Source organism: Mesoplodon densirostris, chromosome 11 (assembly GCF_025265405.1).
Source record: "Mesoplodon densirostris isolate mMesDen1 chromosome 11, mMesDen1 primary haplotype, whole genome shotgun sequence".
Taxonomy (NCBI): domain Eukaryota; kingdom Metazoa; phylum Chordata; class Mammalia; order Artiodactyla; family Ziphiidae; genus Mesoplodon; species Mesoplodon densirostris.
In genome coordinates, this window is record NC_082671.1 from 79163564 (window position 1) to 79307742 (window position 144179).

At 44.1% G+C, this 144179-nt stretch overlaps 2 protein-coding genes across 2 annotated transcripts; one reads left to right on the forward strand and one right to left on the reverse strand.

Annotated features, from left to right (window-relative positions):
- Window positions 1–12442: 12442 nt before the first annotated feature.
- On the reverse strand, window positions 12443–13117 carry ASCL1 (achaete-scute family bHLH transcription factor 1). The gene has a single exon (XM_060113891.1). The coding sequence runs from the start codon at window positions 13115–13117 to the stop codon at window positions 12443–12445; it is 675 nt and encodes a 224-aa protein (XP_059969874.1).
- Window positions 13118–32668: 19551 nt separating this feature from the next.
- On the forward strand, window positions 32669–104038 carry PAH (phenylalanine hydroxylase). The gene is made up of 13 exons (XM_060112764.1): window positions 32669–32728; window positions 40182–40289; window positions 53055–53238; window positions 68596–68684; window positions 80597–80664; window positions 87939–88135; window positions 90259–90394; window positions 91461–91530; window positions 95031–95087; window positions 97672–97767; window positions 98254–98387; window positions 101360–101475; window positions 103995–104038. The coding sequence occupies exons 1-13, from the start codon at window positions 32669–32671 to the stop codon at window positions 104036–104038; spliced, it is 1359 nt and encodes a 452-aa protein (XP_059968747.1).
- The last annotated feature ends 40141 nt before the right edge of the window (window positions 104039–144179 follow it).

Genomic DNA, 144179 nt, shown 5'->3' on the forward strand with positions numbered 1-144179 from the left:
CTGGGGCTATGGCTACAGCCAGCCAGTTTCTAAGCAGCTGTGGCTCCATCAGTCCCAGCAGGACATCCAGTGTCGAGTCCTGGAGATGGTGTCAGTATAGACGGTGGTGTCCAGAGGCTGGAGGCACAGTGGCAGTAGCCTCATCCAGCGACTGTGGGGAATGGTTTTATCCATGATTTTGGCTTCTGCTCAGCATCACCTTTTCTAGCCCACTTTCTGACCCTCGCATTAGCCTTTTCAGTAATTCCAGGAATGACTCAAGGCCTCTTGATGCATTTCTTTTCAGTTTAAATCAGCCAGAGTTTATTTCTGTTGCTTGCAACTGTGAGCTCTGATGGATAAAAACATCTACTTTTTTTAATGTTCGTAGAGCAACTAGCAGATTACAAATCAGCATCACATAACCTGTTTTGTTCTTGTGACACCCCTGTGAAGTGTGGTTTTATGCCCACTTAACAGATGAAGAAGCTGAGGCTAAGTGAGGTTAAGCGATCTCTTTGAGTCAACACTGGAATCCCTGTCTACTGTGCCAAACAGGCAGAACTCCTTTCATATAACATCAGGCACATGCTCATCGGTTTCACTTATCAATTAAACAAATCCCATCTCTTCTTCAAAGCCCACAGAGGGCTGAAAGCTCTGTTTCTGCTTACCAGCATCTTGTCATTTTTCACCTCTTTTATTCTAAGACCAGGTGGCTTTATTTTTTCATTTGAAAATGTCATCACCACGTCATTAGCAATGCACTGTTACCTGACAGTAGGAAGAAGCGTCCCCAGGCCATATGGCTGAGTTTAATCTACATGGTCACGGTGTAATCCCGTTGAAATGGCTTCCCTTTGCCATCAAATCAAAACCGAATTTCACACTTTACCAAGATGGGGACAGCTCTCTTCTTCCCCAGAGTAATATAGATCTCCCCAGGCAGCCAAGGCCAATGGAAATGGCTTTCTTCTCCAGGCCAGCAGCAGGTGGGGGGCAGGGCTGGGAGGTCAGCATGGATATAGGCAGAGGCTGGAAGGGAGTCAGAGTCTAGAGTAATCCTCTGTATTCCCCAAGAACGGATTACCACTGGGGACCTTCGACCCCCGGCACTTGGGAAAAGTAAATTTGGAATAGAAGTCACCTTTATCCAACTGGCAGTTTTATCATTGTTGTTGCTTCTAAAGTTAGTTATCTGACATATCTCCAGAAGGGCTACAATTAAAATCACTGTCCAGAGCATGTAGTTAATCAGGATTTCAGGAACACGTATTTCAAGCAGACATCCTCCTGCGTTCATTGTAAAGCAGTCGTCTCAGTCCCGTGTGTGAGAATCACTGATGTAAATAGATATAAAAAAGTATTTGAACGTCACTGGGATGGGGAACAAGCAGCATGAAAGAATGTGACATCACTTACAATTGGTAAAGTTGTTTGTTTGTTTAAAATACAATAATATCTAGTGGGTACTCATCACTGCTGGTGAAATTGTAACTGATTCCACCTGTCTGAAGGCAATTGTAGGCGATATGAATCCAAAAGCTTTCAGAAAGCACATTTCCTTTAACAAAACAGTTCTCCTTCAGATGTGTCTTGGGGACATAATCTTGTGTAATTGTTTGGTTATAAGGTTTTTCATTTCAGAATTTATTCACAAATAGCAAAAAAATAAAATAAAGAGACAGAAACCTCTCTGTGTAAAACTACAGATTGTTTAAGATGTTATTCTATCAACATTTAAAATTATGTTGTAGAAGACTATTTGAGGATTCAGAAATGTGTAACTACCAGATTTTGGAGTGTCTTTCTTACCTCATCAACTGTAAGGGCTGGGATTGTGTTGGTCTTTTCCAGTACTGTATCCTGAGGGCTTAGAATAGGGCCTGGGAAAATATTTGCTGAATTAATGACTAAACGGATTAATGTTCATATTTTTAAAAAATATGTTCGTATTTTAAAAAGTGAATTGTATGATGCCACTTTGTCAAAAAATATATAGATAATTAGACTGAGTGGTTTCCTTTGGTTGGTAGAGTTATAGGTGATGGCTATTCTCTTCTTTTCACTTATAACAAGATACTTATTATATCACAGATATATTTCCATGTTATTAAACATAAATCTACATTAAAATTTAAAATTCTGTACCATATAGCTTTCTATGAGGCTGCCAATATATATTTGAACAAATAATTCCACACTGAAATTTCAGGTTGTGTTATATTCTTCAACACTATAAAAAATACTACTACTACAACAACAAACACTCTTTGCTGTGTGTCTTTTGAGCATGTCTGATGGTTTTCCTTAGAAAAAGTACCTAGAATTAGAATTAGCATGTCTGTTTTCATCTGTAGAGGCTCTCTAGCAACAAATTAGCTGTTCTCTGAAATATATACCCTCTTCAGATGCCACAGAATAAATCCCCTGCATTTGTGTGTCCCAGGGAAGCAGGGTAATATTCTTGAGAATGGGGAGATGGGTGTAGATGGGTGTAGGCCTCTTCTTGGTTGGTCCAACAGGAAAAGACTGGGGAAGGAGCCTGCCTAGTATAGGTGCTGCTTCTCTCCCAAGTTTAGCTTCCGTGCCCTTGGGAAGTGGAGATATTATGAACTATCTGAATGCTGATGCTGGACTGGTCCAGCCTGGCCCCTTCCTTCAATGCTGATGCTGGACTGGTCCAACCTGGCCCCTTCCTTCAGTGCTGATGCAGGACTGGTCCAGCCTGGCCCCTTCCTTCAGTGCTGATGCAGGACTGGTCCAGCCTGGCCCCTTCCTTGTATGCTGATGCTGGACTGGTCCAGCCTGGCCCCTTCCTTGTATGCTGATGCTGGACTGGTCCAGCCTGGCCCCTTCCTTCAGTGCTGATGCAGGACTGGTCCAGCCTGGCCCCTTCCTTGTATGCTGATGCTGGACTGGTCCAGCCTGGCCCCCTCCTAGGGCTGTGGTGTTTGCTCATTCTGTCTTTTCATGGGAAAGATCCCATCGTTAGTTTACACAAACCACCTTTGGCTATATCACTGTGGTTATACAGACTGTACAGTTTTCACTTTAGCAGTCTTACATTAGGTGCTTGGGGAATGGCGTGTTCATACAGTTGGTCTGCATTTCAAACATGACTGCATTCTAAACATCTTTAGCCAATGGAACATTTTCATAAAATACCTCAAAAGTAGACCTTGTGTTTACACTCCTCCATTATTCATGGCCAGCAGTCTGTGAGGTAATGATTGTATATCAAGGACAGAATCTGTCTTTGGGAAGATGAAGAAGGTTACTCAGAGAAGGAGGAAAACAGGAAAACGTGGGAGACACAAAGAAGGCCATGGAGATCATCCCTCCTCTCTGGAAACCAAACCATTTACACCAGGAATCAGTGGAAAAACAATCACTGAGAAGCTGACCACCTGTTGCAGAATTGGGAAACATTCCCTGGATTATAAACTTTTCTTGCTCGCTTTCTTTTTTTTTTTTTTTTAATTGGTGTCTTGGAACTTGGAAGAGCTGATTGCTGGGTGGCAACAGCAAGCCTGGAGGTTTGGGAGTTGATGCAAATCTAAATAATCTAAATAATAGTGACAGATGCAATGGGAGTGGTGGCCATTCCTTGAATTTCTATGAATGGTTTTCTGAAGATTTTCCTTCTAAGACTTGGGAAGAGGCCAGAGTTCTGAAGCACTTCAGAATGCCGAGAGAACAAGGCTCCTGGAGGGGAGCCCAGTGGCCAGTTCTAGCCTCTAGTGCTCACTTTCTTCCAGCAAAGCCAGCACTCCTTGGAGCTTCATTTTTGTCTTCCACGAACTGGGCTGAGATTTCCTCCCTGCCTCACCAGGGGTGGTAAGCAACAGCAAAACCAGAGAATGACCGCTCACCTCTCAGAGGCACTGAAACACTTCCACGCCACCAGTCAGTCTCCCTAACACCCATGAACATGGACTCTGCTTTAGCTCACACCATCCTTGTGGCATGACCACCACAGAACAACAAAAGACAAAATTCCCTGATGTTTTTGCTATATATGTTTCATGAATGTAATTGCATATGTGACATAATTTCCTGATACACAAAAATAAAAGACCAAATCCTATTTCATTTTCAACAGAATTTTCTTGAGCACCTACTATGTGCTAGATACTATGCTAGGCACTTCTGCATAGTCTATTTCATTCTATCTTTATAATTAGCCTCACACATAGGTGTTATTATCTCCACTTACGCAGATGAGGAAACAAAGATTTGCTATGATGCATGGAGAATCCCAGCAAAGTCTCTTGATCCCCAAATCAAGTGTCTTCCAGAACAAAATTATGTTCAAAGAAAATCAAAAGGAATCTAAAGAATCCCTCCCTTCCTCCCTCCTTTCATTTCTCCCTTTCTTCCCTCTTCCCTTGCTTTCACATGTTTTCGAGTATCAAGCATGTGCCAGAACATTCTGAAAGCAGGGAATATTTTTGGCACTCCAAGGAAGATGGCAGAGAACATGCTCTCATACTGGCGGGGTTTTCAGAAGCAGACAAGCATCGAGTTGGTCTTTGGATCTCATTGAAGAAACTATGGGCTGGATTATGGTGGACAGAACATGGAATTTAGAGTCAGACAAACCTGAGTTCAAATTCTGACTCTGCCACTACCTGGCTTTGTGATCATGGACAAGTCACGTAACGTCCCTCAGCCCCTCAGTTTTTTCATCCATAAGGCAAATATATATAATAATACACCACCTTATAGGATTGCCCTGATTATGAGCAAAATAAGATGCCCGGCGCTTGGAAAATGCTCAGTAACAGGAGATGAGGGTGTAGCCGCTTTAACTATATCCTTTGTAGGAAAAGGCCTTGCTCTCCTTCTCTGGGCCGGGAGGTCTGTTCATCTGTCCATCCTCACACCTATCTCCTATGACCTCTCCCAGGCATCTTGTGCTGATTCTTCCAAAGAAGCTGGGAGTATCTCCTCGCATCTGACACTGCTGAAACCGCACTCAGGTGGCCTCCAGCTTCTTTGGCTTTGAAACCCCTGCTCCTTTGGCTGTCGGGCGCTTCAAGGGGTGGAGGGCCAATTCGCCATGGCGGTTTGTATCTGCAGCCGGGCTGACAGGCTGGGAGAGGAAGGCGTTAATGTTTTCTGACAGGCGACCCCTAATTGTGGGAGCTTTTCTTCTTGGGCTTTCTGTGAAATTCTGACTTAGGCGAGCAGCATAACAAAATGGGAGGGCATTGAGCCGGGCTTGAACTACACTGAGCTGGGGGGGAGGAGGGGGGTCCAGGGGGGGGATGCTGGCCCAGCATTATTCATGAAGATTTTCAGCTGTTTTTGTCTTTTAACTAAACTTTGAGTTTGATCAGAGGGCTGGCCGGCCTCCCTTTCGCCAAAGGCCCCGCTGGCACCTGGACAATGGACGCAGACTGTTTTTCCTGGTAAAAGAGCGGAGCTGGGGGAGGCCGAGGGCTGTGTGTCCTGGAGGTGGGAAGGGGGGGCTGGGCTGGGGGGGCAGGTTTACTTCTGTTCTGGTCTTGGGCAGAGGGGTGGTTACTGATAGAAGTTCCAGCTCCCCCCAACGCAGGCAGTCACCCTCTGACTGCTGAATTTCTAGGCTCTACAGCTTCATCCATGAAAGGGCACACAGCTGCTGGTTCTCCCGTTTGCTGTTCGAATGCCACACTCCCTTCCCCTCCAAATAGCTTTCTTCTGCTGTGTCTCCCCACTGCACTCCCTCCTTCCAAAGGGCCCATTGGCTGGAGTAAGGCTCCAGTCTACAAGTGTTTGGGTGGTGCTGTATTTGATTATTATTATTATTGTAAATAACGAGGGCAAAGAGCAAAAAAGTGAAGAAAGGAGAGGGAGAAGGTGACTCGGATGATAGTTAGAGACCCAAAGAAAGGCAGACAGAAGTGCTGCGCCCAGGAAAGGATTTAGGAGCCCAGAGGTGGTGGTGCTGGGCAGACCCCAGCGGCGGTGCAGCTTCCCTGCCTGCAGGGGAGCAGCGAATGGGTTGGGCGCGAGGTGCTCTCCAAGTCCTCTCGCTTTTGGCAGGTGCCAAGCTTTTGTCCCCTGCATCCACTTCCTGCCCGGACAGCCCGGACGCAGGGCCCAGTCCTCTCCAACGTACTGTGCAGAAACTGACTCCCTTCAAGGAGTGCGGGTTGGCGCCTTTCCCCCATCTCATCCCCAAAATAGCCCTGGTCGCCAGCGCATCAAAGGCGGCTTTGTGAGCGGCCGCCTGCAGGCTGCCTGGAGGGGGGCGCACGTGGGACGTTCTGGGAGCGCGTCCCACTCCCCTCTCCAACCTCTCTCTCTTCTTTCATTCATTCTTCTTTCCTCTCCTGCTTTGTCTCTATCTCCCTCTTGTTTTTCTCCTCGTCTTTATCTCTCCATCCCTCCTCTCTCCTCCCCTCCCCCACCTTTCCTCGTTCTTTTCCCTCCTCCTCTCTCTTCTCCCCCTCCCTTCTCTCCCTCTCTTCCAATCTCTTTCTCTCGCTCTCCTTTTTCTCTCCATCTCTTCTCCCTCTCTCCCTTCCTCCACTTTGGTCTTTCTCTCTCTCTCTCTTTCTCTCTCACCTCCGTCCTCTTCCTTTTTCCCACCTCTCCCCTCCAAGCGGGCGGCCAAGCTTCCTCTCCCCTCCCTCCCCACCTCCCCCATCCCTGCCTTCAGGTAGCCGGGCGAGGCCCAGGCGCGCGCAGCTGACAGCGGACGCATGCCTGCAGCCAATCAATGCCCGGATGCGCTGCTGCTTGAATAAATCATTAAGCCTGACACGCGCTCGGGCCCGCGCTCTGCGCTGCAACTTGCTTCCTGCCATTAACCTACACACCCTCTTTTGTAACAACCTAATCTTGCATACAAAGGAAGTAGGAATATAACTTCAACCTGCGCTGTAGCCCAGCCCTTGGCATTCGCAGTGGGAAAAAGAACGTTACTGTCAGCGAATCCACTTCCCTCCTTAACCTTTGAGTCCGGATAACCGGGAGTTTCTGAGGAAATCCGAAAACAAATCATTTCTTGGTCCAGGAGTGGAGACAGGGGGAAAAAAGTTCAGAGACTTCTCAACAATAGGAAAAGGGAAACAGCGTTGAGGGCATTTAGTACATCAGAGAAGCATCCATAGCGTTTTAAAAACAGGTTGCCGTAAAACAAGCTCGGAGAGCTCGCTCTAGAAGATATAAAGTAAGACAAGTCCTAGAAATGTTGACAAAACTTAATCATGTGTCCCTCCCTTTTTAAATGAGTGCATAAATGGATGAGTGAATGAATGGGTGAATGAAAGCATGAATGGCTGCCCAACAGCAGCATGGTCTTTGTTTATCTTGGTGAAAAGTCCCCAGCACCACCTCTCTACCTGGTTCAGGAAGCTCGTGAGAAGTGGTATCCCTTGTGCTGATATAGTCAGGGACAGCTCTAAAGCCCTTTCATTTTCTATTCATCTGGTGATCTATGCAAGTGAAGGCATTTTCCAGAAGAGAAAACTGAAACTGACTTCTTTTACAAACTTACAAGTAAGTCATTCCCAGCGCCAAAAGGTAAAGTGATCTTCCAGAGTTTAGTTTTGAATAGAGCTAGGTTCACCTCTGCCCTACGAAGTTTCTATGAGTCCCTGAAAATCTTACACAAAACGAGTATATCCCTGAGGTCCTGTGGGAGAATAACCTGGGTATCAGCCAGGGTCAGCAGGAGCCCGTAGCACACTTGAAAGGGCAAATGAAAAGAGTTTAATGGAGAGACGGAGGTGGGTGGAACTAAAGGAATCAAAAGGTTGCAGCACCCAGAGACTAGGACCGAGGGGGAGCCTTACCATCGCTGGCTTGCAGGGGACAGAAGAGGCAGCTATTACCACATCTCAGCAAGAGCTGTTGCTATGGGAGAGAAGCCTCCTGACAAGAGCTGTCCTGAGACCAAGAGCCACCGCCAAAGCAACTGAGGAGCTTTGCAGGGAGGAGCAGGGATAAAAGTGTCCTGACCTGCCCCCACTCCTACCTCACAAATTCCTAGTGGTGCCTCCTAGTCGCCAAACCCAGCAGGAAGCCAGAGGACAAGAGAGACCTAGTGAAGATGTCCACAAAATCAGCTTCCTGAGATGCAGGGCAGGGCAGGAGCTGGAGAGATTCCAGTGAACAAGACAAGTAAGGTTCCTGTCCTCATGAAGTGTACCTTCTAGTAGGGGGCAAGTGATAGCAATTGTATAAACAAACAGGTGTTTTTTGTTTGTTTGTTGGGTTTTTTGTTTCATTTTGTTTGGGTAGTACTAGATGCCAGGAAGGAGAAACAGCATAATGGATAAAGAGTGACTGTGGCCGGCGGGGGTGGGGGGGAAGCTGCTTTAGATAGGATGATCAAGGAAAGCTTCTCAGAGGAGGTGGTGTTTGAACTAAGGTGACCTGGACTTCTCCGGGAAGCCTACCTTGACTCCACATCTACTCCCAGACTTCTTTTCATGTGGTTTGTGGGTAAGCCTCAAATCTGGGCTGATTTAGATGCATCAACTAACCAGTCCCCATGAAAATGAGAGACTAGAATAACACCACCAAGTGCTCATATTTACATATAGCTTGTAATCTCCCCTACAAGGCCTTGTGCTAAGTCCTTTACATAGCCTCCTGTTGCTGCTGTGGGTACCATCAGCCCCATGTTGTAAACAAGAGTACTGAAGCTTAGAAGGAAGGGGACGTCGATTCCCTGCTCTAACATCCCAAGCCCTGCAAGTCCTAGCCCTTTGACGCTCTAGGCAGAGGGCGGACCGGTGTCTTCCTTCTTCGGTGGGCCCGTCTGATATGAACTTGACATAGATATTTCTCCATGCACACCCCCCTACTCCCAATTTAACAATGTGAAAGGCAGAGTCAGGGAAGTGAGACGTGTGTCCCAGTAGCTCCAGCACAGCCTCTGATAATACTCGCATTCAACAGTTTTGCAGCCAGCGGCGGGTCTATTTTTTTCTTTCTCTCTCAGTCCCCGCTCCTCCTGGTCAATTTCAGGCGGCTCCAGTCTGAATTCGGTGGTCTCCAGGCCATTTTTTTGAATAGGTAAGATTTCTCAGTCAATAAAGTCAAGGCAGTTTTCTTCCCCAGCACCCTCCTCCCCCCAGAAAAGAAAGCGGGAGTTGGGGCTAAGACGGGGGAGAGGCCGCGACTGCTAGCCGCTGGGGTCTACGTTTTGTATTTCGCTGACAGCCCAGGGCCGCTCCAAAGCCCGCCGCGCAGCCAATGGGCAGCGGTGATTTATGGAGCTGACTAATGCTGGCTGAATGCGGCCTGTCAGAGCGCCCTGAATGGCTTCCCTTCGCCGCACAAGCCCCGGCTTTGTGTTGCTAAGCGATTAGAGCAGATGTAATGAGATTTTGCCCAATCCCCGCTTTGCCCTTTCCTAGCTTCGGCAAAATTGTGTGTGTGTTTGTGAATTTTTAGAGTTTGCCTCTGCATTGTGGCAAACAACGGCTAACTTTGCCCCGAGTTTAACGAGACTGGATATCTCCCATTCAGAAGTGAGTAAAAGAACACCTGTCTTCACAAGGAGAAGGGGGGAAACATCCCCTTTGTGGGGACTGAAACATTATCCTAATGTTATATTCATAGCCATAAATGACTTGCTACACTTTCTTTGCGTACCTTATCTGGAAACTTGCAAAGGAGCTAAATTAAAAGAATAAGAAATGCATGGCGGGGGTGGTGTGGGGAGAGGGGGACCCAGCTCTGGTCCTCCAAATGAGAAGATAAAAATAAAGCAGGCATCACAAAAGCATTACTTCCCTCAAGTAAGCTCTAAATTGGCCCACTGCAGGCAGAAAGTCCGATTATTTATGGCGATGAGGAATTTACTGATTTCTTTTCGCCTTAATTACGCTCATCTCTTTGAAAGGGACTGAAGCCTCAATGTGCATTCTATAGAGGGTCATTTAGCAAAATGACATCAGACGCTGTGGCGTGCTCCGCGCATCGCGGCTTTAAAAAATGATTATTCTGTGGCACTAAATGGTATAGATGTACCAACACAGACTAGATTTTTAACTCTGGAAGACGTGCTGGCTCCCTGCTCTTTGTTGGGTTTTGTAAGATGCATTTTGCGCTCGGCTTTCCGCTTGGCTGGAGACACGCTAACTGAATCTGCAAGTAATGCAAGCGGCGAGCGAGGAGCCGGCAAGAGGCGGAGTAGGATTCTGATCACGTCCTTGCTAACTGACAAGAAGCAAGCCAGCCAAAACCCCACCAATTTCTTTTTGAATCTTGGTAATTGGGTACTTTTACACGCAGCTCACGCCATTCGGATAGAGTCACAAGCTTAGATAGGCCAGTGTCTCAAAGCGACCACACATTTCTAAGGCTTTTATTTAAATCTAACTCCGGTAAGAAATTTACATCATACGTGCCCTTTACTTAAAACCAATATGGAAAGTGTGTGCTGTGGGGAAGAGGAGTGGAAAATGCATGCCTGGCAGTGAAGGAAGAAGAACACACCTACCACTGGGAGTGTGGACAGGGCTACCGCCCCCAAGCCCAGCCGCAGACACACCACCATCCTTTCTCTCACCCCTAGCGTTCGTTATCTCATCCAGCCCTTCCACAGTTTCACGAAGAGAAACTCGGAATGGGGGTAAGGGTTGGAAACTGGGCTGAGGACCCTCTCTTTCCATTTCACTTTTGGAGGAATTTTTTCAATGTAAAGTCATGTTATCAAAAGGTGATGTAGCCATTAATCACCACCTATTCTCTAGGTGTCTGTGTACATTTGCAACATGAACGTCGAGAAAAAACATATGCGTGTGTGTATATATATATATATATATATATATATATATATATATATATGTACATTCATCATAGAATCATCTTGGATAGGACTGGTCACAGCACTTATCTTTGTCATTTCTGCCACTTAGTATGTTTCTTACCACCTTCTTCTCCCCCGCTCTTTCCCTTTGGCATTTTCATAATAACTTGGGCAGGGACAGTAGCGTCAAAGAAGACTCAGAGGCAGCTGATTATTTTCATTTGTAAAAAAAGAAAAAGTTTTATTATGAAACTAGTTTGTATAAAACAGGGTTATACATGGGTTTTTTTTGTAAGTTTGTAATAAAACAGTAAGAAAAAAAAAAAGGCAGTGATAGAAATTTCCCAAAAGGCAACCCATCAAAACCAACTGGCTGCCACTTTGCGTTTGGACAGTAGCTGCATAAACTTTGTTCTTCTTGAACAGTATTTAATAACATCATTAATACATTAACAAAGTTTCTATAAAGTAAGACACATTGGTGCTGAAGTACGTCTGGTGGCCTTTTGATCTCACCTATGAGGACAGTTCTTTACAAAACCACATAGGGAAAATGGCAGTTGTAAGGTGAACTACACATCTAAAATATGCAGAGGTAATAGCATTACATGTTAAAGTATCAAGATATACACATTTTAAACCATTTGTACAAAACTCTATAAATTTTTTCTCTCTCTCTTATGTACAAAAATATCTTAATATATCCCCAAACTGGTTAGGATAGATACAAATAGATTTTTCTTATAATAAAAAAAATTCACAAAAGATTGGAAGCATTCTATGATGAAAAAAGTAGAAAAGATGGTGTGAGGGAGTGGAGCTTGGGGAGGGAGCCCCCCCTCCTGCAGAGGATTGGGGTTTCAAAGAGCATACTTTCACTGCAGACAAATGTCCACAGCTTATCGGGATGGAGGGTACAGAGACGACAGACACCAACCCATTTCTAGAGGGCTAAGAACTGCGCTTTCAGAGGGGGCGGGGAGGTCAGCTCTGCCTGTTAGTGGTGGGTGGGAGTTTCTACAGGGCGTGTGCTGCTCCCTTCCGCCTGGAGCCCGCTGTTTTTGCACACAGGCTGCATTTTGTGCATTGACTCGGGTCCTAGTCACCCTTTCTATCTCCGTGAATGATTGGAGTGCAAAGATACTGTTCTGAGCGCATTTCTGTTTTGCGAGAGCCTTGCTTCTCAGGCACGCGGCGCTTAGTTGGCGTAGGGGTTGGTTGCCTGGATTTGTTTGTTTTCTTCTTCTTCTCTTCTTCTTCTTTCTTCTTTTTTCTCCCTTTCAACATCGCTGACGAGAAAGCACTAAAGATGCAGGTTGCGCGGTGGCCCTGTAACATAAAAAGAACGGGAGAGGTTAGTGTGCATTTGGAGGCCAGTAGTGGGAGGAAAAGGAGGTTTGGAGAAAGATCTGTCAGGTAGAGCGCCTCTTTTGACAGGTCCCCGCCTCAGCTCTACCCTCCAGTTTTGGAGACCTGGACAAAGCCACTCTCAGAAGCCAAGGCTGAAACTAACATACCAGGATTTGAAATCGACGGACTTTAACAAATCCTTTAAATCAACCCCCCTCCCTCATCTCCGTGGAGACAGTCCTCCTCCTACAGAAGAAAAAGGATGAAGGCAAGAAAATCCCCCCTTTCCCTCCATAATGCAATCTACCTGCTTCCGAAGTCCATTCGCACCAGGGCCTGACTAGGCCGAGCCCCTCAGAACCAGTTGGTGAAGTCGAGCAGTTCTTGCTCCTCGGGGCTGAGAGGGTCGTAGGAGCCCTCGTCCGACGAGTAGGATGAGACCGGCGACCCGGCCATGGAGTTCATGTCGTTGGAGTAGTTGGGGGAGATGGTGGGCGACAGGACGCCCGCCTGGAAGGCGGCGCTCACCGCGTCGTGCTCGTCCAGCAGCTGCTGCAGCGCGCGGATGTACTCGACGGCGGAGCGCAGCGTCTCCACCTTGCTCATCTTCTTGTTGGCCGCGCCGTTGGGGACGTGCTCCCGAAGGGTGGCGAAGCCCAGGTTGACCAGCTTGACGCGGTTGCGCTCGCGCTCGTTGCGGCGCGCCACGGCGGCCGGCTGCTGCTGCGGCAGGCTGTAGCCGAAGCCGCTGAAGTTGAGCCGGCGTTTGCAGCGCATCAGTTCGGGCGAGGACGAGCGCTGTCGCTTGACTTGCTTGGGCGCTGACTTGTGACCGCCCCCTGAGGGCTGGCCGTCGGCCGCGGGGCTCAGCTGCGGCGCCTGCGGCTGCGGCGGCGGCTGCTGCTGCGCGCTCTGCGCCGCCGCTGCCGCCGCAGCCGCCGCCGCGGCCGTGGCAAAGAAGCAGGCTGCGGGCGGCAGGAAGGGCTGCGGGCCTGCACCGCCGCTCTCCATCTTGGCAGAGCTCTCCATGCGCAGCGGCCGCCGAGGAGTCGCGGGATCGGAGCGATCCGGGAACGCGAGGTGCGGGGCGCGCGCTGGGGGGGACACAGACAGGACCGGGGTGGGGCGGCACGAACAGAGAGGGAGAGAAGGGGAGAGATGAAGAGGGAGCCCGGGGGAAGTTACAAAAATACAAAATCACCGGGAGACTTCTTAGGGTGGGAGCAAGGAGGGTGCAACTGCTTCTCCTCCTCCCCCCTCCCCTCCTCCCTTCGCAGGTTGGCTTCGGGAGCCTCGCGTGGCGCTCGCGTGTGAGGCTGCCGCTAGCGCCTTCTTGTTTAAAAAAAAAAAAAAAACAGCAGAAGAAGCAAAAGTCGGTGGTGAGCGCGCTCTGCTGAGTCTTCTGTTTCTCTCCCCTTAGGGCTGCGCTCTCTTGCGCCGGGTCTCGGTCTCTCCAGCCGCGGCTCGGGCTGTTTGTATTATTTTGTTAACCCCCTTTCTTTCTTATTTCCTTCTTTCACTCGCCCTCCTTGGCCGGCTCCCCGTCGCTGCGCCTTCCACGTTCCCTGGCCAGAAGTGAGAGAGTGCTGGGCGGCTGGAGTGCGGCCGCCTTTTCAATGGGACACCCAGCCCCACGCGCAGCCCTGGCCCCGCCTCGCCCTCCACTCCCCGCTGCTGCAGCGAGCGGCTGCAGCCCCCCCCGCCCCCCTCCTCTTACCTCCTCCTCCCACCCCCTCCCTAAACTCCCCTCCTCCCCTCCCCTCCCCCCGCCCGTCCCCCGAGCCCGTTCCTTGCAAACTCTCCATTCAGCCGGGTTTGTTGTTGCAGTGCGTGCGCCTGGCGCGTGCCGGACTCCCGGCTGAATAAACAGGCGGCGCGCTCAGGGCGGGCGGCAGCCGGGGGTGGTTCTAGAAAGGGGGGGGGGGAGGGGGAGGGCAGTGTCGCCGACGGGCCAATAGCTCTGGAAATTGGGGGTGTATGGGTGGAAAGGTTTGGGGTGAAGTGTCCCGGGATTCTCCTGAGAACTTGGAGAAAATCACAGGCAAGGGTTTGGGCAGAAAATGTGACACGGGGCGGTGTGGAAGTTGGGGGAAGTGAGGCTCCGTTTTTTCCTGTTTTCTTCTCCTACCCCACTGTCACTCTCTTGGGGGTTTTCGATGCTCTTGGGAGCGGAAGGAAATTTGCTACTGAAGTTCCGAGAGATGGGGAGGACTCCGTGGGACTGTTAAAGTACTGTTAAGACTTAGGTTCTGGTCCCATTGCGTCCTCTCACTAGCTCCGTGACCCTTAGTAAGTGACATCCACTCTGAGCCTCAGTTTCCTCGTCTGTAACAACAAAAGGTTGGGTAAGATGGTCTCTAACGTCCCATCCAGTTGTGAAATCTAGGATATGCCCCCTACAACTGAGCAAGTGTGGAGGAGGCCAAGAAGAAGGGAAGTGATCCCTTTGAGGGGTGGTGGTAACCAGAGCTGTAGGGAGACAGGTGGGTACGGCCGGGATACTCTTCCAGGATGACCTAGCTGCCGGTAGCATCACCGCCGCGCCCCGCCCCCCCCAAAAAAGATTATTTCCGGACCGGCTAGGGGGATGCATAAAGCGGGGAGCTCTTTGCGGTATTCCCAGGGTGGATCTGAGAAAGGAGATGGGGGGAGGTGATGGAGCTTGGGGGTGGGGGCGGAGCAGCTTCGCTGGTTGTTCGGCGCCGCTGCAGGCAACTCGGCGGCCTTGGCTCAGCCTCCATCCCGCCCCAGGCGTGTGCCCGGCGGGCCGGTGGCAGGCGACTGGGAGCCGAGCCCGGCCGGGCCGCGTGCTGGCGCCGCGAGGGAGGAGGAGGCGCTTGCAGCCGTCGCTCGGCCGCTTGGACGGCGCCCACCCAGGCGCCCTTCCTGGGCCCTCGGCCCTGGCCCTGTCTGGCCAGAGCCTGGTCCAGCTTTGGGGCTCCTTGGGACGCGGCGCTGCGGAGAAAGCGGACGGAGCAAACGGGTCCCATCTCTGTAGCGCTCTGGTGGACGGAGAAGAAGGAGACTGGGGCGCGTCTCAGGTGGCGTCTACACAACCGGAAAAAAGCAGAGTGTCACCATCCGGTTGATTTGTCCACTAGAAATAGGCAGTTTGGGTTAGAGACCTGGGTACAGGGATGCTCGGATGCTCGTGTTGACTTACCCCGATAATTGCTTCGCATTGAACTTCCCTTTGTGGAGATGGGTCTCACTCTAAAACATCGTGTGGGTGACCGGGGAACCTCCTCTGGTATGGGCGAGTGGCTATGAGTGCTGTCGGAACAATAGTGGTGGTGAGGGCAGTGGGGTCGGGGTCCCGAGGTAAATCACATCTCAGCCTCAGTTTCTTCTTTTAAAACAGATGCGTTTAGGAAGCATAGGACTGAATGGGGCCGACAGAGATCAGTTCTGTAAACTTCCCACCCACACGGCCCCCTCTCCTACAGTAGCCTATGGCCTGTTGACCCCAAAGGGCAGGGGTGAACTCCGTGGGATTTACACCTCTGGCCTCTCCCCCCACCACTGCCCCACCCCAGGAAAGGAGCTGAGAGGGCTCCAGATTACATCTGTCACCTCTTCCAGGAAGTATAGGAGGCCATGAAGCCTAAAGCAGTGTCGCATTACTCGCTTTCCAACAGGAGGAAGCCTCAGACCACCTGGCAGGATAGCGGGCATTCAGGCACATTCCGCCATCCGTTTGCCCCAGCTGTGCGCCCCGGCTGCGGGCCGCTAGGAGGCATCCACCCTCCTGAGCAGAATAGGGGCTGGGTGGGGGGCCGTGGCGTGCGTGGCGTACGGGGCGGGTCGTCAATATCAACGCATCTAAAGGGCACTTTCCTTCACATTAGGCTGTATCCCTTCCAATTCAGACTCTATCCTCCCACACTTCACAAAGGCCCACAATCCTGTCTCTACCACCATTTCGCGTTGTAACCTTAAACAACCTCTAAGGCCCTCGGTTTCCCCATCTGTGCCAGAGCGGCATCCGCCAGCTCATTTCGAACCGTTATCTGCGAGCGGGGGAAATTTGCTGATGGCCAGAACGTGTTCTCAGTTTCCTTCTAGGGTGCGGGCTCCACAGGTGCACAGAGATGCTCATTATCAGGGACTTCAAGGCCAGAGCCTACTCCCAACCACACACACACACACACACACACACACACACACACACACACACAGACGCGCGCCATGTAACGGGCGTTCAAAGAGAAGGGCCAACTAGTGAAGCCGCGCATTGTAGCGGCCCTACGCTTTGGCCTCCGCCCAGGAGAAAAGACAGCGGGCGCTGGGATCCTTCCGGCCAAAGCCAGGGAACATTTGTCCTTATTCTTCCAGCCCCAGCCCCGAGCCAAAATCCCGTCCTCACCCTCCCCACTCCCACATCCTCAGCCTATTTCCTTACATGCTTTGCAGAACCTCCAGGAACCCAGGCTTTCTCTTCCTCTCACTCAACACAAAGAGTGCTCCCAGCCCGACGCTGTCCTCTCCACCTTCTCTAACCCTAAGGTAGAGCAGTCTAGAATCTTTTCTTAGGGGCTTAGCCTCGGCCCTTGGGGACTGTGCACTATCAAGGGTAGTTTTTTGTTTGTTTGGTTGGTTGTTTTTTTGCGGTACGCGGGCCTCTCACTGTTGTGGCCTCTCCCGTTGCGGAACGCAGGCTCCGGACGCGCAGGCCCAGCGGCCATGGCTCACGGGTCCAGCCGCTCCGCGGCACGTGGGATCTTCCCGGACCGGGGCACGAACCCGTGTCCCCTGCATCGGCAGGCGGACTCTCAACCACTGCGCCACCAGGGAAGCCCTCAAGGGTAGTTTAACATGGTCTTCCACTGAGATTGGCGTTCTGGTTGTTTCACCAATTTGGAGCAAAGGGCTGAGGCTCAAGGGCCAATCAGAATCTTGCCTCTGATTCTGTGACTTACATTTGACCTCCCCAACACACACACTCACACACCTAAGAGAGCTGCCACATACTCTCCCAGGCCCAGGGAACTGTGGACCTTATACTGGGGGATAAAGCAGAGGCACTTAATTTGGTATCCAGGCTCTATTACTTCAGAGCTGGGAGTTTGAGCAAATAGCCGACACTCTGAGTTTCGATTTCCTCATCCCTTACAGGCCCATGGTTATAGCACCTACCTCCAAGAGTTGTGAGATTTCAAAGAGATATACGTGGAGCTCTCAGAACTAGGTCAAATGGAAAGGGATTAACAGGAATGGCCTTTTCCAAAACAAGGAGGAAGGCCCTGCTCACACAACCCACCCAGGAAGGGTTTTGTGGGAAGCGGACGCCTGGCTGTCAGCTTCCCGGAACCGCACCGTGCTAATTGCTCCAGCCATTGGAGATCAAATGCCACCCTGTCCCACTGTCCCAGAACCTGGGAATGGGTAATTCCTGTCCTTTTTGAGGAATGGTGGTGATGCTTGCTGGCAAATCAGGGTGATAGAGATAGAAACCAAGTGTTTGTTTTAAACACAAACAGTAACATGTCAGATGGAATACAGACAAGCTTCATGGCTGGCAGAGGGAAAGGGCTTCAGCAGAGCCAGTGGCCCTGCCCTCCAGCTGTCTGTGGCTCCTTTGACACCCAGTGGGCCTGACTCTGTGCAAATTTCCAGGCTTTTCTTGACCAGGACACTCAAGGTCCCATTTATCTAGAAGTGGAGGGAGAAGCAAACAACTCACAAAAGGAGGGTTCCATGCTTTCATTCATAAATGGAGTAGTGGCACTCCCTTTGCTTATCTGTCAAGGCCTGCAGGAGAATTAAATCTGTTACCTACATTTGACCTCCCCAACCTCTGTTGACCTCTGTTATTTTTTGTGAATTCACTTTGCAAATTCTTCCACGCATATCAGGGGTTACCATTCTTGTGGTGGGGAGGCAGGACACTCACCCCCTTTGGTGTGTATTACCCACAATATATATGTCCCAGAAAAATGGGGAGGTTCCTCTTTCTCCTCCAGTACAATAAAGGCCTCAGTTTCTGCACCTTCAGACCCCTCTTCTATGTTAGGAGATCCTGAAGCTGGACCATACCTTAGATTAAAACTGCATTCAGCACCAGGATCTACATGGAGAGATGACTTTCCTAGTGATGCATAGCAATCAGCTGCCCGACAGACCTGAGGTGCTGAGGCCCCAAATCTCCCGCCACTTTCTTTCCACCCGCAGCTGAAGCCCAGGCCACCTTTGCACTCAGGCTACCCTCAGGCGCCATAATTGTGCACCTTCTCTCTGCTGAAAGGAGATAGGCCTCGTCTCTTTCTAAAAGTGCCTTTGGTGCTTTTTCTCTGGAGGGAGGGGAGTTCATATTGAAAGTGAAACTAGGTTTCCCACTGAATGAATCATTTAATACAATTATATTTATAGTGGATCCTGAATAAAAGGCAAAGGGAGTACAAAGATGAACACAGGCCTTAGAGCCTTGATTTGAACAGGAGATTTTTGGTGCAACCTTCAACATTGGTGAGTGTTAAGCCCCATAAACCCGGGGTTCTTTGAGAAAAGTGCGCGTGCAAGGAATTCAGAGCAGACACCCACCTCCAGTAGCTGTAACACAGGGCCTCTGTCCTGGGATGTATGCAGCTCCAAGCCTGTGCTTGACACTGTCTTACTCAGGGGAAATGAGAAGTTCATTACCGTGAAGTCTGCTGTCTCCAATACACCCTTCCCAAGGTAAGTTCGGAAGCGGCGCTGCCCAGCCTGGGTTGAGTCTGACCAGCCTGGGATGGGCTGTTGCGGTCGGGGGCAGAAGTACACAAACCAGAGACCTGGCTGAGCTTCTTGGTCACAGCAGCCAGGCCTGCACCTGCAGTAAGGAATCCAGGCTCCAAACCAATCTATTTGCTTTTTCCATATGCCTTACAGAGGAAAAAAAAACCCCCAAAACTGGAAAAACAAAACAAAAAAAGCACAAACTACTATTTTCTCGTGGCTTTTTGGTGAAGGAGGGGACGTCCGGGAGGGGGAGGGGGTAATTTGCAGCCAACCTCACAAATCCTTTTGAAGTTCTTCAAATAAGGAGAAATAACGCTGCTAAGTCTTTATTTTTTCTAAAGCCCCATTTACATTATGATTAAATACCCTCCTCGGATAGGCATAAAGAAAGTCGTTAATCTATATAGCTCTCCAAAGAATCAATACATTTGAAACTTTTGTAGGATTTGTTACACCCTATTTTGTTACAGTAGACCAGCTCCTCTCTGTCTAGGCACATGGCTCTCCTTCCCTCCCCCCCTGCTTCTCCACCTCCTCCAAGAAAGGAAATAAAGTAAAGGTCTTTCACGGTAAACAAAACCAGCTGATTCTTCACAGAGAACCCATGAATAGCTGGAGAAGAAAAAAAAAAAAACTTACAATAAATGGTGCATTTTTTCTCTGCTGGGTATAGTATTCAAGGATCAGGGCAGTATTCAAACAGAGGTCCATTTTTTGCTCAGCAAGAGAGTTTAGAAAAGGAGCGTGGGGTCCATTCAGCGCTTTCCCCCCTTCACAATCGCCGGGTTCTATGAAACCTATCTTCCATGCCTTGTCGGAGTGTTTCTGGGGACCAATTAGTGCTTTGTTGCACGGCTTCTTTGCTGAATCTTTGAGCAGCAAGAAAAAGCGCTCTCGACTCTCCCCTTATTTTGACCATTTCAGTCATTACTCAGTGTAATAATTAATATGACAACTGGACGCTCCAGTTTGTATAGAAACACCTCAGCTACAGGAGCGAGCGTGCAGTGGGTGGTAACGAGCCCTCACATCAGCCGGGGAAGCCACACACACAAAAAGGAATGAATGGCCAGAGAGAAAGAGAAGGAATAAAGATAAAATAGTTGGCAGAACGCAGAGGAACATAAAACAGATGAGAACGGAGGGACGGCGGGGCAAGGGGGGACAATTAGAAAGGGAAGGAGAAAAAAAAGCCGATGGAGGTTAACTTATTTTGAAACTGTTTTCTGAATAGGACCCTGGACATGAGTGGGCCGGCTGTCAGCCCAGCGCGTTCCCCCCCTCCCCACGACTTTCTGAACTCTCTTGGAACTCGGTGGGGAGGAGGGTTGGAAGGAGGACTCCTGCAGCCTTTAGGCTCTCCCAGAGGTCGTTCTAAAGAGTGCACCCAACACACTACCCAGCTCCTAGTTTGCCTTCCAGTTTTGCAAAAATCCTGTTCCCTGTCGCTCCAGCTTCGGGTGGCAATAGAGAAGATCGGGCGCGAGTGTAGACGAGAGTTGAGTGCTGCATCAGCTCCCCGCGGGTGAGTTTTGGGGAGAGGGCACTTCTGATACACCCCAACATCTCTGCAAAGCTGTCTCGTGGAGCAGCGCCCCACGGGGCCCTGGCGGGGAGGGTCTTTCCCGGTAGCGCACAGCCAGACTGCGCGCTGCGCCCCGGGTCCCTGCAAGTGCGCCCCGGGGTGGCGATGCGCCCCGGGCTGGCGACCCGCTCCGTGACGGCATGATAAATAATTAGAGGGTTTAAGCGCGTTAGCCACAGCTCATGCTAATGAGCCAGATAAAGGCTCAGTCTAACCCGAAGTGACAGTTTGCATATAGCAGGGAAGAAAAAAAATCCGTTTATTTTTTCCCTATCTTGATTGCTTCTTCTCAAATGCAGGCGTCCCCAACCCCCTATTCATTCCCCTGATTCCCTCTCCTCACAGCCCCCCACCTCCTGCCACACACACAACACGCACACTCCACCCCCTTTTGACCCTTCCTCTGTCACCCAGGCCCTGCCCGGCCGCCTGGTGACATCGCAAAATCCCCGGGTGTCCCTATCTGACCAGCCGGGAAAGTTCACTCCCAGCGCGCCCTGGCCCGTCTCAGCCCCCAAGCGGAGATGGTTCGTGTGCCTTTCTTTACAAAATATGGAACGCACCAAGGCTCGCATGCTGAGGGAAGGACTTTGGGGCTGAGGGTCAGAGGCCTCTGAGAGCTCCGGGGGCCCAGCAGGCCCTTGGGCGCCCTCTGCGCTCACCAGGGCGGGCGAGGGGCGCTGCCTGCTGGGGAGAGGAACGCAGGCGCCGCCCGGGGCCCTGGAGCTGGAGCTCCTGAAACGCTCCTGCCGCCTCCTGAAAACAGGGGCAGTTTGCCGAAGTGACTGAGGTCAGTCGTGTGTCCCCATTGTGTGGCCACGTGTCCTGTGTCCATCATCACCTCCCCAAAGTCCGAGCTCAGCCCGACTCCTTGCGGCGCGGCCGGGGAATGCTCTGGCCTATAAATCAGCCAGCGGCTGCGAGCTGTCTGCACCTCGGTGCAGACCTGGACGCTGGCCCCCGCCGGCCAAGGGGAAAGTTTGCTCGCACCAGGTTAGCAAGAAAGAGGCCGCTGCCAGGGCCCAGGGTCTACTTGGGCAACTGTGGGCCCCCAAGGTGGGACAGTTGAACTCTTTCCTCCCGGCTCCCCCTTCCCTAGACCTAGCATTTGCGGAGTCTTTTGGGGTAGGAGGTGGAGGGAGGGGAAGAGGGTAATTTCTGAGACATGGTTATTCGTTGTCATGGAACCTTAAATAAACAGCAACAAAAACAAAATTAAATGAGTTAATATTTGTAAAATGCTGAGAACAGTGCTGGGCACCGAGTGAACACTGTGTATGCATTTCTCAAGTAAATATAAGCATACCGAAATACATCACAGGAGGTATGCGCTATTCATCTCAGATGTTAGAAAATATTGCTTTGATCCAAAAATGATCAAGGTTGACCTGCTCACTGATTCGTCAAATAACTATTGAATATAATCAGAGATAAATAAGACAATCTGCCTTCAGTAAGCTTCTAGTTTAGTAGACAGAAAAGGAGGAGTATAAGACAAGAAGGTCCATTAAAACACAGTTTAAAAACAATGGAGAGTCCTCGGCCCTCTTTCCTCATGCTCTGTTAGGTGTACTCTCACCCTCCCTCATCCTCCAGGTTACCCCCAAGTAAGTACACGATCTAGGTAAAAAGTGGACTTGTTGATGCAAACACATCCAACCCCTCTTCCCCAACCAGAGGGTCACCCCCAGCTTCTTCTGTATGACAATAATTCATGAGCAGACACTAATGAAGTAAACACACACACACACACACACACACACACACACACACCCCTTAACACCTGTAGTATCAAGTGCAGTGAAAAGGCAAGCCACTTGAAGTCAGACAGACTCCAGGTTCTGGAACTTTCCATCTCTGTGCCCTTGGGCAAATTGCTTAGTCTCTCCTACACAATTCTCCATCTAAAAAATGAGGGGACTGAGTAAAATGCTTCCCCTTCAGCTCTGACTTCACAGACAATACAGGCACGACCACATGACCCTCTATTGGCAACAGCTTCCCTCTTTGAGCAGACAAACATCTTTTGCTGATCTTTACTGCAAGGACCTTCAGAAGGCACATGACCTCATACCGCTTCATGATGGAGACCAGTCCTTGCTAGTGCCAGGATTATGGCTCCTAGGGGCCAGAGGCTGCATTAGGGGGTCAGCGTAACCTTAGCCCTGGGGGCCAGAGTAAGAGATGGGCCATTGGCTCATCAGGATTCACATGCAAAGAGAAGAAATTCACCACTCTGGCTAAAGGCGGCTTTGCCTGGGACACAGGATTCCCTTTGACTGCCTGAGCAGTTTTTGGTTTGGGACTTGGCCATGGAAGCTTGAAGTCCTTCTTGGTGGGTTGTGTGAGTCTCTCGCCACCTGCCGGTTATTTCTTGAACTGCAGTGAGGACTGCGTGAAAATCTTGTAATTCCATTCATTGCAAGTTGATTTTACTAGTTCTATCCCATAGAATTCAGTTGAAGCACAGAGCACTGTGCAGTCTGTATCACGTCCACACAATACCTACATTAGAAATACAAGACGTGCTGTTAATGTTCAGATTATGAAGCTTCACCCCAGACCCACCAAGTCATAATCTGGCTAGTTGGCCTTTTTAACAAGCTATACAGTAGTCCTTTTGTACACTGAAGATGGAGAGCTAGTACTCTAGAGGTATTTCAGGTGATAAGACACAGTCTCCATTGTTCAGAGCTATGAAGAATTAATCTCTTCTGATAAAGAAGTTACACTAGTCCCATGAATATACTTCCTTTGGGTTAAGGGGTGTCCTGCTGACTTCTGAAGGGGGTGGAGAGGATTCGTAAGTTATTAAGGGATGGTCTTTGAGGCTGGCCTTGCAGAATTGGCAAAAATTTGCAGTGGGAAGAAAAGGGCTGTTGGAACAACCTACTGAGCACAGAGCCTCTCGCTTCCTTGACTTTTGAGACTCCAACAAACTTAACCTCCACTCCTCTTTGGCTACCCTCTTTCGAGGCTATATCTTGGGTGTTATCTGCACTCAGAACAGCTCCACCTTGGAAATCTTAACTTTCCATCGATTCCTTCTCATCCTCATGCTTTATTATCAAGTATATTCCTAACAAGGAAAGAAATTCTGTTTTTTTTTAATTGGGGGGTTAGGGGGAGTTGCCCAAGCATATGATATTTCCCCGAGCTTTATTGAGGTATAACTAATTGACAAATTAAAATTGCATATATTTAAGGTGTACAATTTGATGTTTTGCCATTCATATCACCACAATCAAGTTAATTAACATACTTATCACCTCACATAATTACCATTTTCTTTTTCTTCTTTTCTCTGTGTGTGTGCGCACGCGCATGTGGTGAGCACACATAAGATCCACCTGCTTAGTAAATTCCACGTATACGATACAGTATTGTTAACTATAGTCACTTTGTTGTGCATTAGATCTCTGGAAAGGAAACTGTTTTGACCAGGGGCTGAAGAAAACTGGACACTTGGACCACACTCTCAAGGCTTCTGACCTTGAACCTTAAGACTCAGTGACCCAGGGCAGTGAACAGTAGGAGTGTTCCTGAAACTCTTCTTACAGCTAGACAACCAGTGAGAGCTATCCATGAAAATGACTGCAGATGACATAAATGCATCCACTAAATGCAAACTATTCAATAAATGTAACTCCATCTTAACTTCTCTTTAGCTTGATCTCAAATGATGTCTGGGCCACTGGGCATGAAAAGTGTGATGAAGAGGACATCAGAGTGGAAAGAGATGGCAGTCTTACCTGATTGTGGTTTAACTCTCTTTGGAAAATTTTACAGAAATATATGTCTATATATGAACCATTGCTAGAGTCCCTCCTGGAGCCGTGAAGGAGTCTATGTACGTGCAGGACCCTAATGCTTTAGCTTCATAAGCTCCGTAATAAATCTGCCTCCAGTGCCTGTGAGTAAATGGTAGACATATATTGAATGAATGAATGATTGAATGGCTGAAGTTAAGGAACAAGAGCATGGAATTTGGACTCAAGATAGCCTGTGTGACTTTGGACAAATCACTTAATTCTTTCCTCATTTTCAAAATGGAAAGAATAATTTGTATCTTACAGATAATGTATGTGAAAATATTCTCTAAATCAAAAAGTAAAATACAAAAGAGAAAAATTGTTTTTAGAAACACCACACATAAAGGAAGGTCTAGGTTCTCCACCTTTAACTTAATATCCCAATGAGTTTCAGTTCCACAGGCATATTCTCAATGGTTAGCCTGGAGAGCCCAACTCAATGGATCTCTTTGGTCTGTCAAGAGCAAGCATGGGAAAAAAAAAAAAAAGAGCAAGCATGGAGTCATCTCTGAGAATGGCACTCTCTCCATTGACTCAGCAGCCTAGGAATCATCTTTGACTTGTTTTTCACCCTCACCCACCATATCTAAATGGATACCTTCTAAGTCTTTCTCAAATGCATCCTACTTTCTTCGTCTCTACCATCAGTACCATTCTAGTCCAAGGAACCATGGCCATTTCTCACCTGGACAAATGTAATCACGTCTTAACTGGTCTTGCCCTGCCCCCAACCCCACCTCCACTCTCCACACTTCAGCCAGAGTGATCTCGTGGTAATGCAAATCTCAGAGAAACACCCTCTCATTACATACTTCAATGGCTTTGCAACTCTTTCGGCCTAAAGATTAAAAAAAAAAAAATCTTAAAATGGTCTATGAGGCTCTGCATGGTCTGTCTTTCTCTAGCTCTCCAGCTGCATCTTCAACCACGTTCCCCACTGTTTCCACCACATACTTTTGCATATGCTGCTCCTTCTGCCTGGAAGTTTCCAGACAGTTCCAGGTTCCTCCCTTCCTCTTTCATCTAGGTATTTTCTACTTCATATTCTGAGATCAAGAAAACCTCCTGGGTGGGGGGCTTCCCTGGTGGTGCAGTGGTTGAGAGTCCGCCTGCTGATGCAGGGGACACAGGATTCATGCCCCGGTCCGGGAAGATCCCACATGCCGTGGAGCGGCTAGGCCCGTGAGCCACGGCCACTGAGCCTGCATGTCCGGAGCCTGTGCTCCGCAACGGGAGAGGCCACAACAGTGAGAGGCCCGCATACTGCAAAAAAAAAAAAAAAAAAAAGAAAAGAAAAGAAAACCTCCTGGGGAAAGGCTCTTTCAGTATCATGTACATCTCCTTCATGTCCTCTGTTACAGCTGTAAATTTGAATTTATTCCTGTAATTTTATTAAGGCCTGCATCCTAAAAAGAACATAAACTCAGGGAGGCAGTTACATCCTTGAATCTAGAACAGTGCCAGTATTGCAGCAAAAGCTTAACATATATTTTTAGGTTGTATGGATGAATCTCACTCACTTCTAGTCCTCCAAGTGTCTCCTCAACCTTAGAGTTCAGCCAGCTTCCCCCTGGTGAGACAGATGCAGAAGAATTAGAAAAAGAATCTATGTCTAAGATCATGCATGTGTTTTACCAAGAAACTGAGCATCCCATTGGTCTGGTAGGCTGTGGGCCTCAGTAGATGTGTTTCCCAAATTTATCACTCAATGAGTAATGACTGCAGCCACCAAGACCCTAGCTTTCAAATGGTCAAATCTACCAAGGCTCTGCAGGGAAGAGGGGTCTCTGAGTGGACAGGGGTGTTTATACCACCCTCACCTTCCACAGAGAGCTATTCTGTCACTCAAGAGTAAACAGGAAAGGATGATGAGTATTTTTCTCAAGACTAACATCACCACCCCAGGTCTTTTTCCTCTTATCCTACAAGACCACAATATCTCAGATTCCTCATCCATACAATGGGAATATTCAAAATCTCTCTTACTGGGTTATATAATAGAATGGATTAAGTAAGACAACTTTTGCAATATGCCTGGTACTGAATAAAAATTTAAATGCAGAATAAATATTTGTCCCTTTCTCTTTCCAGAGAGGATGAGATGGAAAGAATAAAGCTGAAGGATAGTTCATTTACCTCTAATTAGAAATCCAACATGGCTTTGGGCAAGTTTTCTAGGCAAGCTACCTTTTTTCTTTGCAAATTTCCTTCTTCATAGACATTTAAATGGAAGAGATAACAACAAAGACAGTCTAAAGAAAACACCTCTTTCTCATTCTTTTTTGTTGTTTTTGTATTCTTCCTGGCATATTTACACAATAGGGAATACAAAACTTTATTTTTAAATTTATTTAATTAATTTATTTTTTTTGCGGTACGCAAGTATCTCACTGTTGTGGCCTCTCCCTTTGCGGAGCACAGGCTCCGGACGCGCAGGCTCAGCAGCCATGGCTCACGGGCCCAGCCACTCCGCAGCATGTGGGATCTTCCCGGACCGGGGCACGAACCCATGTCCCCTGTATCGGCAGGCAGACTCTCAACCACTGTGCCACCAGGGAAGCCCAAAACTTTATATTTTACTTTTATCTGTCATGGGTTGAATTGTGTGCATTTTAAGTATGATAAATGTTTATGATTTAAAAAATAATTTTTATGGCTACTATGTGAACGAAATGTAATTTAATTATTTCCCCTGTTGATGAAGTTTTCATTCCCCCCCCAAAGTTTTCTGACCTGAACATTTTTGTACACATTTTTCTACATTTCTGATTAAACTAATGTGAATTGAGTACTTAGTATTATGCACCAGACACTGTGCTTAGTCCTGGAATTTAGAAAGACTAAGATTTGGTCTCTAGTCTGAGAGTTCTTCATCTAGAAGGAGGAGACAGAATAGTGAAAATAAGACAACGAGAGAATTTATGTGTTTAGTTACAGAAGAAAAGTCAAGATGCTATGAGTCAAGGAGGGGTGATGCCTCCCACCTGGAGGAAGTGCTTTTTTTTTTTTTTTTTTTTTTTTTGCGGTATGTGGGTCTCTTACTGCCGTGGCCTCTCCTGTTGCGGAGCACAGGCTCCGGATGTGCAGGCTCAGCGGCCATGGCTCACGGGCCCAGCCGCTCCACGGCACGCGGGATCTTCCCAGACCGGGGCACGAACCCGTGTCCCCTGCATCGGCAGGCGGACTCTCAACCACTGCGCCACCAGGGAAGCCCGGAAGTGCTTTTTGGAAGAGGCAGTACTTGCGTTGACCAGCTGTGTACCAGCCCTTGCCAAGCCCCACTATTGCGGCAGCTTCCCCTGGCTTTGACCTTGGACTTTTCTTAAACCGAATCTTGCCCTTATCTGCTTGGATTTGATGCCATAGCTCTACTGACCAGTAGCTGAGCCCACTCTGCCCCAACGTGTCTTCAGTCCCTGACCGACATTGTTGTCCTGCCTCTGAGGCCTCTGACTTCGATCCGGTCCTACTTGGGGCTTTGCTGCTGTCACTGTTGCTGGTGGGATGGTGGTAAATGTTTAACAACCCACTGACTTCACCCCTGACTTGTAGTGTTTGCTGATTTCCATGGAGTAAATATTCCCACTTGGGCAGATTTCAAGCTATCAATGTACGTATGAAGTTGAGAAGAGAGGTGTGGTAACATATTCTTATGTAGTATTTCTACCGCCCAGATAAAATGGGCGTAAATAACCTGAAGAGCATGGATAATAAAATTTAGTAAAATACTTATGAAATAATTAAATCTTGAGGATTTATAACCTTTGTCTTAACTGTAATTTATTTAATTTTAAGTTTATATAATTTAGTTTATAATCAGGGTTGTGTTTAGCAATAGACTCACAAAACTGAAGAATCAGCTCTCTCACAGCTATATGAGCTGGCTTTAGTACACCACTGGTTATAAATACATGAACTGGTCCTGCCCACCTCTCCAGACTCAGCTTTTCCCTCTCTCTCCCCTTTCCTCTCTACTTCAGCCACAACTGGCCTCTGTCTGTTCCTCAAAAAATTCCCCTGGGGGGCTTCCCTGGTGGCACAGTGGTTGAGAGTCCGCCGGCCGATGCAGGGAACACGGGTTCGTGTCCCGGTCTGGGAGGATCCCACGTGCCGCGGAGTGGCTGGGTCCGAGAGCCATGGCCACTAAGCCTGCGCGTCCGGAGCCTGTGCTCCACAGCGGGAGAGGCCACAACAGTGAGAGGCCCGCGTACTGCAAAAAAAAAAAAAAAAAAAAAAAAAAAAAAAATTCCCCTGTTCATTGTATTAGAGATTTTGTGCAGATGTTTCCTCCAGTGGGACCCTTGTCCCCTCATATCTTTGCATCTGGAGTGGAGCTGTCTCATAATTCAGTTCTCACTTCAAATATTACCTTGTTGAACAGGTCTTCCTTGTGCATCCAACTTAAATCAGCCTCTTCAAAACAGTTTATCTCTTTTATAATACCTCTTTTTAAGACTTGATCTCTTCTTGGCCATATCAGTAGTGAGTGTATCTTGTTTTTTTTGTTGTTGTTGTTCTTTTCCTGTTTACTGGTCATGTCCCCTAATAGAATGTGAAATCAATGAGCATGGAATGTCCTTCTCACCACTGTCTAGAACAGTGACTGACACATAGAATATACTCAACAAATATTTGTTTAATGAATGAGTGTATGAATGACAACACAGTGACTTCAATCTGATTGCCAAGAAGGATGCTAAAGTAATGGCTCCAGAGTCTTAAGATTTTATATATGTACATTTAATAAATTTGATCAAGTGCATTTGGTTTACCAACTGATTTTATTATACCCCAAGGAAATGTCTAAGTTCTGCTAAGAATTCCTAGAATAGCCTGCCTTAATTTTTATTTTGATGAAAACCTCTTCATACATTAATTGTTAGTTTGTGTGGGCATTGATTGACAGCAATCTTCAGATTTCTGGATTGTCTGTGTGGGAAAAGTTAGACTAAAAAGAAGCAGACCATAGAAGTGAGGCTCTGAAGAAGCTCATAGCAAGCTGCCTGTGCAGGGTGTGGGGTGGAAGGGTGGGATTCCTAAATTTTTCCAATGAGACATTGCATTGTTCTTTAAATTCTGATAAGGAAAGAGTAGTGCTTGGACAGATAAATCCATCTTAAAGAACATCCCCACGGTGTAGAAAGAGATACTCAAACTCATTCGTTAGAGGAGGGATGCAAATTAAAAACAGCAAGAATATACCTTTTCACACTGAGTAGACTGGCAAAGAATCAGACACTTGGAAAAAGCCAAATACTGAGGATACCCAGCAACAGGAACTGTTTTGCCCTACTTGTGGGAGTGTGAACTATTACAAGCTGTTCAAAGGGGCAATCTGGCAGTACTTTGTGAAATTAAGAATGCATGTTCCCCATGATTCAGGACCCTACCCTTCTATCCCAGAAAAATTCTCACACAGGTTTATAAGCGGACAAGGATGAGGATGTTTACTGCAGTATTGTTTGGAGTGGTGGAAAATTAGAGATAGCCTAGGTGTCCATCACTGGGGAATGGAGAAATCAAATGTGGTGGATACACACTGTGGAATACTCTCCTCCAGTTAAAAGTACAAAGAACCAGTACATTCAGCAGCATGGCTACATCCTAAGAACATAGCAGAAAGAAAAAAGTTAGAAACCATGAAATCTATAGTACATGTATATACTATAGTAAATCTATACTACAACATCACTTATATCCATGAAAAATACATACACACTCCAATATTTCCCTGCACTTAACAAATCCATGGCTAAATATTAAAACATGTTAAGGATGTTGCCTCTGGGGGAAGGGAATGGGAGTGGGGAATGAAGATAAAAGAGAATGAATAAATAAAACAAGAGAGGGGCCTTGGAGGCTTTGATTTTTTGCCATGAACTCAGAGATTATGATTAACTTACCTCTCTACCTTTGAGGTTAAATGAAAAGCGATTGGTAACATGCAGTGATTGGGAAATCTGCAACTTCCAAATCAGTGAAGGTCAACCCTAAGTTTACCAGGTACACAACTGCACATCTTGCGACATGGTGCCCACCTCTTTCTGGCCATTCACAATATCTCAGTGGTCTATAGGCTGAATTCTTGGATGTTCCTTCTACATCAATTTTCTTAGGACTCAGCACTGCCCTTGTTCATAACAGCAACACATTATATTCCATCCCAATTAAAATGATAGTTTGAAAATCATCTACAAAATTCATGTCACCATCAATCTCATCTTAAGTGAGTTTTAATCTTATTTCATGGATACATGTTCCCTTTTTGCCAGAATAACTTTTAAAAGAAGCTATTAAGTGATTTTCTCTGAAGTAGCAGACAACTAGTTGCACTCTCCTCCCAGCACAGATCCGGGGCATTTTTATGTGAGAGAAAATTAAAAATTCCATTTTTAGTAGGTGTGAAAAGAAAAGAGAAGTGCTATTATTTTGTTGTCCTAAAAGTCACTGTTGTTCTTATTTTAAAAAGGGAAGGAAGAGTATTTATGAGCCAGTGTCTTGGAATTGGGTGAAATATCGTTTGACTTTGAACTACTTATCTAAACTTTCTGTCTCAGTTTCCTTATTTATAAAGTGGGGATGCATGGTTTAAGTTTCTGAGGGAAGAAATGAAATCATGCATGGGGAGAGCTTGGCAGTGTCTAACATACAATGTACATGTAAGCAAGTAGCTGTTACTGCTGTTTCCATTCATTGCATGCCTGTTATATGGCAATACAACAGGCGCTGTCACATTCGTTGCTCTCCTTAGTGTGCCAGCAACATCAAGGGATGACGTGATGTTTGCAAGGCAATCCTAGGGTGGAGTAAAACTCTTCGTTTCACGTCTACCTCACTAGAAAACCACTGGAGTCAGATAAAGGATACCGATTCTCCTGAGGGTGGAAGTCAAGGTCTTGCCCTTCCATGTTCAACAACACTGATCTTCCAACTTACCATAGAGAATATTAATCACACACCCAAGGACTCCTTTTGGACAGAAATTACACTTAACGTATGTCTGTCTTCTTAGCAGCCAGTAGAAAGCCTGGCACATCATACAGGCTCAAAGAATCCTAAACAACAACCCTTAAAGCCCCATTTTAAAGACAAAGAAACTGAGGCATGGACTTGACCAAAGTGAATCAGTGGTGGAATCAGGAGTTCATCTGTTTGTTTTGAATCCTGAATCTGAGATTTTTTTTTTCTCTTTTGGCAGGTGCTTGGTCATTCCGTCAAAGAATTATGGGAGGGGAGGGGGCGGATTTCTAGCAACCTCTATTATTGGCTTGTTTTCTCTTAGCCCATTGCCCTCTCCTGGCTAAATATTAGGCAGGCGCTCAAGGTCTTGATGCCTTTGATATATTTCACATCCTTTCTGAACTTCTGACTTTGTGGTGCTCTTTTATATTTTGTTTTGCCTGGTGGCAATGAATGCCTCGTCTCAGTTTCTGGGCCTGAAAAAACGGAGGTGAATGACATTTGCCTGCCTACTAGCCCATCTCCTTATTTTATTTTCTTCAGAAGGCTTAGCTCTGCCTAAACTTATTTATTTGTTTGTTTTCTGTCTCCCTCCCAGAATGGCAGCATGGGTGGGGGCAGGAGGCAGGGTCCTCCACTTCATTCACTGCTGTATCCCCAGTACCACCTGGCATGCAACACAGGTCCGCAGTAAGCATTTGTTGTTGCATACTTTTAAGCAATAACTTCTAGTTATGGAGTGTTTAACTATATGGCATGAACTGTACTAAGTGTTAAATGCATCACCTCATTCTTTCTCTTATCCACATTCTTAAAACATCCTGGCAAGACTGAGCTTCCATCCTCTTCTGGGTGCTCCCAGCAGTGATGTAAACAGCTCCGGGACACATGGCTGCATTTCAACCCAGGTCGTTTCTCTTATTATTATCTTTGCTCCTTAGCAACTATGCCCAGCGTTCACAACATCACCTATATGTAGTTTTCTGAAGTCAGAGCACAAAAAAGGCAGTTTCCTTAGTGTTAGCATAGAAAGGAATCCCCCCTCCCCCATCTCAGTTAAGATCTTGGCTGTTTCTTATAATGGGTATCATCAGGCTGTCACAAGTTTACATCAGACGCAGAGAACCCGTGTCCAGGCTTCTGAGAGTCCCAGAAGTGCCAAACCTGCCTAATCTCCAGGGCACATGTGGCCCTGTGTTCTCTTGTTGGCCTTCCTCCATCCAAGGCAGGCAAGCCAAGTCCGTACTCCCGTCACCAGCCACACCCTCCCCGGCCCGCTCCCCCTGCCCCTCCCCTCCGAGCGGTCCAGGCTGGGGTGACCCGCGTCAGGACAACGCCCACCGGGGGCGTGACTGTGGCGGGTAGGCGTGGCCGGAGACACCTTGGAATCTCTCCTCCCTAACGCCAGGTTAAAAACCTCAGCACCACGTGCTGTTTTCACTGTTTGCAAACCCCCCTGCGACTGACGCCCCAGAGCTCCGGAGACCACACGCGCTGGGAGCTAGCATGTCAGCCGTGGTCCTGGAGAACGGAGGCTCGGTCAAGAAACCCAGCGACTTTGCACAGGTGAGCCAGGGCGGGCCTTAGCTGCGCAGGGAGGGGAGTTTGGCCCCCGGTGGAAAGAGGTCTGAGGAGTGTTGGGTTTTCCTACTCCCGTGAGCTCACCAGGAAGGCTGAATTCATTTGAAGATGATGAAAATGTCTAGGTAGTTGACAGATAACACACGTGCTCAACAAATGTTTCCCAGTGAGAGGACATCTGTCCTGTGTGGCTTTCAGGGAAAGAGCACGGCTGGAGGAGTCAGGGATCTGGCTTCCAGAGCTGCCACCAGCTAGTTGCCTGTCTTTGGACAAATCACTGCCCGTGTGGCCTCCTTTTTCTTCTGTAAACTGGTCCTTGACATCTGGAGTGGCAGCTGGGGTCCATCCAGATCTGCTCTGCTTTGTTTATAAGTGTTCTCAGCCAGGTATCAAAATGGCAAAATTATGAGAAATTGTAGCTTTTTTGCATCTTTGGGAGAAAATAGGGTATGAAGACATCTCAGACTTACTCAGACCTGAGGAAGAAGAAAATTAAAAAGAGAGGAAAATGCACAAGAGTTAGCCTTGGGCTTGGAATGTAAGAGAGCCCTAAATGTGGCAGGGATAATGTCCAGAGTGTATTCCGTTCGCTAGAATTTTTGCCTTTCCCTTGAGGTGAACAACTGCAGAATACACTCTTTAATCGACTGATCACACTCTCAGATTCTGGGGTTCAGACTTAAAGCCCAGCCCTGGGAGATAACGTGGGTCTGAGGCATCTGTCAACTGTAGGATTAGTGAGGACAATCTAGAGAACAGGGAGCCTGGACAGCAGAGGATGATTGATGTTTTAGTATAACTAGAGACTGCAGAACTTTGGACTAACTTTTTCTGAGTCCTGAAAGAAAGGCTTCCTTTGAAAATGGTACGTAGGGCTTGGGAGACAGAACTTCATGTAGAAGAGGGACAGCATGGGCGTCAGACAGATCCCAGAACAGATGCCAGCTGTGCCATCATTTAGCTTCTGTGCTGCTGGCCGTGGGGCCCCCCTGACTATGGCGGGAGGTTAAGGGCAGCGATCTGGTTAGGGAGCTCTGGGGACTAAAGTTTTTTTTTTTTTTTTTTTTTTTTTTTTTTTGCGGTACGCGGGCCTCTCACTGTTGTGGCCTCTCCTGTTGCGGAGCACAGGCTCCGGACGCGCAGGCTCAGCGGCCATGGCTCACGGGCCCAGCCGCCCCACGGCATGTGGGATCTTCCCGGACCGGGGCACGAACCCGCGTCCGCTGTATCAGCAGGCGGACTCTCACCCACTGCGCCACCAGGGAAGCCGGGACTAAAGTTTTATTTGTAGAGCACTTAGAAGATGGAGAACCACAAGTTGTCACTGTCGATGACTGGGGGTAAAGAGGAGGGTTTAGCGAGTACTCGGTAACACCCGTGTGTTGAAAGCAAGGGATTTAACTTTGCAGATCCTCAGGTCTATTCATATGAAAAACTGGAATAAAAATATCCACATTCTAGAGTTAGTATGAAAATCAAGTGAAATAATGTCTATAAAGGTCTTAGCACACTTCCTGGAGCATAGGAAAGTGCCAGGGGTGTCTAGCCAGAAATGATTTGTTTGTTCAACAAAATGTATCAGAACATTGGCAGGAGGAACACACACTGAGTCAAGCACAGTGGCTGGTGGAGCTTTGCAGTGGAAAGATTTCGGACCTGGAATTAGGAGTTGTGGGCTCTCGTGTTGCTTTACTGAAGCTATGTACTGGGAAGTCACCTAAGTGGGGTGGAGAGGCTCAGTTTGGTATCTGTAAAATTGGGGGGGGTGGGTTTTGAACTAGAATAGTCTTCAGGACTCCTTCCAGCTCTGACAATCTGCAAAAAAGACACATTTATGCCTTCCTGAAGCTCCAACCCAGATGAACAGAACACACTAGATGTAATCCTGACATAAGGCTGGTCTCCACCTGCAAGCACAACAATCCTGTGAAAGGTGTTCAGCTCGTTCATCCACTCCACAAAGACTTACTGAGCACCTACTCTGAGCCAGGCACAGTAGAACCTCTGCCCTGATGAAAATTACATTCTTGTGGAGGAGACAGACAATAAAAAAAATTAACCAAATGAACATATACTTTCATGTAGAGATAAGTGCTGTAAAGAACATAGAACAGGGCGATGGATTAAAAGATTAAGGGAACTCAGAAATCACAGCTCTGAATGGCACAAAGCCAGAGTTCAAACCCAGATGTGACTCCAGCACCCTGTGTACTCCTCCCCCACACTGTTTCCTCCTGTAGATAAATTCTGGAATACAGAGGCAGAGTATGTCCAAGGCAGGATGTCTGCATCTTGGTTTTGGGTGTCTTACACTGTAGATGTGTGTATGTATAATCACACATGTGAATACACACCTCCTCCCATGACCCCAAAAAGCACCACGATTGAAAGTCAGTGCCACTGGAATATCCTTGCTGCAGATTAATTGTTGGTAATTGTGAAAACTGCTCTTTTCCAAAGATAACAGAATGTGTTTATTAGACACAACCGAAGAGAATGTATTTCTATTGTTAAGGGTGTTGCTCAGTGATCAAAATCCTTTCCTTCTTGGTTGCTAGTAAAGTTTTTTCTCCCTGTCCTCTTCCTTCTTTTCTAGTTTTGGAGCTTCTTTTCTCTACCTTTATGCATCCTGAGTGTACATGTCTTTCAAAGTCAACTCATATGTCTATTGGAAACAAATAAAGTATAGATTATGAGCCATTATAAACATGTTCTGGAAGAGGTTTGTCCAAGATCTCATGCTGATCCGCATAACAATGCTGGAATCAGAATCCACTCAAGGCCACACCATTTCACAAAATTCCATGAGCTTCCTTTCGTTTCAAGTCCCTCAAGCTTTGAAAAGGGGAGCTATTGTCCCAGTTGGGTCACTGGGAAGTGGATTAAGGATTTTGGAGTTGTTGGACCTGGGTTCACATACAGACTCTGCCACTCATTAGCTGAGTGTCCTTGGACAAGCCACTTAATCTTGCTGAGTCTATTCCTTTATTTTCAAAATAACAGCACCCATCTCATGGGGCGATTGTGAGGACTGAATAAGCTATTATATGTAAACTCTTTTTTTTCTGCCAGTGCTAGTTTCTACCAATGGTGATGTTTATTAACTGTAAAAAGTACCAGATATGGCTCCGGGCACATGGTGGGTATTCAGTCATGGCCGGCTCTACTTTCAATATGAATAACAATAAAGAGTAGTGCCTTATGGTAAATGTGAATTTGCAGACACAGATGAGAAAAGGCATAATTTAAAAAAATAGGCTATATATTTATCAGTGGTTTCAAAATCTTCCATGGTTAAGAGTCCTCTGCAATGCTTTTGAAAATGCAGATTCTAAGATCCTACACCAAAATTCTGATTTGGTAGGTTTGGGTGGGGCCCAGGAATCTGCACTCAAACAAGGAATCACGAGGTGATTTTGGAGTGGAGACCCAAGGAATCCCCACCTAGAAATCCTGATCTAGAAAGTATATGGGAGAATGACGAAAGTGAAAGGGGACAGACGTGGGTAAGGTATAGGCTGTTAGGAGTGGTGTTGAGTAACCTTCTGGTGATTGGACCAGAGTACAGCCCTTACTATGCAAGAAACAGAGGCTTTAATATGGACATTGTGTCCATAGCAGAGGGAACTGTATAGAATGAATGACATTTAGGAGCCTGGGTTCTCTTTTTGTTAATTAATTAATTTTATTGAAGTATAGTTGATTCACAATGCTGTGCTAGTTCCTGCTGCACAGCAAAGTGATTCAGCCATACATGTACATAAATATTCTTTCCCATTATGGTTTATTACAGGATACTGAATATAGTTCCCTGTGCTACACAGTAAGACATTGTTTGTCCATTCCATATATAATAGTTTGCATCTGCCAATCCCAATCTCTCAATCCATCCCTCCCCCACCCCCCTCTCCCCCTTGGCAACCACAAGTCTGTTCTCTATGTCTGTGAGTCTATTTCTATTTCTTGGAAGTTCATTTATGTCATATTTTAGATTCCACATATAAGTGATATCATATGGTATTTGTCTTTTTCTGTCTGACTTACTTCACTTAGTATAATAATCTCTAGATCCATCCATGTTGCTGCAAATGGCATTATTTCATTCTTTTCATGGCTGAGTAGTATTCCACTGTATACATATACCACATCTTTTTTTTTCCTCCGTCATAACACTTCTTTTTTATTTCACTTTTTATTTTATATGGGACTATAGTTGATTAACAATGTTGTGTTAGTTTCAGGTGTACAACAAAGTGATTCAGTTAGACATATACAAGTATCTATTCTTTTCCAAATTCTTTTCCTAATTAGGTTGTTACAGAGTATTGAGCAGAGTTCCCTGTGCTATACTGTAGGTCCATGTTGGTTATACATTTTAAATACAGCAGTGTGTACATGTCAGTCCCAAACTCCCTAACTATCCCTTCCCCTCACCCTTCCCCCACTGGCAACCATAAGTTCATTCTCTAAGTCTGTGAGTCTGAAATAAGTTCATTTTTTTTTTAGATTCCACATATAAGCATTATCATATGATATTTCTCTTTCCCTGTCTGAATTTCTTCACTTAATATGATACTCTCTAGCTCCCATCCATGTTGCTACAAATGGCATTATTTCATTCTTTTTGATGGCTGAGTAATATTCCATTGTATATATGTACCACATCTTCTTTATCCATTCATCTGTTGATGCACATTTAGGGTGTTTTCCTGTCTTGGCTATTGTGAATAGTGCTGCTATGAACATTGGCATGCATGTATCTTTTCGAATTAGAGTTTTGTCTGGATATATGCCCAGGAGTGGGATTGCTGGATCATATGGCAATTCTATTTTTAGTTTTTTGAGGAAACTCCATACTGTTTTCCATAGCAGGAGTCTGAGCTCTTAATCTGCCACCCACTGCCTGTGTGATGATCTCAGGTGGCCCATAGTTTCCCCATCTGAAAAATGAGAGTGTGGAACTAGACGAACTCTTAAGACAAGTCCACCTCTTTGAGTCAATTATCAACTCCCATGTGGGTATCAGAGGCCAAATGGAACAAACAGATCAAGGAGGGATTGTTCACCTTGGCTGAGGAGTACATAGGTTTTCTGAGAGAAGTGAGACCCAAGAGGGCTTTTGAGGAAAGATGATGTATTTTAAAGGGGGAGAGGGAGGGATGCAGTGCATTTACTCTAATGAGGAATCGAAAGGGCAAGGAGGAACCAGTTTTCTGGAGGGAAGGTTCCTGTGGGTGAAGCTCAGGAGGTGGGGTACCAAGGGGACTTTTGAATATCAGAAAGAAGTCTTGTATCCTGTTGGCCATGAGGAGCCCCTAAAGAATTCTGAGTAGAATAAAGACACGAGCAAAATTCTGCTAGGAGGGCTCAATCACTGCAGATCACTAAGAGCTGGATTATCGTGGTGGCAGTGGGAAGCAAAGAAGGACCTGACCCCGAGAATCATTTCTGGAGAAGGTCAGACTGGACTTGGTGATTGGCTGGACACACACAGGAGTGGGAAAGTGGTGGATGACAGAGTTTCGAGCATGGTGCATTCACGTCTGAATTGCCCCAGTCATAAGTGACATCCGTTGAGGTGTGTCAGAAATATGCTCCCTTTCTTGGAGGCCCACAGGAGAGGAGAATGTTGCCAAGTGAACTAGAAATGGAAATCTTTTGTCATTTCAAGGAAACTGGAAAGAACTGAAGGCTCAGTGTCCTCTCCTAGGAAGAAGACTGACATCAGAGACTGCTCTGCGTGTCTCTGGCAGTGTTTACTAGAGACGGAAGGTAGAGCAGAGCCTGCAGGAAGCTGTGATTCATGGACAGCATGCTGGGATCCTGTGGCATGGGTTCCACTGCTAACTGTCCAACTCTGGACAAGTTACTTAACTTCTCTAAACCTTCATTTTGCCATCAATAAAAGGGGCACTTGGAAAATAATAAAACCTACTTTCTAGATTGTTATCAAAATTAAATGAGATAATCTAAATCAAGTGCTTATTATAATATCTGGGACATTATAGGGGATTTTAATGTATGGTAGATTAAAAAATTTTAGAAAGATAATATCATGGTCCATATAAGGATATATAACAGTTCGGTTTTGCAATTCATGTAAGGCTTCCTCTAATTACACTTGCTGATAATTCTGGTTCTTCCCCTGCACCTGTTTCAGGTGAGGTTCTGGGAAAATCTGAATTAAAGGAATTTCATCCTGAGGGTCATCCGTGTTCATACAGGGCTTATGATACCAAGTCACTGAGACACTGCCCAGCACAGCCTTCTCATGGAGATGATGTAACAGCCATTCCAGTAATTTCATTAACTTGCTTACAAGAGAGTAATTGTTCTGCATGGGGTTGTTTTTTTCCCCAGTTTTAGGTATATGCTGTTTATTTGAAAGCACGCATGGAACTCTATATATTATTGTAAAACTTAATTTAACACTTAACTTTAAAATTTTAAAAGATTTTGGCAAACCCTTTCTGGAATGGCAACCCTAGTCCCACCTTAATTTGCTGTCACATGCATGTAGAAAATTGCTAGATCCTTGACATTCTTTGCTGTTTTAAGGCATCGATCTTCCAATAAGTTATATATGTGCTCTTATGTACTTAGTGACTCTTTTTCAACAATTGATGTCTCAGATCCCAGCATCTGGGAACAAGTTTAATGTTCCCGTAACATCTTTGCCAAAGGCCAAGAAGTCATTCGTGGGTATTCTTAATATTTCCATTATTTTTACATATTTCTCTTAATATTATATTTAAACTATTTTAGCTTTATCTTTTTCATCATCTAAATACTGTTTTGACAGGGTTTGTCATGATTACAGATTAGCCTGCTTTCACACATGAGGAAGTTAAGAAGCCTAAGCTATCCCAAAGTGTTCTGGTTGGTAAATGGAAGAGAGAGGATTCCAACCCATGTCTTTGGACTCAAAAGCCTGTGTGTGTTCTATTTTTAGTATTTTCCACCCTGTATTTCTCAATGTTTTCCTGGAACAATTATTGCACCGTATTATACCACCTCTAAGATCTTTTTAAATTTATCTCGTTTGTTGTGTATGTGTCTACTAAGTCAGAATTTGAACTTCTGATGAATGGGGCATTCTCTTATTCATCTTTATTTCTCTCAGAGCCCTAACCGTACCTAGCATTTGGTAGGTGCTCATTAAAAAGGTAGTGAATCTATAGTGTAACTGGTGACATTTGTGAATAATTAGAGCTTTCTAAAATTGAAATCTGATCTAAGAGCACCACTGAACATTTTACTTCCCTTGATTTACTTATTTTCCACCACACATATACTTCTGTATAGAATATATGTAGCTCATTGTACTCCAAGACTAACTAGAAGAGAAAGTTCATGCTCGCCTCTTCCTTGGAGGTTTCACAGGAATGAATTGCTGAGCTGTGAAAAACATTTTACCCAAATGCATTTAATCCTGTAGGAAACAAGCTATATTGAAGACAACTCCAATCAAAATGGTGCCATATCACTGATCTTCTCACTCAAAGAAGAAGTTGGTGCGCTGGCCAAAGTCTTACGTTTATTTGAGGTAAGTGCTTTATTCATTTCTGCCTTGAATAACATCATAGCAGACTTCTGTGTTATCTTCTAGTTTGATGTAGTGAAAAGCACATAGGATCTGGAATTGGAAGACTTGATTTTCAGCTTAGGCTCATACATGACCCATCTGTGTGAACTTAGTTAAGTCTTTCATTCTCTCTGAGCTAAGCCTTCTCCATTTCATAATTAGGATCATTCAAAATCACTGGCTGCACACCAGGAAGCCAGTGTTGGACTCATTCTTCTTTCATCAAACTTTCCTTGAATTAATTACAGTCAAGCCTTCATGTTTGCAAGCCCTACATCCCTCGGATTCAACCAAAATTTCGATCTGGGTTTGGCTGAATCCGCAGGTATGCAACCCATTGGTAGGGAGGGCAGACTGTATTCATTGTACCACTATTACCATTTTCTATAAGGGTCTTGAGCATCCCAGGATTTTGGTACCCATAGGGTCCTGGAACTGTTTCTGCATGGGTACAGAAGGACACCTGTACTATCCTCTCAGTGTTCACAAAGCACTCTTTAACTTTTAACTGCAGCACTTATTTGCCTTGTGAAATGTATACATTTCTGTCTGACCCCGAGGATAGTTTCTTCAGGCAAGGAGCCTTGTGTGAGTCATCTTTGTGTCAGACTCAGTTTTTGTTTGTTTGTTTGTTTTTCTTTTAACATCTTTATTAGAGTGTAATTGCTTTACAGTGTTGTGTTAGTTTCTGCTGTATAACAAAGTGAATCAGATACATGCATACGTATATCCCCATATCCCCTCCCTCTTGTGTCTCCCTCCCACCCTCCTTATCTCCCCACCAGGTGGTCGCAAAGCACTGAGCTGATCTCCCTGTGCCGTGCAGCTGCTTCCCACTACCTATCTATTTTACATTTGGTAGTGTATATATGTCCATGCCACTCTCTCACTTCATCCCAGCTTACCCTTCACCCTCCCCATGTCCTCAAGTCCATACTCTACGTCTGCGTCTTTATTCCTGTCCTGCCCCTAGGTTCATCAGTACCTTTTTTTTTTTTTGGATTCCATATATATGTGTTAGCATATGGTATTTGTTTTTCTCTTTCTGACTTACTTCACTCTGTATGACAGACTCTAGGTCCATCCACCTCACTACAAATAACTCAGTTTCATTTCTTTTTATGGCTGAGTAATATTCCATTGTATATGTGTGCCACATCTTCTTTATCCCTTCATCTGTCGATGGACACTTAGGTTGCTTCCACATCCTGACTATTGTAAATAGTGCTGAAATGAACATTGTGGTACATGACTCTTTTTGAATTATGGTTTTCTCTATGCCCAGTAGTGGGACTGCTGGCAGACTCAGTTTCAATATATATATTAAATGTTCAATTAAGAATGAAATTTAATTTAAATATGAGCAAAGGAAATTAGACTTTTCAAAAACACTTTTGGGGGCTTCCATGGTGGCACAGTGGTTAAGAATCCGCCTGCCAATGCAGGGACATGGGTTCGAGCCCACGTCCGGGAAGATCCCGCATGCCGCGGAGCAACTAAACCCACGTGCCACAACTGCTAAGCCTGCGTTCTAGAGCGCACGAGCCACAACTACTGAAGCCCGCACACCTAGAGCCCGTGCTCTGCAGCAAGAGAAGCTACCGCAATGAGACGCCCATGCACCGCAACGAAGAGTAGCCCCCGCTCGCCGCAACTAGAGAAAGCCTGTGTGCAGCAATAAAGACCCAGTGCAGCCAAAATTAAACAAATTAATTTTTTAAAAAAGGTCTTTAAAAACAAACAAACAAAAAACAACACTTTTGCCCTGGATTTTAAGAAGGAATATTTTTGAAGCAAGTAATTTTTTTTTTTTTTTTTTTTTTTTTTTTTTTTTTGCGGTATGCGGGCCTCTCACTGTTGTGGCCTCCCCCGTTGCGGAGCACAGGCTCCGGACGCGCAGGCTCCGGACGCGCAGGCTCAGCGGCCATGGCTCACGGGCCCAGCCGCTCCGCGGCATATGGGATCCTCCCAGACCGGGGCACGAACCCGTATCCCCTGCATCGGCAGGCGGACTCTCAACCACTTGCGCCACCAGGGAGGCCCTGAAGCAAGTAATTTTTTACCCCTAGTACTTTAATTAAATGCTATCTGGTGACTACATACATAAATAGATGGAGAAGAGACAAATCTCCCAGACAGAGGAATGCCAAATAATTTAAGTAGATCCTCTGGAGTCAAAGAAGGAGAGCATAACTCCCCACTCCCTAGGTCTGGGCCATGAAGAGTGACTTGATGAAATGGCCCTTTACCTCTGTGGCCTTCCTCCCCAAACCCATAACCCCTGTCTAACCATGAGGAAAACATCAGGCAAACTCCAATTAAGGGACAGAATACAAAATACTTGACAGTACTCTTCAAAACTGTCAAGGTCATCAAAAACAAGAAGTGTCTGAGAAGTTGTCACAGTGAAAAGGAACCTAAAGGGATATGACAACTAAACATAATGTAGTGTCCTGAGTGGGACTGTAGAGCAGAAAAACGACATGAGATATAAACTAAAGAAATTCAAATAAAGTATGGTCTTTAGTTTGTGGTAAGGTATCAACATTGGTTCATTAATTGTAACACTTGTTCCATACTAATACAAGACATTAATATTAGGGGAAACTGGATATAGAGTATATGGGGATTCTCTGTACTATCCTCTCATTTTTTTCTGTAAATCTAAAATTGATCTAAAAAAATAGTCTACTTTAAAGAAATTAAACTTGGTTATCCAAAAGGAGGAAGAAAATGTCTGCCTGAATGAGATCAAGAAATGAGTGTAGAAAAGAGAGACAGAGTGCTGTCTGAATGACAAGCTGGTTGTAAGAAAGAATATATCTGTAAAATATAGGAATGTCACATTCTAGTCTTTGTGTTATACAGTTCATCCTCATTTTCCTCTTAAGAGGTCAGGCCTTAGTCAGGGTTAATAAATGAAATAATAGTAAATTAACAGGATGTTTTCAACCTAATAAATAAGCCACAAGTAACTAAATTACTAGGATGAATGCACCCAAGGAGCATGGACTGTATGTGGGATGGTTGAAGCCCAGAGTTCATGACCTTGACAGGTTGTTTAACATGTGTGCCTTTGTTTACTCATCTATAAAGTAAGGCTAATGATCCATACCTCCCTGGGGCCATGAGACTTTATGTGCTATGTGAAATGCATGGTATGACTGAGCCCACAGATGATGCTCATACGATATCTATTCCTTTACTCTTTCTACATGTGTTCTATGAAACCTATCAGAAATCTCTGAGAACATGTGAAGAGGAGAAAGATGACTAGAGACAGTCAGAAGTCTTGACTTAAAAACTTTTTTCCCAAAAAAGTAAAAAAAAAAAACCCCAAACTTAGAATGAATTAGTTGTATATTTTGTGAACATTTATAGCAAATGGCAATGACAAAGAGTCAGGGCAGCCCCGTTAAAGAAAAGCAGAGTAGCTTAATAGAACCAAGGGATTATGGTGGCCACAGTGTATTTGTGTACTTCATGTCTTTCATGGTATCTTGAACGAGATGGAGAAGTAAGTGCTAGATAAAATTACAGACAAACCCTTTAAATTGTGTAGTTGACACTAAACTTCTAGACCATATAAAATGAAATCAAAGGTAATAAATGGCAAAAAAAGAAAGAAAAAGAAACAGGAAAAATCTAAACTACACTTTTGGGCAGTGTTGCCTAAGCAATATTCTATTGAATGCCACAAGTTAGTAGATGTTTTACTAGAGAGTTACAGGGGAAAATATGGCTGGAAAATTCTGCGTCTAGATTTTGGAGAGCCATCATGCCTGTGAAAATATTAAAGACTATGGAAAGCCCTGCAGAGTGGAAACCTATTCAATGCTATCTTACTCAGAATTTCCCAAACATTTTTGGTCATGGAACCTTGTTCAAGAAAGACCTATTACCATTTTGCAGGCACTCGTGTTCCACTGAACTTATGCTATTTTAGAGTTAGGAGCTCCAGACTATCAGTTATAACCTAGGTCTGGGACCCTGAGGAGTAGAACAGCATTGGGATTAAGACTATATTGTCTGGAACAAAACTGTTTCGGTTGAAAAACCAGTTGTGCCACCTATGAGCTGGGTCGCCTTAGGAAAGTTATTTATCCTCTTGGTGGCTTAGTTTCCTCATTTTTAAAATGAAGGTAATAATAAGCTTGCTTTATAGGGCTGTTGTGAAAATTAAATGAATTAATACATGCAAAGTACTTATTATAGTATCTGGCACATAGTAAGAGCTCAATAAATGTTTGCTCTCATTATTTCTATGCACCATAATTTTGGAGAGTCGTGGAGCATCAGAGACTCTTAAAGTCTTAGCTCTATGAGAAATAGTTAAAGGATTAATGGGACTTCCCTGGTTGTCCAGTGGGTAAGACGCCACACTCCCAATGCAGGGGGCCCAAGTTTGATCCCTGGTCGGGGAACGAGATCCTGCACGCATGCCGCAACTAAGAAGCCCGCATGCCTCAAGTAAGACCTGGCGCAGCCAAAATAAATAAATAATAAATAAATTATTTAGTTAATATTTTTTTAAAAAAGGATTAAGTTTAATTGGCTTGAAGAGGGAAGATGGGGTGAGGAAACAATAGGTTCATTCACATATTTGAAGGGCCATTGTGGAAGAAGAATATTAGTTATTTTTTATTACTTCAATGGCAAAAGGCCAAAGCATAGAAATTATAGGAAGCATATTTCAAATCACTTGAAGGACACATCTCTACTGTAGAAGGGTGCTGGAAGCCATTGATTTCAAGCATTATTACTATCAAAACAGCTAATAAAAGGCAGGGCAGAATCAAAGCAAAAATTATGGTATAAATAAACTTACCTTTCCTTAATAAAGACAGAAGATAAAAATCTATTCCAAGGATTCCCTGGTTGTCTAGTGGTTAGGATTTGGGCTTTCACTGCCGTGGCCCAGGTTCAGTCCCTGGGGGGGAACTGAGATCCCGCAAGCTACACAGTATGGCCAAGATAAAAAAAAAAAAAAAAACATTACAGCTCCTCCAAGATTGGCAATGGAGGAGAAACATGCCATATGGGAGAATCACCTGCTCCCTGTGAGTCCCTTGCTAAGTACTCCTGCAGTCACCTCCATGCTTAATGAGCACTGCTGTCTTTTCCTTAGATGATCAACACCAAAGTCATCATCCCATTAAGGGATGATGTTGCCTTCCAATGGGCTTGTGGTCTATTAGACTTCAGCTAGTAACAACATCAGAATGCAACACAATAGGCTTGATTATTATAATGAAGATACAGATGTATAGTGTTTACATGTATTGGGTGGGTGGTAGGGACAGTGAAGCAGATGGTTTAGTGAATTGGGGCCAAACGATGAGAAACATACCCAACCCTCTATCTGCCAACCCACAAACACCCTGTCCTCAGCAGATTGATCTCTTAATTCTCTGCATTTTCCATACCTCTCTATATTTTTAGCCTCTACGTGCTCACATCCCGCGCCTTCTTAGAACAGTAGTCTCCCGAGAGCCTTTACTGCGAGTGGCTTAGTAATGGGCTATAAAATTAGAAGCAGGCTCCTGGGGGAAGTTGCAAAGAAGAGGTCTCCCTTCCCCTGCCAGCACTCCGCTAATCGTTTTCCCATGAATTGGCCAGGGGAGGGAACAAGCAAACAGGCAGATATACAGAGATCTAAAGTATCAATGCATGGGTGTATTCAGTTGTCATCATTTAATTGATGGAGACACAGAGGTTCAGTCTAAGCAAGCTGCCCAAGGCCAGACACTTAGAGGTAAAAACTGCTTCCAAGTTCACCTTCCATTTTCATGGTAGATTGGTCTTTTGAAAACAAATCTATATATTTGTTTATAGTCTAAATATGACATATACAGTCTATATTTGTCGCATTCACTTTCTATGTGTGACCTCTGCCCAGATGACCCACGCCTTCCCCTCATCAGATAGTCAATGAGCTCTTATTTTCTCATTTATGCATTCAATCAATGTACTTTGAGTATCGGCTGGGTTTTGTTTGTTTGTTTACTTGTTTTTATTGGAGTATAGCTGCTTTACAATGTTGTGTTTGTACAGCAAAGTGAATCAGCTATGCATGTACATATAATCCCCTCTTTTTTGGATTTCCTTCCCATTTAGGTCACCACAGAGCATCAAGTAGAGTTCCCTGAGCTATACAGTAGGTTCTCATTAGTTATCTCTTTTATACATAGTATCAATAGTGTATATATGTCAATCCCAATCTCCCAATTCATCCCACCCCCCTTTCCCCCCCGGGTGGCCATATATTTGTTCATATATTTGTGTCTCTATCTCTGCTTTGCAAATAAGATCATCTATACCATTTTTCTAGGTTCCACATATATGCGTTAATATACAGTATTTGTCTTCCTCTTTCTGACTTACTTCACTCTGTATGACAGTCTCTAGGTATTGGCTGTTGTCAGACCATATATAAGAGCTGAGGAGACTGCGAAGAGCCAGGCAGTCAGTCTCTGCCCCTTTAGAACGTGGAGGAGCTCAAGCTTCCATGAGCTTTCTTAACCCAGGCTTAGGGCAAAATTGGCCAGGGGAGGTTTCTTGCAGATATAATGTTTAAGCTGAAACCTAGAGGGTTGGCCATGGGAGAGGAAGGGGGGACGTACATTCCAGATTGAAGAAACAGCAACACAGAGCTGACTTTCTAAACTTTCATCATGAAGTTAGATCCCACATTGTGAAAATGTAGACAGAGTGCTGTGGTCCGTTGATGGCACATGACTTGTGATTGCGCATCAGTAGCCTGGACTGAAAAAGGCCACTGGGCCATTTTGATTTTCTCTCTCCAGTGGCAAGAAAAGGGAGAAAGGGGAACTCAGGACAAAAAAGCTCTTTTCTCTAAAGCCTTGAAAAGAGCCTGGATTAAGCTGCTAGCCCGGCTCTTCGCCAGGAAGGGGTTCCCTCCGAGCTGGACACAATCCCAACCACATGGAAGGGAGGGTGGGGGAAGAAATAACCTAAAAAAGAGGGACAAGACCGAAGGAAGAAAAGACCAAGAGATTACAACAGAGACCCTTCCAGGAGAAGCAAGAGTGGGATCCCAAAAGATGGTCTCCAGGGCGTGAATCCTTCTGAAAGTTCAGCTTGAACCTGCCCAAGAACTCTCCTCCACAGTAGAGTGGGAGATGATCTTGAGCTCCCTCTAGAATTTAATTGTGCTTCTCCTGCTTTCCTGTTCAGCCCAGTGGGTTTAATTTTCAGACTCCTGGTCAGCTAGGGCTGTTGCTGGCCCTCTCGTGAGCAGAGATCAGTAAAATATACAGGAAGCCCTGCCTGTACTTTCGTGAGACTTATCTTTGTAGTTACCATTTCTCACCCCAAATGTGGACATAGTCCCCACACTGTTTCTGCCTTTGTCCCACAACAGTCTACAGTCTCTTCTTCTTCTTCTTCTTCTTCTCCTTCTCCTTCTCCTTCTCCTTCTTCTTCTTCTTCTTCTCCTTCTTTTTTTTTGACTGCGCCATGCAGCTTCTGGGATCTTAGTTCTCCAACCAGGCATCAAACCCATGACCCCTGCAGTGGAAGCACAGAGTCCTAACCACTGGACCGCCAGGGAAGTCCCCAGTCTATTCTTAAAATAGCTGCCAGACTGCTCCTTTGAAAACATGAGTCAAAGGATGTCTCTCTCTCTGCCCTATTACCTCTCTTAGCTTCTTAATATCACTCTAAGTGAAAATCAAAGTTAAGATGACGGCCGATAGGTCATTCTTGGTTACTTCTCTGCCTCATGTCCTATTGCCTTCTGCCCCGTGCTCACCCTGCCCCTGTCACACTGGCCTCGTTGATGGTCCTCAGTCATATTGCACAATGTCTGACCCCAGGACCGTTGCACTTGCTGTTCCCTCATGACCTACTCCCTCACTGACTTCAGGTCTATGCTTACATGTCACCTGTTTATTTTTTGAGGACTTCCTGACCCCATTGTTTAAATGGCACTTCCATTGAACCCCTGGAATATTCTGTCTCTCTTTCCTGCTAATTTTTGTCTGTTCCATCTGAAGGCAGTATATTTTACTTGTTTATCATAGTCATTGTTTGTCTTTTCCTTCAAGAATGTAAGCTTCAGGAGGGCAGCAATTTTTCCTGCTTTTTTGTTTTTGTTTTGTTTGTTTTTATTTTTCTTTTTTTTTTTCCCACGCCATGCATCATGTGAGATCTTAGTTCCCCGACCAGGGATTGAACTCTCACCCTCTGCATTGGGAGCATGGAATCTTAACCACTGGATCACCAGGGAAGTCCCCAGGTTTTTCCGGGTTTGTTTGCTGTTGTAGCCCAGCACCTAGGACAGTGTTTGGTACAAGGAAGGTGTTGGATCGGCTGAGTTATGAAAGCCTCCTGTCCGTTTACTTGAGACCAATGACGTGGGACATCGTTTGTGACTGTCTTTGATGTTGCCCCCAGAAAGCTCTGAAACAGGCCAGGACATAACTTCATTTGCACTTATGCCAAGGCAACAGCATGTAGGGGGTCCGAGAAGCTCCCCCTTTCCAGTCTAGTCTCATCTAACAATATGCTCAGCATTTCCTTCTCCTTTCTAAAACATGCTCTCAGGGAAAAAGCTGAGAAAAGTTTAAGGTAAAGCAAATATGAAAGGGTAAAATGACTCATCAGCTTAATGTGTTTCAATTCCCAGGGAAATGTGTCTCTACACCAGGTTGAGAAAGGTAGTGTATAATGATTCTTACTGAGTATCTGTGAACGAAGCCACAATTGTGCTAGGTACTTTCCCTCTTTTTAATTCTCATTAAGCTGCCAGGTAATATTATGATTTTTATTTTAAACAGAGACAAACAAAAGTTGAGAATGGCCAACTAAAGTATCCAAAGGTAGTGAACAACAGAACAGAATTTGAACTCAGATTACTTCCAAAGCTCACATGCTTTTTGCTGTACCATTCTTCTTTCCTTGAGGAATGAAATGGAGGAGGAGAGGAAGGGGCCCTAAGCTGGAGGTCAAGAAAAGGTCCAGAAGCATGAATCTGTTTTTCACAATTCATCATATTCATTCTGTGTATCTATAGCTTTATCCACTTGTGACGAATCCCCTTTTAGAAAGATTTCCTCATGGATCTGGTCAATCCTTGTTCAAATAGACTGTTCATTCCACTTTGCTTTTCTCTGATCCCCACACTGTCTGTTCAAGGGTCCTGAGTAATCAAGTTGTTGCTCAGCCATCTTGTACGCAGAAATTAACTACTGGACAAATTGTGAAGTTGTCTTTGGAATGTTTAACTCTAAACCTTTCTTGCCTCTGCTAAGATGTCCACGTGTATTAACACAAAGAATTCTTTCTTTATCCCTCCCCCAAGACGTGCTGAGTGTGTAGGGGTCAATTTTTAACCTGCATAGAGCCCTTGTTTAAAAATAAAAATTCATTTACTAAAAGGTAACTAAGATCATAATCAGGTTTGGAGGTTCATTTCTAAAGCCTCTCTTAGCAACCACCAAAATTATTGGTATCTATCTAAGGATCCACACTATTAAACTGGAAAAACTCCACTAAGGAAATTGCATGCCAAGCTAGGGAGTTAATTGTTAACAAATTGATTCAAATGGGAAAGAAATCGTTTAAAAAATTTGGCTGGATATTCTTAGCCAGAAATTTCACTCACTTAAAAGATATAATTTAATTTTCATTATATGCATAATATTATAAGACATTTGGCAAATAAATAGAAGATACATATAATCTCATCCTAACTCACCATGATGCATTTCATTCTAGCCTTTTTTTTCCTTGGCCTGGGCATAATTTTTTGAAACATATTTTAATGATCACATATCTATATCCATCGTATTTTCCCAAGTGGCTGTCATTATAACCATTTAAGAGAGAAAGTTAAATTTTCATTATAAAAGTAATAAATGTTGTTTTTAGAAAAGTTGAACTGTGATAAAAAAGAAAATAGAAAGGAGACAAAAATCAGCCCTAGGTCCGTCATCTAGAGACTATCACTCATATCTTGGCGTGCTTACTGGCGCTGTATTTTATGCATGTTGTGTTGGTTTCTTTCTAATAGTTACATAATCTCCACTGAATGATTACACTGCAGTCCACCTAACCATTCCCCTATTATGGGAATTTAGTCAGCTTACAAATTTAGGTAAAAAATTTTCCCATTAGTTAGGTCTCCAGAATTATAAAGACTGAGTCATGGGGCATACATTGTCTTATGGCTATTCCCAAAGTGAGAGGCTTCTCTCTGGAAGTGCTGTCACATTGCGAGCGGTGGGGTGTGGGTGGGGAACATTATCAGCCTGTAGTCTGCCTGCCAGCCTTTTTTTCACTCTACACCCTTTCTCACCTCCTAGCCACCCGCCCTCCCATACTGTCTTGCAAATAACCATGCCGACGGTGTGTGCACTCCTGGTTCTTGGCTTTGCTGTTTTCTCTGCTCTACACAAGGCAGACATTGGTTATCTCTTCATTTGAAGTTTCAACTTAGGTAAATAGTGGGCGGAGCTTAAGCATTCTCTATCATCCTGAGCCAGGAAGGGTGACATGGCTCTTGGCTGCGTTTAGGAGGTCACCTCTGTTTGCATAAAAAGCTTTAGAGCCACCGCTATCTCTCTGGCCTTCTCTCCTCCACATTCTCTCTCTCTAGTCGGGACTCCCACATTGGGTGACCTGGTCAGGGGCTGTGTTCTCTGCAGCTGGTGCCCATAAATAATAGCTCCATCATGTACCCCTGAAAATTATGAGGAAGAAAGAGCAGGAAGGGTGCCTGCGTAGGAATGCTTATTACTGTGTTTGCTATACACAGAGGTTTCATTTGGGGTGGGGGGTTGGCATAATAGCAATAACAATGATAAAAGCTGATGTTTGAGGGATGCTCACCGTTATCTCTGGCAGGAAAGGCTGTGTGGTTAGGAGACCAATGTCTGAGATTAGAGGAAAAGGGCCTCCCTCTCCAGCCACTTTTAACAAAGCATCTTTATCTCTGATTTCATTTTTTACATGTTCCTTAACCTCTTCAGAGGTCTGTTGGGAAGGTCACAGAAAAGAATTCTAAACTGTAAAGTGATATTCAAATGCAAAAAGATATTGTTATTGTAATTATCCCTGTGCTCTTCAACCATATGCCACTAACCATCAAGAAAAAAGATACACTTCTTGAACTACAAGGTCAATGAATTTCATTTCTTTGAAACTATAGAGTTATTCAAGTTAAACATTTTTTCTGGGTACATTTTGTCCATTTCAACGTTTGGGGCAACCCCCTTTTTTATTTTAATAAAGTAAAGAGGCTTGGTTTTCTTCACAAAGAACAGTACTGTCAATGAAATCAAACTTTTGAATAAGTAGCAGATGAGTACCACACATTCAAATTTGAGGACCAATTTAAGTAAATAGTTCTTAAATGACAAACCCCATAATAACTAAAGTACCACCAGCTAAAGACATTGAAGGTGAGAAATTTTATTAAGTGAGTATTATTTTTGTGGCATTTAATGAATGCCTGTACATGAGCCTTCCCTTCTCAATGAGGCCTCATGTGTCCACTCTATTAAATACTGCAAAAATCTCCCTCATTCCATCCCAGGACTGCCCGTTCCCTTCATCCTGCTCTGCTTTGTATTTTTCCCTCAGCCTTAATCATTATAATCATTATAAAATAATACACAAATCGGTTGTCTTTTATGTTTGTTGTTTGTCTCTTCACAACCTGAATGGAAGCTTTGTAAAGGAAAATATCTTTGTCTGTTTTGTTCACTGATATATCCCAACCACCTTGCAGAGTGATCAGTACCTAGTAGGTGCTACATATACATTTGTGGCATAACTTGAATGAAAAGTAATTATATAAAAATATGAATGGTATTATACTGGATAATTTTAACTGAGCATTTACTAAGTACCTGGCAATGTGTTTGTATCATCTCATCCAATGTTTCCAACAAATTTATGAAGCAGGTACCATAGTACCACCAAATTACAGGTGGAGAAACTGACGGTTAGAAATGTGAAAGTACATTTTATAAGGTCTCATAGTCAATATAATTAAGAACTTTGATTTAAACCCAAGAAGCCTGACTCCTGTGGACTCTATTCAAGCAGAACAATGTTGCTTGTATTTATTGATTTATTTATTGAGGTACTATTACTGAGATTCTGTGAGATGTCATTCAGGAAAGGAGGTTTTCCTGTGTAAATATTTTTGGCAACCACTGACCCAATGAAATCTTATGTTTGCAACTCTAAGCCTTGAGCAGATTTACACGTGATTAAATTCTGTGGCATTTGAACTATCTCCCCCACCTCTTGTGATTAGTTATTTGGTTTTGCAGAAGAAAAGGTAAACAACTTCTGCAGTGTTAAAGACTTTCTTCTATTCTTTTTTTTTTTTTTTTTTTTTTTTGTGGTACGTGGGCCTCTCACTGTTGTGGCCTCTCCCATTGTGGAGCACAGGCTCCAGACGGGCAGGCTCAGCGGCCATGGCTCACGGGCCCAGCCGCTCCGTGGCATGTGGGATCTTCCCGGACCGGGGGCACAAACCCGTGTCCCCTGCATCAGCAGGCGGACTCTCAACCACTGCGCCACCAGGGAAGCCCTTCTATTCTTATATTTAAAAAAAAAAAAGACAAAAAGAAGAACTCCTCTTCCTCATCTCTCCTCCTTTCGTTGTGTTTTGCTCTGGTTTTGAGTGTTTGGTCTGTGTCAATTCCAGTGACTGCCTCCTTCATATACTCCCTTTCACCTATTTTCTAGGAGAATGATATAAACCTGACCCACATTGAATCAAGACCTTCACGTTTAAGGAAAGATGAGTATGAATTTTTCACCTATCTGGATAAACGCAGCGTGCCCACTCTGGCAAACATCATCAGAATCTTGAGGCATGACATTGGTGCCACTGTGCACGAGCTTTCCAGGGACAAGAAGAAAGACACAGGTAAGAGAGAGAATTTTTGCAACACAGATGACCCTACATTCTCATCATAAAATAATGGCAAAAGTAATCTCTACCCTGGAAGACCAGGATTAAGTGAGAGGATATAGGTTAGGGACTCAGACGAGTACCTGGCATATTTAGACATTTAATAAATCTTCTTTTCCCCCTACCTCAAGATAGCTGTTTCTTATATTAGTTGTCTTCTGCTGCAATTTTCATATATTTTTCATTCGTGGATTATTTTGCTCTCAATTTCCTAATTTCTAGAGGTAGGATGATTAGGGTATCCAGGGTGCTTTCTATATAAATATAATTTCAAGACAAATTCTTTAGTTATCTCCATGTCATCTCATAGCCTCTCCCCAAGTCCTTCTCATGACCTGTCAGTTCTGGAGCTGGAGCTCCTTGACTCCTTGTTCTTAGGTCTTTCACTGTCTCTCTGTCTCTTCCACTAGATTACAAGCTCCTGGTGGGCAGGGAGAGTCTCTTACCTATGTTAATATCCTCAGAGTCTAGTACAGTGCTTAATACACAGCTCTCAGCAAATGCTTGTGAGTGAATGGCTAAACAGAGCAGTTGTCAAGGCTTGCTCTGACCCCTTATTTACTTGCTGAAATTGCTACTGAGTCCAGACTTGTTCTGCTCGGGTCATGTCAGGCCAATAAATCAGGAGACGAGTTGTTAGGGCAAGGAATAACGACTTGATAGCAGACTAGTGTCTCAAAGAACCATCTTACCTTATCAAAGCATTCAGGCCTTCTTTGATACTAAAAAGGCGAAAGGGTTTGTTTGTTGCAAACTTCTTGGTGCAGGAATCCTTTGTTCTTGCAGGTGTCCACATAGGTCAGGTCATGATATTCCTATAAACCTCCAACAAAACAAATACTATTCTCTGTTCTGCAACTAGTTATCCCTGTATGTATGAACTCTTAAACAGAGGAGCCCTGAGAATAGGCTATCCTGTAAATTTCAGGCTATAGGCAACATTGTTTTACAAAACGAGCAAAGCCATCATGACTAAGCACAAGCAACAGAGTACAAAAGTTAAAGTAAAAGAAACAGCTCTAATATGGAGTCAGATTTGTTCTTCCCTATTACAGAATGTAATTGATGTGCCCTGGAGGGGAGTAAGGCAGTAGAGTGTAGGAATTAGGAGTATGGGCTTGGGGTTGGACAGGCTTCAGTTCAAGTCCTACTTTGTCCACTTATTGGCTTTGAGACCCTTGACAAGTCTCTTTAACAGCTCTGACCTCAATTTTTCATAGGGCTTTTGTGAGGATTAAATGAGATCTTCCATAGTCAGTGCTTAGAACAGTGCCCAGCTGGATAAATGAGAGTATGTGATGGTTGTTAAATTGATGAGCCATGCTAATACATTATTATTAACTAGAGGCTATACATTAGCGATCATGCTTTGTATCGTGTAGTTCTGTTGGTTTTGGTAAATGCATAATGTCATGTATCCACCATTACGTCTCATGCAGAATGGCTGCAATGCCCTAAAAATGTCCTGTGCTCCCCCTGTTCAGCCCTCCCTCCTTATCCCCTCCCCCCTGGCAACCACTCATCTTTTATTGTATCCATGATTTTGACTTTTCCAGGATGTCATGCATTATGAATATGGAATCATAGAGAATATATCCTTTTTAGGCTGTTTTATTTTTACATTTAGCAAGGTTCCTCCATGCCTTTTTGTGACTCGATAGCTCATTTTTTGTAATTACTGAATAATGTTCCATTGTATAGATGTACCACATCTTGTTCATCCATGGGTAAGGCTGTTAAACATTCATGTGCAGGTTTTTCTGTGGACATAAGTTTTTGACTCATTTAATTAAATACTTAGAAGTGTGATTGCTGAGATGAACTACTTTTTTCCTATATAATCAAACATTTTTTTCTACTGTAAAATCAAAAGCTTTTTTTCTTGCCAAAACATTGAAGACTAGCTCAAGAGGATTTCAGGCTCCGTACCTGAAAATAGTATGTTAATAGGCAGAGATGCTTTAAAATGAGACAAGACCCACCTCTTTGCATAGGCCATTGAAACATTTTCCAAAAGACACCTCCGAGGCCATCCTAGGAGGCCTTCTCTCTTCTTGCTCGTGTCCTCCTGTGGCTGTAACCAAGACGAAGAAGTCCATCCTGGGCTTCTGCCTTTGCCAAGGGTGGACAGCGATGCGCACGGTCTCTGGTCCCTGGGGGCGGGTACTTGGAATTCCTCCTCACATTAACCCTGTCTGCCTTCCTTCCTCTTCCACCTCCCAAGTGAGCTGCTGCCCTGATGTCCGCCTTCTCTTGCTTTTCTGGCCACCTGCTCCCAACAGGAGCCACAGGCACTCAGGGCAAAGGGCCTGCCGAATCGTGGGTCAAGTTCTGCCTCTGCTTAGAGCAGGTAGAGGCCAGGCCAGCTGGGGCCCTGGGGTAGGAAATCAAAGCAACTGACAGGCAGGCAGGCAGCCCCCTGGGGAGACAGGGAAGATGCATAGAGATCAGCTGAAGGGCTGGCAGCCTGAACGGGAGGCTCAGAAATAAGATGTGAAAGAACCGTTAGGAGCCCAGACTCCGGAACCAGGATACACACTTGGTGTGACTTTGGGCAAATCACTGATCACCACAGTCTATCACTGTATCAGATGAGAGTACGAGTCTCTGCCTCGCAGGATTAATGAAATAACACCAGTGGAGCATTGAGAACAGCACCGAGCATGCTTAAGGGCTTAACAGAAGTTCTCTATTCTTAGCATTATCGTCCTTGTTATTATAAATTATGACCTGAGCACGGGAGCCATGAAAAGCCAGCCTGTACACAACTACGTTTTCAGAGATTCCGGGAACTAGAAAATAACCTCACAGGTCAGGCAGCCCAACAGACTCCTTAATTTTTCATCATAAAAAATGGAGGCCGTGACTTGCCTTAAGGCACAGAGTGAATTCTGTGCAGTTGTGGGCAAGCGGATGTCTAACACTGCTCTGTGCCTGGCACCGTGCTAGGAGCCGGAAGGAGAGAGTCAGCACGGCCTGTCCTTCGTGAGCTCATAGGCTGGCGAGGATGACGGGACAGCCAGGTGAATACAAAAGAGGGGCGGGTGCTGTGATGGAGACACGGCTGGTGGAATTGGACCTCTTCTCCACTTTTGACTCTGAGGACCCAGCAAGTGTGAAAGTGAAGAAGCCAGCGTTCTGACCCAGAGGCGCCACGTCATCAGGGTGGGGCTCATCCGAGGTGGAACGTGGCACAGGTTTGATTCCCTGGCGGGGCTCAAAATGGCAGGGCGTTGATGTTTAACGTTGGATTGATATGTTACCTAGTGAGGAAAAAACTTCTCAGACTAACCCTTTAAAACAACACGTGTTTCTCGACCCTTATTCCTTTGGATGGTTGTTCACCCTGTCCCATATGGGCTGCCACTCCCTGACACGGTTTCCTGACCTTCATGTCCACGTAACGGACCAGCTGCTGTCGATGCAGTGATGCTGAAACAGCCCAGCTTTGCACCTGCTGAGAGACACAGGCCCTTTGGGTTTCTGGGGTAGTTTCTGTGAACTGGAATCTGGGCCCAGAAACAGACCTTTTTAGGGGAAACAACCATTCCTTTGCAGAGTTGTTCTTTCTGTCGAACTCCACGGGAGGATGATTAGAAGAAGAAAAGCATCATCATAGATCCGAACCTTTGATTCTTTCACTCGACAAAATGCCCTTTCTATTGAGGGGCTCAGATCTCAGGGGCGAGTCTGACAGCAGGTTGAAGGGGAGAGATCTGAACCCCTCAAATCAATTAGGCTAAACCACTTTCCATTCTAGTTTTCAAACCGTTCAAAAGGCCGTGTGGGCGCTAGAAAATGAAAGTTTTCAGTTTCTTAATTGCTAAAGTTCCCCACCCAAGACAGCTTAAGGGAAGGCTAATTATGGTGACATGTTAAAGAAACCCCAACCTTCTAAAATGCCTCCTAGAGAAGCTGATGGGAGTTTAATAGGATTTTAATCCAGAGAGTCTTTTGAATACTTGAGGTCTATTCTCCTGCTACCCTCTCTCCTGATGACCTCAAATCCTTCTTCAACCCAACATGAAAGAGCGTTAATATCTTCCATCGATCAATCTACTAATCCTTTTACCTTTCCCTTTGAGTCTTCTGCATGACATTACATTGAGCGGGGGGTGGGGGGGATGGAAAATTCCTACATGGAGCCAGATTGCAGCCAGGAGAAGCAGATGGACAAAATGACTTGGCTAGACAGAGGTGTAGGATCATCACCTTTTGAGAAATGTATCTGTTTGGCATTATTTTTCCAAGAGCAGTTGGCCACTGAGTAGATTTTGTTCATGCTGTGGTGATTGTAAGGGTCTTGCTGTGGAAACAAAGAGAGTCCAGACTGCCAGGACAACTGTAATTTTCTGTGGGGAGTAGAAAGGCTATTTATTTATTTATTCATCTATCTACTACCTATATCTAGCCTAGGGGCTCTTATGATTTTCTGTGTCTTCTTATTTGGATTAATTCCTGAAGCAATGATTTAAGTGGAGAAGACAAAAATTTAATTGTGAGAAGACAAAGTAACATCCTTATATTTATTCCTTCCCTCCTATATGCCCCTCTCCCCTCCCAGCCCTCTTGAGTTTTTCCCTTTTCTGCTTCAACATTGCTGCCGTGAAAGGCAGTGCCATGATAAGGCTGAAGTTTCAGATCCATCGTGGGAGGAAGAAGGATAGGGCTCCTCGGAGGAGTCTGAAAAGCCCCTGGGATTTGGGGCAAACTGGTACATGTGCACCTGCATGCATATTTTTTAGGAGAGAAGATTTTCAAAAGGGTCATTGTTCCCAAAGACTTGAGACCCTGTAGAGAGAAGCTGCTTAGGGCAGGAGCGGGGCCAGATGGTCGGGGTTTTTCCCCATTTCCGTCACCTGTGCCTGCTTTTCCTCTCTCTCTCTCCCTCTGTTCCTCTGTTCTGTTTCCATCATCTTTCCTTTGTCCCCCTCCTCACTTCCAAACCTCCTCCCATGCGTTTCACTCAGCCCCAAGTGTGCCTCGGGGCTGTAGTTGTTCGTGGCCCTGCGCCTGCAGGAGTCCCGGGGTCTGCATGTTTGTAAAGACACACAGGATTGATTGACAGCCTTTTCCAGTCTACCGGGATGCTTGCTGCCTGTGTTGATGTTGCCGGAAGTCCTCTGGCAGCTGAGGATGGGACTTTTGTTTCCATTCTGCCTCATCGAGACAAGCAGACCCGCAGCTGAGAGGATAAGCCCATTGAGGGGAAGGTGGCATCAACCCTGCAGCTGGAAGCCGGTCCAGGGCTTGCTCCTTCGCAATCTGTCAGAGGCAGCTCTATTCGCTGGCAAGGGAAGATCCCGAGTAAATGCTGTATTTGGAGCCAGTCTGTTTGCCAGGTCGCAGGGCTTCGAACTGAGGAAGATCGTAAGATTATAAGCAGGCTTTCATTCTAACAGGAATTCCTTATTTGCATGCCAAATCCAAATGATTTTCCCCTTAGGTTGTCTCACTGAAGCTTTGCAACAGTCAACTCAGATAGCTGGGGCGACAGATAACGTGATTCTCGTTCTCTGCATTAGGAAGTGTGACAGTGGTGCACGTGCACCGTGGTGTGGATTGTGCAGTCTTCACTGTTCCAGTTCAGTTCCAGGGCTGTAGTTGTTTTGGCCAAGTTGCTGGCCCTCTGTAGGCCTAGCTTTTCTCGTCTGTAAAAGGAAGATATCTGCGTGCCAGTACGGTTGTGTGGATTCTGTGATATACTCTGCACAATGTGCCTGGCATAAAGGATCCATGCAAAATGGTCAGTAAACTTGTTCCTGAGTCTTTTCTAAGGATACCCGGTGAATCTTATGGTTGAGGCAAAGCCAGAATCCCCAAACTCCTGATCTTTGGTAAAGAAAGGCCACCGTGATGTGCTTTTTGGATTGTGAATAATTAGACTGAGAACCCCTTTTCTGTCTGTGACAGGTGTGCTCCCTCAACTGAAGGGGTAATAAAGGAATATGAAATGATTTTAACTGAATGTCAAGTTGCCATTCATGCTGGATTGAGGGACTATCATAGCAAGTCAAAAAGAGCAATTAGTTTAGAGTCGAGAGCCAGGATTTGGATTCCTATTCTGTACACTGCCAGCTAGGTTTGAATCCCATCTGACTCCCTACCAGCTGGAAGACCTCTTTACCTCTCCTTCCTCATCTGTGAAATAGACCTAAGACCCACTTGGCCACTTTCTAGGGCTCATGGGGTCTTCGTGCAAGACACTCTGTGTGTTAGGGTGTTTGATGGATTGAGTTGAACTTGCTTGAGTTGAATAGGCCCTTGATCTTATTCCTCCTTAAGCCTCAATAAGGGGGGAGCTTTATGATCCATAACCTCAGCTTAATGTCAGACTGTTTGCCACCACCAGCTCCATGGGGTGGACACTGACCAGGCTAATAAAATAGAGGGAGTTGGCGGCAGTCACCCTCTCACTGGGGCCAGCCTCACCTGGCAGCCAGGGAGATAACTTCCTCTGTGGGATAATGTGAGGGGCCCTGGGAATGGTATCTCATTCCCAAAGATGACTTCCTGTGAACATGGTTTAGATGCTTGTCATTATGCACTTGGCCATGTGTTATATTGGAAATAGCACTGGCCTAGGAAACAGCTTCACATTCAGATTTCCTGCTTTTTCCCTCCCTCCTTCCCTTTCCCCCCTCCCTTTTTTTCCTTCTCTTCTTCCTTCTTCCTTACCACTCTGACAACATCCAATCCCAAAAGCAATAACCTCTTTCTTGTTTTCATCCTCTTTGAAATATTTGTAGCATTTGACGCCATTTTCCCCCTAGAATTCTCTTTTTCCTTAGTATTTTATGAATTACGTGGCTCTTCCTTATTAAAATCCTGACGATTGGGGTTTTCTTCCTTTTTCCCTTACTACTCCTGCTCAAAAACTAGAGTCTGCTTTACCACCTTCTTCTCTTTCATTCACATTTATGCCCTAATTCGGTTGATCATTCATTCATGAAACTCATATGTATTGAGCATCCATTCAGTGGCAGCCACATGAGGGATGCAGTAGGGAAAACAACACACGTAGTGCCTTGACTCACATGTCTTATGGTGTAGGAGGTAGTTGCTGTTTGGCCATGTCTATGCAGGGACAGGGAAGTGGGCGTGTGTCAGGAGCACCTAGGAGATACACTGAAGTCATTCTTGGGCATGGTGGGGAGAGGGGGAGCAGGGCCAAGGAGGGGCTCCTGGAGGGGGACAGACATATGGAAAAGGCTTTAGATGCATTCTGTTTGATCCAATGGCGGTTGACTGTAACTCCAGCTGTAAGTAGCCAGTAATCAGATCTCAGGGCAATGTGAGTGCTCAGAAAACAGAATTCAATATTTGGGAATATGGTGGACAACCTGCCAATAGGTAAGTTTATAAGATAAGTGACATCTTAAAAAGGCTATTAGGGGCCTCCCTGGTGGCGCAGTGGTTAAGAGTCCGCCTGCCGATGCAGGGGATGCGGGTTCGTGCCCCGGTCTGGGAGGATCCCATATGCCGCGGAGTGGCTGGGCCCGTGAGCCATGGCCGCTGGGCCTGCGCATCCGGAGCCTGTGCTCCGCGACGGGAGAGGCCACAACAGTGAGAGGCCCGCATACCGCAAAAAAAAAGAAAAAAAAAAAAAAAAAGGCTATTAGGAGGATGTCTCCAGGTTAGATTGGTGATTGGAATCAATGCCCTTTGCTTTATTCATTATTTCCCTTGTATCTCTCACTCATTCCATCCATTTATTCATTTCCACACCATTTCACTCTTTACTTCCTGCGAGGTTCCTTTTATTCATCTGGTTCTCATTCTCATTTTGACATGCGGACGGAGAGATCAGAGGCTTTGCCTGGGCTGTCAGTGATAAAAGTGGGCCCTGCCCGACCACGCCTCCGCTCCATCCAGGAGGCAGGGACCAGCCTGGCTCCGTCGGCCAGCGTTTGACTCACCCGTTCTTGCCAAGACCTTCCTGAAGGGCTTTCCTTCTTCAAAAAAGAAAATGGAAGCTCCTTAAAAGAGAAAACTAACCCCCTCAGAAGTCTTCATCTGTTGTGATCAGCACAGCAAAGGCTTCTCTGCCCAGCTGGAGGCCGTCGGAGGCTTCGGAGGGGACATCCAGGAGCCTGGGAAAAAGGGGTGCAAAACACCCTTCTATTTTGGGCCTAGGAAGCCGAGGATTTATGGCTCTCCCTGAGACAGCCTGGAGACAGAAGTCTGGGGCAAGCCTGGGTGCCTTGTTGGCGACACCCTGGGGCTGGTGGAGGGAGGGGGTTAGATAGGACCCAGGCTGCACCTTGAACTGCTATAAATTTAATGGGCCAGTTCTGACCCGCTGGCCGGGAAGCAGGCTCCAGCCAGGCCTGGGGGCTGCGGAAGGCTTTTGCTCAGGAGCATCCCTGAGCCAGCCACTCCTCGGCGCCCAGGCTGAGCAGTTGACCCCGACTTAACGAGACCACGACGTGGGTGTCCAGGGCCAGCTCTCCCTCGGGCTGCTTCCCTTGGAGCCAAATCAATATTTATTAATGATCCGCACCCCGCCCCCACCCCGGATGTTTCTTTCTTCACAGAGGGCCTCTGTTGCCCCAGCCTGCCCGAGCCATTCATTAACTGAGGAGCCCCGCAGCCCGGGAGGCTGTGGAGGGGCTCACAGGGGCCAGCCCACCGCGGATGTATTTGCAAAGGTCATTAATGAGCTAATCTGATTTAACTTTTCAAAACAGAGGCCTGGGTCGCTGGGGTCAGTCTCGATTCCCGGCTTTGTGAGTGAGACTGGGTGGGAGGGGAAGGGCCTGTGAGTGTCACTGAAGAAGAGAAAGGAAATGTGAAGGTGTCTTTGAGGAACCAAGGACTTAGGTGTTAAATAGTTACTGCCCCTAAAGCCAGGGGGGCTCGGGATGGAAGGTGGTGAGGACCCGGGGCTGTCCTAGGGATTTTCTTCAAGCCCCTGTAAATTCCTGTGTTAGTGTGTCATCTCCTTCCCCCCTCCAGGCAGGAGAACAGAAATCTAAAGTCAAGGGCCGCTCACCTGCACCTTTTTCTAAACCAGCCTAGCACAGCTCAGCGCACAAGTTCAGTGCACAAGCTACAGAGTTCGGATTCCCGCCCAGCCGGTGCTGTGATCTTGAACAAGTCGCTTCATCTCTCTGAGCCTCAGTTTGCTCATCGGTAAAGCGGAAATAATCGTGTCTACCCCCCTAGGGTTACTCTGAGAATGAAAACAGACAATGGAAGTAAAGTGCTTAGTGCAGCATCTGATGTATAGGAAGCTCACAAAAAATGTAACTTTAAAGGAAAAAACGGTCACTGTAACTTTGGGGCTGGGGAAATTGGAAGAGCCCAGGTGTCGAGGATACAGACACAAGTATGAGCCCTGGCCCTGCCACCAGTGGCCTGCGGAGACTTACTTAACCAGACAAGTGTCCCTGGGACTTTTTTTTGAGAGGTTCAAGTGTAAGGATGACACAGGTCTACCTACTGGGGGTCAGAGGCTTCTCATCCTAACCGAAGAGTAGGTGAGCGCTTGGCTGTTGCACCTGTCTCACAGATGAGAAGCCAGAGACTCAGGAATCAAGGAACTTTCTCTGTGGGAGGGATGGGTAGGAAAGCTGAAACTTGAACGCAGACCTACCGGCTTCCAGTCGCTTCTCTGCAGTCTCCTGCCTTTAGCACTTGCGGTCCGCACCCTGTTTTGCTTCCCAGCCCTGCTCAGCTGGGCCTCTTCCCCAGGCAGTGAGCCATGGCAGGACCTTGGTCCCCCCCGACCCCCAACACCCAGAACTTGCCTCTCCTGGGTCTCATTTCCTTAAGCCCTGCTCGTCCCTGCTCCCCGGGCTGATAGCTGGTGAACTACTTCTCTTAATCGTCAAGCCCAGCCTGGGTCCTCTTTTCTACCGCAGAGGCTGTACCCAAGGGCCTCCGGGGGACGACACCTTAACGTCACGTGAGGTCTGGGGAGGGGATGGGGGAACTGATTCAAAGGTAGGACTGGGCTGCTGCCTGGAGAAAGTGTGTACCAGGCCCATCCCCCCTTATTACCTGGCTTTCTCTAATGAAAATAATGATCGCTATAGTGATAATAATACCAAATGCTCATAATGTGAGTATCTGTGCCAAGCACTGTCCTAGTCCTGCCTTATCTCATTTAATCCTCACACACTCTGAAGTACATACTCTTATTATAGCCATTTTACAGATAGGAACCTGGGGAACAAAGGGGTTAAGTAATTTGCACAAAGTCTCAACATCTCAAAGTAGCAGAGGTGAGATTTGGACCCAGGCAGTCTGGCTCCAGAGTCTGTGTGACTAGCCACAAAGCTTTGCCACTTCTCTAGCCTGCTCTGTTCTGGGTCTTTTCTGGATGATGATGGGGCCCAGAAGCCACCGAAAGCCCCTTGACTTGGGTGAGCACCCCATGGCCTCGCAGTGCCCCCTCCCCTGGGGGTCCCTGACAGTCTCCCTGACTAGGTCCTAGCTGCTTCGACCTTTGCCTTCTCTTTGCCAAGACTTGAATCCTTTGAGTCTTTGCAGACCTCTCAAGTTCTCTGATATTTTTTTCCACCAAGAGGTCTGAACCAAGCCATGTGGCCCAACTACAAAGTGTTTTCCCTTTGGAGGAGAGAAGAAAAAAAAAAAAAGTCAGCCAAAGCTGAAAATATGCTGGTTCTGCTGCCCTCTGGCGTTCAGTTGGGAGCCGGCCGGCACACCCAGCTGTGAACCAAGGCGGGGACAACAAAGCTTTTCTCTGGAATAGAGAGCCCTGTTTCTTGGGTGAGAGAAAGGGAAATGGTGGGGGCCATGCATTTTGGATGCTGAAGAAATGCAGTGGCTCTACTTCCAGAAACAAGCGAGGCCGACACATTAATTGACTGGAAGTATCAATATATTTTCATGTGTCCTCTGGCCAGCCTCAGCCCTCCATAGTTGGAATATGAAACCCAAAAGGGACTGCAGCGGCTAGTGAATCCCCCAGCTCGAATTTTATACAGGGGGAAACTGAGGCCCAAGATCAGGAATCCTGGTAACATCAGAGCCAGATTGAAAAGGAGCTTCTAACTCCAGTCTCCCTTCCTTCCTCCTCTTCTTCCTCCTCCTTTTTCTTCTCCATCATCATCATTAAACTTTTTCCCATCCTAATTGTCAACACCGACTGAGCACTTACCGTGTGGGCCGGTCACTGTGCTAAGATGTGTCCCATTTCCTGTAGCATTTAATGTATGCAATGGTGGCAATAATAGGGAATGACAGTTTTAATCCATTTCGTGGCTAAAGAAACTAAGGCTCTGAGCGATAAAATACGCGCTCAGTTACACAACAGAATAAGTGGTTGACCTCCTGGCCTTGCTGAAAGGCTTTCTACTCTGCCCCGTGCACTATATTAACAGCAGAGTAAAAGGAAAAAAAAATCCCTGGAGCTTGCAGCTGAATAATACTAGTACAGAAGTGCCTCTTCTATTGTGCTTTGGTTTACTGTGCTTCACAGATTCTGTGTTTCTTACAAATGGAAGGTTAGTGGCTGCCCTGTGTCAAGCAAGTCTATTGGCGCCATTTTCCCAACAGCATTGGCTCACTTCCTGTCTCTGCGTCCCAGTTTGGTAATTCTCACAATATTTCAAACTTTTTCATGATTGTATTTGTTATGGTGCTCTGAGATCAGTGATCTTTGCTATCACTACTGTGACTCACTGAAGGCTCAGATGATGGTTAGCATTTTTTAGCAATAACGTATTTTTTATTTATTGTTTTTTCATACATAACGCTATTGCACACTTAATAGACTACAGTATAATGTAAACATAACTCTTATATGTACTGGGAAACCACAAAATTCACGTGACTCACTTTATTGTGCTATTCTCTTTACTGCGGTGGTCTGGAGCCGAACCCACAATATTTCCAACATGAGTCTGTATTCACTATGTACCAGACACTGTTCTCAACAAATCACACATATTAACTCTTTTAAACTTATGTTGTTTCTATAAAGTATACTTTATTATCCCCACTTTACTTATGGGAAGACTGAGGCACAAAGAGGAATAATTTGTCCTGGATGCCACAGAGGGTAAATATAGAGACAGCATTCAAGCCTAGGCTGTGTGGCTCTGTTATCCAGGCCCTTAACCATGACCAGTCTGTGTCTCCCTGAGGCAAATAGGGATCCAGATCTGGGACAGATCTAGGAACAGGCTCTGGCTATTACAGTCCCCTTGAGCCATGGCAAGGTCGTGTCCTGTCTCTAGGACCCTCACCCTGAGGTCTGGAGCCACAGGATGTTATATAAAATAGTATCCCCATCTCCTTGCACTGCTTTGTTCTTCTTCAGGAATTTCCCGGCATTGTTATATATTTAAATTTATTTATTGTTTATTCTTTGTCACCCTCACTAGAATATAAGCACCACAGGCATGAAGACTCCACTGTATTCACCTCTCAACGTCCAGTGCCTGGTAGTAGTGGATGCTCAGTACATAATCATGGAAATGCCTTTGGCAAGGCTAATGGCCGCCCCGCCCCTCCAAGTCAGAAAGGGGTGCCACAGGAAAGGGCTGGGGGCAGCTGTTATTGCCAGAATTATGGATAATTTTTAGGCAAAAGAGAGACTATGAACGAGCGGGGACGGGCTGCCTTGGAAGTGAGGTGACAGGGAGACAACATGCTAGAGAACCAGGAAGCGTCTTGGAGGAAATCCCGAGTCCTCGCTGACTGCAATAGGATGTCCTTCCTCAAGCCCTTCCAAACTTGGGTAGGGAATAGACCCCATTTTCATTGCTGACAACAGAGGTCCATTGTGCAAGGGAAGGCACTGGATTCAAGGAGAAAGAAAAGCTTGAGGAGAATTCAGGTGACAAAGTGGGGAGTCAGGTCCCATGCTAAGTGAGCAGAACATGGTGCTGAGTCATCCCAGACTCCAAAGTCTAGCCTTTGGGACCGCAGAGGTCCATAAAGAGACTTACCCTCCATGTTCCTCAGTTTCCTCTTCTGTACAATGGGGATAATAATAACTCCTACCTCATGGGCCTGTTAGGAGAATTGGGTGAGGTACGGTATGGAAAGTGTTTAGGACAGTGCCTGGCACACAGCAAGAGCTATATAAGCATTAGCTGGACTTAACTACGTCTGTTCCCATTGCTACTATTATAGGGAGCCCACCTTGAGAAGTGGGCTGGTTTTAGGGGCATGGAAGCCTTCAGGTGGGAAACTCTAAAGACAATCAGGCCGTCAGGCTCCAGCCCTCACAACCACTGTGCTCCCCACCCCCATACCTGGCAGGACAGATTTTGCGGTCCAGACTTGAGACCACAGAGTCATCCAAGCCCGAGTTTCAATCCTGAATCCACTGTTTCCTAGCAGTGTGTGTATTTGGGTTTGTCACTTAACCTCTCTGTATCTCAGTTTTCTCATTTTTAACATGGGGAGACCAACAGTACCCACCAATAGTACAAATACTAAGTAAAGTATTTACAATGATACTCAGTGTTAGTTTTTATTATTAACATAGGAAGTAGAAAGCTTAGCATCTCAGATCTATGGAAACGAGGCTCTAAATGGACCGTTATTACTGCTATTCAGATAAGCATCTTCTTTTGGTGGAATGCAGCTGATGCTTGTCTGATGCCGTTATGGTAGACCATGGAAGACAGTTCCCCACTCTGGCCACTAGATGGCATACATATTCTTTCCTGCACACCCCCCCCCCCCCCCCCCCGCCGCCAGCAGGGTCAGAATCAGAAATAACGTGCAAGAGATGGAAAGCTAGGTTTTGTGGGCCACTCGGCTGCACCCTTTACCTACATTCTCATTTACACCCCCCAACAATCCCCAGATTAAAGGAGATATTTCACCAAAAATGCTAAGCACAGTACCTGGCACATGGTAAGGTCTCAAAAAATGTTTGGGATGCTTTCTATTGCTGTTGCTGCTATTCTCAGTTTTATGGAGTTGGGACTGAGACACAGAGAAGATGAATAGGCAGCTGGGGCCTAGATTATAAGCCAGACCTAACTGGCTGTAAGTTCAGCATCTTTTCCCCTAAACTTTCCTCCCTCCTTTCCCTCCACGCACCTAGAACTACAGTGCGCTCCTGCCTGGTTCCTGACTTCTTGGAACTTAAGTTCAAAATGTCCTTGTCTGTTCATTCTTAGGATGGTTCCCCTCCCAGTGTGTCTTCTTCCTTGAAGGCCACATACATTTAGGAGCTACCACCTGTGCTTTGCCCTGAGGTCCCTCTGCAGGACCCAGTCACTGTGGGTCACACAATGCAGACCCCATCTTCTCTCCCACTATGCTGCTGCTTCAGAACAAGCCCACAGAGTTTTAGGTGCTGCAAGGCATCGTCAAACTGCCGGACTGCATTCATTCTCTGTCACCAGTGGCTTTCAAATTGGCTTTGGCATCAAACGGTTTTGCCGGGGTCCCTGTGGGCCCTTGGGAGGGAGACTCATGATAGGAAGATGGGGTCATGAGAAAAGAACTCATGGGCTCATCTGTGCTTACAGTAGAACAGTTCTGTTTTACCTAACTTATATTCTGGAATATACCTGAAACACATATTACATGAAATATTCTGCTGCTACAGTAAACCATCAAAAACCACTCCATTATGCCACGATAGGTGGAAAGGAGGTGAATTCTGAGATAATTCAGAGAAAATTTCCAGGAAAGAGAGTATGTTTAGGAATGTGTTTTCAAATTAGTTTCCAAGGTGCTAAGTGAAATAAGGCAGACAGAAAAAAAAAAGTTAAATACTACATGGTATCACATCTAGGTGGAATCTTCAAAAAGTAAAAAGGTAAACTCATAGAAACAGAGAGTAGATAACTGGTTGCCAGGGGCTTAAGGGTCGGGAAATAGGGAGGGGTTGGTAAAAGGGTACAAACTTTCAGCTATAAGATGACTAAGGTCTGAGGATCTAATGTAAAACATAATGACTATAGTCGATAACACTGTATTGCATCAATGAAATTTGCAAAGAGAGTAGACTCCTCCCCCAACAAAAGATAAATATGTGAGGTGATGCATGTGAATGGGGAGAATCCTTTCACCATGTATATGTCTATCAAATCCCCACGGTATATGCTTAAAATACCTTAAATTTTTGTTGATTATTCAGTAAAGTTGAATAAGCAAATAACTTTACTTATTCAGTAAAGTTGAATAAGCAAGTAAGTAAATAAAATTAGTTTCCAAGGAAAATAAAATTTGACTTTCGGGGGTTATCTGAGACCCCACTTGCCACCACCATGGACTTTAATTGGAGCTGGTCCCAAGCTTCTGATCTCGGTGAGGCCTTTGGCCGTGTCCTGCCAATCTGCTGCTCAGGACTTTGCCCTTTCTGTGTTGCAGTGCCCTGGTTCCCAAGAACCATTCAAGAGCTCGACAAATTTGCCAATCAGATTCTCAGCTATGGAGCGGAACTGGATGCAGACCACCCCGTGAGTCCATGGCCCCTCTGATGAGATTCTATTAGTACCTCCCCTCCCGCACCAGACTTCCCTCCCTTCCTTTGGAGCAATGTATCTTTGTTTGCTTGTACAACAAACATTTATTGAGTGCCTACTTAGACATCTTCAGCATCATCGTTATCATGGTTACTATTGTTGAAGCAAATACAGATCATTATCCACATCCAGAAACTATTGTTTATGTATCATATATGTATGTCAGTGATGTGTATACACACACACACACAAACACACACACATATGTAAATCATCTTTATTTCTGACTTGGTCCAACTCCAGAGGTTTAAATCAAGCGTTTGGGAAACACTAAACTACTAACAACTCTGCCAGGTACAGTGGAGCTGTAGGGAGTGGTGACACTGGAACTGGATTTCAAAGCCTGAGAACAAGATGCTAGTCCAATAAAGGAACTGAGAGGCTTTATGAGCTGAGGGTACAGCATGTGCAAAGGCTCAGCGTTCTGAAAGTATCTGGAATATTTGGGGAATGGCTGGCTGGCGTGTTAGGTGTGAGCGTGAGAGTGTCAGAAGATGAGCCTGGGCGGTGGGTTGTGGTCAGAATTTAAAAGATCTGATGTATTTGACAGAGAACTCGAACTGTGTCCTGTGTCCTTTAATATTTCTAAGTGAAGGACCGGTGTCAGGGATCCTAATCATTCCCTTTTCTAGGGCGGAGGGTTCCAGGGAGGAGCAGCCCATAGGTGAGAAATGCCACCATCATGTTGACGGTCTTTTATTCTCTGCCCAGGCAAATGGTTCCTCAGTCTTTAAATGATATGGAAGCTGTTTTCCTTCACAAAAGCGATGGTTACTGTAATTTGCTGGGAGCCTCTGCATTTCATCAGGACTCCGTTTTCTTCTTCCATTTATGTGGTCTTTACAGTTGAGCAGGTTGTGAACTTGCTCTTCACAAGGGCTCTTTTCAGTAAGCAAAGCAGATGTTCCCATTTTACAGACAGATTCATTAAGGCCCAACATGAGTAAATAACTGTTCTAAGGTCCCATGCTGAACTTTGGATCCTTTGACTCTTACCTCAGTGCTCACAGTGCCTGAGGACAAAAGTCTAGCCAGTGGCAGAAAAATTCAGGCCCCTTCACAGAGACAAAGAGCAAGCTATTTCGGGGGTAGGCTGGCCTTTTAAAATATGAACAGTTGTTGTTCCAGTTCAAATCATAAACCCCTTAGAGTAGACTCCAAAATACAGAAAAGCATGAGGAAGAAAATAAAGATCATCCATCATCTCTTTTTTTATCTTATTTATTTTTTATTTCTCTTTTTTCTCTTGGTGCTATTCTGCATTTTTTTACACTGAGAAAGTGTTTTATAAACAGAAGCAAAGGTGAATTCCCCCCCTGCTCCTAGGCTTCAGAACAGAAAAAACAAAAATCACCTATTACACTGTCCAAAAATAATCAATATTTTATTTCTTTATTTAGACAGACATGAATATATATGTTTTAAATGCAGTGCCATAACTTACTAACCAGCCCCCAACAGCAAGCTTTTAGGAGGTTTTCAGTCTTTCACTGTTATGATAATTTGGCAGTGAATCTTCCTGCCTGTGTGTGTGAACTCCCAGAGCTTCTTTGATTCTTACTTGTGAAGTTACTTAATCTAAGGATAGAAATTGGATTTCAGGCTCCTCATCTTTATTATTTAAATACCCTCTCCCTGCAAAAAGTAGAGGTAAAGTCAGAGCGTTTGGATGCCGGTCTCATCTTCCTGGGTAGGATGCAACCCAGTCCCATGGAGCCCTGGGGATGGCAAATGTCGTACAAGGAGAAGCTTTACATCCCCTTTGACGAGTCGGTGTCGGGCCGCTCTGCCCTGGGAGCAAAGCATCTCTAAAAATACTGTTTCTAAGAAAAGCTGGCCACCCTTGACCCTGTACCTGGTATGGGCCCCATCGGGGTATTTTCTTCTCTTTCCCAGCTGCCTCCTCCTCCCCTGTCTCATGTCCCTTCTGTTGGCCATGTGTCTGGCTCATGTGGAACAGTGGGGGAAGAGGCCAGTCCTCAGATATGGCCTGTTCCCTCTCTTTATCTTCGTGTCTCCTCAGAGGCAGTCGGGGCTGGGCTTAAAACTCCACTGGAATTCATTGTCTTTACAGATCCAGCCCATGTCTTTGGCTCCCTGGCCTCTCCATGGCATGCATTTTATCATAAAACTATAATTTACCAGGTACACAGTCCCCCTGACGAGGAGGCCAGGCTCTCTCTGTTCCTTCCTGTGGCTTCTCATCAGATCCCGGGAACTTACGGGCCAATGTCAAGAGTAAACCCTCCAGGGTGCTTCCCTGCAGCCTCTGGGCCTCACGGGGCCTGGCCTCGCCGTGAGGAGTGGCTTGGGTGTTCTCCCCGAAAGAACCCTCTGTTCCTCCTGGCCCCCTGGTGTTCAGGATGATCTTCCCCTGACCCCCTGCCCTGGCAGCATGTGCTGACATTTGACCCAGCAACTCACTTCAAGGCCTCCAAAAGAGCCACTTTGAGAAATGAGGCCAAGGAAGATTGTTCCTGAAATGCAGGGTAAAGGGCCTTTGCCTTTCAGCTCGCTAGTGAAGCGGGACTGTGAAACGGGGTAGCTGACCTTTCTTCTGCCAGCAGTCTCCCGCCTTCCCTCCTTCCACAAACATTTATTAAGCAAATGACATTCACAGCTAGCGTTTCTTAAGCGTGGACTGTATGTCAGGCACTGTGCTAAATGTTTTATCCACATTTTCCAAATTTAAACGTTATAACCATCCTGGGAGGATTGTATTTTCTCATTTTCAGAGGAGAAATCTCAGACAAAGAGGGCTGTGTGGACTCACGTGTATGTGAACTGTGTCCCAAGCCGCATAGAGGAAAGGGGGTTGAAATGATTAATAAGATATGGTTCCTGCCCTCCAGGGGCCTTCAGTCTCGGGGTAGAGCAGGGAGGGGTGCCCACTCTTCCCAAGGGATGCCGGAGGGGACTGGGATACAGCTTGGTAGGCGGAATCCAAGTGGGTCTGCGGGATTCCCATTTCTAAAACGGACTCTCCTTTCTCTGACCATCTCCCAGCCTCTGTGCTCCTGTTCATGTCATTTCCCTTCCCCGAGACACTTTTCCTTATCCTCTCACTTCTTTCCCTGCTGGCAAACCTCTCTTCATCTTTTAAGACCCAACTCATATATCTAGGTTTCCGTAAAGCCTTCCCCTTACTTCTTTCCCCAGGCCAAGCTTTTCACACTGATGCTGCAGAACTGTGTGCACTGTGTTTTATACTTTGAACACAGAGTATCAGATCAAAATAAATTCACTACCTCATAGGACTTCTACAAGGGTCATGAGCATGCTTCTCAAATTGTAGTCTTTGAAAAGAAATTCATGATCAAAGGGAGAAAGGCTGCATTCTAGAGCCTCATTTTAAGCATTTACAAGTCCCATTATCTCATTAGAGGCTTTGGAAAATCCTGTAAAAATGAAACCCATTCAACCAATGCCCCTTACATTTATGTACCCATGGAACCCCCTTTTCATGGAATACCATGCAATATTATCTTAAATGGTAAGTGTTCCATGAAACACAGCTTGGGTAATATTTGGTTAAATCATAACACACAAAGTACATGATTAAACACCAGATTTAATGAGTCAGATAGCATACACTATCATCAGTTCTAAGGTTCAGTCCAGTTTTGGGACTGGAATGGTTAAGGAGGACTTTGGGAAAGAGGGAGGTCTGAGGTGAGCCCTCTAGTAACAAGGTCAGTAGGGCCAACTGTTTATCAAACAACCCCCAAATCTCTATGGATTAACCCAATAAAAGTTCATTTCCAGTGTTGGTCAATAGGGAAATTGCTTCATGCAGTCTTGGCAGAGACCAAGTCTCTGTCCATCTCATGGCAGCACCCTCATCCGGGTCCTGGAAGCTGTCTCCATTCTCCCAGGCGTGGGAGAAGAAAAAGTAAAAATTACGCCTGGGAGGTTTTTTTTTTTTGTGGTACGCGGGCCTCTCACTGTTGTGGCTTCTCCCATTGCGGAGCACAGGCTCCGGACGCGCAGGCTCCGCGGCCATGGCTCACGGGCCCAGCCGCTCCGCGGCATGTGGGATCTTCCCGGACCAGGGCACGAACCCGTGTCCCCTGCATCGGCAGGCGGACTCTCAACCACTGTGCCACCGGGGAAGCCCCGCCTGGGAGGTTTTTATGATCCAGGATTCAAGGTGACTCACAAACCTTCACTCGAATTCCACCGACTGCAGCTCAGCCACAGGGCTGCTACCTCCTGCGAAGGAGGCTGGGAACAGTGGTTTAGCAATGTTCTCTGAAAGTAAGGGGGGCTCAGATCTTGGGGAGCACGAGGAACCTCTGCCACACAGACCCAAACCCCAGAGCTCCCTCCTCCAGTTTCCCTGGCACCTGCACCTGTGTCTAAGCTGAAGATCTGCACAAGGGGAGGCTTTCGGGTGGAGAAAATATTAGCTAATACAACTGCTTTTCTGTGTCTCTTTCTACTTCTTGATCTAAATCTCTCAAACTGCTTTTCAGTCTTTCAAGCTGTGGATATTGATTTTCCCTGCTCTCCAAAAAGAGCCCCACTCATCCCCAAGAGCAGGGAAGTCTTTCCAGTACTTCTCTCCTTCCCTCTTCCTTTGCCCATCCATCCTTCTCCACCCGAGGACCCTGTCAAAGTCTGTTCTAAGGATTAGTCAGCTAGTTGAATCATCAAAGACTTCCTTTTTTAAAACAAACAAACAGACAAACAAAATATATATATATATATTTATTTATTTATTTATTTGCCTTTGCTGAGTCTTAGCTGTGGCACAAGGGCTCTTAGTTGAGGTATGCATGTGGGATCTAGTTCCCTGACCAGGGATCGAACCGAGGCCCCCTTCATGGGGAGCATGGAGTCTTAACCGCTGGACCAGTGGGGAAGTCCCTCATCAAAGACTTCTTGCACTTCTACTAAGCTGCTCTGTCAAAGCATAATTTTTAAAGAGATACAGGTAGATAGTGAACATCTGTCAAAAATCCATTGACTCAGTTAGTAAGGGAAACAACAAAATGACAAAGATGGTGCAAAGGAAGATACAAGAGACCAAAGCATATATACGGTCATTGAAAAGTAGGATGCCGGAATGAGACTGAAAAGGTGAATACACGTGATTAACATCCTATAAAACAATAAGCCGTCACCATGAGTGTTTTCTATTGGACAGAAGTCATTTGCAACTCGATCATAAAATAAATGTTTTGAAACTTACCAATCTTCTATAAGTCAACATCTAACTTTGAAGAGTTTGGGCCTTACTAAGTAGTCAGTTGCACATCAAACAAATATACCTGCCCCTAGAGCATGCAGTGAGCTTTTTAGACAGTGATCTAATAGGACTTTGAAAAGGCACACAGTAATTTTTTTTTTGCCTAAGTTTTGCATAATTTTTCTTAACAGCTCCTACTCAGGAGTATGCTAAGTACGCTTTGCCCTGAAAATCCAGTGATAAGTAAGATAAACAGATTCCTGAGTTTAGTAATTATTAACAAATATAATGATTGAAAGGAGAAACACTCAGTTTGCTGAGGGAACCTATTGTAGAGAGAAACCAATAAACTTCAGGAAAATCAAGGTAGGTTCCTAAAAGCTGAAACCAAGTTGGAAAGACCAAGTAGTAGCTTGTTTGTCTGAGAGAGTGTGGAAGAGTGTTGCAGTCAGAGGGAACAGCATGTGTGAAGGCCTTAACATGGGAAAAAGCATAGTGTGTTCAAAGAATTCAAATAAGACTGATTTGGATAAATTTGGAGACATAGTATACAGGCAATTATAGTTGGAAACGTAGGCAGGGCCAGATCACGTACAACCTTGTGGACAATGTTAAGGATTTTGGACTTTATCTTAAAAGTGGTAAGAAGCCATTGAAAGTTTGTAGAGCAGGGAGAGACCCTACCAGGTTTGTATGTTGTTAAGTCTCCTTGGGCTGAAGTGTGGGAGGGGGTTATGAGGAACAGACAAAGAAAGGCCACTTGGAAAGTAGTTGTAGTAGTCCAGGAGAGAAATGATGGGGGCCTGAATCAAAGTGTAGCAGTGAGATTAAAGTAAAAAGGATAAACTCAAGATATTTGGAAGGAAAAATGGACAAAAATTATCAAATGTGAAGAGGAGAGAGGTCAAACAATTCCCGGATTACTGACTTGGGAAGTCAGGTATCCGAATCTTTTCCAGAATAGTCTTCTTGGCCTTATTGGTGGTGACCATGGCCAGCAATGCAGAGTGGGCAAGAGGAGGGGTTGTGGTCAGCACTGTCCTTGTCTATTGACTTGCAAGTCTTTGGTGAGTGTCTACAGCATGGCGATGGCAGGTAGTTAAAAAATACGACTTTGAGCTTCTTGTCTCCTGTGTACCATCCTTCCTCCAGTAGGTGTGGGACTGATAGAATGCAGAAAGCCTCTCACTATTGCCCTAGATGCAATATAAATAGCAAGGTAAGAATTCGGCAGATGCTCTTTTAAAAGCCCAGGGATGGGTGACGGGACTGAGTGAACCATTCCAGAGTACATCCTTTTCATATTCTGAGCCAGACTTCTCAGCTTGTGGATTTCCCACCATTTTGCACAAATGCATCATTTTTTCACTGTCTCCTTTGTACTCGGAATTTTACTTGATACCCTGCTTACATTACCTAATCTAATCCACCCGACACTGTGAGGTAACTACCATTACTAGTTTCATTTTACTGATGAAGAAACTAGGGCTCTAAGAGGTGAACTAACCAATGTCAGGCCATGCTCCTAGGGATTGAATGAGTGAGTAATCCAACCCAGCGTGTTCAACTTCAGTAGTCTAAAGATGGCATTTCTGAGGTTTAATCTCCGCCATGATATCAAGAAATGATAAAGATCTCAGTCTAGAAGAATACTCACTCAGAAGACTTTTCCATATGGTTACCGTCTCCCCAAAATCCCCAATGAAGCAAAAGCACAGACTTCAACACCACAAGTAACAAAAATGTTGAGATTAAGGAAAGTGATTGCATGTGGACCGCAGGTGATGTTACAACTTCGCACCCTGTAGAATTCTTTCCCCTTTCTCCCATCCACTCCTCCTCTCTTCCCCCTCCCCCTCACCACTCCTCCACCAACAATATATTTTCCTGTCAAAACATACTTGGTTACATGCAGTGCAACCAAAATTGCTGCTATTAGCTTAATTGAGACAGGGTGATTATAAATAAATTACATGCAGTGCTACTGAAATTGCTGCTATTAGTCTAAATTGAGACAGGATGATTAGTCATCACCAACTGTAGCTTAATTCAGAGTGTATTCCACATGTCTGCAGAGCCCTGTGGTCACCTGGCAGCCCAGAGGATGCAAGACCAAGTCTCTGAGAGATGGACTCCAGACTTTTGCTGCTAACTGAGAGCCGCCTAGTTGGCAGTGTCCCTTCGCAGGCTGATAATGAACTTCTTAGAAACTTGAGCTGGCAAAGGACCATGGTTAGAAACCTTCCCATCTGGAAAACCTTTGTATTATATTATATTTGGATGCGTTGGTGTAGCTCAGTGTATGAATCTGCTGTCACCTCCCCGAATAATTTGAGATGGATTTTTAATATTATTTTACTTTATTTATAATTATAAAAGGGGTAGGGATAAATTAGGAGGTTGGGATTAACATCTACACACTACTATATATTGAATAGATAACCAACAAGGACCTACTGTATAGCACAGGGAACTATAATCAATATTTTGTAATAACCTATAAGGGAAAAGACTGAAAAAGATATATATGTATATGTATGCATAACAATCCCTGTGCTGTATACCTGAAACTAACATGATATTATAAATCAATTATACTTCAAATAAATAAAAGTGAAACAATAAAATAAACTCAAACTGTAAAAAGGAAAAAGAAATCCACACTCACAGGAGAAAAATTCAAAAGCCTAAATAGTACAGAAGAATAAAACAGTTCCCATTTTCATACCTTTTGTTGGATATGGTTGTATTTATTCCATCATTTCATTTTTATACTATTTATATAATCCCTCTGACATAGTTGATACCTACTGGATATATAATTTTATTTTAAGCTTTTTTTTTTTCACTGATGGAAAAGTCTTTAAACTGCCTAGACAAAGTACATTGAAGATTAAAGATAAATGGGAAGAGAAATTGCCATGGGCATCCCATTCTGGAGACAGTATAATGAAGTGGAAATCCACTGGTTAAGGGAATTCTTCGCTTGTCTCCCTGGTTACCTGTCTCAACCCTCAAACCTCAGCTTACCACCTGGCTAGGACCAGAAAACCCATGTGGAGGTACAGGTTCTGCAGTTTAGGGCCCCTGGGCAATTGGCTCTACGGGCTTCACTTTCTTCATATCTGAATCAAAATACAAATATAGATATTCTCCAAGGCACCTCAGAAGCGCAAAGGTCTATGCTTTGTACTTAGGGGCTAGAGAAGGCCATGACTGTTAAATAAGACTTGTAGGTGAGGATGACTGTAAAGGTCAAGCATTAATGATTGACAAACATTAACGTTATATTTTGAGTCCTAAGTGTGGAGGTGTGTTCTTCATTTAGCCCAGTAGACAGGTTCCTAAAAGGGTGTTAGAGCTGCTTGGAAATCAAATGATAGTGCCCAATCTTCTTACTGTATCATCCCACAGCAACTTACCTTCACCCAGTAGAACAGGGCCCAGCATAGTTTTAATTTTTCAGATTCCTAAGCTTGTTTATTCAAAACCATTCAGTGCTTAAGAGAAAACACGATAGTTATACTTTGTAATGACCATGTCCTGGAATCTTTTCTGAATTGAGTAATCACTTAATTTATCTGAGATTTAGTTTTAGAACAAAAAACTAAACAGTATGGTAATTTTACTTTACTTTTCCAGTGTGAAACATTTAGATTTCTCTGTTTCTCAAAATATATCCTGGGAAACAAAATAGGGAGCTCCTTTCTTCCCTCCCTCCCTCTCTTTGTTTATCCCTCCCTCCCCCTTATGCTTTTCTTCCTTTCCTCTTTCAGCAAGTGTTTGTAGTTCTTTCTGTATGCCAGACTCTATGCCATGGATTCTCAGGTGAAATTGCATTATATACATGAACCCTGGTTTTTTGGAATTACTGGTAGAGCTGGATTTTAAAAAAACAAAAAAATAACCAACCAACTAATCAAACAAAACAAAAAACAATATCTGAAAGTCAGGGAGTACTTATCCTTTAAAAAAAGTCTTTACATATTACTCTCCGCGACATTAGCCTTTGTTTTTGATTCACTAATGTCTTGGTTTGGAGGGATGGTGGGACAGAGAAATTTCAAGCTAAAGTGATGGGCGGCATGGTTTATTGGTAAATGCTTGGAGGGGACAAAGCAAAGTTCTATAGTGGTGACACCAGTGTCTTGTCTTACTAAAACTCAGATCACAATCAATTTTGGGGGGAAAATGACCTTTTTTCTAGCTTTATTGAAATATAATTGACACAACATCATGTAAGCTTGATGCTGATTTAATACATGTATATATTGTGAAGTGATTACCATAATAAGGTCAGTTTACAACTCTATCACGTCTCATAATTACCATTTTTTTCCTGTGGTGAAAACATTTAAGATTTATTCTCAGCAATTTTCAAGTATATAAAACACTATTGTTAACTATAATTGTCATGCTGTACATTAGATCCAGAACTTATTCATCTTATAACTGGAGGTTTGACCCCTTAACCAACATCTCCCTGTTTATCCCACTCTCCATCCTCTGGCAACCACCAATCTACTTTCTGGCTATGAATTTGGCTTTTTTGGATTCCACATATAAGTGAGATCATACAGCATTTGTCTTTCTCTGTCTGACTTATTTCACTTAGTAAAATGTCCTCAAGTTCCATACGCGTTGTCAGAAGGTTTCCCTTCTTTTTTATGGATGAATAATATCCCATTGTTTGTATATACCACGTTTTCTTTATCCATTTATCTGTCAGTGAACACTTAGGTTGTTTATTATGTCTTGACTATTTGAATGAGGCTGCAATGAAATGGAGGTGCAGATATCTCTCCAAGGAAGTGAGTTTATTTCCTTTGGATATATACCTAGAAGTGATATTGCCAGATCATATGGTAGTTCTATTTTTAATTTTTTGAGGAACCTCCATATTGTTTTCCAAAGTAGCTGTACCAGTTTACATACCCACCAATAGTGCACAAAGGTTTCCTTTTCTCCACATTCTTACCAACACTTATCTCTCGTCTTCTTGATAATAGGTATTCTAACAAGTATGAGATGATAGCTCATTGTGATTTTGATTTGCATTTTACTGATGATTAGTGATGTTGAGCATCTTTTCATGTACCTGTTGGCCATTTGTATGTCTCCTCTGCCTATTTCTAAATCAGATTATTTGATTTTTTTTCTATTGAGTTGTATGAGTTCCTTATATACTTTGGATATTAACTCCTTATCTGATGTATGGTTTGCAAATATTTTCTCCCATTTTCTAGGTTGCCTTTTCATTTTGTTAGTTGTTTCTTTTGTTGTGCAGAAACTTTTTTGTTTGATGGAGTCTCACTTATTTACTTTTGCTTTTGTTCCTTGTGCTTTTGGTGTCATATCCAAAAATTCATTCCCTAGACCAAGTTCAAGGAGCAATCTAGAGAAAGAAGAACAAAGCTGGAGGAATCACATGTCCTAATTTCAAACTATATTACAAAGCTATAATAATCTAAACAGCATGGTACTGGCATAAAAGCAGACAGACTAATAGAACAGGATCAAGAGCCTAGATATGAACTCATGCACATACAGTCAACTAATATTTGACAAGGGAGCTAAGAATACTCAGTGGGGAAAAGAATAGTCTCTTCAGTAAATGATGTTGGGAAAACTGGATATTAACATGCAAAAGAATGAAATTAGACCCCTATCTTACACCACTCACAAAAATGAATTTGAAATGCATTAAAGACTTCAATGTAAGACCTGAAACAATAAAACTCTAAGAAGAAAATATAAGGAAAATGTCCTTTTAACCAATTGGGATCATGTCCATCTCAGGGATGTGACCTCCCCCCACACCCCCAACACTGAAAGACACACTTGGCCTCTCTTCATCCAGAAGTGTGCTGCTTGAAAATTGCTGAGGAAAGGCTGCCTGCAGTTCAGCCTCAGAGGAGAAATTATCATCCTTTCTATGTACTGAGGCAGAATCGCAGTGAGTTGAGCCCCTGCCAAGTTGTAAAGGTTGACATTTACTGAAGTGAAGTGAAAAGAGCAAGAACTGGGTGATTCAAATCCTGGCTTCAACTTCGCCGGACTGCACTTCTCTGAGCCAGTGTTTATTCTGGAAGGAAAGGGATAATCATACTGGTCTACCTTACACATTTGTTGTGAGAGTTATAAAGAAAATAAGTTCGTAGCACGCATAGAGTAGTGCATAATAGACACTCAATAAATGGCATTTTTTTCTAAATTGCAATAGCAGTAAGCATGTACCTGTTTGTCTCTCAAGAAGTTAGGAGGCAGTGCTAGACACATACTATTGGTCAGGAATTTAGCGGCTATTGTATATCTTTCTTCATAGACATTCATCCTAATAACTCTGCCGAGTTTAGCAAGTTTACAAGTTAGGATGCTGTAGATGAGATATCTTTAAAACCTGGACACTGTTTGCACTTTGGAATCGCAAGGCAGAGGCTCACACTGAGTTGAAAGCATTGCTAGTAATGCGTCACTCATGATATTTAGTGGGGGAGCTTACCCTCAGTTTAACTGAGACTTTATTTTCAGAGTACAATCAGGGGAAGGAGAGATGCACCGTCAGAGCTCAAGGACCCCCATTCAAAACATGCATAGATATGCCAGGTCTCTCCCAGGAAAGCCTGGAAAAATCAAGTATCTCCTTTCTTCCTAGGGCTTTAAAGATCCTGTGTACCGAGCAAGACGGAAGCAATTTGCTGACATTGCCTACAGCTATCGACAGTAAGTCTGCTCTTCATGGTGGGAGGTGGAGCAGGGGGTGGGGGGCATGAGAAGAACAACTCCTAGCCTGCCTCTCCCTCGCCCAAAGGGAAACTACCGGTGTGGTGTAGAGAATCCTCCCGTGTGTGTGTGTGTGTGTGTGTGTGTGTGTGTGTGTTTAAACCCTCCCTTGAATAATACACATTTAAAAAAATCGACCGCAACACAAAACAAAATTACCCTCTGTGCCAGGGCCCAGCTCTCTCCCAGGCTTTGTTGTGTGATTACGCAGGGATGTCTGAAGTAATTATAAAAGGCCTCAGTCCTGAATAAAACAACCTCTGGTATTCTCCACATTGAACCGGAGGCTGGCAAAAGAGAATCATTTACGTTCAAGAAGGAGTTGGCTGCTTTACTGAAATAGTGAATCATTGGAGGTTTCAGGAGAGCCAAGCCTCAGGGTTCTACTTTTATCTGATGTGACCCAGATGTGAAGGGCAATTTTAGGATGAGTTTATGTTTTTCTATCTGGGGTTCTGTGCTCCTCTACCAGATTTCAGTCAAAGGAAAATGCATATATCAAATATGTCATTTGGGAAGAGAACCACTTTGATATTTTGAGTCCTTGGAAACTACAGAAATGCTCCCATGAGAAACTCAGTGTTTTGGGACCTGAGCTCCATTCCTGAGTTAAGAGTGTGAGAAAAGACATGCCCAGGAAGAAAGGAACAGGTTGTTCAGAACACTGAGGTGATGGTATTCTAACAGCTTTGCTAGAATATGAGGAGATAAAGGAGATGCTGTATACTGAATAAAAGCCTACCTTCCAAAGGGAAAGACTTCCAGAGAAAATGAGAAAATTCCTTTCTCTGAATGAGTCCTGGTAATAGAAAGATCCAGAATAGTGCAGACCTTGGTCATATCTAGACCCAGCTGGACCTTGGCTTGTGGCAAGCAGTAATCACAGAACATGGTGACCTCTCTCCCCTGTCCCCACTGTGGCCCCAGCATGGACAGCTCAACACCATTAAATCAGGTACAGACAAGAGTCCTTCTTGAGATAGTCAGTAATAATAGGTCATATTTATCATCTCCTTGCTGTGTCTGGGGCTTTGCTAAATGCTTAGTTTACATTATTTCATTTAGTTTTAATAATAACTCCCCATTTTTCAGGTGGAAAAACTAAAGCTTAAAAAAGATTAAGTAACTTGCCAAAGTTATAGAACTAGTAGGTGGCATAGTCTGGTTTTGAATGCAGACTTGTTTAACTGCAAAGTTGTTCTCAACCACTTCCCTGAGTGTCTGGGGATCTCTGAGTCAGGAGACCACACTTCTCCACATAATCCAGGAGCTGCTTATGAGATACATTCACTCCTTCTTGGCTGTTGGGATTTGAAGGGAAAAACTCAAATCCACCTCCTTTCCATAAAAATGTTACACCTAATGAAGAAGTATGGAATTGGTTGAATGCCTCATGATTCTGGGTGGTCATCAGATAAGTTAAACTGGTTTTTGAAAACTATTCATAGATGGCTGGTACTCAGAGGAATACCAAGAGATCTTCCAGTCAGTTTTCCACCTTGTATAAATGAATCCCAAATGGTTAAGTGAGGTACTCAAGGTCATATATCTCATTAGGGACTGAACGAGTCCTCCAATTCAAAGCCTGTTTCCAGCCTCATCTCAGCTCATCTCTCTTGAACTTTTGATGCTATTTACTACCCCTTCCTTCTTTGCAATTGTCTTTTATCTCCGTATCTGGTACAACTGATTCTCATTCTTTGAAGATTACTCACTTAAATTTATTTGAGACCCCCAAACTCGGGGCACTTTCACACTCATTCCCAGACATGCACAGAGCGGGGAAAAATGTGAGTCCCCTGCCACATTTGTTGAATTTTTGTTCGTTTTGTCGGTAATTTTGCTGTTTAAAATGGCCCTCCAGCGTAGTGCTGAAGTGCTGGCTAGTGTTCCTAAGTACAGGACGGCTCTGACGTGCTTAATGGGGAGAATGTGTTAGATACGCTTCCTTCAGGCCTGAGTTGTTGTAGTGCTGTTGGCTGTGAGTTCAGTGTGAATCTATCAACATATACGTTAACCAAGGTGTCTTTAACCAGAAGCACACACAAGACAAGGAAGGGATTATCAGTTGTGCCCTGCATTTCCCACAGGAGCTATGGTTCAGTACTCACTCAGAGTTCATGGTGACTTTATGGAACAGAACTGCCGCCAATAAGGAGAATCAGCTCTACTCTGCTCTCTGCTGCTTTCCCTCCTTCCTCTTTGAGACTTCTTTTCAGTCTCCTCTGGCCTCCTCCTCCCACCCCAGAAATTGGCATGCCTTTCTGGACTCAGCTTTGACCCTCTTCCTTGGGCTGTGCCACCCCTACATGGCAACAGCCCTGCATTCTGGTCTCTAATGCCTTCCCAGTCATCCTACCACATGGGGCTCAAACTCCTGCCCCTTGAGTCCTAGAATCACAGGATCAGTTGATACCATGTGTTTACTGTGTTCCAGGACCCATGCCAAGAGCAACACCAACAGACTCTGTGACTTCTGGGGGATCATTGAGAAAGACAGACAATAACAAAAAGAACAATAAATGCAATAGGTATGACTAAAGTCAAAACACAAGTGTCATGAGGCCACATAATTAGGAACTTTAATGTAGACCAGGGGAATTGGTTAGAGGAAGTGATATTTAGACTGAGAATTGAAGATTGAGTAGGAGTTTATCAGCTGAAGAGAATGAGGGTAGTGGATGAGAGGGCAGGTCTGGTTAGAAAAGTGGGATTTTGTTTTATTAGTAGATGTATCAGTATATATTTGGGGCCAGAGCTGAATTACTGGAGACAGTAAGGAAGCAGCTAAACCCTGCTCCTGTTTGCCATCCTCTTCTAGGCCCATCTACCATGTGATGCTTTGACTCTCCTCCAGAAGAATATTTAACAAAAGTCTTAAAACATCACTTTGAAGAGGCACTGATTACTGTTGTGTTTTTGGGGCACCAAATTATTTGTCCTGGTAATAATTCCATGTGTGGGGACTTGGTGTAAAATAAGACTGAGTGAGGAAGGCTATGCCAGGTGCTGGAGTACCTTGAATGCCATCTTTGGTTGGTGGAATAATTCAAAAGCAGTGTCTTCTCCTTAAAACATGTTTTTTTTTTTTTTTTTTTTTTTGGAAGAGGGATCCTAATTGGCTGAACTAGAAATCCTTTTATTTCAAGCCAAATTGATACTCTTCCCAAAATATCTTAGTTTATTTTACTTAATGAGATCATAGTTTTATAAAAATAATTGACAATATATTCAAAGGCTGAGGATCTTGTAGAACCTCAGGTTTCTTGGTAGAAGGAGAAGATGGAAAAAAAGGTGCTGAGTTCAATTCCTAAGTAGACCATGGAAGCTGGGATGGATGTGTGTGTGTGTGTGTGTGTGTGTGTGTGTGTGTAAAACTAAATTCTGAAGTATTTACTATATCCAGGCAGCATTTCACACACTGCTTACCTGATTATCACTACAATGTTACTAAGTAGGTCTGATTATCTTTATTTTGAAAAAAAAATAGGTACAGATACAGGTACAGATATAGATATAGATATAGATATAGATGTAGATATCAGAGAGTGGCACTAACTTGCCCAAGGTCTGACACAGCTGGGAAGCTGCAGAGTTACAGCTCAGATTCTCCTGCCTCTTCCCAGGAAAGCAGGGGCCCCTGGGCCACTCACGTCTAGGTTGGGATGAGCTGCCCCAGGAGGCATGTAAAGAGCACAGAGCTGTCACTGCCTCAGACTGTAAGGATGGGTGCTGTCAGGCTGAATCTGCAGGAAGTCTGAGTCAGAACCTCAAACAGGCAAATGCAGATGAAAGGAGGGCTCCAGAGTGAACCCTCGCCTCCTTGGGTCTTTATTCAAAGGGCACCTTCTCAGCCAGGTCTTCTCCAATGTCCCATGTAAGACTGAAACCCCTCCCTAACACTCCCCATAGGGACCTTTGCTCTTCTTTTTCTCCCTTACACTTTTCACCATCTAACAGAATTGTGTGGATTTTCTGTCTCCCCCGCCACTAGAAATGTGGGCTCCACAGGGCAGGGATGTTTCTTTTTTGTTGTAAAAATATTTAACATGAGATCTAGTTTCTTAACAAAAATTTAAGCATACAATACAATAATATTAACTATAGACAATATTGTACAGCAAATCTCTAGAAATTATTCATCTTGCATAACTGAAATTTAATACCCGTTGAACCACAACCTTCTGTTTTTCCCTCCCCACAGCCTCTGGCAACCTCCATTCAACTCTCTGCTTCTGTGTGTTTGACTCTTTTATGTACCTCATGTAAGTGGAATCACGCAGTATTCGTCCTTTAGTGACTGGCTAGTTTCACTTAGCATAATATCCTCAAAGTTCATCCATGTGTTTGCATGCAGCAGGATTTCCTTCTTTTTTAGTGCTGAGTAACATTCCATTGTAAGTGGTAGGGATTTTTTTTTTTTTTTTCTTTTTTTCTTTTTGCTGTATGCGGGCCTCTCACTGTTGTGGCCTCTCCCGTTGCGGAGCACAGGCTCCGGATGCGCAGGCCCAGCGGCCATGGCTCACGGGCCCAGACGCTCCGCGGCATATGGGATCCTCCCAGACCGGGGCACGAACCCGTATCCCCTGCATCGGCAGGCGGACTCTTAACCACTGCGCCACCAGGGAGGCCCCAAAGTGGTAGGGATTTTTGACTGTTTCGTTCACTGCTATATTCCCAGAGCATCATGAGTGTTCAATAAATATTCGTTGAATGAATAAATGAATGTATGAACCTAAGAGACCATATGATAGTAAAGATTCAAAGCGGTAAGTCAGAGATGGAGCTGGGAATTGTGCCTAGAACCACCTAGAAGGCAGGTGCAGCAGGTTTGGATTATGTTACTGGGGTGGGGGTTAGGCTTTAAAATTTTATGTAAGAATACACTAAATGGACTGTAGGGATTTATATCTTTCAGCTACAAGTCAACTCAAACAAAAAGGAGGCTTTTCTTGGCTCCTATAAGTGAAAAGTTTAAGGGAAGTAGTTGAGGCACAGGTGGGTCTGGGACTCAGTGTCTCATTCTCTCTCCATCCCCCTGACTCTGGTGTCCTCTGTAGTGGCCTTGCTCAGAGGCACTGGCCTCATGTCTCTTGGAGGTGGACCCCAGCACCGCCAGGCTGACACCACAGCCCAACCAGAGGTTCTGTCTCTTTTCAACAGAATCAACAAAAGTTCTCTCATTGGGCTTCCCTGGTGGCGCAGTGGTTGGGAGTCTGCCTGCTGGTGCAGGGAACGCGGGTTCATGCCCCGGTCCGGGAGGATCCCGCATGCTGCGGAGTGGCTGGGCCCATGGGCCATGGCCACTGGGCCTGCGCGTCCGGAGCCTGTGCTCCGCAGTGGGAGAGGCCACAGCAGTGAGGGGCCCGTGTACCGCAAAAAAAAAAAATTTCTCTCATTGAGTCTCATTGGCTCTCATCAGGACATGGGCCCATCTCTCAGTCAGTCACTGTGGCCAGGGAAATGAGACACTCTAATTGACCAGGCCTGGTCACATGCCCACCTCTGAAAGTAGGAGTGGTGGAGTCTCCTCTTACCTGAACCTACAGACTGAGATGGGAGAAGGGTGCTTTACTGGAAGAATGGGAATGGATATTGAACCCCTGTCATGGTAAATGTCAACCAGGGGGACAGCTCGGTGCCTAGGACATTACTAACTCTTGAAAATTTGTTGCAGAAATAGCAGATACCTTTCTTTCTAAATGAGAATCCATTATCATGATAATTACCAACTATCCAACGGTATTATTGTCAGCACCAGTGTTACGTACTTTATACATAGCATTTCTTTTTTTTTAATTAAAGAATTTTTTTTATTTTTTAACATCTTTATTGTATACATAGCATTTCAGTTAACTCTCCTCCATACCCTTCGAAGAGTTAGTTGGTATTAGCCCACCTAATGGCTGTGCAGACTAGGCTCAGAGAGGTTTACTAAATTGCTTGAGGCCATTCAGCTAGGCAATGGCTGAGCTAAGCAGTGAACCCATCTCTGTCAGTTTCCAAAGCCTGTTCTTTCCCTGCATCGGCACTTAGCCCTGAAACAATGGTGCATCCATAGGCAGGGGCTTTCCTGATGTTCTTTTCACAGTCCCTACGCCATTATAGAACCCTCTGGGCTTGTCTTGCTTTCAATTCTTAAGCAACAGTCGGTCTTTTTTTCCCTAATCCCTGCCCATCTTTCCGTGGAACATAACAATGACTTTGCTTTAATGTCCTTGGAAGAGCGACAACTCTGAAAGGGCAGGAGGGACCTAGTTTGTAGCCTGAGGATGATCCATAATTCTAAGGTAAACAATCTCGCCTTGTCCCAGACACCGTGTATCCTGTTAGGAAACAGGCCTGTAGCCCAGAGAACAGTCACAGGTCTTTGAAGTCAGGCTTTGTTTGGTTTTCATTTGTTTTCACTGTTCAGAACACAGCTCACTCTTAGATGGTTTTCAAAAGGACCTATCGAACTAATGACTCTCAAATCATAGTGTGTCACCTGGGAGCTTATTGGAATCCAGATGCCTGGGCCCTCCCCTTCCCCACAGGTTCCAGATCTGAGGGGCAGGTCCAACATACATACTTTAATAAGCTCCCTGTACTTTTGTTATGTCATAGTGGAAGATGCTAGGTGAGCAGATCTTGTACCTAGCATGCATTTAAGTACCTTTACAACTTCCTAGGGGCAGAAATATCAAATCCAGCAAGTACATGCCCATTAAACAAGGGATCTCAAACTCATGGTACACATATTAAATCCACTTTAGCCAACAGGTAGAATTGCTTTAGTTTGCTTGAACTTGGATGCCTTTGTTTAGAAAGAGGGTGTATTCTTCACTTGACTCAGCCTCCACCCTCCTATTATCTATACCTGCTACTTTACACATTTATATTACAGGCTCCCGCAGGTAAGTGCATTTCCACACTGGGTAAAGAATAGGAGATAGGAGAGCAGAAAAGCCAAGTGGTTTCCCAAAGTGAGAGGAAATCCTTGGTGCAGTGGACGAGGTGAGAGCTTGTATCCTTGCTTAACCAAGTCACATGAATGTTTGCTGTATCAAGAAATGGAATTTTCCCCTTTCAAATAACTTATGAAATATGAAATCCGCTGTGGTCGGGGGCGGCAGCTCACAGACTCTGAACCCGTCTCCCTCTGCTAAGGCTCCTTCATCCTCTACTCTTGCACCTGTCCTGATGCAGACAAATATTTCATGTCTGTATCCTAGTGGGCAGCCCATCCCTCGAGTGGAATACACGGAGGAAGAAAAGAAAACATGGGGGATAGTGTTCAGGACCCTGAAGTCCTTGTACAAAACCCACGCTTGCTACGAGCACAACCACATTTTCCCACTTCTGGAAAAGTACTGTGGCTTCCGCGAAGATAACATTCCCCAGCTCGAAGAGGTTTCTCAATTTCTGCAGAGTAAGTCCACATCAGGGTCAAAAGGTTGGTGTGGGGAGGATGGGAAGGGGAAGAAAAGTAAATGGAAGTGAGTGTGTTCATGCTGATGCAGGCAGGTTGATTGTCCCAGGAAAACTGGGATTTCACTGCTGGCCTCTGCCTCCCCTCCAGCCCCCACTGTTAGTCCACTGTCATCCAAGAAAAGGCATCAGGTGTGGATTTTGCCATATCCATATTCCTGAAAGGATTTTTTAACACTCAAAGCCCAAGGGGCCTCGTCAGGGTTCTTCCTGCAGCTCCTGCTACGTTACGAGCTGGCTGCAGTGTGCGTTTGTGTAAGAAAATTAGATTTGTGCCGAGATACCTGAGCTCTAAGTCTATGCATCTGGTATCTGGAATCTCACTTTGATCCTCTCTAGTTGGGAGAAACTACCTCAGTTTAGTCATCTGTCAAATGGAGACTGTCAGCCCTTGAGCCTTTCTCCTAGGGAAATTGTGAGAATGAAATAAGATATTGAATGTGAAAGCATAGTGTTACCTAGTGTTACAGTAGGTGCTCATTGAATTTTGGCTTCATTGGAATCTGAGTAACTCAGTGGGTACATTCATGACTGGCTTGACCTGCCCATCATTTCCAGGGGAGATAAGTGTTTTCCTTTCTGCCAGGTGGAGTTGACTCAGCAAAATCAAAATAAACAGACAAAACATATTAAACGCCTATTATGTGCCAGGTAAAATGAGGGAAAGCGGGGGTATAGACCACAGGGTTATAGAAAGAGTTTTCTGTGCCTCTGAACTATGCAGAGATGCTATGGCCAGCTCTGGGGCAAAAAGCCAGGGAAGCTACGTGGCAGGGAGGGTAGCTAGGACAGATTGGGAGAGGGGGTGGCTAGATGACCTTTTGAATCCCTTCTGTTTAGAGTCTTTACTTCTCAGATAAAGAGAGGAGAGGGGGCCCAAGCAGAATGAACTTCAGCCTGTGGGTCTAAGGCACATAAGCAGAGGGACAAAAGGGTCTTAAAGACATTCTTTGACTAATTACCCATGTTGCTATGGCCAATAACAAGAAGAATACAGCAGTCATACTAGCAGTTGGGGAGGTATAGAGTAGCAATTAAGGTAACAGACTCTGAAGCCAGACTGCCAGTAGCTATGACCTTGGGCAGGAGCCTTAACCTCTGTATGCCTCAGCTTCCCCATCTATAAAGTGGAGATAATAAGAGCATCTACCTCCTAGAGTTAGGATGAGGATTAATTAGTATATATAAAGTGCTTAGAACTGTGTCTGACATGTGGTAGGTATTATATAGTGTTAGCTGTTATTACCATGATCACTGTCATTACTATTCTCCTTCCAGATTTGGAACAAATTGAGAGACAGATATAGGAACCAGAGAGATGGGTGATCAAAATGTCAGCTGTATTACTGATAGAAGCTACTTAGAGAATGTGGTATAGATGGGCAGCCAAAATGGATTTCCTAACATTTCACTCCTGGATTAGGTAAAATTACTTGCCAATTCATTGGTGCAGTGTGTAGTCCATTGCCTGGCCAAGAGCAGGCCAGAATGAGCTCCTGTGTGGACAGTGAAGAGAGAAAGGGCAGAGAGGGTTAAATTGAGAATATTCATTTCCTCTTCTCAAACCCTTCAATCAGAGAAGTCACTGTTCCTCATGGGGTGTCCTGTGTGAAGCACATATAGAAAAGCTAGAAGTGCTCCTTTCATACTTTTCCGTCTTGGGAAGTAGAGTGAAAATTCCCTCCCCACTCTGGAAACATGAGAAGTAGGGAATAAGCGTTCCACCCTAACAAACAATAATGAAAGCTAAATTTATTGGATGTTTCCAATGTGCTAGGCTTTTAAGTATTTTCTATTTATTAGCTCTTCTGATTCTCAGAATAACCCTAAGAAGTATCTACCCACATTTTGCAGATGAGAAAACTGAGGCTCAGAGAAGTGAAACTACTTGACTCAGATTACCCAGCTAGAAAGTACTGGGGCATAGATTTGAAGCCAAGTCTGCTTGGCATCAACACCCATGCTCCTGGACAGTTGAGTGTACTGGTTCCCTCCCTAAAGGTCTTCAGGCCCTTTTGGCTCCCTGTAATGGGTTTTCAGTTTTCTTTCTCCTTTGCTTCCCAGCTTGTACTGGTTTCCGCCTCCGACCTGTGGCTGGCCTGCTTTCCTCTCGGGATTTCTTGGGTGGCCTGGCCTTTCGTGTCTTCCACTGCACCCAGTACATCAGACATGGGTCCAAGCCCATGTATACACCTGAACCGTGAGTATTGTCCTTCTGCTGTCAGTTGCCAGCCACAGTGGGTGCCATCTCTCCCTGCTCCAGGTACACTGTGGGCTGGTCCATGGGACCAGTTGCCTGGATGATGACAGTACGACAAGGGAAATTCATCTCTTCTGGGGATTTTCTCTGTCTGAATAGATCGTACTGATCGGAGATTTAGGTATCTTGTGACTCAAAGGTTCAGATCTCCTCTGAATGAGAGAATGAGAGCTTACATTCAAATTCCAAAGAGACGGTAGAAGTCAGAGCTGTGAAGTGCCCAAGGGGAACAGGAACAAGCGACGGCCAGGCTGTCTCAACACCTCCTCATTCCTGAATCACACCTAGATGATTCTAATCTCTCTTTGCCTAGATTGTGTCTTGGCTGGAGGTAGTGAATGACTGGCCACCATGCTTTTAGCCATCTTCTTAGTCAGATAGAACTTAAGCAATTGATATGAAAAGCCAGCAGGATGCCCCAAATGATCTTTCCCAGCCCTCAAAGTTCATTACTATAAATCAGAAAAGACCTGTTCCTAATAAACCTGGTGCCGAAAGTGTTAAATAAATGTTAAGTTTTCTTCTCTGACCAATGGCTGCCCTCTCCAGAATAAGAGAGGACTCTGTTATTATTATTATTATCACTGTTATTATTTAGTTCCCATGAAGAATAACTAACTGAGCATATTGTATCTGCCCCGGCATGTCAATACCAACGAGAAGATTTGGGATGGGAAGTGTCTGTGATCCACAGCTCGCTGAGGTGTATGGGAGGATGCTCATAGGAATATCACCTCTTTTGTTCTGCATCCCACTGGGTGTACACCTAAGAACCCCTGACTGCCGTGCCCTGCCCTGTCCCTTACTTTTCTTTCGCCTTCTCCCTTTTCTCTTGTACCTTGTCTCAACTGATCCCAAGCTTTACACACCACTTATTCTTAGGAATGAGTTTGTAAGACCGAATGAGTTGCTTCCTTTCTTCCACCCATTCCTCACGTAGAAAGACTGAGTCTGTCATGGCTTAAAACCCTCCTCCCCTCCAAGCTCTGTGCTTTCTGTTTTTCAGTGACATCTGCCATGAGCTGTTGGGACATGTACCCTTGTTTTCAGATCGCAGCTTTGCCCAGTTTTCGCAGGTGAGGAACGGATCTCTCTAGCCCTCTACTTACAGGGGTGAGACCTGGACTGCTCAAGATAAATTGAATCCATGGGGGGGCCTTCATGTCCTCTGCAAGGGTAGAAACCAGGTACAGTGCTGTGATCCCATCACAGATGGGTATGTGGTCCCATGGAGCTGGCCAATTGCCAATCCCAGGGACCACAGCATGGAATTGGTGGCTCAGTCATCCTCTGAATTGTGTGTTATTGACTTAGCTAATCTCACTTGTCCTACCAGGTGTAGTTTAAGAGCCTTTTCATCTGTGAAAACCTCCCTGATCCCCATGCAGAAGTAACCTTACCATCTTCCAAGTTCTCTGGGCATTTTTTCCCATCCTCTTTAGGGCCTTTGCCACTTTCTACCCTGTCAGGCAGTCAGTTTTGTATATGCCTTAATTAAGTAAGATGGCATTTGACAAGAATCCAATGCCAATAGCCTGACTCATAGCTGACAAAAAATAAAGAGCCAGTTGCCTCGTCACCATCATCAAAGCAGCAGGCTAGGCTTTGATTCATCTAGCACAGTGGTGAGCAGGCTCGAAAATGCTTTTTGGATGAATGAAAGGATCCTAGTAATTCTCTCCTTGCACTGAGAGGCAGCCTTAAACCATGACTGGGTAGCTGCGATCAGGGGAGAGTTGAATGGTGCTGCTGGGGGGCACATTGCCAGGCCACCCTGTGCCTAGGTCACAGAGATGTGGATCAATAAAAGCCCTTCCTGACAGTCTTCTTCCTCACAAGGAAGAATAAGGATCAAATGGAATGGCCCATGAGCAAAGCCTGGGCCACTTGTGTGTGAATTTCACAAGCATTTCCCCTCAGCAGAAAGAAATACCTATTTGCACTCTTGAATGAAGAGGCTACCACTGAGTAGCTGAAACAAACTAACAGAAAGCAGAATTAACTGCTTGCTAACCAAGGGAAAACTGCACTTGTTAGACACCGCCTCTCTAAACAAAGACAATGATTGCTTTTATGTGGGTTTTGGGGGATTGTGAAGTTCAGAGATTGTTGGACTTTTAGAAGTGGGAGTGTTTAGAAATTAGGTGAACTTTAACTGTGGAAGTGTCACCATGGGACTGAGGCTATTTGCCGACCAGCTGACTTTCAGAAGTGTGGCTGCTGCTGCTAAGATGTCATTGATTGCTTGGGATAGCTTTCAAACCAGGATTTGTTCATATGGCCAAAGGAAGATCAGTTTTTTCATCGGGGAATAAGAACTTTTAATTCTTATCACCAGAGGTTATTCTGCCCAATCAGAGGCTAAGTGGCCATTCTCCCCAAGCCGGTTCCATTTTGGGGACTCCCCACAGAAGACAGGACAATTACCAGAGTCAGCTACTGGGTCATCAGTGTTCACGGTTCCAACTTCGACCTGGACAGTTCCAAGGCAGGGAGTCATTTTGAGTTCCCTGAGCATATTCCTTTTTGATCTAAAAGCAGGACACTGGAGTGCAGGATGGAGTGGGGATGAAGCACTTTGGAACTCTTGTTTTAGGCAAGATAGGGGCTCACAAAGAATGGTGACTATGAGAACAGGGCACCCTTTCAACCTTGCATTTGTCTATGACTTCTGTTCCATTTAGGACCGTGGCATGTCTGAGCTGGGTGGATGGAACACAGATGGGGAAGCGGCAGGAGAGTGGAGCCAGGCTAAGTCAGTGTCTGAATTTGATTCACTCTAAATCAGACAGCATTTTCTTTGCATGTAATGGGCTTGGCCAGGGAGGGATACAGAGATGAAGACCATGTAGCCTCTTGCTTCCAAGTGGGCCCGGTCCTTGGTTCTTCTCTCTGTCTGCTTTAAGTACCATCTCCACTCTGATGATGAACACATTTATATATCTAGCCCAGACTTCAATCCCAAAACTGAGACTTACATATCCAACCAACTACTCAATATCTCTGCTTGGATGTCCAATGGACATCTCTATTCATCCTGTCCAAAGTGGAATTCCTGATCTTCCCACTCAAACCTTCTCCACCCACAGCTCTCCCTGAATTAGTTCATGGCAACTCCATCCTTCCAGTTGCTCAAACCTAAAGCATTATTGACTCCTCTCGGACATACCCCACGATCAATCTTGCATAAAATTCTGTGTTTTACCTCCAAAATACGTAGAATCTGACCATTGCCCATCACGTCCACTGCTACCAATTTCATCTCAGCCCTATTGCTTCTCATGCTGGTGACTGCAGTAGCCTCCTAACTGGTCTTTAGGCCTCTACACTTGACCCCCTACAGTCAGTTCTCACACAGCAGTCAGAGTGAATCTTTGATGGCACAAATCAGATCTTGCCACCCTTCTGTTCAAAACCCTGCCTTGGCTCCCCATTTTGTTGAGAGGAGAATCCTAAGCCCTAAAACAGCCAAGAAATTCCTACATGATGGAGCTGCAGATCCCTCTTTGCTGTCACCCCTACCACTTACTCTGCTCTAGCCACAGTGGTCCTTCCCCGTTATTTGAACCAACCGACATTGCCCCTCCTTCACGAGCTTTTTCACGGGCTGCACACTTGGCCTACACAATGCTGTTCCCTCAAATATCAACAATGCCAACAATCTCTCTTCCATCAAGTCTTTGCTCAGATATCACCTTCCCAATGATGCTTACCCTGGAAGCTTATTTAAAATCCCAGCCTCCCCACCCCACCCCTGCTTTCCTGGTACTCCGGATCCCCCTTGTCCCTTCCTCCTTTTGTTTCTTCTTTCCAAAGAACTTGCCACCTTGTAACATACCTATGTATATGCTTATTATTACTGTCTTTCGCTATCCGCTTAGACACTATTTACAAGTTCAAGGATCTTTATCATTTGGTACACTGCCTGCCACATAGAAGGCATTTGATAAATATTTTTGGAATGAATAAATGCATATAGTAGGAAAGAAACATATATATTTGCATGTATATGGTATGTCTGATACAAGGTAGGCTGGAGCAAATGCTATAAAAGAGACAGAGACCACTAGGGGATCCTGGATTTGGAGCTGTGATGAGAGGTGGTCCATGACATCTCAGACTCTCCAGCTATGTATATACCTGGACAGGTATCAAGCACTTCTCTGCAAGTCTCCTGTGGTGTCTTCAGGGAACATGATTAAGTCTCATCTAGTGCTCCAGGAATGTTCCACTTGGACTATGGAAGAATAATCAGGACAGGAAACTTTAGATGCCACCTATCGCGTGACCTTGAGCAGGTCGTCTCCCTTCTCTGTGCCTCCGTTTTCTCTTTTGCAAAGTGAATACAAAGGACCAAGTGATGGATAAAGCCTTCCCCCATTCTAGAGATCTGTGATTTTATGAAATGTGGTCAAGGAAGATTTGACAGAACAATGAGAGTCTCTCTGGACCCTTCTCAAGGCATCTAACCACCCATCCCTTTCCTATGGTCAAGTTTGAGGTTGGACCCGAGGGTAAAGGTTGAAGATAGGCAGACCCCAGCCATGCCAGTGACTTTGTTTCTCCACAATTACAGGAAATCGGCCTCGCCTCTCTGGGTGCCCCGGACGAGTACATTGAGAAACTCGCAACAGTAAGTTCTCTCTCTTCCTGGTAGATGGTGGCAGGGCCTCAGGTCTTTGAAGCTTTGCTCCTTCCCTGAAAGCCAGGTCATTTGCAGAAAAAAAATCAGAATGCCCTGGGTTACATTTGTGCAAGTGACATTTCACGTTTTGACTTCTTAATGGTTCAATTGTGAAATCAACTGTATGCAGACATTTAATTTTAAACAGTGTCTTGAAAACACCAACAGGCTATAATGATAGTCCTTGAGAACTCCTTTAAGTAGGTGGGAAGTAGTCTGGATTCACAGCTTTGAAGAGGGAATATTTACTTTCTACCTTTACACTGGAGCCAGCATTAAGATCTTTCCTTTCTCAGACACAAGGTAGAAAAGGGAGTGGGCTTTCCCCTTCTAACTGAACACTTCCTTCCCCAGTGGATGTGATGACTCATCACATGGACGCCATGGAGGCAGTGACCCTGCACAGCAGGGCTTTCCTTCCTACAGACCCCTTTCCAACCTGCGTGCATCCCTCCCCAGCCTCTAAGCCACATTTCTTATAATGTGCTCAGCTGGGAAGATGAGAAATAAAACTTTATAATGGAATTAGGGACCGCAGATGAATGCAAATATATCATGAAGATGTATCAGTTTAGAAGTTTATGAATTCCGTTTATCAGAAGGCCCAAAACTCCCAGATTCTTTCTCACTGACCAGCTGCTCTGAGACCCTGGGCAAGTGGCTTTTGCTTCCTCATCTCTAAAAATAGATACAATCGTTTACATTCTGCCCATCTCAAAAGTATATCATGAGGGTCTTGAGGGTCTGAAGAGTTAAATTTGTGTGAATGTGAGTTTTTAAGTGCCAGATGCTGTAGTGATACAAAAAGCAACTTCCAAAGAAAACTGCAGAGCTTGATAGAATCTCTCACTTGTAAGAAAAAAAGAAACTCAAATGCAGAGCATCATGTTACTTGCTGTAACAATGATAAAAGTACTCATTACCAACATAGCTTCTCCAAAAAAATCTTATTATTGATATACTGAGCTGGAAACAGTCTTGGGGTCCTTGCTCTGCCATTGAGATGCTGTGCCACTGTATGCATGTAGCTTGACCTCTCTGGGCTAAAGACTCCTCATCTGTATGTGCAGAGGCCAGACTAAGTTCTGACAGCCTTCGCAGGTTTAGCATTCTCTAGTGCAATAAACGGACTTAACTAGAAACCCACACCTAATTCTCCAAGACTGTGACGATCTCTAGCACTAACTGGGCCTTGGCTTTCTCTTGGCTCTATTCAGTAGGGTGGTGCCAGAATTCCAGGACCTTATTGCCCAGGCCATTTATCTAGGGCACGTTGCACTGGGAGCTATTGAAAGAAAAGGATTTGGTTTTTGGGGAGGATAAGTGCAGTGACTGACAGGGTTTTAATACAGATTGTTGGATGGTAGGGATATTAAATAATAACCTCCGAACTGAGAAGGAACTTTGAGGCCAAAAAAGGAAGCAGGAAACTCCATAAAATGCAACGATGAAGTTTATTGTGGGTAACTTACACAAAGGCAGGGCCAGGTGGACAACGATCCAAAGGCATTTGCAGCCACACTCTGCGCCACGAGAAGGGTACAGGGGGATTTAAAGGGGCCAAAGCTAAAGATAGAATCTGACTAAGGGAGAAGCATGTCTGCTCCGTCAGGAGCCAGGGTTTTTTCATCCCCTCAGGGCGTCTCATGACCATTATTCCTCGTGAGCCATTAACCATCTGCGTCAGTAAAATTTTTTTTTTTTTTTTTTTTTTTTTTTTTTGCTGTACGCGGGCCTCTCACTGCTGTGGCCTCTCCCGTTGCGGAGCACAGGCTCCGGACACACAGGCTCCGCGGCCATGGCTCGCGGGCCCAGCCGCTCCGCGGCATGTGGGATCTTCCGGGATCGGGGCACGAACCCGTGTCCCCTGCATCGGCAGGCGGACTCTCAACCACTGCGCCACCAGGGAAGCCCAGTAAAATTTTTTATATCAGGTGAAGTTTTTATATCAGATGAAGGCAAGGGTAAACGTAGATGAGGAACTTGTCTGGTGCATTCCTTGTGAATAGGCTAACGCTCAGTCTTGCAGAAAGGGGAGGGGTTAGGACTGCAGGCTTAGATGGAGCTGACAAAATGGAGTCAGTGTGGTTCAGCCACACAGATGATAAGATGCCCCCTCACTGATTCTATCATGACCCAATCCCCTACCTCCCCCTGTGGAGCCTGATGGGATTGTCTGGTAACTCCAACCAACTTAGGGGAGCATCTCACTCTAGTTGATGCCATGGAGAAGAAGGCAAAAGGGGTGGAGGAGTTCCTGTCATAGAGAGGGTTGCTTGCTGGGAGTATCCTCTGGGGGCTTCCTCAGTACTCCTCCACTGCATCCCATCACATTTTGCATTCAGCCAACTCTTGATTCAACAGGTAACTGGATAGGGTAAGACATAGGGCACAAAACCATGACCCCAGGTCATGCTGATTCAGAGAACAGACCTGCACAATCTCCCACCTGGGCAGTCCTGTCCTTGGCCCTGGGTCATCTGTTGCCTTTCCCTTCCTTAAGGTATGCTCTCAACTTGACATTCCATTTCAGATTTACTGGTTTACTGTGGAGTTTGGGCTCTGCAAGCAAGGAGACTCCATAAAGGCATATGGTGCTGGGCTCCTGTCATCCTTTGGTGAATTACAGGTATGACCCTAACAGAAACCAAGGATGGATCTGAAAGTGGTGGGTGCAGCAGACCATTCTTTTTCTCTTTGTGCTGTTGAAACCCATTTGTATTCACTTTGAAATTCAACCTGTGGGCTTCTCCTCAAGCGATTGATCTCTTAGTGGCTGTGATTTGGTCATGACTGTGGGTGTTAGAGGTAGTACACAGGTCTCCAGTGCAGAGGGGCCTCCTGAGCCCAAGGTTGAACTGTACATTGGGATATATGCAAACACATGCCAGAATATGTGGTTGGGGTAAAATACTCCTTTCTATCTTGACTGCTGGCTTTAGATGAGTTATAAAGGTTATCTAGTATACGCATAATAATTTAGTTTATTGCATTTGGGCTGGGGTGTGGAAGGAATCAGGATGAGATGGGAGGGGATGCACCAATGGCCTCTGGGGTGCGGCAGGGACCACCAGCCCTGATTTAACCATGAAAACTTTCCATCTGGGACCTGCAGTATTGCTTGTCAGGCAAGCCGAAGCTCCTTCCTCTGGAACTGGAGAAGACCGCTCTTCAGCAGTACACAATCACGGAGTTCCAGCCCCTGTATTACGTGGCTGAGAGTTTTAATGATGCCAAGGAGAAAGTGAGGTGAGGTGACGACCAAGGTGGGTCAACAGCCCTTGGGACCCTCCTGATTTGTCCTAGTGCCACTGACCTGTGGGTGGCCTGGACAGTGGACTCCAATGACTACAGCAAGGGCGTGCATCAGACCGCGTTATCTCCCCAGCCTCCCCACCTTTGTCTCTTTCCACTCTCTGTTGAGAGAAGTTGTTTCCTTCGCGGGACCCTATTTCATAGCTTATTGGCTGAACTGTGCCGAGCCCTGCAGACAAGGCTGCCAGCCGATCCTTGCTTATTGCCGCCACCCAGTCCACACCTGAACTCTCCTGTGTACAGGGCGGCCACAGAGGTCCCCCCACCGAGCAGCGCTAGAAGTCTTCTAACCTGGAGAAGTCCCTGTCGCTTTATTCTCCCAGATACTTGCATAACTCGCCCCCTCCCCTCCTTCCAATCTTCACCGGCATTTAACCTTCTCTGTGTGTCTTTCTCTAACCAGCTTATTTACAGTCACGACCCAGCCCTTTCCCGCCAGCACTCCTTATCCCCTTCTGTGATTTATTTTTCTCCTTAGCACTTATTAATGTCTAAACTCTTGTATGATTTAAGGTCCACGAGGATAGGGATTTTGGTCCTCTCTCTTTCCTGCTCTTTCCCTGACCCTAGCACAGCGCCTGACACATAGTAGGCCCTCAGTAAGGAATTAGCGAACGTGCCAGTCTCAGAGGCAGTTCAGCAAGAGGCTGATGGAGTGGTACCAGGACTCTAAGACTCTCAGCCCTCCGCGACGATGGCCCCGCCATCAACCTGCTTGAGCCACTGTGCTCCCAGCAGGAGGTAGGTCAGGCAGAGGGTCTACCAGCACAGGGCAGCCCTGATACCATTTTTTACAAGTTTTTTTATACCTTATCAGTGATGGATAATAAGCATAAGACATATAGGCCTCGGGGATCCTATGAAGCTGGGCATGTCAGCTTTCAATGCACTGGGCTTAGGTAAGCAAAGGCAAAATGCTAGCCCACAAATGCGCTTTGTTTGGCCCCAAATGACTCCCTTTACCCACTGTCTCCAGGGCCCTCAAGTCCTTCCTGCCATTCTTTTCCAGTTTTCTCCTAAACTTCTACCCTTACTGGGAGCCTAGTCTTCCTCTATCCCTAAAGGTTCCACTCTGCCATTCCTGGGGCCCCTTTAGGGTTATGGATTTTAGTGGATTCATGAATGATTCCACCTAGGTAATTGTAGTAACAGGTAAGATGCCTAGCACCTATTTTGTACCAAACACTGTTCTAAGTGCTTTTCAGGTATTAATTCCCTTAATCATCAAATAGGGCTACAAAGTTTGCAGATGGGGGTGCAGAAACATAGAAAGGGTAAGTAACTCACCCAAGGTCATGCAGCTAGTAAGTGGCTGGCCCAGGGTTTGGACCCAGGCAGTGGGGCTTAGAGCCAGTACTCTTAACCGCTGTGTCACACTGGGATCCCACGTGTACAGGCCCTTCTGGAGACGACTCCCTAACCCAGGAAGTGATCAGCCCCAGGCTAGCAGGGAAGGCCTTGCCAGCACATGGGCTTCTCAGGTCTTTGAAGTTCCACCTGCTAGTGTCCAGGACCCAGAGGAGACACCCACAAAAGCTCCCATCTGCTGAGAGGTGGCTCGAAGAGCCAACGAGAGTTCTAAAGAACAAGGTTCCAAAAAGGAAGGCATCTGAGCATCTCTGGGATACCCTCAGAGCATCCCAGCTAAAAGAAACCAGTGCCAACCATTTTCAGTTTCAAGATTTAGTTCTAGCAGAGATGAGGCTGAGTTTGGTCACACACCCACTCCTTGGCCAGATGAGGACTGGGCCTGAGACTGACAGCCCAGTTGATGTAGCTCCAGTGGAGCAGAAGTAGATTCGCCAAAGCAAAAATGAGGTGCACTATGGGAATAAGAGGGAAGAGGTGAAGAGCAGGAAAGTCACAGGTATTTACTACCTGGTTTGTGTCACCATCTGGGCTGAGAAAACTCTTTTCAAAGAAGAGAGGGAGAGAGATACTTAACCATTTATTCTTCATGCATCCCCAGTCACTAAAAAAAGATAATAGCTAACACTCACATAGTGCTCAGGTTCCAATTTTATGGAAGAATAAAGCAACCGAGGTGCACAGGAGCCCCTTGCCTGTGCCACAAGGGCTGCGATTGGCAAAGGCAGGATTGAAGCCCAGCAGTCTTCTTATAACTGTCTTCTCAGTACGGCAGCCTCTATTCTCACCAGAAGCCAATTAGAAATATCATTTGTGATGTCTTTGCATTTTATAAGCCATTTGGGAATATCTTCTTAATGATGTTGCTTCCTATGTTTCATAAAGCCCTCATGGTGCATTCCTCCCAGACCCAGGAATGATGCATCGGGGAAGCATGGACGTGAAGGGCCCAGGCCAGAGTCAGGCTACCTGTGTCCTTCCCCAGCTTCTAATGTATTGCCTGCATGACCTCGGTAGTCACTTAGCTTCCCCAAGCCTCAGTTTCCTCATCTGCAAAATGGGAATAGTAATGGTACCTTCCTCCTAAGGTTTTTATGAAGACTAAGTTAGTGATATTAGTTGTGAAGAGTATAGCACAGTTAGGACTTGCTATAGTTCTTGGGACATAGGAGGCTCTTGATCCATTTTTTTCCTATAACACTTTTTGGCTGGATTTTACTTACTCTTCTTATTTTATTTCATGATAAAAATTTTGACCTTATTATATTGTGTGCTTTTATGGTAGGCTACTTCTGACTTTTTGGAGGTAGGTGCGAAAGTGTGTTTGTATATACACATAAGACACACCTACTGCACACAAACGCTTCCTAAGAGGACCTCACTAAAGTTCCATTTCACTTCTCAGCCTGGTTCTAAAGCCCCTGTTCTAGTGAGGTTTCAGTGCTACCAAGAGCCATGTGAAATGCAACGGAAAAATCTTTTAAAATTATTTTTCCCCAAACGGTACCCTTCACTTAGATCTATGGGTTTGGTTTCAGGAACTTTGCTGCTATAATCCCACGGCCCTTCTCAGTTCGTTATGACCCATACGCCCAGAGGATTGAGGTCTTGGACAATACCGAACAACTTAAGATTTTGGCTGACTCCATCAATAGTAAGTAATTTACACCCTTTGAGGCCATTCTCCCATAAATAGAGGATTGTGTCTTCTTACCTTCACCATGGGAACAATAAGAGATATATTAAATATTTAACTAAGAAGAAGAGCATCTCCAGGGAAGCCACTGATTTACTGAAAGACAAAAACTTGGCAAAAAGGCCAGAATTGCCTTGCGTGTCCTTTCTCCTTTGACCTTCCTAGATTCCACCCCACCTCCTACCATCACACCACTTTTCCACTCTGGCCTGTCGCTGCCACATTCTTCTTTCTCCTTTGCATCTTCACCTCTTTCTCTCTAAGTGTCCACTGGATCTTGCTCTGCCTGGAATACCAACCCCTAAGGAATAGGTTCTATCTACTTTATCAACCATAGAGTAGCTCATCTATTGACCTTTTATTCTTCCTGGACAATGAGGATGTTATCATAGCTGCTCTTAAAAAATCACAGTGTTGGGCCTCCCTGGTGGCGCAGTGGTTGAGAGTCCGCCTGCCGATGCAGGGGATACGGGTTCGTGCCCCGATCTGGGAGGATCCCATATGCCGCGGAGCGGCTGGGCCCGTGAGCCATGGCCGCTGGGCCTGCGCATCCGGAGCCTGTGCTCCGCAACGGGAGAGGCCACGACAGTGAGAGGCCCGCATACCGCAAAAAAAAAAAAAAAAAAAAAAAAAAAAATCACAGTGTTATTTGTTCATCGCCCAATTTTTTTCTAGCCTTCAAACTCCCCTCCAGCAACACTCACCATGCTTTCCCCTGGGCCCTGGCCTTCGCCCATACAGTTCTTGTTTAAAATAGTCTCCTTACCACTCTCATTTAGCGGTCCCAACCCCAGTTCATCTTTGAATCGTTCATAGATATCTCTTCTGATAGGACGACTGGTTTGGGTGGCCCTCCTACATCTTGGCATTCCCACAGATCCCTCCCTCAGAGCATTTATCATTATATATATATATATTTTTTTTTTTTCTTTTTGCGGTATGTGGGCCTCTCACTGTTGTGGCCTCTCCCGTTGCGGAGCACAGGCTCCGGATGCGCAGGCCCAGCGGCCATGGCTCACGGGCCCAGCCGCTCCGCGGCATATGGGACCCCCCCAGACCGGGGCACGAACCCGTATCCCCTGCATCGGCAGGCGGACTCTCAACCACTTGCGCCACCAGGGAGGCCCTATCATTATATTTTTTATAATTTGGTAATTGTTTACTTGTCTCCCCAACTAGACCTGGGCCGAGGGCCATGTCAGGTTTGCTGTCAGACCCCTAGCAGTTAGCCCTATTCCTAAAAATCATATTAGGTACTCAAGAGCTATTGAATAAATGGGTAAAACCACCAAAGGATCAAGCCTAAAGGGAGGAGCTCTAGGCCAAGTGGAGGTTTCTATCTCAAACAATGCTAACAAAGGCCAAAAGGGCAGGTGGGCTTGAAGTATCCCTCTCATACCCCTCTTATGTTGCCTGAGGCCACTTCTAATACATAGAGCTAGCCCATGATAGTCATTCCTCCTTAGGTATGGCCCCCTGCAATCAGCCATCTTGAAAAAGCCCAAGGCTGATTCTCCCCCACAGACACCATTTGGACACTCGGCTGGAACAGATCTGCTCACCAAAGAGGCCAGCCAAGGGCTCTGGAGGCTGGGGTGTGAGATAGAAGGGTCAGGCCATAGCTGTTTTCTCTCTCTTTCTCATTTCCCCTGAGGAAGCAAAAATAACTCCATAGGCTATTGTTTATAAGGAAATTTTTAAAATCACAGAACAACAAATTTAGGAACTGAAGGGTCCTTAGAGCTATGTGACCTAATATAAGGCCCCATCACCACTCTATACTTTCCTCAGGATATAGGAAGGAGTGAGGCGGGTCTGTCTCCAAGGCCCCTTCCACTTCTATGAAGAGTCTATGTCCCTGTGGCCCCTTGGCATGTGAGAACATGTCATGAATGGAAGCAACTCCATTGTACCTTTCTTAGTCCAGTGGTCTGGCAATCTAGGCTGACTTACCTGCTTAGACCATGCCTTCTCAAACCTAGTGTCCCTTAGAATCACTTGGAGAGCTAGTTAGAAATTGATAGTCCTGAGTCATATCCCCAGACTAAATTCACTGAATGTGTGATATGACTCAGGAGTTTGTATTTGTAATAAGGCCCCAGGTGATTCTGACGCAGCGGGTTTGTGTGGCTTAGGTTCTGTGGCTTAGCTCCTTGCAAGGCTCTATGGTTGGTCGTGTAAAAGAGAAACAGAACAGCTAGCGATTTCCTAGGGAGAAAACGATTAACTCTTTCCCTGAGAAACAGCCTATGGAAAAGGGAAACTAATTACATTAATAGCTCTAGTGCTTCCTACAACTTGGAATCGCCTATAACAGCCCAAATCCTATCATCCTAACTAAGCTGCCAGCTCCTTGAAGGTTGCGGTGGTACCTAGTATATCCACACACCCCACTGATCGCCTAGTGTTTTACACACTGTGGACACTTGAAGGGTGTTTGTTCATGGTATGAGTGGCTCCTTTGTTTTTCTTTGTAGGTGAAGTTGGAATCCTTTGCAGTGCCCTCCAGAAATTAAAGTGAAGCCATGCACTGAACCTGATCCATCAACTTGAGAATCTGTTGATGGAAATCCAACTAATTCTTTCATTTCATCTGAAAAAGTCTGAAAAGCAAACCTTAATTCAAAATAACAGCCTTGAATCCTTTCTAGAACAAGATGGAGGATCAACAAATAAATCAAAATAATCTGAAATGACAGCATGTTAATACATACCCAAAAGCATAATGGTAGATCTTTTGGGGTCATCTTTGATTTAGAGATGATAATCCCATACTCTCAGTTGAGTTAAAAATCAATAACCTGTCACATTTCATCAGAGTTAATGAAAATTTGGGACCTGCTTCATTCAACCTTCCTAAATACTTTGGTTATTTGCTCTAGAGAATTCCTAAAGGAGTATATATCACTCATTGTGAAACACAAGTCTGTTAGAATTGAATTAACACCTTTATTGGAGTATAATTACTTTACAATGTTGTGCTAGTTGCTGCTGTGTAACAAAGTGAATCAGCTGTATGTATACATATATCCCCATATACCCTCCCTCTTGAGCCTCCCTCCTACCCTCCCTATCCCACCTTTCTAGGTGGTCACAAAGCACCGAGTTGATCTCCCTGTGCTATGCGGCTGCTTCCCACTAGCTATCTATTTTACATTTGGTAGTGTACATATGTCCATGCCACTCTCTCACTTCATCCCAGCTTCCCCTTCCCCTTCCCCATGTCCTCAAGTCCATTCTCTATGTCTGCGTCTTTATTCCTGTTGCAAAGATCATTTTCTATTTCAGGGAACTATGATTCTAATTACTGCTTTGTTATTTTGCCTGTGGAGATTTTCTTTAATTCAGGAGCCTATTAAAATAGTTATAAATATTAAAGTTCAAAGTGTAAAATCAAAATATTTCTGTATGCTTTATTGTAATCATAAATGCTGCTGTGGAGAGTAGTAGAACTCCCCATCTAACTCCTGCAACGTGCAGTGTCATTCTCCAGTTGATTGTCAAGTCTGTTTTTGGAGACATTTTGAAGACCCTTAAGATGCAATAGATGTTAATTAAAAGCCTGGCTGGTAGATATTCAGTAAATATTCATTAAATGAATAGAGGAATGCATTATTAAACATCAAATCTTCAACAGATGTGAGAATTTTAATTATGTTTTTAAAATTTTAGGGGTTACACAATTTTGTAGTTTCAAATATTTCTTGGAATGAAATAGTCCTCTCATTGCCCTTAGAAATATGTTATCTGGATAAACTTGTGTTGAAAGAATGATCAGATTCTCAGATTTCCAACCCATCGCAGGGGCTCATTGTGATAATCCAAGTCAAGTCAACAGATGTTTACTTTTATTGGTTGTGCACTTTACATGAACACACGAATATGAGAAACAGTGGGGAGAGTAACAATGCCTTAAAAACTTTGCTTTAAATTTTCACGCCACTCTACCATATTATTTTGGAAATAGTTAAAGGATTTTTGTAATACTTCTTCAAGTGTGATTCTCAGACCTGTTGTATCATCATCAACAGTAAATCCTAGGTGCCATCCCAGCTTCCCCAAGTAGAATATCTGGGGATGGGACACAGAGACCTGTGTTTTTAAGTACTCCAAGCGATTCTTTTATGCTCAGTCAAATCTACTGGGTACATCAAGTTTGAGAAAACCTGACTTCTGGTGGTCAGTTCTGCCACTTGCCAATTAGGTCACCTTGCATAAGTCACTTTCCCTCTTTGGACCTCAGTTTAACAATGAGGCGTTAAACTGGATGACTCAAGATCCCTTCCAGCATTGAAATACATTTCACATGCTAACATGTGTCTTTAAACAACTGTCCCTAATGTATTAATAGGGTGTAATAATACCTGCCTAAGTATGCCAGCAGGATGGAAAGAGCAATTTGGTCCGAATGTGTCTAAGGTTACATTGCTTTGAAGCTGGGATTTTCTTGTCTGTATGTTATTTCCTCATGTCTTTGAAGAACCCACTGACAAGCACTGATTCTAAAAGTGGAAGTGGGCTTTTTCTCTGGTGTTCCTTTAGTGCCCAAACACTCTGCAAAGGGACTATTTTGATAAATGTTTCTTTACATTAAATGAAAATTAGAAAATTTCTTGACTCTGGAACTGAAATATTATATAGTATTTTAGACTGGATATTTTATTTTATAGTGAGTTTTAGTCCTACTGAAGATAATTTAGTATGTTCTAAGTCAAAGCTTAGGTTTAGGTTGTAATTTTGGCAGGAAGAAATTACACACTGAATGGAAGATATAGTCTCTGAAATTTTCATGTGTTACTCAGTACTTTTTATCTGGATATAAAAGCTATAGTGATGGAATTCAATATATTTCCATGTGTTAGTATTACTATCTATTTAATACATAGTAAATGAGCAGTTTTAAAAGAAACAATATTAATGTTTTATTGACAGCTAATCTTGGTGTGTCCAAACAAAAGAAATATATGGAAGAATATTAAAACTGCGTAGCATTAGTGTTCAATGAGTTTTTGACAGGAGGAAACTAAATTTTAATTCTAGATTTCTAAGATATATCATTTAGTTGTGCTTCAAAGAATCTACCACTAAAATATCAGCTTCATAAAAACAACAACGTTGATTATCTTCTTCACCTCTGAAAGCCTTAGCATGTAAGACATGGTAGGTGCTCAAAATCTTTTAAAAAAATTTCTGAGTTGAATCACAGGGAGTGTAGTGAAGATTGTCTCTCACAAATAAACTATTTTGCAAGAAAAAATTGAGAAACAACTAAACTTGCAACTTTCCCTTTTAAAAGCTATTGAAAGTTTTGCATCTTAGTCTAAGCTATGATTTTTTTTAAAGAAAGATATTATCCCTTGTATAGGCTAGGTTATGGCTAGATAGTTTGTATTTATACTGCTTCAACAACTGACATATGGTAGTGCTTAATAAATGTCAATTAATAAAGGGGACAAAATTGCATCAGTGAAACTTCTTAGTTATCCACAGTGGGGCTGAAATGGTCAGATAGCAATGAGTGACTTGCCTAATAATTGCAAAAAAGCACAGAGGAGACAAAAGAATAAAGCTTAGTAAAAAATGGACTTTTCAAAAGAAAAAGAAAGAAATGTGATCAAACCTTTCTCTTCTCAATGGAGTCTGCACCTACACACACAGTCACTGCTTTTTAATAGCTTTCCCATTCAGTTTCAAAAACTATAAACAGTGGTGGGTTTGATACATGCTATAAATGAACCTAGTAGTTTCTGTGCCTTGAATTTTCTCCTCATTTATAATCTTGCAACTTGGCTAGCTTCAAGACACAATTTACCTTCTCACCTGTAGTAAGCACAATTCCTTTAAAGCAGGAGTCTCCACCCCCGGGCCGTGGGATACCAGTGCTCAGCCTGTTAGGAACCGAGCCGCACAGCAGGAGGTGAGCGGTGGGCGAGCGAGCGAAGCTTCATCTGCTGCCCCACATCGCTCCCCATCACTTGCATTACTGCCTGAACCCTCCCCCCTCCCCCCCCCCCGCTTCCCCCTCCCCATGGAAAAATTGTCTTCCACGAAACCGGTCCCGGTGCCAAAAAGTTTGGGGACCGCTGCTTTAAAGAATAAGTTCAGAGTGATAAGCAATTGCAGAGAAGATGGATTCTAGACCTCCAGGGTATATACAACTCTCCTCCATAACATTATTCATAATTGTTCAGGGCACTCTTTTTTTTTTTTTTTTTTTTTTGCGGTACGCGGGGCCTCTCACTGTTGTGGCCTCTCCCGTTGCGGAGCACAGGCTCCAGACGCGCAGGCTCAGCGGCCATGGCTCACGGGCCCAGCCGCTCCGCGGCATGTGGGATCCTCCCGGACCGGGGCATAAACCCGTGTCCCCTGCATCGACAGGCGGACTCTCAACCACTGCGCCACCAGGGAAGCCCCAGGGTACTCTTTAACAATATTTGTTTTGTATATTTCTTGCACATTGTTTCTTTTATGACAACAATCTCTAACTAATAGAACATTTATGAAAAATAAAGAGAAGAAGATGTGCTTCTCTGAGAGATGGACTTAAGTCTTCCAGAAGAAGGAGATGATACTGCAGGAAACATAATACCTGCTCATTTTCAGGTTTGTTGAAATGGATGAAAGGTGAATGGTGATTCGCTTGAACTGCAGTCTGTATTTTTCCTCAGATCATTCTTAGGAGGTGGGTGATGCCCAATGAGTGTAAGTGGATCAGTCTCTTTCATGGAGGTTATTAAAATTAGTGCATACTTTGGATGCCTATGGTTTATTCTTCCCAGAAGCAAATTAAGGAATATCTATTAAAGAAGAAATAAACTTAGTCTTCTCTGAGGCCTCTTTATTCCTAAAGGTTCTCAAAGAAATGTCAGCTGCATCCTGTCCTTTTCTGCAATCACATTTCAAATGGAGAGAGTGCTGGCAAAAGGCTGATTTCCACTATTCCTTGTGAGCTGTCAGGGGAGAGTGGAGTTTGGACTTCGAAAGAAGTGATCAAAGGAATGTATATTCCTTTGTGTTTTTGAGTTTCTCCCTTATGTCTCTGTTTTCAAAATTGCGGCCCTTGGGTTTCTTTGAAAAGTCACTCATCCTATCACACACACACACACACACACACACACACACACACACACATCATTCCTTTGACCTCTAAGAGATTTTATAAAAGATGAGTTGGGGCTGAGTTAAGGTCTCTGCCAACGAAGGCACAGAGAACATATTTGGAGGAGAACATGTTTTAAATCTGTTTCTTAGAGAGCCTCCAGCCATTGGCACCATCCAGAAGTAGAGAATCAGCCTGGAACAACAGTATTACTTGCAAAGGGTAACTGTTCGCCCAGGAAGGCTTTCAATCTCCTCCAGTGTCCAAATACTCCTCACGCCGCCAGGCCTAAAGCTGTGGAGCCCAATGAGCTCTGTTTCCTTGGCCTAACAAAAAATCAAATTTCCAGCAGAAACGAACACATCATTGTAAAGCAATTATACTCCAGCAAAGATGTTTAAAAAAAAAAAAAGAAATAGATGATCTTTGTGGAACTATATTTATGGGCAAGAATTTTGCTCCTTAAACAGAATAAAAATTAACTATCTAAAATTGGCAAAAAAAAAAAAAAAATCATTTCCGAGTGAGGAAGGAGGAAACAGAACCTTCCCCAAACTTTCCATTCCCAGAATGTCCTGGCGAAAGGGAGAAAAAATCGCTTCCCAGCGCAAAGGGCAGGCTGGGATTATAAAAGAGCGGTTTTATGACAGCGAAGAGCCAGGTAAGAGAGCTAGAACGTGCCTGAGGCTGGAGCGGAGGGAGAGGAACAGACTATCCGCGCCTCCCTAAGCCGCGTTTCTCAGCACCGCGGACAGTACCCACACCCAGAATGGAAATTACTGGCCTGGAAGAGGATGGAAAAGCCCGAAGTCTATCCTTTTACTGAGCAAAAGTAAGGAGGGGTAAAGAGTCTAGAAGGAGTAAATACAAAGATCAAGAGGCATGACTCTGATGATAGTCTTGCTCACTACAGAATCTGAATAAATTTTGGCTGGGGCTTCCCTGATGGCGCAGTGGTTGAGAGTCCGCCTGCCGATGCAGGGGACACGGGTTCGTGCCCCGGTCCGGGAAGATCCCACATGCCGTGGAGTGGCTGGGCCCGTGAGCCATGGCCGCTGAGCCTGCGCGTCTGGAGCCTGTGCTCCGCAACGGGAGAGGCCACAGCAGTGAGAGGCCTGCGTACCGCAAAAGTTGGCTGAATATTGGAAAGGCAAAGTGGACAAGTGTGATGTGGTCCCCTTGGTGACAACGTCCAGTGTTTTACACTTTATACAAATGAAAGTTGGGTATCGTGTTTTCGTTAGTGGTGCACTCCCACATGATACTATTTGAGACTGGAAGATGTAGCATCTTTCAGTAGCACTGCTCTGGCAACCTCAATTCAAGTGCCAGTTTTTCCATCAAGTTGAACCTACTTGGACAGATTCTTAATCTCCCTGAGTCTCAATTTCCTCCTCTGTAAAATGGGGAAGAGAAATGCCTACCTTATAAGATTGTCACAAAAATCAAATAACATATTTTGTTTATAGATGCCTCTCAACCACTTTCAGTAACATTCTAACAATTTTAAATGTTTATTATGTTGGCATAAAGCACAAATGAACTCCCATAAGGACTGGTTATTATTATTATGGTTGTTTGGGTCCAGCAACATGATCCCAATTGACCCATCATTCCAAAGAGATGGATGATTGTGGAGGTGCCCTACATAAAGACTCTTTGGCTTACACTTGAGAAAGGAGTTTGACTAAAGCAGAATTTAAACCTTTCAACACAATCTAGCTGTATATATTATATACATTAAAGCTGTGAGCAATAAAATAATAAAATGTGCATCAACTTGAAGCTAAAACTATATCTTGAAAAAGATAACTTTGGAGATTGAGATGGAAATTTCCTGTTTAAAGCTCGCAATAGACCTTCACTCCTTTAATCCCATTTCTGACATTCCCACACCATTGTGTGTTCTCTTTTTCCTTCTGGACCTATGGCATTATCAGCACTCTTTTAAACCGTAACCTCCAAAACGCCAGCATTCACTCTGCTGCTAATGCCACTCTTTTCTGCTGGGAATATCATGTTGTGCTCATTCTGTGAAATGGTTAACATAAACGAAATTGTCTTGAAAATCATCATTCTCTAGATATGTTGTTTTACTGAGGAACCAACACAAGAAAACCTACCTTCACTTTGCTGCCCAATTTTAAGGTCGCCTTGGGACATGAGAGTTGGCAGGCTTTTTGTCTTTCCAGGGGCAGGAAGTAGAGACCAATTTTTAAAATAAAAGTAGTTGGTACTATGGTCAAGCCATCTCCCGCTCTGAACATTTTGCTCCAAAGCCGACCCAAGAAACAGCCAATGTAGAGGGCCAAATGGAAATAACAATTCTTGCAAAATAGAAGAGAATGAATTAGTCCCTCAAAGATGCGGACGTTGTAAGAAAGCATCCTCATAAAAGGATCGTAGAATAAATGTCTCCAAAATCTGCCATCGGCTGTATACTTTGACAGAGGGAAGAGAGAATCAACTAATATACAAAGCTTTAAAATGCAATGTATTACACTTTTTGCGTTTTATTCAACAAGTATTTATTTGCCTGTCTACTTCCAGCTCAGCCCGGGACCAGGCGCATTAAAATGATTACTGCGAGGGCAACGCGGAAGTTGGTTTAGCTGGTATATTTCCACATAAAACACGGGAAGTGCTCCATAAAAGGGAGCACTTTCCGTGTTTTAGTCCTGGCTTAGATTCAGCTCGGACGGAACCGAAACACACGCTCCATTTTTAAGGGGTTCAAACCTCACCGATCCAAAGATCCAGTTTCTATTTGGTGAAATTCAAGTTGCATCCCCCGACACACAGACCAGGGCTGTGGGTTTTAAGCCGGTCCCAGACTCATTCCGCCCTGCAGCTTCCAGGACCAGGCTGGCGGCTTGGGGATCACGAGTAAAGCAGGAAACGACCACGTGGCTACGCAGCCCTCACCTTCCGCTTTTCCGCCTGCACCGAGAGGCAGGGCAGGTAAGGGTGCCCGAGGCGGAATTGCTTCGAGGAGGAAGCAGGGTGAGAGTGTGGGAAGCGTCCACATCGTTTTAGTTCACAAGGGGAGATAGCACTGAGGGGGAAGTGAAAAGAAACTTTCAGATTCGCCCTGGCAATTGACACACGGTTGGGAAGGTGCGGAAACGCGGCACGCAGACTTCAATTAGCCCGCCTGCAAGCGGGTTCATTAAAACCATTTCCGGTACCACAGCCCCGGACTCGATCCGTTTTAGCGGAAGATGGGCGGGCTGCTGTCGGCCTTAAGTATCCGCGCGTTGACGTCGGGCAGGACCACGGAGAGCTGCCGCCTCCAGGTCCTTCTGTCCTCCCAGCCCGGGGCAATCTCCAGTCCCACCCGGGAGGACTGTGGCTCCGGAATCGGCCCTGTCTTGCTCTGCTCTCCCCGCCACCGCCGGTAACTTCTGGGAGCCTGGAGTCCCGCCTTGAGCTAAGCGCCCTATGAACGGTCAGAGCCGGAGAGCCAAGAAGGGGCGCCCCATGAGTACCGAGGTCTGCAGCGCTGGGAGCTCAGCTTCCGCGCCCGAGAGGCAGCACCCAGGGAGATGACAGAGGGGAAAAGGCGGCCGCAGGACCCAGGAGACGACAGGGCGGAGGTGACCTTGCTTTCCTCCCCGAGGGCGGCTGCCTTGTCAAAGGCTGCCCAAGTCGTCAAGGTATCCCTTCCCTTCAAAGAGAGGGAAGGGAGAGAGATGTGCTGGAAGCCTCTCTGTGCAGTGGAGCTGAGATTTCCCAGCTGAGCTTTCCCAGGTAAGCTCAGTCCCTCCGTTTTCCCCATCCACACCCCATCCCTCTTAACACGGGTCTTTGTCGGGGAGGGGTGGCCAGGTGTGGAATTCCCTCACCCATATTAGTCTTTCGTCCCAGTGTCCCCATTTCGCCAACCACTGGGTGATTGCCTCACGCCCACCTCCTCTCTTTCCAGATCCCAGGATCCCCAGGTCCTGTAGAAAGAACTGAGAGGGAGGTCTGGTTACCAGGGCCCAGCTGGGGTTGAGGTCTGGGGGTTCTTGCCTTTTGTTGGAAGGTGGGAAGAGAACGTGAGACCCTTCTGCTTCAGGTTGGCCTTCTCTGCTGGCTTCCATTCTAAGTGTAGGGGCAGAGCTCAAGGAGAAAAAGGCTTCCTGTTCATCCAAGACTGAAGAAGCTTTCCACAGATATAACCTTTGTTCAAGGAGCTGGAGCTTTCTTTGTGTGTGTGTGGGGGGGGGGTCGGTGGGTGGCAGGAAGCACACGGGAGGCATATTTCAATTCAACTGAGCAGCATCTTCTAAGGTTTTGATCTCTGTGAACCCCAAAAGTACTCAGGGCTGGCCCAGGAGACAGTGGTCAGGGTGGAAGGCTGGACCTATGACGAGGTTGAGGCGGGCGGGAAGAGACAAGGGAAGAGGGAAGATGCCCACTGGATTTTCTTCCCGGTTGGGTGTCAGAATGGGAATGCAGACACACTCTTGCCTTTAGGGATTTATAATTTAAATTATTGCTACTGGTTGTGGGCATCTAAACTAGAATCAGAAGCAGGAAGTATTTGTGGAAGGGAGTCTAGGACTCTGAAAAGAAAATATTCAGTTAAGCTTTATCTGGGTGGTTCAAGGGGGTTGGAAATCCCAACCATCTGACACCTTCAGGCAAGTGCTAAATGCTCTAAAAAAACCTGAATTGGGCAATGTAAAAAAATACACCAAGATGATTTCTGTAGCACTTTTTGTATTAATAAGTATTTTGAAACAAGCCAAATGTCCATCAATAACAGATTGTTTAGATAAATTATAATCTATATACTGGAGCATTGTGCAGGAGCTCAAAATAAAATGAGGTAAATCTGTAAATACTATCAGGGAAGTCTAGGAGGTATGGTTAAGTGAAAAAAAAAAGCATGAGCACATTTTCTTTTTTTTAAAAAAAAAGCTGTCAATGGTGTACTTAGTTTATAGGTATATTTTTATGATCACAGAGGAAAAAAAAAAGACTCGTGAGCACCAGAATGTTGACAGTGGTTACTTCTGAGGCTGGGATAGGGGGTCAGAGACTGCTCTCATTCTTTACCTTATATAGTGGTTTTAAGAAAAGAAAAAAAGTGGTGCAATTAAAGACAAAATTTCAACTTTTCAGTTAATTTTGTTTTCTTTATTTCAATATTTTCTGTAAAAACAAATACCACTGAAATGAGAAAAAACAAGTACATGAAGATGTCAATTACTGATACATCTCTCCCTTTTAGTCCTTGGAAACAAAGTTCTGCGGTCTAGAATCCAAACCTGCTCCCAAGGCTAAGGGTGCTTTGTCCCAGCTGGAAATTTACATGAATATGACATTTCTAAGTTCAGTGTCAGCCTATATATTGATGCCTTAAAACAAGAGCTCAGAAATACACAAGTTCGCCCAGAGGCATATCATTGTATTTCCTTGTTCATAGTTTCTGAATCAAAACTGAGTAGAGATAACATTTTCTTGGATTGGCTATACTCACTAACTTTGTCTCTTTTTAAAGGTAGTTCCTGGAATTGCCAAGTGCCACAGCCTACTCAAAATTTTGTTCTTGTAAATCTTTCTGACTAAGAAGACAGCAGAACCTAGTGATTAAGGAAGGGAATCAAGTCAGTTTGAAACTTGGGTTTTCCCATTCACTGAATATATGGCCTCAAACAAATTATTACCACCTTGTGCTTCTGTTTCCTCATCAGTAAGATGGGAATACAACAGGAAATGCCTCATGGGTAAACCTCTAAAGAGCTTAGGAGAGTGCTAAGTGGCAGCATTAATTATCAATAACCCTGCCTAGAAAAATGCTAATCAAGGGGCAATAGAAAACTGTTGGATTTTTTTTTCCTGGATAAAAATACCCAGCATAACCAAGAGGGATGGAGCAAGAGAAATGGGAATTGATTAAGGAGCCTGAAGCTACAGTCTGCCTACTTAGATGCAATAAGATAATGGGTTTTAGAGTCAGACCCACTGGATTCAACTCCTGGCTTTACCATTTACCAGCTATTTACATACGAGCAATTATGTTACCTCTCTGTACCTTTTGTTAATTACAAAATGACAACAATAATAGTGCCCACTTTATACAGTGGCTGTGATAATTGAGGCTAATCATTAAGAAGTGTTAGCTACTCTGTTTCTCTTGCCCTCTAAAAGCAAAATTGCTTAGACACTGTCAGTGATCCACCCATATCCCTGTGCCCTGTCCACTTCAGTGCAGGAAGGCTGACTCCCAGCTGCCAGCTCCTGCACTTTTTTTCCTGAAAGTTTTTTTTTTTTTTTTTTTTTTTTTGCGGTACGCGGGCCTCTTACTGTTGTGGCCTCTCCCGTTGTGGAGCACAGGCTCCGGACGCGCAGGCTCAGCGGCCATGGCTCACGGGCCCAGCCGCTCCACGGCATGTGGGATCTTCCCGGACCGGGGCATGAACCCGTGTCCCCTGCATCGGCAGTCGGATTCTCAACCACTGTGCCACCAGGGAAGCCCCATCTGATGATTCTTGCTTTGTGAATGAGATTCCTTTTCCTCCCTGAAGACATGGGGTTGCTTTCTCAATCAAACCTGATAGTTGGACTTTGAAGACCATGTGGGCTCATACCTGAATATAGGATTATGGAGTGGACCTGGGAGTCCAGACTGTGAAATTTGATCGCTGGCTTGTCTCTGCATGTTTGTGTGGTCTTGAGCATTTTCCTCATCTATTCAATGAGAATGTTGGTGATTTAGGATCCCTTTCAGTTCTTATACTCTGTGACTCCTTTTAGGATCATGGGAGAATCCACCTGTATTCTTTTTTTTTGTGGTATGTGGGCCTCTCACTGCTGTGCCCTCTCCCGTTGCGGAGCACAGGCTCCGGACACGCAGGCTCAGCGGCCATGGCTCACGGGCCCAGCCGCTCCATGGCATGTGGGATCTTCCCGGACCGGGGCACGAACCCATGTCCCCTGCATCGGCAGGCAGACTCTCAACCACTGCACCACCAGGGAAGCCCCGAGGATTTTTTTAAATGTATATATACACTGGCTCTCAGAGTTTCTTCAGTGAGGTTAAGCTCAGTTGCCCACCGTAAGAGCTGCTCGATAACACTCCCTTTAATTATTGCCTTTCCTTCCCCATCTCTCTTTCCTAATTTTCTATCTTCAGTTCCTAAATAAACTATTTGCACTAGAATCCTTTTCTCGGGTTCTTCTTCTGGGAGAACCCAAAGTAAGAGAGGAATATAGTGTTTCAGTGATGACTATGGTGGTGCCATGTGTTGCTCGTATGAGCTTCTATATTTTCTTCCACAATCACCATCCTTAAACCTTATTCTATGACGTAATTGCTCTCACTTTACTCAGATGTTTTCATTTCTCTTTCTTAAATTTGCTTGGATTCCAAGGAAAATATAAGCTCTCGACAACCGCCACCATCTGGCAACCAAGCATGGACACAGTTTGGACCACTATCACCCAGTTTGTCTGAAATTCATTCCAGAGCTTACAATTTACACTCTCCAAAGTTCTAAAATGGGACTCCAGGCAGCTTCTCATCTGCACTGAGAATAAATCCCTGTCATGCAGGAATCTGTCATGTAGGCAGACCCCTATCTTTCCTAATAATAAGGCTGGAAATGTGAACGTGGATTTAGGCCAATGTATATGTACTGCACAAACTCTAACCCCAGACATACAGATAAAGGGAAATTGAACTCTCTCGTTCATGAGTACCTGGGAAGGAAAAATTCCACATAGTAGAGTTGGTAGCCTGAAGTCAGACAAGCTGAGATTTCATCCTGGCTCTTTCACAGCTAGCTGTGTAACCTTGAGAAATTTATTTAATCTTGCTAAACTTTGGTTTTCCTCATTTGCGAATTGAGGATAATCATAGATACATACATACCTCACAGGTTTTTTTTAGCAATTAAATATGCTAATACATATTAAGTACTTAACACAATGGCATATAGTGTCTAAGAAATGTTAGCCCTTGTTTTAACTATTAATAATAATAACAAAAACATCTTGTAGAAGAACCATAAAGGACCGTATAGTATACAATAAATTTACAGAATCTGGACACGGGAAGGAGACCATAGACATCCTGCAGCACAGCATTCCTCTGAGATAAAGGGAGGTAACACTCTACAGCACACATATTTGGCTTCAGCAAGCAAATGGAGTCATTTGTTCAGCACGTGTTAGATATGATTGTTGGTGCTGGTGCTGGTGTTGCTGTTGGACCTACAGGCGGAAGGTAGAGCTAGTTGATGGAAGGTATTAAGGCTACAGGCCAGTGCAGAGCCTATTCATTCTCACCCAGCAAGTGGCCATAGGTAACACCTAACACCAGCTGAAAAAAGGAGACCATCTCTCTTCTCCAGGCCAAGAATGTGGGCAGGGACCTCGCTACCTTGGAAGGGGAGGCAGGGCTCCTTGGGTGCCGTTTGCCAGAGGGAAGGGTGGGTTTCATTAGTGTGGCACTGAGATGGAAGCACACAGGAACAGAGAAGGAGCATGGCTTCTGCCTCGACACACTTACCGGGTAGAAATCTTGATTGGCCGGTTGATCATTTCCCAGGATAGAATGAGTATCCATAATATGCAGGTCCCATTGCTGCTGGTGGAACACACACTGGCATCTGCCCTAGTAATTTCTTCCCCTTTATCTCCAAAGCCTCACATTTGAGGCCCTATTCAGAGTGAACTGCTGGAATGGTTTCAGAAACTTTAACCCAAGTAAAGCTGCACTGCCTTATGGCCTATCTTATCACAGTATTGCTTTCTAAAGAAACATCATACTGGTGGCAAAGAAGCACTGTTAAGCAATTTAATTCCTTACTGGAATCTTTGGAAAGGGCATCTAAAGGAAACCATTTCTTTCTTTACAGCAAAATACCCTGATACTCCACAAATTTCTCTCCTTTCTCTCTCCTGTACTTAATAACTCTCAAACACACACCCCATGAAACTTTTCTTTCTCTCTCTCATATTTACCTTCCTATCTCCTTCCAAATTTCTGGCTCTAAAGATAACATAGTATCATGGTTCAAAGCATAATCTCTGGAATCAGACTGACTAGCTTTGAACCCTAGCACTGCCACTGTTTGTTTGTGGCCTTGGACAAGTTGCCTAATAATATTATTTGACATATATTGACTTTTACCTTGTGCCAGGCAGGTTTTAAGTAACTTGCCCAAGGTGACTTAGCTAGTTAGTGACAAAGACAGGACTTGAGCTCAGGTGGCTTGACTCCAAAGCCCATACTATTTGAGGCTACACTACTCTTCTATGCTATGCCTCAGTTTTTCATCTTTAAAATTGGGATAAATATAATACCTTCTCATGGCAGGGAAGGCAATGTACTTGTGAGTGGTAAAGCTGTAAATACATTAATTTCCTCAACTGAAGTTCAGAGAAGCTAAGTTACTTTCCTAGTACTGTAGCCACATTAGTAAATTGCTAAAGCAGGCTAGATTTAAATTTAAATCTATACTACTTCTAGACTAGGCATTCAAACCCATACTCAGCCATCTTTTAATGATATGATATTGAGCATATTTCTCTACCTCCCTGGGCTTCAGTTTCCTAATCTTTAAATTAAGGATGATAAAACCAGTCCTGTCCACCTCACAAAGCCAGGGTAAGAATAAAACTCAAATATGACAATGCAACTTGTAGACCTTCAAACGGCAAGGGAATGTAAGTTAAGGTACCATTGGAGCCTTCTAGAAGCTGTGGCACACAGTAGGGAAATGAGCAAAGTTTGGTGGACATACCAGACACCCTAAAATTACCCAAGGACACCATAGATGGCCATTCAGTCTACTGGGAGATCTATCAAGAAGACCTACTGAGGAGCGGACAGGGGAGGGCTGCCAAGGTACCTGAGGCCAGAGGTATGGGAGAATCAGAGAGCTGCCCCTGCTTCACATTTGAGGATGGGAAGAGAATCTCTGTTTTACTGAAACAACAGTGTACTTCAAAGAGGTTGCTTATGGAGAAGAAAGAAGCTTCAACAGTTGAGCTCACGGAGAACCCAGTCACCTATTCATCCAATCTTCCCTCATCCCCTGTCCTAACAGAATCACTAGGATTGCCTCTCCTTAGGGACCAGGTTGCCTCAGTCATTTGTTCAAAAAATATTTGTTAACTACGTATTATGTGCCAGACATTATTCCAAAGAATGCAAACAAGTTTCCTGCTTTTGTGACGTCTGCATCCTGATATATGGGTAAGGAGGCAGGAGGGGAGATATAAAATAAAGAATGCAATTATTGGGTTGGCCAAAAAATTTGTTCAAGTTTTTTCCGTACCATCTTATGGAAAAAACCTGAACGAACCTTTTGGCCAACCCAATATTTTGTGTGATAAGGGCTATGAAGAAAATAAACATCTGATTGTTCATTAAAATAATTTCTGATGATAGATCACTCTATACTTTTGGCAAATAATCTGAAGGTGTTCAGATAGTTGAGGGACATTACTATAATAAGCCTTATATTCTCATTTGCCTACTTACATCAATAAGGTTTCTCAGTACCTACAACTATAAATTTTTTTAAAACACACAAATAGAATCAATACTGGTTCCTGACTCATTCTAGCAATAAATAAACTAGCTCTATGTGAACTAATAGAGGTAGAAAAAAAACCCCTCATTTATCTAATTAATAAATGCATTTCCAATTAAAGTGAACTTTTGTAGATTTTAACTATTTATAAATTGTGTATTAACATTCATACATTTTACTCAATCCAAAAGAAATATTTTAACCCTTAGGATCTTATAGTTGCAGGAAATTTTAAAAAAAACATATTTACTTTTAATTTATATTCATATTTTTATTGCAAAGATCAATAAAATGCTTTAAGAAATGAAGTATACTGCATTAGGATAAAATTCTGCATGCAATATGGAATGGAAATATGACTTTTTTAAAAAATAGAAAGATATAAATTTTCTATGAGCAAAGTGTTTATTCACATATTTTGAATGGATTATGATGAGTACCAAATTGCAGTGGAATTCAGATTTCATTGGATACCTATAGAAGTATGGTCTACAGTTTTATTTTAAATGTCAATATTTTAATACACCAGGAATTATATTCTTTGCAACATATGATAAAATAATAACTTCAAAATATATAAGGGGGGCTCCCCTGGTGGCGCAGTGGTTGAGAGTCTGCCTGCTGATGCAGGGGACACGGGTTTGTGCCCCGGTCAGGGAAGATCCCACATGCCACGGAGCGGCTGGGCCCGTGAGCCACGGCCGCTGACCCTGCGCGTCTGGAGCCTGTGCTCCGCAATGGGAGAGACCACAACAGTGAGAGGCCTGCATACCGCAAAAAAAAAAAAAAAAAAAAAAAAAAAAAAAATATATATATATATATATATATATATATATATATATATGGGTTATATGGTTTTAAAGAATTCTTTTAGGGAGTGTGTGAGATAAAAGTTTGAATAAAGACTGTGTGTGTTATCTGTAGGCTGTCTTATATTTAGTGGCCCCTAGAGGGAGTCCCTTCCCAGTTCCACTTGAGGACAGCTTAAAAGGGTAGAGAACTCTTACTTGCATTGATTGTTCCATAAATTATTAGAAAGACCCTGAATGGAAAATTCACTGGGAGGGAAAGGCCGCATAGTGGAAATAGCACTAGATCTAATGTGAGTCTTGAGTCTTCTCGTAACTAGCTCTTTGGCTCTCTGAACCATAGTTTCCCCATTTGAAATATGGGCATAAAACCTACTGTCCCTAATCCACAGTGTGCTGGAATATAGTGATAAAGAACACAGACCCCAGGATCTGACTACCTGAGTTCAAATCCAGCTTTGCCACTTACCAGCTGGGTGACTTGAAGTATGTATTTTATACCTCTGTGCCTTCCGTCTGTCATTTAAAAGCATAATCCTAAAAAGCATAATAGGATCAACAATAGTACCTACCAAATAGAGTTGCTGTGATGATTAACCAAATTAATATTTATAGATAGAGTGCTTTGAATAACCCTGGCACATAGCTATTATTAGTACATATTACCTTAGTTATTACTATTATTATAATCATTCACATGTTTACTGACATGTAAAATCAAATGGGCCCTATGGCTGCTACACAAATAAAAGAAATACTGATAAAACTATATTGGTTAAAAAAAAAACTATATTGGTTGTGGTGCTTTCAGCAGCAAATTACAAAGCAAAACGGACTAAAACTGGCTTAACCTGTAAGAGGATTTATAATTTCCCATAACTGTAAGTCCACAGATGTGACGATTGGGGCTCCAGTGACATTACTTTGGCTTTGCCCTATGAGTGTGCTTTGTCTTTCCAATGACATCCTTCACGCTCACAGGATGGTTACTGAAAGAAGCTGAAGACTTGTTCTTCCCTTCCGCAATGGTCTGAATGTTTGTGTCCCCCCAAAATTTGTATGTTGAAACCCTCACCCCCAGAGATGATAGTAGGAGGAGATGGGGCCCTTGGGAGGTGCTTGGGTCATGAGGGTGGAGCCCTCATGAATGGGATTAGTGTCCCTATAAAAGAGACCCCACAGAGATCCATCTCGCCTTCCACTATGGGAGGAAACAGCTAGAAAATGCCAGCTATGAACCAGAAGGAGGGCTTGCACAGAACCCTCTCACTAGAACTCTGGGGCCTTGATCTTGGGCTTCCCAGCCTCCAGAACTGTGAGGAATACAATTCTGTTGTTTATAAGCTACCCAGTCTGTGGTGTTTCCTTACAGCAGCCTGGACAGAATAAGAAACACCTTCCATCTGATTGGCCTACGTAAGATAGGTGCCCATCTCCGGATCAAAAACATTGGTTAAGGGAGTACCATGCAGTGACTGCCTTAATCCTGGTTGTCTGAACTGATTGCTGGCAAATGGGATACTGTGACTAGATTAGACTAATCAGGATCCGGCCCCTGAAACTGGAGATGTGAGTCACGTGATGTCTTAGTCAGGGTCCCAGCAGGAAGCAGATGACATATTAAAACTAGGTAAATGAGGAAAATTTAATAAAGTGACTGCTTATGAAGTTGTGGGCAAAGTTGAAGGAACTCAGCAAGGGATGGTGCAGTGCCCAGGGGCTAGCAGCTACAGAGAGCCACTACTGCTCCTCAGCCTGAGGAGCAGGGAGCTCTTATTAGAGCATACACACAGAGAATTGGATGGAGAGGGCTATCCAAGAGGATCTTTGTTTATAAAGGAATGCTGTCTACCTGCAACTACTTAGCCGCGGATGAAGCCAACAGAATAAATACCCCAACCTTACTCGTCTTCCAGTTGCTGAAAGCCACGGTGCCAGGAGCCATTAATGCCATCAATGCATGCCCATCACCAGGTCAGGTGCCCAGGCCCTAGATCAGAGTAGAGAAGGATAAAATGCAGTTGGGGGAGCAATTGGAATAGTGAGCACGAAGGAATACTGAGCACACTCAGACTGCTCAAGGGAGGGGAATGATACCTAAACAAAACCATGTCCTCGTAGGAAAGAAGGAAGGAAATGCTGGATAGATAACTAACAGGATTCACCAGAAGTACCCTTGTTCAAAATAACATTGTTCTGGGGACTTCCCTGGCGGTCCAGCAGTTAAGACTTTGCCTTTCAATGCAGGGGGTGCAGGTTCAATCCCTGGTAGGGGAGCTAAGATTCCACATGCCTCATGGCCAAAAAACCAAAACATAAAACAGAAGCAGTATTATAACATATTCAATAAAGACGTTAAAAATGGTCAATATCAAAAAAAAATCTTAAAAAAATAACATTGTTCTCTTTCTTTTTCAAATATAGATTATCTAAAATTGCAAACATCTCTTATTTGTAAGTAAAGTGCATCCCCAAGGGAGCTGCACAAGAAGATAACAAAAGACTGAGCTGCCACTACTTGATGAGGGATACAGGAAAGGGGGATGTACTGACCTTTCAAAGAAAAGTGAAGAAATCCATTCCCATAAGGGATTGCAAAGAGAAGTGGCTGTTCCCTTGATAAAGCCAAAGAGGGCAAGCCTAATGAGGCCTAAGCCAGTTACATGGTGTAATTTACTGAATGGTGTTGGCTGCCTTGCAATGTTTCAAAGCAATTTTTTTGTAATACATGATTAGTAGGAAAGGATTTGGATGTTGCCATTTTCCAAAGAAAACTTGACTACACTTAGTAATACAGAAAAATATTCTCCTTGGAAATTCTCATGTTTCTAGGCAAAGCGGTATCGTAAGTCAGAATTTACACAATGTATTATTGCCTAATGTATGAGGATTAATTGGGAACTAAATGTGAAGATAAACAGACCATCCCTAAAGGACTCCAAGACTAAGTGGCAACATCAAGTGCCCATCAAGGGCAAGGAGAGTCTACCCCAGTGGTTCTCAACACTAGCTGCACATTAAAACTACTTGGGGAGCTTTAATTGTTTTCTACACCCAGACTCCTCCTTAGAGCAATTAAATAAGAATCTTTCAGTGAGGTCCAGGAATTGGTACTTTTTGAAAAGCTCTCTGAGTGATTATACTTATATCTCTGGTAGATGCAGCATGCCCAAATCAATCAGATCACTTGCTTTGCTGGTTAATTCATCAGTTCAATCCAAATAGCTATCCTGGAATGTGTTTGTGCCTTGCTGTGTCTTGCAGCCAGGTATTAAGGCCTTACAGTATAAGGGTTGGGAGCGGGGGCTCTGAGATCAGGCTGCCTGGGTCAAATTCTGAGTCCACTCATGGGCTTATGTGACTTTGGGAAAGTCATTTAACACTTTTGAACCTTAGTTTCATAATCTGTAAAATAGGGGAGGGGCAATAGTAGGAATTATAACATAGACTGTTTTGAGGATTAACTTAGAAATAACTTAATGTTTATGAAGGTTTTAGTGCAGTGCCTGGCACAGAGTGATGCTCAGTAAATGCAAACTATTATTAATGTGTCTAGATTTAAGCCAACTGGATGTCTCAGAAGTATCCCCACATTCTGTCCAATTGGCTTTCTGGAGTTCTCTATGGAATGGGCTTGGGAAGGTGGGGATGTTAAAGTAGTTGACCCTTCCAACTCAAAGTCTAAGGGTCTACGAGTTGCTTTGGGGGGTCACTTACCATGAAAGGCAAGGACATTAACAATTAACAAGTAGAAAATGACTATTATTCGAGCCAATGGTAGTCACTATTTATTTAATGTGCCAGGCACCATGTTAGGCACTTTACATCTTTTCTCACTTAATCCTCACAAGAATCCTACAAAAATAGAAAGTATCCCCCATTTTGCTGATGAGGATCCTTTGGCCCAGAGAGGGTGAGTAACTTTCCCAAGATTATCCAGCTATGAATCGACTGAATTAGGATTTGAACTCAGGTCTTTCTGGCTTTGTAGCTCATCCTTTGTCAACTGGGCCATGCTGCCTCTCTTGAATGACACTCCTCAACACTAGGACTGCTGTAACTTCTTCTTCTAGAACGAATGGAACCATGTCCCAAGGATGGAGCTCTCTCAGCTAGTCTCTTCCTTTCTAGGATAACACAGATCTGGAGTACAGAAGCTAAGAGCATACATTAAGGCTTTGGGCTACAGAGAGTAAGCAAACCACCCAGGCAGTGTTCCTGGGTCCAGAGCTTTTCCTGGAAAGAGAATTATTTACCTCATGGGAATATTTTTTATCTTGTAGGATGGGCCAGCACGTAGTGTTGCTCCATGGAGAAGAAGGGGCAGTGTCTGCTGGTGGTGCTCTTCTGAAGACCCACTCTCATGGCATTCAGCAGTGGAGGGTGATTAGTGGGTGGACTAGCTGCTTGCAGCCCATCTCTATGATATGGATATGAATCAGTGCATAACTGCTGAGAACCTGCTACTTACCTAACACTGGGCAGGGCTCCAAGCCATTGTGATCCCACTTTCCCCTGCCCCAAGTATAGACACTTGGCAGCACATACATTTTTCCTGATTTTGAAAAGTGCTTGTGCAAAAGTTCTCAAAAAGGTAACATTTTTAATCACATTTACATATATATATATATTTTAAATAACCTCACTGCAAAGACAAAATAATAATAATAGCCTAGTTTTATTGAGAGTTTTTATGTGCCAAGCTTTACATGTATTATTAACTCATTGAAGGGTTAATAATTATCGGGTTAATTAACCCAATGTCCTGTGAGGTACTGATCCAGTCTTTCAGCTGATGAGACTGTAGCCCAGAGAGGTTAAGTAATTACCTGGTGGATTCTGTGGTAGGTCTCTGGTATCTATCAGGTCCCAGCAGGAAACAGAAGAGATACTCAAACTGGGTAAATGGGAAAGAGTTTAATATTGGGACTAGATACACTAGACAGTGTGGGCAAGGTATAAGGAAATTGAAAAAGGATAGGCAGTACCTTGGCCCTAGGCATAAAAGGAAAGACATCTGCCAGGAGTTATGACTTTGAGTACAGAGAGGTAGCCAGGTCTCATGGCCCAGCATGGAGGGAGCTGGGAGAACAAATACCCGCAATTACTCGCCTACCTCCCTCCAGTCTCCTGCAGTGCTTTCCATCAGCTGAACCCAAATGGAAGTCAGAAGACAAGAGATCCTTGATTCAGTCCATACAGGTTGACTTCCCTGGGGCACAAGACAGGATGGAGAAGATTAGAGAATGGATCTGGAGGAGAAAACAGAAAATATTCAGTGCACATGTGATCTCAGTTTGGATAATTAGCTCTTCTCTTTCTAGAATTTGAGGTGGGAAACAGACACAGAAACTGTCCTTAAAAAGGACTACTGTTAATGGTTCATGACAGAATGTCCGTGAATTTATGCTGCTGAAGAATCTGGAGCTTTTCTGCTTCGATTCCTTCTACACATTGGCTGTTCAGCAATCCAGGATGTTTCTGACAAGTCTCTTATTTCTGCTTAACCCAGTCAAAGTCATTTGGTGTGGCTTGTAACAAAAGGTCCCTAATGAAACAATGCCCAAGTTTTCTCTCAGTCATCCTAGCCCTCTCTAGGGTTGGCATTTAGATCACTGCATTTATGTCTATATTCAAGAAAAGAACTTATGTAGGGGGCTTCCCTGGTGGCGCAGTGGTTGAGAGTCCGCCTGCCGATGCAGGGGACGTGGGTTCGTGCCCCGGTCCGGGAAGATCCCACGTGCCGCGGAGCGGCTGGGCCCGTGAGCCGTGGCCGCTGAGCCTGCGCGTCCGGAGCCTGTGCTCCACAACGGGAGAGGCCACAACAGTGAGAGGCCCCCCCCCCCAAAAAAAAAAACTTATGTAGAAGAAGAGGAAGAAGAGGAGGAGGGAGAAGGAGGAGGAAGGAGGGGGAAGGAAGGGGAAGGAGGTGGGGAGGGAAAAGAAGGAGAAGGGAAGGAGGAGGAAGGATGGGAAGAGGAGGAGAAAGAGAACAAGAAGGATTTTAAGAACTTGGAAAGTGGGAACGTCTTCGATGTGCTCCTGTTGAGAACCACTGGTCCCATCATCCACTTTCTCATATAGCTCTTTCAGAAAAACTTAATTACAGGCTTGTAAGTTTTTAGAGCTCGCTCTTCTGGTTAGTTGAATTTGCTAGTTAACTGTTCATCACCTTTGAATTTTAATTCTAGTTGATACCTTTGTTTAAATGCTATTAGCTTATTTCCCTTCATTAGTGTGTAGTGAATCATCCCAGAGAAAAAGATTCCAAGCCATATTATCTGACATTTTATATAGATCTGCAGCAGTTGCTTAAGGTCCCTACAGAGCAGATCGGAGAGACACAACTCAGTTGAATTTTCTGCCCCTCGTTGAGAGAAATCAACCAGGCAATCACTTATTCTGCAAACATTTGTTGATCACCTACGTTGTGCCTGCCTGGAGTGGTCCAATCAGGGCATATAAAAATGAAAACAGTATCTTTTCATGGGAGGTGTCTTACAGCCTTAGCCCTTTAGTGTTCCCTCTGCCTGGTAATATCTATTTTACTCTCAGTATTTTAACAAAGAACTCTTTTCCAAATTATTTTAAGATATGTCTTATAAAAAAAAACATTTGTTTGTGTGTTTCACTTTCTCTTAACTGCACCGGTGGAGAGCTTGGCTCTTTCAGCTCCAAGTTTCTGGCCAAGACCTTTCTGTCCACCTGGGGGCAGCATATCCTTACATAGAAAAGCACCTTGAAGGAAACGACTGGCTTTCTGAGCTCCTGGCTTTCAAACACAAGCCTTTCAAGAAGTGTTTCCCAAATGACTGACCCAATAAGTATTCAGTCTGAAGACTTATCCTTGAAGAAAGGGTTCCATAGTCAAATAAGTTTAGGTAACTCTGGTTTAAGTAAAGTTAAAAGGTGTCTTCCCTGCAAGACCTCTCAGAAACTTTAAAAGACTTTTGTCACCAGGGCATGTTCACATTGTGCCTGGCACTGTGCGAAGTGCTTTACTTACATTGATATATTTAATCCTCACAGCCATCCTATGATCAGGCACTAATACAAGTCTCCATTGTACAAATGAAGAAACAGAGGAACAGAGCTCCTACATGGTAGCTGAGTTTCAAACACAGGCCATCTAGCTACAGAACTTGCATATTTGACCATTACACTATAATGTTTGCAATGTGAGACTCCAAGAGGAATAATTTAATAGTCACTGTTTCCTACATTTATTTGGCTTTGGAACTCTTTTCTTCCTGCTGGTCAACATAGAGGACTGGTGTTTAACAGAACACACTGTGAGAAATGCTTCCATAATGTGATGACAAATGCCATCCCTCTTTAAAATTTAACCTAAAACCTAAATATAAATCCTCTTTAAAATTTAACCTAAATATAAATCCACAGGCCCATTATGTAACTGAATGGTTAACATTCAGTTGAATTCTGATTTGATGGGAAGGCTCCTATCATGTTAATCTCTATTCTCAAAGCTAATGTCACTAAACCAAGACTAAAGTATGTATTTAAAGTATATCAAACACCAGTCAGAATTGAATTTTCTTGGGAAGAAAAATAGAAAGTAGAGAGGTGAAACTAGAAAGCCACAGGCTTCAGCACAGAAGCTAAACAGAGTGTGGAATGTTCTGGGAAAATGAGGAAATACTCACCTCTTCATGGGAATCCAAAACTAAGACCGAGATTCTAGATAATGTTGGAGCATTAGAGCTGGAATAAGAGTGGCACCTCTGACGAACACAGGCCATTTTAGAACAAAGTTAAAACATCTGTAAGACAAAAAATGTTGCTCACCATCCAGTTATACAAGTATCAAATCATTAGCCACTGCAGTCGTTGATGAACAGTTCACCCTGAAAGGAATTCAGGACAAAAAACAGGATGAGGCACTCTGTGCTTTGGAAAAACAGGCCCCTTAGAGAGCTGATGTATATCTCAGGAAGAATTTTAATGAACCCAGATTCTTGCATCTTCCACAGAAACATAGAAACACTCTAAAATCATTAACTGAGATATCTGTACCTTGTGACTAGCAGTAATATTTTACTGAGATTCATGCTTAACTACATGTATTCCCTAGTCAAAAATCATATATATACTGACTTCTCCCCTACCTGTTGGGGGCAGTTCCCTCAGAGCTATTGAGAGGCTGTTTTTCAGGCTATAGTCCTCAGTAAGATCCCTAAATAAAACCAAAACCCACAGCTCTTACATTGTGCGCTTTCCTTTCAATAGACAGCTTTTGATGACCACGAAGGGACCAGAGCAGACTTCTTTCCTTCTCCTGGACGCTATGAGGATCCAAAGCCATACTACCGCTAAGGGCCCCTTATGCCCATCTGCCTCCTCGGCAAGTCCAGACGACTCAGTAAGTCTCTCTTGTTCTCAGATCTCCCATTTTGGTTGACGATCCTGAGTTTTATTCTGGGGTGGATAAAGAGGTACTTGACATAGTTGAAGGACACTGAGAAAGTCTTTGGTCATTTATAGGCTGTTATTATTTTAATAAAAATGCCTCTCTTCTAGAAGATTCATAGAAAGGACTTTTTGACAAGTACAGGTTTCTGATAACTTTCAGATCATACCACTGAACTGGATAAGAAATTACAGAGTTATAATGAAAGCTCTGATGGCTTCATAAAACTGTTATCAGAAGATCAACAAGAATTAGTTATGTAAGGCTGAACGATAATTTTATGACTTTTTGTCTAAAATATTACTTGCTTTTCATCTTTGTTTTCCAGGTATAGAAAACATTTCCCCTTAAACTAATTATAGCTTACAACAATTTGGCAAATTATACTTCTGTAAACAGAATTGAAACCTTTATCTTTTTCTCTCTACCTGATCCCTCCAGAACTGGAAACTCTTAGTGAGAATTCTTATTTTCATAGTAATATAGTTATTTGCATAAGTTCAATAAGAATCTGTTCTTCTTAGCCATAATTGGGAACATTGGTATGTCACCGTGGCTTTGATTGGAATGATATGTTTGAGAATATACACAAAATCAAATATGACCAGATAGCTTTCAAGAACTAAGGTGGACTTTATGGAGCCATAAAGCCCCTTGGAAAAATGACCTGATACCTTGCTCACAGGGTTCCCAGCATCCTTACAAGGTGAATAAAGGAAGTTACTTCCTGGCAAATGCAAGAACCTCAAAATATTTTGGGGACCTCAAGAAGAGGGGAATTCACCCAAATCTGTAGGTACTGCAGGCAAAATCTGAAGTCATGTATTTGGCGTGGCTTTCTTTGCCTTGAGAGGCCTTTTAAAGTTCAGTCTGAGATTCCTTATGAAAAGTTCCAGTAAAGCCAATTGAAAAGAGCCTATGATCAATTACACTTACGTAAATAGTCAAACCAAGTTTATTGAAACCAGGCTTATTTTGCGGAAAACTTTGTCTTAATTCAGCTCTATTTGATAAAAATGAGGGTTAATTTTAGAGGAAAAAAAATGTTTCAGTGGATATTAAGTTCTAGTGTTGTTAATTGACTTTGCATTTTGGTGTTTACTGCCTAAACTCACTTCCTAGGTGGCTCCTTGTAACTATGTTGCATTATTGTAAAGCTTAATTGAATTAGGAAAAACATTCTAAGCTTGTTTTTGAAGCTTATCTATTTTTTATTTAAGGTAATTTATCTTTGGATGAAGATAAGATGCCGTATGACCTGCAACCAGGAAATTGTGTATTGGAAAAGACATCATTTAAAGGACTCCCTCCAACCTAGATGGAAGGGCCCTTATCATGTACTCTTAACTAGCTTATGTGCAGCGGGGGGGAAAAAAAACAGAAGGAAATTGGCTCTTGGATTCATATTTCCCACATTAAAGGGGACCCAGCACTGGACTGGTCTATAGAGAGGACTGCTGACCTCAAATTCACCTTAAAATAATGCTCAAACAGAGGAGAAATGACACCCATGCCAGGACCAGAAGATGACATAGAAGTAGACAGCTATCCCAAGGTGCTGGACCTGACCCATATGATTATTTATAGTACTTTCTTGATTTCTTGGACATTTTGCCTATGAATCAAATGCTTTTCTATCATGGGCACGACCCTATGCAGAGCATAAAAATTAATCCAATTGTTGGGTTTATGGTCAATTATCTACATCTAGTACTTCTGGTTTACCTCGGTGGATTTCTCCTCTCCAAGGCTCTGATTAGATGGTCCTTAGAAAATTAGTTTCGAAGAAAGAAGTTATAGGTCTATTCAGGATACTATTAATATTATTAGATGAGATCCCCTCACTTGGCCAGTCAATCATACTTGCTATGACTCTGGCCATAAATATGAATTTTCTTTAAAAGTTACTCAGGCTAAATCAGAGCGATGAGCTAAGTTTCAGTCAAAAATCATAACCAGGGCTTCCCTGGTGGCGCAGTGGTTGGGAGTCCGCCTGCTGACGCAGGGGATGCAGGTTCGTGCCCCAGTCCGGGAGGATCCCACATGCCGTGGAGCGGCTGGGCCCGTGAGCCATGGCCGCTGAGCCTGCGCTTCCGGAGCCTGTGCTCCACGACGGGAGAGGCCACAGCAGTGAGAGACCCACGTACCGCAAAAAAAAAAAAAAAAATCATAACTACCCATTTATTATGAGGGACTCTCCCTCAACTATGGGATGGATACATACAGGCTACAGTCATTTAAGTTTAAAGATCCCCTTATGTTAGGGCAATTAGATCATACTAAGGATAATCAGCCTAATAACGCTAGGAAACTGGGCTAGATCCCTTATGAACAATTCCAGTATATCATTACCCTTAAAAATAGCAATGGGTACGGAACAGACTGGATCAGACAACCGGGGATATACTTGGCTGCATCTAATGGAAATTCTTGGCTTAAATTCTTACTTATGACCTAATTTACGCTACTAGCTATGTTATATACTGTATTCTGCCTATTTTATAAGATTGTTGTTTCTTGTATTACCTAATGCATAACTGAGTCTCCGACAAAAATAATGATGACTAAGAGACTCAAAATGTTTGGCCAAATATATAGTTCCATATAAGATTAAAATTATTGTAATAGTGTAACTCTAGATGTGGGAAGAAGCAACAAGGGAGAATCATTTCCTGGACCATAACAGACTGGTAAGGCCAGTGGTCCAGAGACTCTTATGGCTACCATTAACAAAGTCCAGTCCAGTCATAGCACATTGAGTGGCCTATCAAAGAAACCCTCACCTGACTTAGGAATTAGCCTTCACAGCACTATGAGACTGTGAGACAAATTGGTCATGAAATGCTTCCCACACCTTGGTCGAATTTATGACCAAAAGGGAGGACTGTAAAATAAAGAATGTTGCCCATCATCCTGTTCTACAAAGATTAAGTCATTAGCCACCGCAGTTCCAGAACAACAATACACCCTGAAAAGAATTCAGGACAAAAAACAGGGTGAGGCACTCTGTGATTTGTAAGAATAGGCCCCTTAGATGGATAGATGTATATCTCGTGAAGAATTTTAATGAACTCAGATTCTTGCATCTTCCCACACATACAAACACTCTAAAGTCATTAACTGAGACATCTTTGTGACTAGCAGTAATCTTTTACCCAGATGTTTGCTTGCCTGCATATGCTCCCAAGCTAAAAAGCATATATATACTGGTTTCTTCCCCCTACCTCTTGGGGCAGTCTCCTCAGAGCTACTCAGAGATTGTTTCCCAGGCTATCATCCTCAGTAAGGTTCCTGAATGAAACCAAAACCCACAACCCTTACGTTGTGTGTTTTTATTTCAGTCAACACATCTAAGGGATAGTCTACCAGATAAGACTGGTAGTTACTTTAAGCAGTATTTCCTAAACCTTAGTCATTTATATGCATACTAACTTCATGATTTTTTTCCTATCAGGATATCACTACTATTATTTATCCAGTATTTTCCATAAATTGTCCTATACTTTTGTATAAATTAATTTTTTAAAAAGCTCATTATCTGAGAATTCATAGTTTTGAAGGAATAATTATCTTTTTCTAATATGTAAATTTAAAACTGAAGAAATAATTGTGTTCCATCTAAAGTGATCTGTGTACCATTATTTTGGAAATGCTTTTCTTTTCTTTTTTTTTTTTTTTTTTTTTTTGCGGTACGCGGGCCTCTCACTGTTCTGGCCTCTCCCATTGTGGAGCACAGGCTCTGGACTCACAGGCTCAGCGGCCATGGCTCACGGGCCTAGGTGCTCCGTGGCATGTGGGATCTTCCCAGGCCGGGGCACGAACCCGTGTCCCCTGCATTGGCAGGCAGACTCTCAACCACTGCGCCACCAGAGAAGCCCGGAAATGCTTTTCTAAAGGATAAAATCCTTCCACTGCTGTGAAAAAAGAAAAAGATAGAATTGAGACTGAGTTTTAAAAGGTTAAAATATATTTGAAGAATAAGACTATTGGTGAGAGATGAAATATATATATATATATATATATATATATCTACTTTGAGGTACAATTTTAAATTCCTTTCTAAGTTTGTTTTAAAAATATTATCTATTCTTTTGCTTGTATTTTAATACTGTGTCTGAATAAACAGATTACCTACTTTCATAAACAGATTATCTTTTTCTTAGTTCTAATCACTTCAATGACAATATCAAATATACTTGAAATAAACTGTCAAACCAAAAGAATGTTTATTATATGGGATATCTATATTGCAGCTTTGTGTTAATATTCAATATCAGCTTCATGGCAATTTTGAATTTTTAAAAACTCATCTTTTGCTTCTAACAAGTACAATATATATTAATATACTACAAAGTTCACTTTACCAAACAGCATTTCATCTATCCATAGATTAATCATGGCACCAAACATTTTTCCATACTGTATTTGACACAGAAATTGAGATACAGATAATTAAATCTGTTCCAACAACATGAACCAGAAGATTATTTGACAAAAACAAGAGACAGGGACTTCCCTGGTGATCCAGTGGTTAAGACTTCACCTTCCAATGCAGGGAGTGAGGGTTTGATCCCTGGTCATGGAGCTAAGATCCCACATGCCTTGCAGCCAAAGAACCAAAGCATAAAACAGAAGCAATATTGTAACAAATTCAAAAAAGACTTTAAAAAAGAGACATTTCCTTATAGCAATACTGTACAATAGAACTTTCTAGGATGATGGGAAAAGTTTGACATCTGCACGTGTAACAAGTAGCTACTGAATTGGAATTGGCATAATGTGATGTAGCCCATGCCCAAGGCATGAGCAGTGATAGTCATATACTATCATTGCTCATGATGACCAAAATTAACCTGAATAACCAATAAATTTTTCATTGTTTCTGTCCAGACCCCAGATTTATAGAGCCAATGCTAACTTGATTTAGCCAGAGTCACATACCTGTCTCTTGTGGTAATGTTATTTTCAGATTTTCTAGCAGGCATAAATTCTATTTATTTTCTTTATTGCCACTTGGTAGTACTATAAAAATTGTAAAAGCAACTTGAGTTCATTCATTTGATAAATATTTATTGCAAGCTTCTTCTTGGCAAGATCCTGGAGATGCAGTACTAAACAAGATAGAAATGGTTCCTGCCTTCATGAAACTTAGACTCTAGCTGGATGAGGCTTGGTGGTATCATTAAGGTTCATCAGTGAGAAAACAACCTTGTGAAAGCATTGTCCAGATTGTTCAGAAACTAAGGTGTCCAGAACTCAGACATGTATGCTTAACTCTGGTACCCTTGTGGGAGGACACTAATCTAAACCAGAAAGTGAGAGTCTATTTACAAAATGTGTTTTATCTTTTTCCCTACTTTTCAAGTGATGATCCCTTTCCAAGGGTTAATTATACACCCCAGAAAAAATTTCAACTTGGTGAACCCCATTTCTTTCTTTTCTTTTTTCCTCCCTCCCTTCCTTCCTTTCTTTCTTTTTCTTCCTTCCTTTCTTTCTTTCTTTCTTTCTTTCTTTTTTCTTTCTTCCTCTTTCTTTCCTTCCTTCTTTCTTCATTTATTCATACATATTGACTTTATACTCTGTAAAGAGAGTTTCTAAAATTATCATGAATGTGTTTTTTGTATAACCTTTTGATGGCTCCACCATGCAGGGTTAGAGAATTTATTGCTCTATATGTCAGTTGCCTTGGCATTTTGAGGCAAGTTAATAGAGAGGTTAAGGCTTGGATCTAGCCAAACATGTACTCTGTATCACAAATGGATAATCTTAAATGATAGAATAGAGCCACCTGTTTACCTCAGATATACTAGTCAATTTGATGTGCAAGACCTATGCTTCATAGGCAGGGAAGTTACAATTTATAACATAATAAGAGTTGGGGCTGGAAAGCCATCTTAAAATCTTTCTCCTGAAAGATAATATGCAAAAATCCCAGGGCTAAGTAGACAATACGAACGCTTGTAAACAGACAGTGCGTAAGACCCCTGAGGCTAAACTGCTTGTATTCCTATTAAGCTAGCTCCTGGCTAGATTTGTTGCCTGTTAAAATCTATTGGCCAAACAAAATTAGGGGTGTTTTGTCTAGTAGGTGCTACTAAAGGCATACATAGTACCTAGGACCTAAGATTTTTTTAGAGCCTATAAACATGTTTGAGACCTAAAAAGAAAAAAGCTTTGACTCCAAAACTTACAAAGTGTAACATACCAACCAATCAACTGCAATTCAACTATTTTGTAGCTAATTTAAATTATATTTAATTTGGGATATGGATTATGGTTGATTTTAACATGCTTGATAGATTTGACAGGCCTAAAAGAGTAAGAATACCTAGAACTCCAGAAGAAATGGCAATACCAAACTTTTCTGTTTGTCATCTTGAGTCACCAAGTTGCTAGTTTGCAAGCCCTGAATTATGTGCTGGTTGTCCAGATAAGGATGTCATATCTAGGGAGATCAAGTGAATTGGACAAGTTCCCATAGCTACACAGAGGCATGTCCCCAACTAGAACTTTCATCTCTGAGTCCTGCATGAGGGCTTTTGCACCCAGTGTCATCTACATCCTATTCATCGGGATACATGTTAAAATGCATATTCATAGGCTCTACTGAATTAGAGCCTCTAGTGTTCAAACCCAGGAATCTGCATTTTGTCCCACACAAAATGTATCATTTTACATTTCCAGGGACAGAGCTATTTAACTAGTCAGCTCTGGTCAGTTTATTGAGCCAATTTGTTTCCAGTGAGTTGATGAATTGTATTCAGTTGACTTGCTGTTATAACGTGGACAAAAAAGTCTAAAAGTGGGATTGTTTTTTTTCTTTTAAATGACCCTAAAATGGAGAAACAATAATGCTTAGATTCTTTCTTCAACTGTGACATTGGACAAAGTATTTCAAAGCTCTCTTGGAAGAAGAGCCTTGGACCTGCTGGTAAACATACCAGGGGACAACTGTCATGGAGGGGAATTGTGGGCCGAGATGAAAATGCTGGAAGGTTCAGGGATAAGCCACTCACCCTTTTGGTCTCTGCCTTTCTGACTGTTTTTCCCTAAATACATTAGTTCAAACTAGTGAATGTACAAATGTATGGAATGTTCCAAATGTGTAAGTACCAGGCACTGTCCTAGGTGCTGAGGAATCCATGAGGACCAAGACAGACACAGTCCTTGACTTAAATTTGCTTACAGTCTAGCTCAGAACAAGGTAACCAAGTATTTAATCCCATTTCTGCCAGTAATAAGCTGTGTGACCTTGGGTAGGCTACTTCACCTTTCTGGATTTCCATTTTCTTATTTTAACCTCTAGTTCAGCATAGCCCCTATAGGAAACACCAACGGCCTTAGAGAGTGGTGGGCTACCATCTGCATTGACATTTCTTTGCTGCTTGTGTCTCTGTCTTCCTACCAGTCAAGTTTTGTTTAATTCAGAGCTAGACCATGCCAGACCAGTGAATGGCTGTCTTCTCCACACGACCCCACCCAGGGACCCCTGGGGCCAGTTACATCAACCTTTTCTCGAAATTTTCTCTCTAAATTAATTCGTATGTGCTCTGGCTATGTGAGAGGGTCACATCCATTACTTCATGGGTGTGATGGCTCCAGCAAAGCCCCCAGGGAGCTGTGCAGCCCACTGCAACTTCCTCCAAGGGCTTTCAGAGGAGCAGCAGCAGGAAGCTTCCCCTCTGCTGTGCCACCGGTCCATGAAAAGAAAAAAAAAAAATGACACCAGAGTCCAAAGATTCACTTCCAAAACAGCCCCAGGGCTAGAACAAACTGTGGTGGCTGACTGGTGGGAAGAAGGAGGTAGGATGCCACCACAGAAAAAACAGTGACCTTTGTGGATATTAAGGGAAAATATGCATTCTTCCAATTGCAAGGCTAATCAAGTCTGGCAAATTCTGATGGGGGCATTTTTATGAACATGTAGGGTTAATCTGGGCTTCCCCATTACTGAGTTAGTCCAGAATACACACTCTGGGTTATATACTGGGAGTAATAGTAACACATAATAGCTGTTGATTTAACTAGTATATGTTGAGCAACCATTACGTGCTTAGTATCATTGTGGGCATTGGGGATACAACGATGAACAAAGCAGTCTTTGCCTTCACAGGACATACATTCTAGTTCAGGGAGACAGAAAATAAGACCAAACTGATTAAGAAAACGCTATATATTGATATGACATAATTTCAGGTAATGATAAGTGCTATGAAGAAAAGGGAAGCAGGGCAGGGGATAGGAAATAAAGGAGAGGTGGCGGTTGGGGGGAGGAAAGACTTCTTGACTGAGGCAACATTTGAGCAGAAACTTCAATGAAGGCAGGGGATGATCTAGAGGCAGATATCTGAGGAAAGAAAGAACATAAAATACCTGGCAGAGGCTGCTGAGTATTTTACACACATTATAAATATTTGCTGAATTAGTTCATACAGTATGAGACAGGTATTTCTACCAACATTTGAGAAACCTGAGGTTCAGAGAGGTTAAGTGATGTATCCCGAGCCACACAGCAAGGTAAGTGACAGAGCTGTAAGGTGGTTCTACCTCAGTGCTGTCCCTTCCTATGTCTCATCGTTCCTGGGATTAGTCATCTCTAAACTTCACCTGAATCCCCCCACATAAGGCACACCACCCTAAGTTTCTACCAGCTCTGAGCTCTGGAATTTGATGCAAATCCCTAGAGACAGAGCTTGGTCTTAATACCTGACTCCCATAAAAGGTTAGATAAAGAGCCCCTGAAAAACCACCTGCAGGCTGTGCCCAAAGATGTTTGGGTCTGAAAGCTTCTGGAGGCACTGATGGAATTTGTCCTCATGGTACTGTGGGAGGGAGGTCAGCCTCTCCCAGGCACTTAGTTAGGCTGCTGCTGCCATTTCTTTCTTTCCGGGGAGAAATGGATGTCTGGGGGAGATGTCAGTTACACTCTCCCTGACTAAGGAAATGTGCAGAATGGAAAGACAGCCATTACCCCAGGCTGGCCATTGCACCCTTAGCAACAACAACCATGTACACATTCACACACAAACACTGCACCAAAACAAGCAAAGGTCACTCTCTCTGGTCACTTCCAAGAATGATCTCAATTTTTCATAAAACAATGTTTATAAATTAGATGGAATTCTGGAGCAGTCCGGGAATAGAAATAACCATTTTATGAGGCTTACTGCCATTACATTATTGCTTGTTTGCCCTGAATGAGCAAAATAGTGTGCAGCCCGCATCTTCCAGAGCCAAGCAAAAACCTTTGACAAAGGATCCAGCCAAGCAAGTCTGAATGGGGAGGTATCCTTGGTTCTAGTAGGGGCTTCCATTTACAGCCTTTTGACCAGAAGCACCTTGAAGTCAGGGGCTGTGCTCTATTCATTTTTCCATTCCAGCACCAAGCACAGTCCCTAGCACAACATAAGTATCTAAGAAATGATTTTGATTGTTGAGTGAGTGAATATGTAACTGAATCAATGAATGAAAGAACAAATGAATAATTTGATCCCCAGGGCTAGTACCAAAGAAAATGAAGATACTCAACAAGACTACAAACACTTTTGAGCCCTTGTTACATGTCCAAGCTTTATTTGTGATGACACTGAAGAGGTATCCCATGTTCTTCAACCTGCTTCCTGCTCTCACTGGCTTTTCTTTGGTCCCTCAGGGCTTCCATGCTGCTTGCCATAACTCTTGACACAGGTTGTTCTTCAATCCTAACTCCAGAATATACTTTCCTTCTCTACCTATAAAAATGTCCACTGTCTCAGTCCCCTGGATGTAACTGGCTGGCATATTGATGAACTAAATGCCTTAGCTGAGTTCCCTCAGAAGCAGGGCTTGAGGCAAGGACTCAAGTGCATATGGTTTATTTGGGAAGAGAGGCTGGAAGAAAAGACAGCCAATGAAGGGTGCATTATTAAGCCAGTTACCTTTATGGACAAATGGACTTTAGTCTTATGTGAAAACTATGAAAAATGGCACAGGAAGTATGTCACCTTACTACAAGTTATTCCACCAGGAAGCAAGAGAGTGTGGTATTTGTTCACCATCTTGTTGGTTGCTGGCTGAGAGGTGTTAATTCTCTGGCACTTCCAGGCTTCCTTGCACGTGAGCAGATTGGCCTTCCTTGGCTTTGGAGAAAGCACTCAGACAAAGCAATGCTGATGTCTATAGTTGGAAGTAACTGGAGCACAGTGAAGTGGTAAAGCTGAAGGAATGTGGGTGGGCCACTGACCGCACTGGCCACCCTAACTCTGGAGAAATGGCTGATCACATCCACCACAAATACCCTCCTAGAGGCACCCAACTTTCTAAAAAATAGCTTGAATGGGATAATGTCTTAACACAAATGAATGCTTCTCTTACTCAGGCTGGAAGATGAGAGAGGGAGTTGAGATTTGGTAGTGGAAGGGGGCAAATGAGTCTCCACTTAGATATGGCAGATGCACAAGCTTTTCTTGGAATTCTGGGTGAGGTGAGCTCAACTTTTGTAAAAGAGTTATAATGCAGCCAGTATTCTTTACAAGAGAGAGGTCAACCAGAAATTAAGTAGCCTCTATCAAACCTATGCATGTAAGCAGTACCTGGATGCCTTTCAGCTACTGGAGAAATTCTGTGGCTACTCAGAGGACCACATCCCCGAGCCGTAGGATGTATCTAGGTTCTTAAAAGTCAAGCTTCCCTTCTTTTCTCCTCCTTCCTTGCTCACAGACCTATGAGAGAGGACTTACAGTTTCATGGAGTTTTACTGATATTAAAACCAGAAGGAAACTGAGAAGTCATCCCCTCCAAACCTGTCATTTTACAGCCTGGAAGCTGAGGCCCAGAATGTGGAAGTCACTTGCCCAGCATCACACACTGGTGAGTGATATGCTCGTTTTACCAGGCAGAGTTCAGCCAAGAAATTAAAATCACTTGATGTTTGTCAAGCAAAAAGGGATTTAACACAGGGCAATAAATACTTTCAAAACCATTGGAAAGGCGAATGGGGCAAGAGTCAGGAAGACTGTCACTAGCTTTTAAGCTGTGGTTCCAACAGCCATAGAACTTTGGAAGCTGTCCAGAGCTTGGAAACCAGTTCCTTCCACAGACCTGAGGCATATAAATGTCAGGAGACCGCTGCAAACCCTCCTGTGCTTAGCATCACATGCTGATCCTTCCAGAAGAAAATGATGGCTTCCATCTCTCTTCCACCTTCCACATCTGCCAGTCCATCTGGCTGGCGGACTGTAAATCATACGTAGCAGTGTGGTGAGCTCCTGTTTGCAGGTATATGTGCAAACCTAGGTGGTAGAGGGAACAGCTGCTCAGTGGTGTATTCTCTTCTCAAAGAACAAGTGAGGAAGAGAGATGGGAAAGAGGGCCATCAATGGCTGGAATTCTGTGCCTGGTCCCACCCTTTGCAGCAGTTCTAGAGACCCTGACACAGGAATACTTCCAATGTCATTCAGTCCATCAAGTTCATTGTCTGAGTTTTTCTGCCTCCCCCATGTATGTCAGTCTATAATGCTCTATTATGGGTGTGAAGTGACAAATCTTAGGGGAAAACTGGGGTTCCTCAGGACCTGTGGTGGCTACAAGTGGAACAACTTGACATGGGAATCCAGAAAACCTCCCTTGGTAGAGCCTGCAGGTGTTCATCAGGAACTGTTTATAGCACTTCATCGGTGTGTAGGAATTTGGAGTGACGTGGCTTGTTGATATTAATAAATTTAGGGTAACTTGGTTGAGGTTACGCCTCTTACACTGATTTGATGCATGGCTTTAGACAAGTTACCTCAGGGTCCTCATCTCTAGGGGGAATGTTGTTGGACTACATTGTCTATGTCCCCAGTCCTGACATTCTAGTACCTTGACATCAAAGCATCTTAACTGTAAGGTTGCAACATTGTCCTGAACCCCAAAGTACAGCAGTATCACAACAGTCTAGAACTTTCTATCTTAAGGGGAAAAGTTCTGTCTAGACAATTCCCACCTGATCCTCTCTCCCTTAACCAGAGTTAGAACTGACTCTGTGAGGCCAATGGGGTCACTATAGTGTTTGGTTCACAAACAAGTGTGTAAATTATAGTACACAGTATAATTGTGAGCTATCCATTAGAAACCACTCCAGGGCTCTGAATCCTGTGTTCAGAGCAGTCCTTGTGCCAAACTTTGAGATGAGGCTTTTGGGAGGACAAGATTGCCACTTCTTTTTAAGCATCCCATGACTTCCTCTTACCCTGTTTTAAACCCTTCTGGAGGCATCACATGTTCCTAATCTCTTTCTCACTAATCCACACTTATCAAGTGTCACTTCTTCCAAGGTTCTTGCTCTCTGTTCTGAGATGAGGGTGGAATTATCAGATCATTAAACCCCTGTTAACTGATTACTGCATTAATGTGTGATCTCGTCTAATTTATGAAATATCAGAATCAATTTCAAATGTGGTGATCAGGGTGGATTTATTATTAGTACTATTATTGTTATTATTACCAAACAACGATACTATTATTGAGCAATAGTAATAATCACTAATGATGAAGAAGATGATGATAGCACTTAACCTCTGCAGAGAGTCTTGGGGGGTCTTCCAATTATTTTATTATTTATTTTCAAAGGAGGGAACTAAGACTCAGATCAGTTAAGAGATTTGCCCAAGATCACCCAACTGATTGGCTGTAGAGCTGGAAAGAAAACCTAAGTCTCTTGGCTTCCAGTTCATGCTCTTTTAACTCCATATATCACTGCTGGGAAGAAAAGCTTACAGAAGTTCCTGAGTAAGGCTGAATGAGGAAGATGGATGAACTGAGTAAAAGGACTGAGGCCATGGTGGGTGCCTATGTGGCATTAGACAGACTTGCAGTCTTTCATACCAAAATACCCATCCTGGTTCACAGGGTGGTCTGATTTCTGAGTTTTAGAGGGAAACACTCACTTCTAAATCCATCAGTCAGGTTTCCTGCTTAGGAAGCAGTCGCGGCCACCATCTCTGTATGGGTTGGACACTGCACAACCCCAGGTGGTACCATTCCCACGATTAGGCACTGTAGATGTCTGTATTCATCATGAAAGCTTTCTGGAAGATGACAGTAAAATGTCTTGCTCTAAAAAATCAGTGCATTCTGACAATTTTCTGAGAGATGGAAATGGGGTTTTTTGAGGAAGGAAATTTTTTTTTTTACATCTTTATTGGAGTATAATTGCTTTACAATGGTGTGTTAGTTTCTGCTTTATAACAAAGTGAATCAGTTATACATATACATATGTTCCCATATCTCTTCCCTCTTGCATCTCCCTCCCTCCCACCCTCCCTATCCCACCCCTCTAGGTGGTCACAAAGCATCAAGCTGATCTCCCTGTGCCATGCGGCTGCTTCCCACTAGCTATCTATTTTACGTTTGGTAGTGTATATATGTCCATGCCACTCTTTCACTTTGTCCCAGCTTACCCTTCCCCTTCCCCATATCCTCAAGTCCATTCTCTAGTAGGTCTGTGTCTTTATTCCTGTCTTACCCCTAGGTTCTTCATGACATTTTGTTTTCTTAAATTCCATATATATGTTAGCATACGGTATTTGTCTTTCTCTTTCTGACTTACTTCACTCTGTATGACAGACTCTAGGTCCATCCACCTCATTACAAATAGCTCAATTTCGTTTCTTTTTATGGCTGAGTAATATTCCATTGTATATATGTGCCACATCTTCTTTACCCATTCATCCGATGATGGACACTTAGGTTGCTTCCATGTCCTGGCTATTGTAAATAGAGCTGCAATGAACATTGTGGTACATGACTCTTTTGGAATTATGGTTTTCTCAGGGTATATGCCCAGTAGTGGGATTGCTGGGTCATATGGTAGTTCTATTTTTAGTTTTTTAAGGAACCTCCATACCGTTCTCCATAGTGGCTGTACCAATTCACATTCCCACCAGCAGTGCAAGAGTGTTCCCTTTTCTCCACACCCTCTCCAGCATTTACTGTTTCTAGATTTTTTGATGATGGCCATTCTGACTGGTGTGAGGTGATATCTCATTGTAGTTTTGATTTGCATTTCTCTAATGATTAATGATGTTGAGCATCCTTTCATGTGTTTGTTGGCAGTCTGTATATCTTCTTTGGAGAAATGTCTATTTAGGTCTTCTGCCCATTTTTGGATTGGGTTGTTTGTTATTTTGTTATTGAGCTGCATGAGCTGCTTGTAAATTTTGGAGATTAATCCTTTGTCAGTTGCTTCATTTGCAAATATTTTCTCCCATTCTGAGGGTTGTCTTTTGGTCTTGTTTATGGTTTCCTTTGCTGTGCAAAAGCTTTGAAGTTTCATTAGGTCCCATTTGTTTATTGGAACTTTTTTTTTTTAATCTCATTCACTCAAAGCTGGGTAGGTGCATGGTTATCATGTACACAATCTAGGGTCCAGAAGGATGGAAGATATGGAAAAGAAATGTGCCTTTCATTTGTGTCCTTATTGATTTACTCATAGTTCATTCATTCATGCATTATGCATTCATTTAAATACTAGACTTGGGAGGATAGCCTGTGCTGGACACTGTGCCTGACACTGGGTTGCTTAAGACCAAGTTCCTGCTCTTGGGGAACTCAGCCTAATGGAGACTCAGACAGGTACCCAAAATACCCTATAGTAGTGGAGTGTTTTACGGAAACCCAGAGGCAGGAAATGTAACCTAGCCTCACATGCGAACAGACAGCGTGGGGAGAGTCAGTGAATGTCATTTTCCTACCCAGGCGGCCTGAGGGTGTTCCAGGTGGAAGGAACAGCATGTGTGAGTCCCTGCAGGTAATAGGCTGTGTCCTCAATACCTGACACGTATTAGCTCATATAACCTCAGAACAACCGTAGCAGGCAAGCACTATTATTATTCTCTTTTAACAAATAAGGAAAGGAAGGCACAGAGGGATTAAGTAACTTGCTCCAGGTTACACAGCTGATAAAGAACAGACCTAGCATTTGAACCCAGAGAATTCCGCTACAGAGCTCACACTTGAGAGAGACACCATGGGGGTTTTAGGAGAACCCAGTTTGGCAATTGTTCAGTGCTGGGGTTGAAGGTGGTGAGACACGAGGCTGGAGAAGTCCGTGGATATGAGTTAAGGGGACCCTTCATGACTCGGGTGGTCTGACTCAGGACTGGTTGTAAGAACATGAGCCTTATCTTTTCTTTAGCTCCAGCTGGTGACTTCCCCTTTTCTTGTGGCTGCTTTCCAGAATCCACAGCCCAGTCTCCCAAGGGGCATATACCTAACAAACTGTGAGGACCCCAGGGAATTACTCATCTTCCCATTCTATGTCTGTACTGACTCCAGAGACATTTCCCAGAAGTTGCTTTGTCAAATTTTAAACTAAATTTCCATCTCTTGTTTTGTTGCTATGAAGCTCTTTTCCCCTAAATGTTGAGTGATGGAAAAAGGTGACCCAAAAACTAAATTTCAGTTATTTGAGGGCTCTGGTTTAGATTGAGTCCAGTTGATTGTGAGTTTACTCTATTGGGTTATTTTATTATTTAAGTTCCAAAAAAGCTGGAAGGAATGCATAAATTTCAAAAAATCTGTTACTTGCTCTCAGAACTTTTGTTCTATTTGGTCAGAGTCAAAATTTATCCTTGAGAGATTATTAGAGAAAAATCAAATTAAAATTTAGCTGAAAAACAACTTACTCTGTACCTATTATAATAGTCCATTAAAATCACTATGCAGGTTCTTGCCAGTGTTCATAGGCTTTCATCAAACGAACAGAGAGCACATTTTTTTGGCTCTATCCCGGGTTCAACAATTGTTCGAGCATCAGATACAAATACTCAAAT

Coding starts and splice junctions, on each gene's coding strand:
- ASCL1 (XM_060113891.1), bottom strand. CDS start 13,117: ATGGAGAGCTCTGCCAAGATGGAGAGCGGCGGTGCAGGCCCGCAGCCC.
- PAH (XM_060112764.1), top strand. CDS start 32,669: ATGTCAGCCGTGGTCCTGGAGAACGGAGGCTCGGTCAAGAAACCCAGC. Junction 40,290..53,054: donor AAGTCTTACGTTTATTTGAG/GTAAGTGCTTTA, acceptor CCTATTTTCTAG/GAGAATGATATAAACCTGAC. Junction 80,665..87,938: donor ATTGCCTACAGCTATCGACA/GTAAGTCTGCTC, acceptor TCTGTATCCTAG/TGGGCAGCCCATCCCTCGAG.